Source organism: Pelodiscus sinensis, chromosome 7, assembly GCF_049634645.1.
Source record: "Pelodiscus sinensis isolate JC-2024 chromosome 7, ASM4963464v1, whole genome shotgun sequence".
Classification (NCBI taxonomy): domain Eukaryota; kingdom Metazoa; phylum Chordata; order Testudines; family Trionychidae; genus Pelodiscus; species Pelodiscus sinensis.
In genome coordinates, this window is record NC_134717.1 from 75842713 (window position 1) to 75957277 (window position 114565).

General features: G+C 45.6%; 2 protein-coding genes across 3 annotated transcripts; one reads left to right on the forward strand and one right to left on the reverse strand.

Annotated features, from left to right (window-relative positions):
- The first annotated feature begins 34142 nt into the window (after positions 1–34142).
- On the forward strand, positions 34143–86886 carry CREB1 (cAMP responsive element binding protein 1). Of its 2 annotated transcripts, XM_075934367.1 has the most exons (9): positions 34143–34347; positions 38948–38978; positions 58279–58400; positions 60379–60525; positions 62434–62534; positions 70654–70796; positions 75805–75987; positions 77259–77409; positions 82371–86886. In XM_075934367.1, exons 3-9 carry the CDS (start codon positions 58287–58289, stop codon positions 82513–82515), a joined length of 984 nt encoding a protein of 327 aa, XP_075790482.1. In that variant the 5' UTR covers positions 34143–34347; positions 38948–38978; positions 58279–58286; the 3' UTR covers positions 82516–86886. The 2 variants fall into 2 exon arrangements, with proteins under 2 accessions (XP_075790482.1, XP_075790480.1); XM_075934365.1 differs by lacking the exon at positions 38948–38978 and having other exon boundaries at positions 34145–34347.
- Positions 86887–97556: 10670 nt separating this feature from the next.
- Positions 97557–107911, reverse strand: METTL21A (methyltransferase 21A, HSPA lysine). Its single transcript, XM_075934368.1, has 4 exons — positions 107791–107911; positions 105760–105936; positions 103903–104014; positions 97557–100770 (listed from the first exon to the last, which is right to left on the reverse strand). Exons 2-4 carry the CDS (start codon positions 105916–105918, stop codon positions 100373–100375), a joined length of 669 nt encoding a protein of 222 aa, XP_075790483.1. The 5' UTR covers positions 105919–105936; positions 107791–107911; the 3' UTR covers positions 97557–100372.
- Between the last annotated feature and the right edge of the window lie 6654 nt (positions 107912–114565).

Below are 114565 nucleotides of genomic sequence, written 5' to 3' on the forward strand. Positions count from 1 at the left end.
GCTGGGACTTATTCCTTCTTGGGTTAGACATTTCTCCTGCCTGTGTGTTCAGTTTCATCTCTGTCTTGTTTAGATAGTAGGTTCTTAGGGGAAGAGCTGTCTACTCTGCATGCCTCGCACAGCAGCTCTCACACTGTGGGTCATGACCCAGTTGAATGGGGTCACCAGGGCTGGTGTTCGACTTGCTGGGGCTCAGAGCTGATGCCTGAGCCCCAGGGGCTTCAGGCCTGGATGGCAGGGCTCACATTATAGGTGCTCTGCCTGGGCTGAAACCCTTGGGCTTTGGCTTTGGCCAGTGACATTTGAGAACCCTTGGCCTAGCACAACGGCATCCTGATCTCAATCGGGCCACCCCTGGCCGGATTGCACAATCGCTCCGGCATGGGGTGGCCTGGGGGCTGGGAGCTTGATACCCCCCTGATCGAGGCACTGCTAGAACAACATTCAGAAACACATCTCAGCATATGTTCTGTGCTTCCTTCAATGGCCTGGCACTAAATCTAAGCATCAGAGAGGATCAGAGAGGATCTCATTTCTTTTTCAAGCTCTTTCTGATTTTCATAACTGTGTGCAACCTGTATTTTCTCCTGGTCTTCTGCTGTCAATATTTGACTCCTGACATCTGTTCATCATTCCATTTCCTGGTGGTGAATGAGTGAATAGCAATCAACAATCCTGTTAAAAGTTTAGCTAATTACAATGATGGGAAGTGTACTACAGTCATTATATCAGTCATGCTGTGTTTGTTGTGATACCGCTAATCACACTGAATTTTCTGGTATTCATGTAAATTATACATACTAGCCAACAGACATTTGATATTAATATGTCATTATGTTAATAGACACTTCAAATGTCACACAAAGAAAAAACAGTCAAATGATCTATGGAAAAGTATCCAAAGAATTCCCTCGACATTTCAGCTTTCATTTAAGAAATTATGGTTTCTAGCCCTTTTTGCTGCAGACAGAGCCTTCCAAATCTGAGCTGAATGCTGGGAGTGACTTGGACAGATTAGAGGATTGGGCCAAAGAAATCTGATGAGGTTCAAAAAGGACAAGTGCAGAGTCCTGCCCTTGGGATGGAAGAATCCCAGGCATAGTTACAGGCTGGGGACCAGTGTTCCCTCTGAGCTGCACAGCTTCCCAGGTGATTAGTCAGCCCCGCCTAGACAGTCAGCTCCCTGCCCTGGGAAGATGTGCTGCCGCACTGTTTAGAGGGAGCACTGCTGGGGACCGACTGGTTAAACAGCAGTTCTGCAGAAAAGGACCTTGAGATTACAGTGGATGAGACGCTGTATTTGACTCAAGAGAGTGGCCTTGTTGCCAAGAAGGCTGCATCAGGAGGAGTATTGACAGCAGATTGCAGGAAGTGATTATTTCCTGTATTTGGCACTGGTGAGGCCAGTCTGGAGTATTGTGGGCACTTTTGGGCGCCCACTACAGAAGGATGTGGACAAATTTGAGAGTTCAGTGGAGGGCAACAAAAAATGATTAGGAGGTTGGGGAACATAGGGGGAGTTGCCCTGGGGCCCCATGATTCAAAGGGCCCTAGAGCTCCCATCTACCTCTGGCCTAAGCACAGGGGGGACACACTGCACTCCAGGAGATGTGGAGGACTGGATCCCCTGCCCCACCATTTCCTGCCCCTTCCAGGAGCATGGAGGCTATTGGTGCCCCTGGGGGCACGTGACTTAAGAGGAGAGACTGCAGAAGAGAAGAGTGGGGGGGATTTGATAGCAGCCTTACGCTACCTGAAGGAGGGTTCCAGAGAGCATGGAGCCAGGCTATTCCCAGTGGTGGCAGATGACAGAACAAGAAGCAGTGGAGAGGGAAAGTTGCAGTGTGGCAAAGCCCTGGCTGGAGTGATTTAGTGGGGTTTGCTCCTAATGTCTCTTCCAAACCCAGGATTCTATGATTTCCATCCTGTAGCCTGCACTGCACTCACAGGATGTGATTTCAGCTTGTGTGACCTGTTTTCAAGTACTTAAAAGGTTGTTATAAGGAGAGAGAAAAATGTCTTAACCTAGGCAATTGCCCTGGGGCCTATCAATTCAAAGGGCCCAGGACTCCTCACCTCTGCCGCCACTACTTCTGCAGCAATGGTGGCCAGAGCCCTGGGCCCTTTAAATCACCCCTGGAACACCACGCTGTGTGCTCCAGGTGGTGCTAATTGCTGTGGGTGGGGCCGTGCTGCTGCTCCTCCCCCCACCTGGCTGGTGTCCCTGGTCTGATGATAGAACAAGACACCGTGGGCTCAAATTGCAGCAAAGAAGTTAGGAAGGACATTTCGAAAAACTTCCAAACTGTCATGATGGGTAAGCACTGGAGTAAATTGCCTAGGGAGGTTGTGGAATGTCCATCACTGGAGATATTGAAGAATACCTGTCAAGAATGGCCTAGATGGTGCTTGTTCTTGGCATGTGTACAGAGGACTGAGGTTCATTCCAGTTCTATGAGTCTATCTAGATGTAGGCATGTTTTCCTCTCAAGTAGTCTTAGAATCATAGAATCCTAGGGCTGGAAGAGACCTCAGGGGGTCATGGAGTCCAGCCCCCTGCTCTTCCTAATGCAACCCAATCCCAACTAAATCAACCTAGCCTTAAAAACCTCTAGTGATGGAGATTCTACCATCTCCCTAGGGAAGCCATTCCAGTGCTTCACTGCCCTCCTCGGGAAATAGTTTTTCCTAATATCCAACCTAGACCTCCCCCACTGCAACTAGAGACCATTGCTCCTTGTTCTGCCGTCTGCCCCCACTGAGAACAGCCTCTCTCCATCCCCTTTGGAACCTCCCTGCAGGAAGCTGAAGGCTGCTATCAAATCCCCCTCCCCCAGCCCCACTATTCTCTTCTGCAGACTAAATAAGCCCAAATCCCCCAGTCTCTCCTCATAGGTCATGTGCTTCAGCCCCCTAATCATTTTGGTTGCCTCTCCAATGCATCTACATCTTTTCTATAGTGGGGGGCCCAGAACTGGATGTAATACTCCAGACATGGCCCTACCAGAGCCAAATAAAGGGGAATAGTCACCTCTCTAGATCTGCTGGCAATGCTCCTCCTAATGCACCCTAATATGCCATTAGCCTTCTTGGCTACAAGGGCACACTGTAGACTCATATCCAGCTTCTCATTCACTGTAACCCCCAGGTCATTTTCTGCTGAATTGCTACTTAGCCATTCAGTCCCCAGCCTGTAACAATGTTTGGGATTCTTCCGTCCCAAGTGCAGGACTCTACACTTGTCCTTGTTGAACCTCATCAGATTTCTTTTGGCCCAATCCTCTAATCTGTCTAGGTCACCCTGGACCCTATCTCTGCCCTCCAGCGTATCTACCTCTCCCCCTAGCTTAGTGTCATCCGCAAACTTGCTGAGAGTGTAATCCATCCCTAAATCCAGGTCATTAATAAAGATGTTGAACAAAACCGGTCCTAGAACAGCTCTTTGGGGCACTCCACTAGAAACCGACTGCCAATCTGAAATCGAGCCGTTAATCACTACCCGTTGGGCCCGACAGTCTAGCCAGCTTTCTATCCATCTTACAGTCCATTAATCCAATCCATACTTCCCTAACTTGCTGGCAAGAATATTGTGGGAGACTGTATCAAAAGCTTTGCTAAAGTCAAGGTATATCACATCCGCCAACTTTCCCATGTCCATAGAGCCAGTTATCTCATCATAGAAGCTAATCAGATTGGTCAGGCATGAATTACTCTGAGTAAGTCCATGTTGACTATTTCTGATCATTTTCCCCTCTTCCAAGTGCTTCAAAATGGATTCCTTGAGGATCCCCTCCATGATTTTTCTGGGGACGGAGGTAAGGCTGACTGGTCTATAGTTCGCTGGGTTGTCCTTCTTCCCTTTTGTAAAGATGGGCACTACATTTGCCTTTTTCCAATTATCCGAGATCTCTCCCTATCTCCACGAGTTTTCAAAGATAATGGCCAAAGGCTCTGCAATGACATTTACCAACACCCTCAGTACCCTCGGATGCATTAAATCCAGACCCATGGATTTGTGTATGTCTAGCTTTTCTAAATACTGTAGTTCCTAATCTGTTCTTTCTCCACTTAGGGCTGCCCACCTCCTTCCCATACTGCTCTGCCTAGTGCAGTAGTCTGGGAGCTGATCTTGTTTGTGAAGACAGATGCAAAGAAAGCATTGAGTACTTCAGCTTTTCCCACAAATGAGTCACTGGGTTACCTCACTCATCCAGTAAGGGCCCCACACCCTCTCTGATCACCCTGTTATTGCTAGCATGCCTGCAGAAACCTTTCTTGTTATCCTTCACAAGGGTGCTACTGCAATTCCAACTGCGCTTTCGCCTTCCTGATAACTCCCCTGCACTCTCGAGCAATATATTTATACTCCTCCCTAGTCATTTGTCCAAGTTTCCACTTCTTGTAAGCTTCCTTTTCGTGTTTAAGCTCACCAAGAATTTCCCCGGTAAGCCAATCTGGTCGCCTACCATATTTGCTTTTCTTACTGAGCATCAGGATGGTTTTTTTCCTGTGCTTTTAATAAGGCTTCCCTAAAATACTGTCATCTCTCTTGGACTCCTTTCCCCTTCATGTTGTCTTATGTCTCATAATTTCTGTTGCCCCATGCAATTAATTAATACCGTAACAAAATAGTGTTGTGCTATTTTATTGCTTATTTTTCCCAGACTTACCACCTGCACAGGCCAATATCAAGGCCCAAAAAAACACTGGTGAAGGACCCTTAATTTGATGTCCTATGTCTAACTTGCCTGCCTTGGTGCCATGCTTTCAGGGATCAAGTTCCTATTGGTCAGATATGGGATGGAGTATTCCCTCCTACAATGTTTCCACGAACAATCCATTTCTGGCTACCATTTTTATTACTTTACAACACAGTTTTTCCTCAAATTTTATGGTATTTCATTAAAGCTGCCAGAAGGTGATACTGGCCCCTTTCCTGAAGTGAAATAAATTCAAGTTTTATCGCTTCTGGAAATGCGGGAGCAACTGTCAGGACATTTGATGGATTTCCTCAATTACAGGACTTGTGGAGCGTTTTATACTTACATCTGCACTGAAGTCTAATATACTGGAGCAGACATTTGATCACTTTCTCTCTTTCCATTATTTCTTTGCATCTTCCTTTATAGTGACCAGCTTGTTTTTCCTTTTAATTCATCTTTCCATGTAGCCCATTTTCCCTTTCCTGAGAATTATCTAGATTCCCCCCCCCCCCCCCCCCCCCGTAATTTTGGAATTCAGTGTTTCAGAGAAAAGGAATACACAGAATTAAAAACAAATGGGAAAAACCTTACTGTTCATATTGGGATTGAATTCCAACATGTTACATAGTTTGCAGAGTCAATTTATTAACAGAGGCCTAGATTTACAAGAGGTTAGATTCTGAGTGGTTCAGTTTTTGAGAGGCCAATTTTACCCACAGTAAAGGGGCCAGAATTTCAGAAAAAGACAGGTTTCCATGCTCTGAGTATCTAGCCCAGAGCATGCGGCTCTTCTCCCCCAAAAGTGCGGCTCATGAAGCCGCTCCTGCATCCCCTCCCCAGCTCTCCCCCGCCCCTGTGCTCATGGGGGCAGCGATTCAAAATGGTGGCCTGGGAGCCTGATATGGCCAAAAAAAGCCTCCTTTTTTTTTTTTTTTTTTGGTTCAACAATTCTGGTGCGGCTCTTCGCATGTTTTCCGCCGATGTTTCAGCTCTCTTTGGGTTGGCCACCCCTGATTTAGCCCCTTAAAGGTGTTTGCAATTAGGAACCCCTAGTTAATTCTGAAAATCTTGACCACAGTGTAGCATATGCTCAGATGGGAGAGAGTTCAAGCTGTGTTACCCTTCATACTGATAATGCTGTTTCTATGATTTGTTGTTATTTATATTACATAGCACTTGCGGACCCCAAATGAAATCAGGGCACCATTATACAAGGTGCTGCACAAACACATAGTTTGAGCTGGTTAGAAATTTGCATTTTTTATTCTGTGGAAAATGTTTTTTTTCTTTGAAAACCAAAAACATCGGCATTTTTTGCCAAAACTAGAAACTTTTCAGTTGTTGGATCCTCAGCAAAATAACCAATATTTTCAAGCAATGCAGCCATTTTCAGTGAATATTTTCATTTAGCTGACAACCCAAATTTTGCTGACCTTTTTTGACCAGCACTGCTAGTTAATGACAGTCCCCGCCCTAAAGTACTTACAGTATAAACAGACATGAGAAATGCAATAAACCCCACTTTGTACAGGGGAAAAATAAGGCACAGATTTATTAAGAGAGATGCCCAAGGTCACACAAGTATTCTGTGGCAGAGATGGGAACTAACCACCAGCCCCCTGATTTTCTTATTCTGAGGCTGCTGCATTTAGCCAGAGGAATATCCTTGCCATCCTATTAGAAGCTTTTAGTTTATAGGAGACAAGATTTACTAAAATAGCAAGATTAACAGAAAGTGTTGCATCTCTGGTGTGAACAAACATTGAGAATATTGATTGCTCCAAATGGCCTCAGCATTGTCCAGACAAGAAAAGCTTATTAAGAGTTAGCAAATATCTTGCTGACTTCATTGAATTGTAAGCATTGCCACTGAGTGCCATATAAACTAATAACCTGTGGCTGAAGGAGCTGTAATAAGTAAACAGAGCTGGCACAAATGGATTGAACCTGTCTTAAGGCTTGATTGTGTCCTGCCTTTGTGGCTGTGTGGAAGAGGTAGGAAGGGTCTGCAGCCTCTTTCATTACACAGAGTAGTCCCTGTGCTCAGGGGAGCACCTTCAACTACTGTCCCTGTCTTTCCTCCCCTCCCTCACCATACGTACCTGTTACAACACAGCATGGGGCTTCTTGTCTGTGGAGCTGGGTCCAGACTTTGTAGCCAGGCCAGAGGTGACAGCCAGAGAGGCCAGTGCAAAGTGGAGAACTGTGCTGCAGGCAACCATCCTTTGAGCAGCATTCGTTGGCAGGAATGTGCAGCGCTTGGAGAGGCTCATGTCGGGTTCTCTGTTACACCTGCCATTCTCGTCCTGACCCCAGAGGTGAAAGTAAAGTGGTGCACCCGGGTGGGACACTCCGTCAAGAAGCCAGCCAGCTGGTGCTCTCGGCAGCGGCGGGAGGGGCAGGATGCTCCCAGCCTGGCTCCTGGCTTCCTGCAGGCTGCCATGTTCAGCGGCAGGCAGCCAAGCCGGTTAGAGGGACTAGCCAGGTGTGCAGCCCCCGAGCTGCTCGCACATTCCAGGTCACTGTCACTTTTCCTGCTTCCTGTGACTAGGGAGTGAGGGGAAGTGCAGAGCTTGCTGCGTTGCTCCTCTGCTCCTCCCCTGGGCAGCCAGGAGCCAGAGGAACCCAGCAGGCTCTGCACTTTCCCTCACTCCCTAGTCAGAGGAAGCAGGAAAAGCAAAAGCGACCTGGTAAGTGCAGCTGCAGTCCCCCCGATCCCACCCCTAGACACACCCAGCACCCTGCCCTGAATCCTGCACCCCACACCTCTCTGCTGTGAGTCCCCACACTCCCAGCCTCCTGGGCTGACTCCCCACCACCAACCCCCTGTCTTGAGCCCTTCCTCATACCTCCCAACCTTGACTCCTGCACCCCCCAGCTGCCTGCCCTGAGCCCCTATTGTAACCCTGATTCCTGCATCCCCCCACATCCCTAACTCATGCACCCCCACACTGCTACCCTGAGCCCCCTGCAATCCACTCCACACTTAAATTTCTTACAGGTACTGTTGTATCACAACCCCCCCCACACACACACACACATACCCTATGTCCCCCAGGAGGGGTGGGTTGTGATAGGACAGTACCTGTAAGAAATGTAAGTTACTTTCACCTCTTGCCTGTCACATCCCCTTTTCTTCTCCCCTCAAGACATGGGGAGGCCCAGCCGCACAGTGTCATTGCATGGGGCTTCCATAAGCTAAGTGGAAGAGGAACTCACTACCCTGCATCCGAGCCCCCTTACCTACATGCACCGGGCTCATCTGCCTGGTATTTGTATGCATGGCAGCGATTTCACATCATCTGACTGCAGGCCAACCTGCTCCGGTAGCTATATTTAACTCTCCAATTAAAATCCAGTTGTTCCCTCCTCCCCATAATCTTTTCCATGGGCTTTCTGAGGAGAGTTTCTGTTGCTTTGCTACATTTAAAACCCCACCATGCTCCCTGGCTCTCGGGGATAACCTCAGTGCCAGAGCCAGAGCCAGGAGAGGGATGGTGCAGAGCCAGCATAAGAATTCCTCAGATAGAGGGCTGAATCCACTGGCAAGCTGGCTGCTTTACACCTCCAAAGCAGCACGAAGCTTCTACAGAGCCCCCAGGATCTGGCTCTAAATCTTTGATAGAATTTTCTACAAAATAGCTAGTTTCCCTGCCACTGTGGAGTCTTTCTGTGTCGATTTATGTCTCCTATTCACCCTGCAAGGAGACTCAGTACTGGTTATTGTACAAAATGGTTCTTTTGAGTTGTTTCCCAATTTCCAACTAGCAATCTAAAATTCAGCCGCTCACATTGAGGTTTTCTGATGCAGTGCTGAAGGGCATTCACGGCTTTTCCGTTACATCGGCTGCAGAGACGAATATGTTTGGACACACCAAACATGACTGCAGAGACTAACATTTTGGTGGCCCCCAAAATGCATTGTTTCTTGTGAAATAAATCCCATGGTCTCTATTTCCTGCCCCGTTCTCATTTACCTAGTTGCTATACACTCGCTTACGTGGACAGCCAGTGGCATTTCAAAGGCAGGGATTCAGCTCCATACACGCTGTCACTCCAGCATTGCAAGAGAGCAAAGAAGATAGTCCACAGTAGTTTAAAACCTTTTTTTTAAGATCCCAGATTTCAGAGAGTTCCCAAGGGAGCCGTTCTAGTCCAAATTGCTCCAGGGTCCATTTTCAAACAGGTCTATATGAAACCATTTCTCAGACTCTTCCTCGTGTTGTCACATCCCTGACAGGCTGCATCAGCTCATGTGAGGTAATGAAAATGTTTCTGTATTTAAAGAAGTATTTCTCTGTGGGACAACCTTTGGCAGGAATACCCTACAGATGCCTAGGAATTGAAGGACATATTTTAACATGTCTAAATTGTCTTGGCATCCCAATAAAAAATACTGGGACACCAAATTGCACTTTCCCTTCTTTCTCTTGGCTTTAATCTGAAAAGGAGAGGTAGTTAGTTTTATGACTCTCCATGTTATTGACTAGCTCAAGCCCTGAAAATAAGAGATCTCTGATGACACATTACTGTATTATTCCTGCAAGCTCCATCTCTGAAGGTTTTGTGCATTCAAGGAAGATCTCTTTGGAAGATTAACAGCATGTGGAAACAGGCTTTTTGAAGACATTTTCTGATGCTTTGCTATATTTAAAACAACCAGACCAATGCTCCTTCTGTCAGCTACCTCCGTATACAGAGCATAAGGAAGAGCCTAGTACTGGATTTCAGAAAAGCTGCCATTTTTAGATGGTGTCCAGTCACATTTGGAGTGGGCACAAAAGCCTGTCAGAGCTGCAGGTGTTGTGGCCAGTTGCTATCCTGACCATAGGATGGATGGCAAGTCAAACAATACTGGGGAAAAATGATCTTTCCTCTGATTTTTGTGTCCCCACCATAGTCTGTCCAGTACACAACTTGGCTGTGTCTAGACTGGCATGGTTTTCCGGAAATGCTTTTAACGGAAAAGTTTTCCATTAAAAGCATTTTCGGAACACGGTGTCTAGATTGGCACGGATGCTTTTCCGCAAAAGCACTTTTTGTGGAAAAGCGTCCGTGCCAATCTAGACGCGCTTTTCCGCAAAAAAGCCCCGATCACCATTTTCGCTTTTTTGCGGAAAACGAATCTCAGCTGTCTACACTGGCCCTTTTGTGCAAAAGTGTAGCACAAAAGGACTTCTGCCCGAACGGGAGCAGCACAGTATTTCCGCAAGAACACTGACAATCTTACATGAGATCGTCAGTGCTTTTGCGGAAATTCAAGCAGCCAGTGTAGACAGCTGGCAAGTTTTTCCAGAATAGCGGCTGATTTTCTGGAAAAACTGGCCAGTCTAGACACAGCCCTTCATTCTCCATTGGAACATGTGACAGGGTCAGCTTACTATACATGTATAACTAATGTCTATATACTTGATATTTAAGGCCCATAGAAACTGGCATGACTTATTTAATCTTTGTGTTCATGGTACAATACCTTGGATTGCTTTTCTTCATTTTAGTAACCTATCAGGACTTTGTATCGTTTAGATCTGGAGCCATCCTGCAATGCAAAGAATTCCAGTCACTTCAAGAATACTCGCCCACTGTTCCTTGGAAAGTGCCAGTGGACACTTGTTCAAAAGGTAGCAATAGCACACTGGCAATTACTGCTGTATAAGTGTGGCACCTGGCCAGAGTTTAAACCACATCATGGTTTAAACCCTATGCCATTCATCCACAGAGCAATACTGGATGCAGCAATAAAAGGAAAATAATCTTCTCCCCATCAAAGAACAGTAATAATTGCTCACATTTGTATAGGCCAGTTAATTTCCAAGTGTTTTTACAAACTGGTATAGAGATTATACAAGGGTCATTTCCTCCATCACTGACTTTTTTTCACTTCCCATTTCCCCTCCCCTTCTCCTTCATGGAGTGTGTGCTGTGAGTGGCAGGTGGAAACTCTTGGCTTCTAATTAAAGTTTGAATTCTAGAAGCCTCTGCTGATTGGCTGAGCCTTGGTAGGGGGAGGGACTTTCAGGCAGTCCAGGGCTTTATAAAGCAGTGAGTAAGCGACCAAGGAGCTTGCGAACAGGTGAGTGCTAACAGGCAGTGTTTAATCTTGCAAGCACAGCAGGCAGAAGAGCCAGAGAGGGCAGTACGGGACCAGGAAGAGAACTGGCAGCATGTAACTTCTAGACGTGGAAAAAGGCCAGCACGGGAATCCCCCAATGCTATAGAGGTAAGTAATTGCTTTCAGGCTCTCTCCACAGGCTCTGCAGTGGTGAATTCTTTGGAAGGGACCTCAAAAGGATGAAACTGCAAGGGAACACTATCTACTGGAAGGCATGGGATGCGTAGTCCTAAGAATGGATGTTCCCATCCATTCTATGACCAGCACCCCCAAAAGAAGACGACGGGTGGTGGTGGTCGGGGACTTCCCTCCTAAGAGGGACTGAGCCATCCATCTGCCATCCAGACCTGGAATCTCGAGAGGTGTGCTGCTTACCGGGAGCTCGAATTCAGAATGACTGAGAGGTTTACCAAACTGATCAAACTTTTCGATCACTACCTCTTCCTGCTTCTTCATGTGGGAACTAACGATAGGGCCAAGAATGACCTTCAGCGGGTTACTGCGGATTATGTAGCGCTGGGAAGAAGGATCCAAGAACTCGGAGCACAAGTGGTATTCTCGTCCATCCTCCCTGTTGAAGGGAAAGGACTGGGCAGGGATCGTCGAATTGAGGACGTAAATGCGTGGTTGCGCAGGTGGTGTCGCAGAGAGGGCTTTGGTTTCTTCGACCATGGGACTCTGTTCTGGGCGCAAGGATTGTTAGGAAGAGATGGGATCCACCTAACCAAGAGAGGAAGGAGCATCTTCGCGGGCAGGCTTGCGAACCTAGTGAGGAGGGCTTTAAACTAGGTTCGTTGGGGGACGGTGACCAAAACCCTGAGGGGAGTGGGAAAGTCGGATACCGGGAAGAAATGCAGAGAGAAAAGAGCAAGAAAGGAGGACCCCTGATTTGAATGGAGAAGATAGAGCGATCAATAGGTTACCTGAGGTGTTTGTACACTAATGCGAGAAGCCTGGGCAACAAACAGGAAGAACTGGAGGCCCTGGCCCAGTCCAAGAAATATGATTTAATTGGGATAACAGAGATTTGGTGGGATGACTCGCAAGACTGGAGCGCTGTCATGGAAGGGTATAGACTGTTCAGGAAGAACAGTCAGGGGAGAAAAGGAGGAGGAGTTGCACTATATGTAAGAGAGCACTACGATTGCTCTGAACTCCAGTATAAAGAGGAAGAAAAACCTGTTGAGAGTTTATGGGTTAAGTTTAGAGGTGCAAACAACAGCAGTGATGTTGTGGTTGGTGTCTATTACAGGCCACCAAAACAGGTGAATGAGGTAGATGAGGCTTTCTTCGGACAACTGAGAGAAGCTTCCAGATTGCAGGCCCTGGTTCTCATGGGGGACTTTAATCACCCTGACATCTGTTGGGAAACCAATACGGCAGTACACAGGCAATCCAGGAAGTTTTTGGAGAATGTTGGGGATAACTTCTTGGTACAAGTGCTGAAGGATCCGACCAGGGGCCGTGCACAGCTTGACCTTCTGCTCACAAACAGGGAGGAACTAATAGGGGAAGTAGAGGTGGGTGACTACCTGGGAAGCAGTGATCATGAGATGGTAGATTTCAGGATCCTGACCAAAGGAAGAAAAGAGAGCAGTAAAATACACACCTCGGACTTCAGAAAAGCACATTTTGACTCCCTCCGAGATCTGATGGGCAGAATCCACTGGGATGCTAACATGAAGGGGAAAGGAGTCCAGGACAGCTGGCAGTATTTTAAAGAAGCCTTATTGAAGGCACAGAAAGAAACCATCCCGACGTGTAGCAAGAGAGGCAAACATGGTAGGACACTGGATTGGCTTACAGGGGAAATCCTTGGTGAACTTAAGCACAAAAAGGAAGCTTACAAAAATTGGAAACTTGGACAAATGACCAGGGAGGAGTTTAAATGTATAGCTCGAGAATGCCGGGGGGTTATCAGGAAGACGAAAGCGCAAATGGAATTGCGACTGGCTAAGGATGTGAAGGATACAAGAAAGGTTTCTACAGGCATGTTAACAAGAAGAAGGTGATCAGAGGGTGTGGGGCCCCTACTGGATGAAGGCGGTAACCTAGTGACATATGATGTGGGGAAAGCTGAAATACTCAAGGCTTTCTTTGTCTCTGTATTCACAGACAAGGTTGGCTCCCAGACTAATGCACTAAGTGACACAAGGTGGGATGAAGATCAACAGCCTTTGGTGGGTACAGAACAGGTTAGGAACTATTTAGAAAAGCTAAACGTACACAAATCCATGGGTCCGGACTTAGTGCATCTGAGAGTACTGAGGGAGTTGGCAAATGTCATTGAGGAGCCTTTGGCCATTATCTTTGAAAAGTCGTGGAGGTTGGGAGAGATCCCAGATGATTGGAAAAAGGCAAATGTAGTGCCCATCTTCAAAAAAGGGAAGAAGGATGATCCAGGGAACTATAGGCTGGTCAGTCTTACCTCACTTCCTGGAAAAATCATGGAAGGGATCCTTAAGGAATCCATTTTGAGGCACTTGGAAGAGAGGAAAGTGATTAAGAATAGTCAGTATGGATTCACAAAGGGCAAGTCGTGCCTGACCAATCTAAATTAGCTTGTATGATGAAGTAACTGGCTCTGTGGACATGGGAAAGTCAGTGGATGTGATAGACCTTGACAATATTCTTGCCAGCAAGTTAAGGGAATGTGGATTGGATAAATGGACGGTAAGATGGATAGAAAGATGGCTAGTAGGCCAGGCCCAGCGGGTAGTGATCAACAGCTCGATGTCAGAATGTCAGTCGGTTTCTAGCGGAGTGCCCTAAGGTTCGGTTTTAGGACCAGTTTTGTTCAATATCTTTATTAATGACCTGGATGAGGGGATGGATTGCACCCTCAGCAACTTTGCGGATGACACTAAGCTACGGGGAGAGGTAGATACGCTTGAGGGCAGAGATAGGGTCCAGAGTGACTTAGACAGATTGGAGGATTAGGCCACAAGAAATCTGATGAGGTTCAACAAGGACAAGTGTAGAGTCCTGCACTTGGGACGGAAGAATCCCAAGCATTGTTATAGGCTGGGGACCAACCAGCTAAGTAGTAGTTCAGCAGAAAAGGACCTGGGGGTTACAGTGGATGAGACGCGGGATATGAGTCAACAGTGTGCCCTTGTAGCCAAGAAGGCTAATGGCATATTAGGTTGCATTAAGAGGAGCATTGCCAGCAGATCCAGAGATGTCATTATTCCCCTTTATTCGGCTCTGGTGAGGCCACATCTGGAGTACTGTGTCCAGTTCTGGGACCCCCCCCTACAAAAAGGATGTGGACTCACTGGAGAGGGCCCATTGGAGGGCGACCAAAATGATTAGGGGGCTGGAGCATATGACCTATGAGCAGGGCTCGCCGAGCTGCGGAGAGCCCCGCTCACCAGCTGCGCTGTCCAGCGTTCTGCGCATGTGCAGATTGTTCTGTGAATGTGCAGATCACCCGAACCCAGCTCTTCCAGCCACGGGCGAGTAGATTACATAGACTGTCGAACCCTGCCTATGAAGAGAGGCTGAGGGACTTGGGTCTGTTTAGTCTGCAGAAGCGAAGAGTGAGGGGGGATTTGAGAGCAGCCTTCAACTTCCTGAAGGGAGGTTCCAAAGAGGATGGAGAGAGGCTGTTCTCAGTAATACAGATGGCAGAACAAGGAGCAATAGTCTCAAGTTGTGGTGGGAGAGGTCCAGGTTGGATATTAGAAAAAACTATTTCACTAGGAGAGTGGTGAAGCACTGGAATGGGTTACCTAGGGTATGTCTACACTAGCTCGTTAATTTGAGCTAGGTATGTAAATCAGGCAACTGGAGTTACAAATGAAGACTGGGATTTAAATATCTCAGGCTTTATTTGCATGTTCCCATCCTGCCACCATTTTTAAATCCCCCTTAGATTGACTGAACTGCCCGTGGCTACATGCGGCAGTTTAAAGTTAATCCGAGCTAAGTCCTTAGTTCATGCAAATGCCGCCGGGGATATTTAAATCCCCCACGGCATTTGCAATTCCGACTTGTCTCATTAGCAGCCCTTTTCCGGAAAAGGATGCCAGTGTAGACACAGCCCAGATGTACCCATAATATGTGTCCCGCTGAGGAAAAAAATCACTTTGGACATAAAAAAGAAGCCAAGGTGATATTTAACAAAACCAATCTTCTCTATTGCTTTAATCACCTATGAATGTTTTTCCTGTTTATTTCCTTTTATCAGTGTAAGACCAACTTCATTTCCAGATCTGAGCCAAAAGTGACTTGGGTTTCTTGCCAGCCACCCGTGGGCTTTTAACAATGGTGATTGCTCTGGAATATAAATGTTTGCTTAAGACAGTTCTGTAGCTAATATATATATTCATGAGTCAGGCTTCAGATACTATGAACATAAAACTTGATGGTAAGATTTTTTTTAAATGTACAGCTGGTTAGCTACTTAGGCCTTGTATCTGATTCTGTTCTCTCATATGCCCTGTAAATCAGAAAGAAACTCCTTTGAAGCCAATGGGGTTATGCTTGTGCAACTGAGGACAGAGTCAAGCCCAGATCTCATGGTGCAATGAATGACTAGAGTAGGTAGTAAGAAAAATAGTTATCTCCTGCTCCTCCTTACGTATAAGAAGAACAGAAACCAGCCTGCAAAAGAAGAGTCAGAATCCAAGGAACTGAGTGTATGGGGCAGTGGAGTGAGAGTGGCAATATTTCCAACAGCATGGCCTGACACAGAATTTGTAATGGTCTGGCTAATGCTAGGACACCTGAGTGAGTTGCTGATTTAAAACTTTTTACTAATGTGGAAAACAAAGTTTCATTAAAGCTTTTCCCCTCCCATAAAAGTTGGATAACGTAATTGACAAAGAGCTTATCTGGGAATTGTTCCACATAGCCATCAACATGAACATAGGGATTAATATGAATGATCAATATTGGTAATATTAATCATAATAATTAATGGCACTCATATTTTATACAGTAGCTTTCATCCTGAAAAAACAATGCGGAGTCCTGCAGTACCTTAAGGGCTAACAAATGTATTTGGGCATCAGCTTTCATAGGCTGGGCATCCGATGCATGAAGTGAAAACTTCAGTGTGGCATACAAAGCTGGGTTTGTTACATTATTATGCAGAAGACGAGTGCTAAGGCGGTCAGGTCAGTCAGCGTGGGTTTGGCCCACTCCAACAGTTGATGAGAAGGTAAGAATACCAAAAGAGGGAACATTCCAGAGTGCATTGTTCCAAATTAGAACTCATTCAAGAGAGGAGCTCACACGTAGAACTGGATGAGGATAATGTACCATTCCCACCCCCAACGTATCTACTATATATTTGGGAAAGTTTGTCTCTTTGTTCAAGAACTCCTCCTAAACGTAAGAGCTAAAATCACCAGATTCTCCCCGGGGCTGTCCTCTCTCTCTGGAGCAGACTGTATACTGACCCCTCGTCCCCAGCCCCAGCCCAGAGCAATGGTTTAAATGAAGCATGGACATTTTCATTTTAATTTCCAAAAAACAAAAATTAACTGAGTTATGGTCCCGAGCGATGCAGGGTAAATCTTCTAGTAAATTTAACAAAGTTCATATATGTCCATGAATACATTAACCACGTAGATCTACAAAATGGGTAAATAACCCATCATTCTTACCCCCATAATACTATACAATCTCAATAAATTACTCAGTCCTTATGTGATCTGTTCTACTAACCTCCCATAGCCAGATTAAAAGAGCCTTGGATGTTTTGATAACCACAAATGCTAGAAGGCGAACTACTTTATGTCTCCTTGAATACCCTTACGGACATGACAGGAAGTTGGAAAGATGCAATAATGGCAGCTTGCATCACTTCTGCGCTGGTCTGTTGCTATGATTCGTTTTGAGTCAGTGCATCAGCTCTTCAATTTTAGGCTCCTCACCTATTACATTGAGGTGCCTTCTTTCCCATTGCTACTCAGAGATAGCGTACTTTGAAATACTGCAGGAATGTTAAGAAAATGTGTCCATGAAAATGAATTATGTTGGCATTATGCATTATATTCTTAGTTATCTTAATATTGAGTGTATTCGATTCCATGATGCAATCCATTTGAGCAAAGTTAGACCCATAATATTAAACCCCGATGCTTTCTTATGTTTTCTAAACAATACAGCATGGGCCTGTTCCAAAGCCCTCTGAAGTCAATGGGAATCTGACCACTGACTTCCGTGAGTTTGGAATCAGACTGTAAGAGAGCAAGTTAGCTATTTGTGGCGGGGGGGAAGGCTTTCAACTAATGTTGGCAGCCAGACAGCTCAGCAATATTAGCAGAGTTCATATCCTGATAGCAAATTCTGCACCATCCCATGTCAGTCCTAAATGCATACTTCATCTCTGATATGAGTACAATTTCACCATAATCTCAGAATTCATGATTGGCTTGACTGGTGCATGCTATTTTGGGCTGGCAGCAAGGGAAGGCGAACCCGTCTGTTAGTTATTAGTATACAAATCAGTTTGGGTCAGAAATGTATTCAGTTGTCTTTCTAAGAGTAACTAGTTCCAGATCCCAGAGAATCCAGAAGAGGGGCAGAAATAAGCTTGCAGGGGAAGGGGGAGAAGGGCAGAGTGTCCTCCTCCTAGCCATAGATCATAGAAATTGAGTTACTGTTAGATCATCTCAAATTGAGGGACAAAAAGCCAGTTATAGATCTATTTTGCAATGCTGACTGACATGGCTTCCATTTGTGTCTCAGTGAGTGACGTTACTTACCCTGAGTGCTTCTCTGACAATGTAAGCATTAATGTGAAGATGTGTCAAATTATAGCACCATGGATAAAACCCAGGAATGTTTTTCTAAGGAACCTCTCAATTTCTCTCTCCTAACCTTAAGAACAGGGTGACTAGTCCACTGCCAGTGCCTTTCCTAGTGAGGGTTCTTTTCTCTTCTTATGCATGTAAGCAACTCTTATTAACACAGCGTGCACTGATGAGTGACTAGAGCCCTACATTTATGAGACAAATACTCAGGCACTTAAACAGCTATACCAAGGTATCCCATGCATCTGTCTTCCAAATGCAATGCACTTACGGAAATCACATTTGCTCTGTGCAATTTGCCTGAAAGCAAACATTACAGATGACATATGAACCTGATTTTTCAAACAGATGAGGTCGGCGAGATTAAGGAAACATCTATAAATTATGGCATAGAATAAAGTTCCTTCTGCCTTCTTCGCTCTCCCTCATTGGTGTGAGTGTCAGTCACACTCACATATTTGGCAGACTATCAAGGATCCTTTTCTTGCATTGCAATCTAAAGCAGAACAGGGCTTCTGCTATCTCCAGCTCCGCACTCTAGCCAACCAGACTAAAGTTTTAAAAGAGGCATTTTACTGGTTTATAACTAAAACGTAGACAATGCCCCATGAATGCCTCAAGCTGGTCACCTCCTGCAGGGAGCAATACTAATAAGCCTAGCCAGATTTCACTGCCAACTGGAAGGGCCAGATGTGGGGAACAGATGTGTTGGGAAGGTGAGGTCTTAGCCATCAGCAGGGGATAGGATGGATGCTGCTCTCACTGGTCTTCCAAATCAGCACCCCTACTGGTCACTTGATATCTCAGCATTAATGCCAGCTGCCGGCATCAGTGCTCCTGACCACCAGGAAAAGAAGTAATCAGTAAAGAGGCTGGAGGTGCCGGGGGGGGGGGGGCAGGATGTAACCCTGGTATATTAACAAAAATATTGTTTTGAACCTGCTGTGAATGCACTGACTTTGCAGTGCAGAGTAGTCTCCCTTTGGTTATCTTATCCACTGCTATGGGGGAGCTATCTACAGGCACCCAGGGGCCAGCCAGGCCCCTGCCTCCCATGGCAGTCATTGACTATCTGGTGCCTGGCTCTCAAGTTCCCTGTGCCTTTATGTCGTTGGGATTCATGCCTTGTGACCTGCAGCAGACTCAGCACAGCTAAAGCCCTATGCATTGGACCCATGGCAGCTTTGAGCTACTGAATATTATGCAATCGATACACCTCTGTTAGCAACGTGCAGGAGAGATCCAAAGCTTATAGACATTGTAAGAAGTACCTCTCTGTCTACCATTTCCTTAATCAATAGCTTTGTTATTGTTTGCATTATCTGCCTATACATTCAGTCAATACGTCTAGCTAATGGGCAACGTGAGACAGGATAGGATTTCAGTGTCCCTGAGGTGTGCAACAGCAGAAGGGCAGTCTGTATCCATGCATATAGCACAAAACACTACATATCTGATGCAACACACTGTGTGCCTAGTATCAAGCTGTATCATGATATCTCACATAATATACATTATAGTACGGGGAAAATGCTGACTCAGATGCAGGAGGTAACAAAACACCAGCTTTATTGGAAATTCTCCACTGTACCCCATCATGCTCTCTGCACTCCCTATGTGAATAGCAGGGCCATTCAGCCATATTCCCTGTTCATTACAATTAGCCCATATTAAACAATATTCTGATCCACTTGCTGAACTTTAAAATATTTACTGGGTTTTTTTGGTTTTGGGAAGGAGGGGGATTTAGATTCAGATACAGCGACAAACTTGCACAAAGCATACACACATCAGGGAATAACTGAATTACTCACTTGTGAGTGATCACCCTGAGATCATTCCCTTTCTCCTTGAAGTCTTCATCATCCTGCCTTCAGTCATTAGGTATGCTTTCATCGATGTACATCGGTTGATATGTATAATCAATATGATACACACACAGAGCACACACACACAGAGCCCTCACAAAGACACAATTCAGGTTATTGCTAAACAAGCTAAATCTTGGCTTTAATGTGTGCAGATGCATTATAACTGTTTGTTGCTTTGTATAGTGTGTCTCACAAACACCAAATAAATTTCCACAATTAAAAACAAAGTATAAAGTCTCCATTTCACTTCATGAGTGTTGGAATGCAGCCATCTCTGGGGTGGACAGAGCTGCTGTTACCTATTTGTGTTTGTAGTGTACATTCAGTTACAGGAGGTCACTATAGCCTTTGTAGTTTTCCCAAAAGATAATCTCTTGTATTAAATTCAAATGCCACATAGAGATTTCTGGTTTTGTTAAATATTCTTGTGTGTGAAACAGAGTTAAATGTGAGAGAAGGAAGTTTGCCTTTCCTACCAATGACCTCAGGAATGATTTAATTAAGCCCATATTCCAATCCTAATTTATATTCTGAAATAGTGTCCTCATGACAGCTGCTCCTATGTGCTATGTTTTCCAACAAGCAGAAATGCAGTAAGTTAAATTAAAATGCCATTCTAGTTTCTGCTGCCACCCAGAGATTATCTCTGACAATGCATTTGTCTCTGAATCGTTATTAGTGGGGAGGGTGGAATCTTTAAAAGTGTCTAAAAACCCTTCTGAAAGCTGACGCCATCCTTCTATTTCCTCAAGATCTGATCTGACTAGCTGACTTCCACATTTCTCTTGTGTCTTGGAATTCTTCAGTGCTCCAAAAGCCTGATCCAAACCCCACTGAAGTCATTCACATCCAGGGGCTTTGACAGAGATGCCAGTTATGAAAGAAATAGAGCTATGCAGTGTGATGCCAAATATCCCAAAGGCTATCCCACTGAAGAAAGAAGCAGCCTTGGAAACGAAGGATGGAGTAAAATTAAGCCTGTGACTCAAAAATATGCAAGCCCTCAAAATAGCTGTCCCAGGAACTGGGGTGTCAGGCTGTCTGGAATGGCTCGTGAGAGTGCCAACCCCAAAGCTGACTGTCAAGAAGCAGGGCAAAAAAACCTCAGTGCCTGTAGGTTCTATAATTAGATTTCATCAGCCAAGTAGCAAGTGTGAACTCCTTGGGCCTTGATGTGGAGTCAAACACAGTCTCCCTTGGACATTCAGGCAAGCTAGCTTTGACTCAGTGATTGCTGAGAGTCCTGGGTTTCTGCATGGGAGACTGCTCCCACCTTTGGATCTGAGCCTCATGGTGAGATGCAGCAGTAAGTCAGAGGTAAAGTGGGAGATAGGCAAAAGTCCATTTGGACTAGGGCGTGGAAAACTACCTTGGGGAAGGTGACCTGGATAAAAGAGAGGTTTTTTTAAGAGAAGGGAGAAAGACAGAGTGGCTACGTCTAGACCGGCATGATTTTCCGCAAATGCTTGTAATGGAAAAGTTTTTCCGTTAAAAGCATTTGTGGAAAAGAGCATCTAGATTGGCACAGACGCTTTTGCGCAAAAGCACTTTTTGCAGAAAAGCGTCTGTGCCAATCTAGACACGGTTTTGCGCAAGAAAGCCCCGATCGCCATTTTTGCCATCGGGGCTTTTTTGCGCAAAACAGTTTTTAGCTGTCTACACTGGCCCTCTTGTGCAAATGCTTTTGCGCAAGAGGACTTTTTCCAAAGTGGAAGCAGCATAGTATTTGCGCAAGAACACTGACAATCTTACATTAGCTCATCAGTGTTCTTGCACAAATTCAAGCGGCCAGTGTAGACAGCTGGCAAGTTTTTCCGCAAAAAAAAGCGGCTGCTTTTGCGGAAAACTTGCCAGTCTAGACGCAGCCAGTTAGTTTTGTGCTCCCGCCCTAAAAAAAAAAAAAGCTTACCTGGGTCCTGTATATACCTCTAATGCAGGACATAGATCACTGCATCTGTTTGCTATACTATAAGCCACTGCGAGATGGATTGAGAATATGACGTTTCAATCAGTTTTCTCGGTGTTCAGGGATTTATTTATTATTTAGGTTCAGACCCAGGTCTTCTAACAACTTCACAGCAGCAGAGCAGCATATATAGTTACATGAATGAGTTAAACATATGTGCTAAGGAGTAGTGTAGCAAACAAAAAATTCCTCCTTGTTTTCTTTAATAAATGTAGAATAGGAACCCAGCTGTACTGTGCAGAGAAAGAAGGGCTGGCTTTTCACAAGTCTATATTGCTTCAGAACTGAGCAGTGCCTGGCACTAGAGAGCTTCCTAACTGCCTTTCTGTTGTTTGTATATGCATAGCCTGCCCTTTAGTGTTCATCAGCTAGAACTGCATGAAATCCAGGGTCTGTCTCCTCTCTTATTTACTTGAACCAGTTTTGCATTGCTTTAAGGCCGCCTGACTGCACTGGAGATATTTACTCCTGATTTCCCGTGCTGTAAGAGAGAGGATAATCCAACTCATTCTTTTCTGTCTGCCAGCCTCCGCTTACCAAAATCACAGCAGTTAGAAATGGAAACAACCCAGCCCTGTGATACTGAGTCCATAGTCTGGCATGTGCAGATTCTAGCTACTGATAAAGATAAGGAACAGATAATACGCCAATCAATTAAATCTATGTGAAATATGTATCAAAATCCCCAGTTTGTTCCTAGAATCCCAACATGAAATTGGCAAGCATAAACATTCACAGTGGCAATATAAATTGGGCCAACTTCTGCAGTCCTTACGTCTTCTTTTTAATTACATTGTACTATAATTATTTTTATCACTGGGACAACAAGAGGTCCCAACTGAGAGGCCCCATTGTCCTAGGTGTTGTACAGTCACATAGTTAGACACAATCCCTGCTCCAAAGAACTTAAAAACTAAATAGACATGACTGACAAAGGGTGGGAGTAGAAACAGAGTGACATGAGGCAATGAAAGAGCCCCCAAATTCCGGACCAGTGCTCTGGCCACTGGATCCATCTGTCTAGTTAAAACCAACCAATACGATTGGAGTAAGAATTCCAGGAGTTTATCCCTTTTGGTTACCTTTTGTATTGTTTCTCACCAAATGTCAAATTGGACAGAAAACGGAAAATATACTTCTGGGCATGTGGCTTACATCGTGAGAAGAATGGCCAATGACTTGATTGGGAAAGGAGGCTTTTTGTGTGGAAGAGTGGGATAAATGTAGAACTTCTGCACCCTTTCAAGGCAAACCTCTAAGGCTGATATGGAAAAACAACAAGTGAAGATGCTTAAAATATTTATGTTTATTCCATTGCAGAAAACAGGCAGCTGCTACTTTTAAGTGCAATCTTCCTGCGCGGATGAAACCCTTTTGAAACATTACAGTCATTTATCTGCCATTAAACAAATGTACCAACAATATCTCTCTTCTCTATTTGTTTCAGCCTGAGTTTTTTTGCTTAGGTTACACAGAAGTTTTTTGGTTTGGTGTGCAGGAAATAAAGTTAGAGGAACCTGCCTTGGGAACCAAGAAAGTGACAGTTCCTGTAAATTATTTGTGATTATGAAAACGTCTGGCTGACAGCGATGAACCCTAGATACCTGCTGAACAAGATATAACATGCAGCATCAGTGCTAGTCACGGTACCTCTAACTAGACCTGCGTGACCACTTGTAGAAGTGGGACTGGAGCTCATTCTCCATGCCTCTTCAGGCCTTAGCCCCTTTTATGAATTGAATGGCTATCTAATATGCATTGAACGGATAGTGCCATCACATTGTATGTAGAACAGCCATCATCATATGGCAAAAACTGAAAAAATTACTGGGTTGCAGAACAGCACTAGAGAGTTTCCATTTCAGTGGGAAAGTTGCAACCAAAAGGATGAAAAGGGCTGATCCAAAATGCAATGAAGTCCATGGAAAAACTTGTATTGACTTCGGTGAGTTTCAGATCAGGACTTAGGAGCTTCTGCTTAGCACTTATGAAGTTTTTGAATTTAAAACAGCAAAAAAAATTAGTGCAGAAGTAAGGATGAAAAGAACATAACAGTTCCAGGAGATGTCTAGACTACAATGATGTATTGGAAGGAGGTATGCAAATTGCGCGCCACAATTTGCGTACCTTTTTCCAATAGTTTTTTCCAGAAGAGGCTTTTCTGAAATTTGCCATCTACACTGGACCAAATTTTGGAAAAACCTCCTCTTTCGGAAGAGCCCTTCTTCCTCATGGAAGACAGGGCTTCTGAATGAGCGTGATTGCTCTTCTGTAAAAGGAAGCGAAAGATCAGATGTGTTCCCTCGATGTGGCAGAGTTAACTATCCCGCTAGTGTAGACATAGTTAGATGATTAGTGTCATTGGGGCTATCTTATTCGTTTAGGTAGCACCCATCACCATGTACAGTATACTGGGTGTGACAAAGGTCCTACTCAACCTTGGTGGGCCTGTGCTTTGTGGCAGATTGCTTGCCTCAATCTAGCCACCATTCCTAGGCATCAGCTTGCTGTTTGTTGAGCTACTCTCATCATTGGCCAGCATGAGGAACAGAGGGAAAGCAACCCCCACAGTATCGGTGAACCCTCCGAAAGCTTTAGGGCTGGATAATCCCTTTCTTTTCCCCAGCCAGATTTTTCCTGAGTGGAAATGGGGAGTGGTGGGAACCCAGGCCCAACCTCTACTCTGGGTTCCAGCCCAGGCTCCTGTAAATGCAACTGTCTGTAAATGTCTCCAGCACCTGGTGCGTGACACCTACAAACCCCTGGGCTATTTCCCCACACCTTCCTCAGCACCTTCCCTATCACAGGCTCTTCCTCTTGGTACCCACCTGTGTTTGCTCCCCCTAGAGCCTCCATATCTCCTCCTGTCTCCTCAACTCCTCACATGCTAAACTAGCTATAGAGAGGTTCTTTTTAACCCAACTCAACTGGTTCTTAATTGGTCCCAGCAGTTCCAACTAGCCTTGGCTCATTTGACTCTTGAAGTTCACTTAATTGACTCCAGGTGCTTAATTGCCCTGATTGATTTTGGCAAGTTCCTGTTGGTTCTGGACTACACCTTGTTAGTTTACCCTGGGAACAACGACTTACTCAGTCTAAGACTGATATACTTCCCTTCTATCCAGTGCCGTAAATAGCTAATTTTGCGCATGAGGCAAGAATATAAAATTGTGCCCCCTCATGTGTATATATTCATAGTAGTTATTTCATAGAAAAAGGGAAAATACATAAACAACAACAACAATAATAATAATACAATGTTTATTTATTATAGTTATGAGATCTGCATAAATAATCAATTAATACATATATACAGGGCTTGACAAATCATGTAATCTACTTGCCCGTGGTGAGTAGATTTCAAGCCAGCACAGCCGGCACCATGTGATCTGTGCATGTGCAGCTTGCAGAACTGCACGGCTGGCGAGCAGGGCTGTAACTGCAGAGAACTCACCCAGAGAGACAAAAAGGGAGAAAGGAAAAAACCCAAATTCCTTTGTCCCAGGTTGAAAGTCCCACCTACATTCCTACTGGTCACTCCACCTGGCCAGGTGTAGTTAACCCCTTAATCCCCAGGCTGCTGGCTAACCCTCATAATCATGACAGACCCCTGCCCACTTACCCAGCCAAGTAACTGGTTAACCGGTAACATCACCTCTTCTTGCAGTGGGAAGATACTGGAAAAACCATTTCTACTTTTTTACTTCATTTCAAGTTTTCTATGTATTTAGAGCTATTTAAGTAATAAAGTGCTGGGGAAATCTGGTGACTCTTACTCTCAATGGGAGACACTAATTCTGTGGGCTTTGTTCTCATCTTGATGACAGAGAATCAAGAAAACGTGGCTACAGAATACCCTTCTCTGGAGACTACTGAAGTTAATTCTCCACCTTCTCAGAATCAGAGACCAAAATGGAGCATGAACCCTTTGGGGACATTGGCTTATGGAAATACGCCTTTGACTTGTTTGTTTTCTCCCCAGAAAGTCATGATCTAGGATTAGCTGCACTACAAAACTGCCATGTTTATCATGGGGATCCCAGACATAGCAGCCCCGTTGCTTCTTCTTCATTGGTATCAGCATCGGTTGTCCCACTTGTGTGACATGGTCACCTGAATCCAACACTTACTGCAGACCCACAATGAAGGATCATTATGGCAAGACCCTTCATTCTACTAAGTGCCTATCCTTGGCATAGCAGCAATTGAGCTTAATTGCCTCTGTCCACACTAATTATAACTTGTCGGGAAGGCAGGGACTGCTGTATTTCATGCCCACTGGTTCTGTAATGTAATCACATTCTTATGGCAGGAGGCACTCTGTGCTTGAGTTCAATGGAGCTACACTGACATACATCAGCCAAGGATCTGGTCACGTTAACTGAATGCAGTATGAAAATGAATCATGCAGTCATGATTTTCTTGTAATATCTTTTGATGCTAGGTTCAATTTTATGTTGCTTCTGAATTTTCAATAGGCTGCATTTTTTTGTATTGATAACATAGGCTGTATTGTAGAAGGTGGCAGTAAGGGCCTGGTATAGGCTTTTTGGTAACCTGAACAGTGCAGAAGGTAATTCGGCAATGTGGGATAAACAGAGAAGTTGAATGTTTCTGCTCAAATGATCACCAGTGATGTAGTTAACAATGTTGAAATCTGAGTTATTAGAATCCAATAAGATGAGTTCAGAGCTATTGCTACAAATCTTCCACAGGCTCTGCCCTGATTTACAGTCAGCTCATCTTTGGAACAGTTTATGTGGAGCCATCGGAGATAAAATCTTAAGGTCTAGGAGAGTTTAGATTCTGGAGCACACTTGTGCAGCAAAGACTGGATTCTGTAGCCACAGAATCACAGCATCTACTGGGATCCTGACAGCTGGGTTCCAAGGGCCAAGATGTGTTCATTACTTATGCCTGGCGCAGGGGTTCTGGGGGTTTGGCCTGCAGGTGTTGAGTCATTGTAAGAGATTCAGTTTTAGATGCAGACTCTACCTGAGAGAAAGGTCCAGTACCCTACTTGTGCACCAGAAGGAACCCTTCCTTCTTTCCAGGTTCCCTAGTGGCAGTGCCAAGAATGGCCCACACAATTGCAGCACTCTTTCTCTGCTTGGGAGAATAATGAATAATTAGTGCAGCAGGAAATCCACAGGAGTAACGGTAGATCGAATTAGAGCGCCTAATTCGAACTACCTACTCCGTGCCGTGTGTAGCCGCGGGCACGGACTCCGCACTAATGGGGATTTTAAAAATGGCGGCGCCCAGCAAGATGCAAATGAAGCCTGGGATATTTAAATCCCAGGCTTCATTTGCAACTTCGATTGCCTACATTAGCCACCCTAGTTCGAACGAGGGTGGCAGTGTAGACATACCCCCTGATATGACTGTGTCTGACTGAATTTTAGTTGTACAGAGTACCTTTATTTTTCTTTTTCAGGAGCCCTGATTTCATTTCAGGTATATACCTGCATGTGTATATGCTAAATTTAGCCATGTTATGTTGTTGTGCACTACCTGTGTTAGGTGTGAGTAAAGAACAAGCCATCCAGAATATAATTTATGAACAGAGGATCTGCCACATATTGCAAGTACCTATGATCTTGCCTTGATCAATTGTCTGCCACTAGCCTGGAGGTACCTTAGGCAGCAAACGATAGACAATTAGTGCTATACACAAGGAGCCAGCTCCCCAGGGGAAACTGACTTGAATTCTACCAAGCTAATTAATTTGCCTTTAAAGCTTGGTTGGGAAGAAAACTAATTAATCTTGCTGGGTTTCACTCAGCACCAAGTAAAGCAACCCTCTGTAAGGGTGAAGATGACTGATGAGCATTGTAATCCATTTCCCGCACCATCCCTGCCTTGCACAATATTTGACACTGAATATTCATTATGACACATTTTTACATGGGGCACTGCTCCATACCCCTGAGAGTGCAGTAAAAATGACCAGGTAGACATTTGGGAAACATCTCTTTGGTTCTGGGTAAGAGTGACTGCACCCTACTGTCCCAGCTTTGCCTAACTTCAATGCTTCACTCAGATTTGACTGGGGTGGGTGAGGGTGCTGTGGAAGGCCTGGGTGGGTAGGGCCCAAAGTGAGATGGCAAAATAGCTGGCATGGCTACTACACAAACACATGTACACAACTCTGACACAGCTCTATTCCTCTTCCTGCAGAGGCAACTTCACACTGAGCTTCAGTGCAGAGATGGCCTGTGCCACTATATGTAGGGTAGGAAAGTCAAAGACCCTGGGATACAACTCACAACCCTGCTCAACCAAGAAGTTGTGAATCACTTTGGAGTGGGGAAGTCTACCTGTACTGCTGTGAATGTGCAGGGCAATTAATTGTATCCCGCTACAACGGACCATGACTCTGGGAAATGCGCATGGCACAGTGACGTATCTTCTTTGCTGTGTCTTGGCCTCTTCCTTAGCTGCTAGAGCTGGTCTGGAGGGATGTGCAGTGCGCACCTCAAGGACTTGGCTGCTGTGGACAATGCAGAGAAGAAAGAGAGTTCAATTCAGCATTGAATCATTTCACTTACAAGCCTTTGCAACATAAGAATCACTTTCTCACTGACCCTTGCCATGTCTGCAAGCATCCAAAGCATGATGCATGTTGGGGTTGAGAGTGTGCATATGGACAAAAGAAAATACAGTATTTGCAGGACTTGCAGTGCAGCTTTGCAGCAAACTCGTTTTAAAATTATCCCACACTTCTCCATAGGCAAATATAATTCTAGCAGACATCACACTACTGAGGGTAAGCAAGGAAACTAAAGTACAACTTACAACTACTGCATGCTTGTGGCTTTTGCCCTGTTCCATATACAGCTCACCTCTGTGCTGCTTTACACCTGCACCAGGGAAGCAACTCCAAAACAGGTATATGTTAGTGCCCCTCATTCTCAAAGTGCTTCCTCAAATCTTCTCTGATGTTAATAGCGTCATTCTGGGCTCCTTTGACAGCCCTACTATCTGGCTGTTTAAACTCTGCAGTCAAGTGCTCTGCCTCAGTGCTCCACTCCTATGCAAACATTTCACCTTCGAATTCACACAGATTATGCAAAATGCAGTCTAGGGTATGCCTGCCCCAGTTCCTTTATCTTTGCTCTGCACTGCAGAGTCCTGATCCTGGCACTTTTCACACAAGCCTCAAGAAATTTGCCCATGTGCGTCCTTAGACCCTATAGGTCACTCTCAGCTAGGACTGAACATGCTCCTCTCCCCATATACTGATCAGATCCAACACCTCTATGATGGCCCAAGTGGGAGAGCGTTTGGTGTGATAGCCAAAAGTGGTTGCAGAATGGAGTGGGACGGTGGGCTACAGAGGGGGAAGGAACACAGCTGCACTGCCAGGGAACCTGCAGCAGAGGATTAACAAGTACCTGCAGGAAACTTTCCAGAATCTCTCTCTGTGGCTATGACATGCCCTGAAGGATTCCACTGAGATCTTAGTGTCCATCCACCCCCTATTTGGCCATACTGATTAGCTACTCAGAGCAATATCCAGCTTACAGCAACACAACCAGCTTTCCAAGTTTCAACGCCCTACACCTACCTCTGCACTTCACAAGATACAGCGACTTATTCTGCATCTCATCTCCTGATTCCTGCTCCCAAGGGAGCAGCTTCTGAGACTAGCTATGCACCTCAGGAGTGGAGAATAGTTCCTGGCTGCCTGGACCACCTGGAGACCCCACTGTGGATAGGGTTGCCAAGTGTCTGGTATTCACCCGGACAGTCCAGTATTTTCGCCTCCTGTCTAGTAAAAAAATGCAGAGAATACCGGACACCTAAAATGTCTAATACTTTCTGATTTTTTCCCCAGTCAGGAGGCGAAAATGCTGGGCACCTGGCAACCTACAAACACTCAGGGCCCAGCCTCCCCCCCTCCCTGAGCCCCCCCTGGCTCCCAACTTGTTCTTGTTGCTCAACAACTTTGGTCTCCCCCCACCTTCTTTTTTTCCTTCAACAGAATTTTTTCCAGGTGTTTGGTTTTTTTTGGGGAGGGAGGGGGGTTTCGATATTTTTGTTTCAACCATCTGGCAACCCTAACTGTGGGTTAAGTCCTCTTTCCACCACCTCCAGTTTCTCCAAAGTATTCACAATAGGGTTGCCAGGTGTCCAGTTTTGAACCGGTCAGTGCAGTATTTGAGCTTTCTGTTTGGGAAATAAATTGAGAAAATATCAATGAGAAAATAGAAATGTCCGGTATTTTCTAAATAAGATGTAATGTAGATTGTGATGTAATGTCAAGCGTGTCCGGTACTTTTGTTGACACCATCTGGCAACCCTAATCCACAGAAGAAATTGTGCTGATGTGTATTTTTAGTTGAATGTGATTCCATTCTCTTGCAGGATTTTCTTAACTGGAGTTTACCAAGAAGCCTAAGAAAGTAAGCTGAGTTGCAGTCTAGACTTTACATAGACATTATAGCAATCCAACCTGAATGCAAAATGAATTACTGTGACAGCTGGCCAAACATTTTCCATTTAATCTCTTTTAAAGGGGGGTGGAAAGTTGTGTTTCCAATTCTATGGCTGTTTTCATGAAAAAGGCTTGGGCAGTGGGTAGAGGAGGCTGGGGGAAGCTATGCCTCTCCAATCAGCCAGGCATAGGCCCGTCCACACTGAACCCTTAGGCTCCCACTTTGGCTGAGCTTCTGGGCTCTAGGTCTGGTGTCATGCTACCCACCCACCTAGGGCTGCATGGGACAGGGGCTGCAGCAGCACTGTGCATACTCCCAGCCTGGAGCAGAAGCTGGAAAATGTGGGGCGGGCAGGACTTGAGTTCCAAGGTCACAGAAGGGACAGGGTCTTATGTGGAAGGGCTAGAGCTGGGGGCTAGCCTCCCGTAGCCAGCAGTTCAGTTGTCACTCATGGAAAAGTGTCTGCTTTCCACAGGAAATGTCAAGCTTTTCATGAAAAATCAAAACCCAAAAATGTTTTCCCGGGGGCAATAAGGTACTGCTTCCTCTCACTAACATGGGCATTTTACAGTGCAACATGGGAAATGTAGCCCAACCAGAAAGCCTGACCTATTGAGGAGAATGGGACAATAAGTATGGTGACCATATTTTCTGAACCAAAATTAGGGACACATTAGCCACACGCCCTGACCCCTGTTAACCACACCTCTGACCCCCATTAGCCAGGCCTCTGGAGGTAACACTCGGGGTCAAGATGGACACGTGACCAGAAGTAAAGGGTGCCGTGTGACCCCTCTAAGAACTCCTCCCACCATCCTCGTACCAATAGGAACAAGTTCGGCCCCCACAGGACCCCCACATGCAACTATCCTGCAATGGCACTAACCCAGTTTGCATTGGATTCACTCGGGGGAGAAGCTAAGAGAAGTGTTCCCTCTAAGAGTTTCCTCCCATGAGCAGAGTGAATTTTGTCTTGTGCACCAGCACTGAGTTCATGTGGCTTGTTCAGATGTGCCACGGTGGCACCCAAGTTATTAATAAATATCTTATAAACCTCTCCCTTTTCCCTCTGCTGCCATGCCTCCTACCCTCCCCCCACATCTGCTCCCCTGGTGCTGCTGCCCCCCACCCCTCACTCTCCTCTGCTGTCCTGGCTCCTGCCCTTCTCACCCCCCTCAGCCTTCCTGCGACCTGCCCCTCTCCCCTGCACCAGCCCTTCTCTTCCCCTTGTGCCCACTCCTCCTCTAGCCCCACTCTGATCATCTCTAACTACCCCTCCTCATCCCCTCTCCTAACACTTCCTCTACCCACCTGCCCTGCCTCTCTCTTCTCTCCTCTGGTGCCCGACCCTCCCCTCCAGTATCTGCCCTTCTGCTTCATCCCCAGAATCCCCTGGCACCTGCACCTTCCCTTACCCCTGCACCCTCCCGGGTGACCTTCCCTCACTGACCCTGCCCTCCTTGGCCTCTTTCTCCCTGGGGACCATGCCCCCACCACCCTTTGCCCCAGTTCTCCTCACACCCCGTGTCCTCACACGACTTGCTTCATCCCCTGACTGCCTCATGCCCACGCCTTTCAACTCCTTCTCCTAGCACCCACTCCTGCCCTCTCCATACTCCTTCTTGCCCCCATTGTCCTACCCCTCTCCCAGAATCACTCTGTCCCATCCCTTCTTCCACCCTCACTGACACCTTCCCTCCCACCCTTTTCCTCATTGTCTCCTCTTGGCCCCCTGGCATTTGTCTCTCCTCCACCCTGCCTCTTGGTGCCTGCCCCTTTCTTCTCCGTCCCTGACCCCTTCCTCTCCTCACTCCCACCTTCCCCTTAGTCTCCCCCAGCCCCTCTCCTCACCTGCCTTCCATGTGGAAAGCAGTTTGCGGGGCTGGAGTGCTATTTTTATTACCGCGGGCCCTCCCCCAGCCGGAGTCAAGCGACAGCTGAATAAGGCCCGTTCTGGTGAGGCTGCCCCAGCTGGAACATGCCTCATGCGGCTGCCACTTGATTGCAGATGGAGCCCGGGCTGCCTGCAGGGACCCAGACCGCAGTACTAAAAATAGCATGGTAGGCAGCCTCCGCTCCAGTCCTGAAACCTGCCGGGCCTGAGTGCGCCCTGCCCCAAAGAGCCCCAGCAGGGCTCCGCACAGGGCTCCAAGGCAGTCCAGAAGAGAAGGCGGTGGGGCCACCAGACCAGGGCTCCAAGGCAGTCCAGAAGAGAAGGCGGTGGGGCCACCAGACCAGGACTCCAAGGCAGTCCAGAAGAGAAGGCGGTGGGGCCACCAGACCAGGGCTCCAAGGCAGTCCAGAAGAGAAGGCGGTGGGGCCACCAGACCAGGGCTCCAAGGCAGTCCAGAAGAGAAGGCGGTGGGGCCACCAGACCAGGGCTCCAAGGCAGTCCAGAAGAGAAGGCGGTGGGGCCACCAGACCAGGGCTCCAAGGCAGTCCAGAAGAGAAGGCGGTGGGGCCACCAGACCAGGGCTCCAAGGCAGTCCAGAAGAGAAGGCGGTGGGGCCACCAGACCAGGACTCCAAGGCAGTCCAGAAGAGAAGGCGGTGGGGCCACCAGACCAGGGCTCCAAGGCAGTCCAGAAGAGAAGGCGGTGGGGCCACCAGACCAGGGCTCCAAGGCAGTCCAGAAGAGAAGGCGGTGGGGCCACCAGACCAGGGCTCCAAGGCAGTCCAGAAGAGAAGGCGGTGGGGCCACCAGACCAGGGCTCCAAGGCAGTCCAGAAGAGAAGGCGGTGGGGCCACCAGACCAGGACTCCAAGGCAGTCCAGAAGAGAAGGCGGTGGGGCCACCAGACCAGGGCTCCAAGGCAGTCCAGAAGAGAAGGCGGTGGGGCCACCAGACCAGGGCTCCAAGGCAGTCCAGAAGAGAAGGCGGTGGGGCCACCAGACCAGGACTCCAAGGCAGTCCAGAAGAGAAGGCGGTGGGGCCACCAGACCAGGGCTCCAAGGCAGTCCAGAAGAGAAGGCGGTGGGGCCACCAGACCAGGGCTCCAAGGCAGTCCAGAAGAGAAGGCGGTGGGGCCACCAGACCAGGGCTCCAAGGCAGTCCAGAAGAGAAGGCGGTGGGGCCACCAGACCAGGACTCCAAGGCAGTCCAGAAGAGAAGGCGGTGGGGCCACCAGACCAGGGCTCCAAGGCAGTCCAGAAGAGAAGGCGGTGGGGCCACCAGACCAGGGCTCCAAGGCAGTCCAGAAGAGAAGGCGGTGGGGCCACCAGACCAGGACTCCAAGGCAGTCCAGAAGAGAAGGCGGTGGGGCCACCAGACCAGGGCTCCAAGGCAGTCCAGAAGAGAAGGCGGTGGGGCCACCAGACCAGGGCTCCAAGGCAGTCCAGAAGAGAAGGCGGTGGGGCCACCAGACCAGGGCTCCAAGGCAGTCCAGAAGAGAAGGCGGTGGGGCCACCAGGCGGTTCTGCGTGGGGAGGGAGGGCAGCGAGGGAGGGGCCTCCCATTCCTGGAAGCTGGCCCAGCTGCCCTACGGCCCTGTTGGGGGAAGGGGAAGGAGGCTGCGGTGCGCGTGAGGAGCAATGGGAGGGGGCAGAGCTTCTTCCCGCACGCTGGTGTCCCACCGAGCAGTGAAATGTCTGGCAGGGCTTTCCAGGGCATTTCACTACTTCATGGGGAGCCGGGGCAGAGCATTTAAATTTGGGACTGTCGTGGAAAAATCGGGACAATGGTCCGCACGTCTATAGCTCAGGAGTGTGGGTTAGCAACTCTAAGTGCTACAGCTCCATCCATCTCCATTGCCGGCATTTATCACCAGTCCGAGGAGAAGCTGCCAAGGGCACTCCTCCGAGAGGGGGGCTTGCACCGGCAAACCCATCACACACCCGAATCTGCCATTCGCCCTCTTGGCTACAGGGCACTGACTCATCTCCAGCCTCTCATCCGCTGGAACCGCCCGGTCGGCGGTTCGGCCTTTTCCGCTCCCGCTCGGCTGTTTCCGTGCCTGGTCGGGCACCCCCGCAGCCGGTCGGCGGTTCGGCCTTTTCCGCTGCCGCTCGGCTGTTTCCGTGCCTGGTCGGGCACCCCCGCAGCCGGTCGGCGGTTCGGCCTTTTCCGCTCCCGCTCGGCCCTTTCCGTGACCGCCGCGTGTTCGGCCTTTTCCGCTCCCGCTCGGGTGTTTCCGTGCCTGGTCGAGCACCCCCGCAGCCGGTCGGCGGTTCGGTCTTTTCCGCTGCCGCTCGGCTGTTTCCGTGCCCGCCGCGTGTTCGGCCTTGTCCGCTGCCGCTCGGCTGTTTCCGTGCCCGCCGCGTGTTCGGCCCTGTCCGCTCGCGCTCGGCAGTTTCCGCGAGGGGCCGCGGCGCGCTCGCGCTCGCTCCCCGGCTGGCGCTCAGTCGGCCGCTGCCTGTCGCCGGGCTGGGGGAGCCGTGTGAGTGACGCGGCCGAGGTGTAGTTTGACGCGGTGTGTTACGTGGGGGAGAGAATAAAACTGCGGCGAGAGCCTAGGCGCAGCGAGAGCAGTGACGGAGCAGCCCGTAACCGGTAAGAGGAGGACGGCGCCCAGCCGGGGGGGGATGGAGCCGGCGGGGCGCAGGGAGCAACAGGCGGCCCGGCCTGCACCGCCAGCGGGAGGGGCGCCCGCTTTAAAGATGGAGCCGCGCCGAGCCCTGCAACATCCCCGCCGCCGCCGCTCCGAGCGCGGCGAACAAAGAGCAATGGCGGCGGGACCGCTCTGGCTGCCAGCTCGGCGCCGGGCCCCGCCTGGGCCGCAGGGACCCTCCGGAGAGCCCGGCAGCCGCTGTCCGGGCAGCGTGTCTGGTGCCCCTGGCCCGGGCTGCCCCCACTCAGGCTGGTCCTTCCCCGCCGCGGAGCCCGCTCCGGCCCCTCGCCGCCTCCGAAACCCGGGCCGGGCTCCGCGCCCCCGCCAATCCCGGCCCCGCCGCACAGCCCGCTCCGGCCCCTCGCCGCCTCCGAAACCCGGGCCGGGCTCCGCGCCCCCGCTAATCCCGGCCCCGCCGCACAGCCCGCTCCGGCCCCTCGCCGCCTCTGAAACCCGGGCCGGGCTCCCGCCAATCCCGGCCCCGCCGCACAGCCCGCTCCGGCCCCTCGCCGCCTCCGAAACCCGGGCCGGGCTCCGCGCCCCCGCTAATCCCGGCCCCGCCGCACAGCCCGCTCCGGCCCCTCGCCGCCTCCGAAACCCGGGCCGGGCTCCCGCCAATCCCGGCCCCGCCGCACAGCCCGCTCCGGCCCCTCGCCGCCTCCGAAACCCGGGCCGGGCTCCCGCCAATCCCGGCCCCGCCGCACAGCCCGCTCCGGCCCCTCGCCGCCTCCGAAACCCGGGCCGGGCTCCCGCCAATCCCGGCCCCGCCGCACAGCCCGCTCCGGCCCCTCGCCGCCTCTGAAACCCGGGCCGGGCTCCCGCCAATCCCGGCCCCGCCGCACAGCCCGCTCCGGCCCCTCGCCGCCTCCGAAACCCGGGCCGGGCTCCGCGCCCCCGCTAATCCCGGCCCCGCCGCACAGCCCGCTCCGGCCCCTCGCCGCCTCCGAAACCCGGGCCGGGCTCCGCGCCCCCGCTAATCCCGGCCCCGCCGCACAGCCCGCTCCGGCCCCTCGCCGCCTCTGAAACCCGGGCCGGGCTCCGCGCCCCCGCTAATCCCGGCCCCGCCGCACAGCCCGCTCCGGCCCCTCGCCGCCTCCGAAACCCGGGCCGGGCCCCCGCCAATCCCGGCCCCGCCGCACAGCCCGCTCCGGCCCCTCGCCGCCTCTGAAACCCGGGCCGGGCTCCCGCGCCCCCGCTAATCCCGGCCCCGCCGCGGCTCGGTGCCCTCCCAGCCCGCCGCGCCGCGAATCGCGCTTCCTCCTGATTCCCGCCCCGATGGCCAGCTGGCCCGCAGCGGTTCTCTCCCCCTGCCCTCCAGAGTGGGCCGCCCCCGCAGTCACAGCTCCCGGAGCGGGGCGATGTTTTAATTCGTGTCAGACAGACCTCTCGAAAGGTGTATCTTTATTCCCTGAAGCATACCAAGTGCTGCGGCAGACAGCCCTGTCTTAAGGGTCAGCTCTGTTAACACACACTGTCATGTATTGCACAAGTATCTTGGATTAAAACTGAATTTGAAAAGCTCCTTCTCTTTATGCTTATTCCATTCTATTTGGATAATACACAGCCTACCTAGTTTCACTCATTTATCGTCGATTTCATTTTCTGACTGATATGGTACTGGTCCGGTAATATCTGGTTAAAGGAATTGTAACTAAACTATGTAGAAACGTATGTAGTATTTTAGTTTGTTACAGGACTAGTGGCGGGGGGAGGGGGGGGGGTTTCCAATAAAAGCTTTTCAAGAGTTTATTCTGGGGCAGACTTGATTTGATGGGCTCTTTTTAAAATGGGGTATGCACATGTTCAGAAGAAACTGTCCAGGTCTCCCAAAGCATTGCTTTTCATGGCAGTTCAATTGAAATAGTGCAGAGAAGCTAATAATCAAGATACAGATCTCTGCACCCTACTCCTGGTATGTAGCAGTAGGAAGATGTAATCTTGTTAATACTTCAATACTAAAAATGAATTTCCCCATAAGTGTAACTGTAGGAAATTTTGATACAGTGGTCAGTCTTGCAACTAACCTGCAGGTTTCTTAAATGAGAATGCTGCAGACACAATGATAGTTGGGTTGCACCTGTACTAAAACTGTATTATTCCATTATCCTGTTTTATATTTGATATATATACCACATTACACAATTCTGAAAAATATTTTAGGTATCTTACCCCCATCATTGCCATTCTAGTTTTTTATTCCCTGCAGCTTCAGTATCCATACTAGAAATTCTTAATTTTTGTTTTGTTTTTCCACTTGCTGTTGTACACTTCCTTCCTTCAACTTCTAGGATTCTGCATCTTGCACAGTCTTTTCATCTAATTTAAAGGCACAATGTTTTCAATTTTTTGGGATTAATGATACATACAGTGGTGCTGGAGCCAGGAGTGGGAGTGAGGGGAGGCAGTTGGTGGGAACATGGCCCTCCCGATTTATCAGCTTCCATCCTGGAGCTGCTTTTCCAATGCCCCAGAACTAGTTTGGAGGCCCATGCCCATGTTAAAAAGTAGAGTAGGATTCCAGCACCTTTGTGAATCCTATAGTAGGTTTAAAACTTTAAAAATTATGTGGTTTTTATGAAGTTTGTGTGGCTTATCTCTTCCCTCCAAAACTTTTTTTTTTTAAATATATAAACTCATGCTAGCAACCCAGTGTGTCTGGGTCGATGGCTAGATTCGCCCAGTATAAGAAATTAAAACTTCAGTGGGGGGAGGAGGAAATCAGTTAACTTAACCAGTGGTTCTTGTGTCTATAAAGCTGGAAATAACCTAGATTATTGAGTGTCTTCCGTTCCTGTAGAGAGAGAACTGAAAAAGGGTTAGAGTACCATGTGTTGATGGTGGGTTTGTTTTGTTTTGTTTTTTGTTTTTTTAATCTGAAATAGGCAAATGAGAACCTTTTCATTCCCCTTCTGGTTAGCTGATTTGTGGGGGGGGAGGTTTGGAGACACTTTAGGCCCCAGGCCTCTATTCAGGTCTACCTGCTCCAATCAAAATGCAAGATTGGGGCTGTTAAATTACATCTGTAAAACTGTAATATCCCAAAATTAATTACTTTTTAAAATTAATTTTTAAAGACCGTTTTGCAGTCACACAAATGTTGGGCTCTAAGTACCGTATTTTCGGGCATATAAGACGACTTTTTATACTAAAAAACATCCCCCAAAAATCGGGGGTCGTCTTATATGCCGGGTATAAACATACTGTAGCTTTGGCTACATACAGAACGTCCCTATTATTACCTTTTAGCCCGCTGGATGTGCCCTAATACAGTACTGTAGCTTCGGCTACATACAGAACGTCCCTGTGCTGATGCTGTATGTACCACACTGAGCCAATCACGGCAAGCGGTGTCATCTATTAATGCATACAAAGCCTGCTCGGATTGGCTGAGTCAGAGAGGCGGGCTATTACAACCTTTGCCAATCTGAGCAGGCTTTGTATGAACATGATGAGGATTTTGAAGGATTTTAAGTACCGGTCAGTCAAAACCGTTTTCATTAAAATTATTTAAATCAAATCTGATGTTATTAAATGGTGTTGCCTCGGAAGGGGGGGTAGTCTTATACGGCGAGTATAGGCCAAAGCCTATGTTTTAACTGGTAAATTAGGGGGTCGTCTTATACGCCCAGTCGCCTTATACGCCGGAAAATACGGTAAGCTTTCTAACCACCCCACAGTGCCTTTCTTATTTGCACTGGAAACCACATCCTCTTCTTGATTCCTTCATTGAGAAGTATAAACTTGACAATAGAGGAGTGCTTGAAAATCTTAAGAAACTGGAGGGCTGATTCACTGATTTCAATGGTGCTGTATCTTCCCATTGATTTCAGGAAGCAATGGACTTGATCCTGAGGTTGCTGAGGGCTAGTGATTAAATATAACATGCTTTTGTTTTGTGTAATTCATTTTTAGTGGATAAATGTTTCTCAACCTTTTTTATAAAGTACACCTTTTAAAAAAAAAAATGTAAGTACCCCCCTTTTTTTAAAAAAATACCCCCAATACCTACAGTTTTCAGACACACCATTCATTTTTCTTCTACAATTGCAACACATTTGTTTAAACATCTTAATCCTAGCCGGGCAGATGAAGAAATTTTTGTGTAAAAAGTTCAAAAATAATAAAAGTGCTGTAAAACTTAACACAAATTCAGTTTTCTCCAAATTTCAGTTGTTGAGGTACCCTTCCCTCCCCCACCCCCAAACTTCCCTCGAGTACCCCTAAGGGTATTGGTACTACTGGTTGAGAAACACTGATTTAGGGGATAAATCCCTTCTCTCCGCCCCCCCCCCCCCCCCCCCCCCCCCAACCTTCAGAAGCCTGGATGGATATGAGGAACCTAGCTGTCCCTTGTCAAAAGCCATGGTTGGAAGGAAGATCCCTGCAAGAGGCAAGGTGCAAGAACACTTCAGGTGGTCCTCCTTTTTCCAAGTAGCTAGGCACTTTGATAATACAGATAATATGAATGGTGAAGCCCCCATACTGGTTCCGGAGCAGCAACTTGGTGGGGATCTGAGCAGTCCTTTCCATTATATTTTTCAGAGGATGATGCTTCCTACTCTGCAGGACAGAGGTAAATTTGGCCTTAGTACGGTCTTTGTCTAATGATATGCAATTTGGCTATTGTTTCTCTCTTTTTTTTTTTTTTTTTTTTTTTTTTTAAGTTAAGAATTGTGCTAAAACTGGATTAGCATGAATGTTCTTAACTAGGATCAAGGTGCTTTGTAGAGCTGTTGACCTTTCTTTAGGTCAGTGAAAGCAAGGAAGAATGTTACCCATTGCTAATAAACAATCAATGCTTTTTTCAGAGAAGTAACTAAGAAAAACATAAAAATTAAACAGTTACAAAGTAACTAAGCTATCCCTCTGAAGCTTAAGAAAAATGTAATTACCTACCCAGTCCTCAAAGTCCGCACTGAATAGAGCAAATCTTTCCAGTTACCATTAGGGATGTCAGCATGTAGACAACTACATGATTAACTGATAGGCCTGGGCTTATCGGTTAATCTTTTTGGCTACACCCTCCCCCCCGCTCCTGCCTGCAGCCTTCTCTTCCCTCCTCTCCTGTCTGCACTGAGGCAGCAACATGGGGGGCAGGGGAGGTGCTGAAGTGCAGCCTCTGCCTATGGAAAGCTGAGACCCTCGCCCCCCCACCGCCAGGGACTGGTGCTGCTAGGGATGTGTTCAATATTGGGTAATTGAATAGTCTTGTATAACCGCATGAATTCTTATTTGTTACCCGACTATTCGATAGTCCCCAGCAGTGGGGGCAACAGCAAGTGCGCTCTGGCCCCACTCCTGGGAAGCCCCCTGCCGCGCTGTGGTTTTGCATATCAGAGGTAACAGTGTGGGGTACCAGGCAAGAGCCAGTCCATGAGGGGAGCTGGTTTTTAAAAACCAGCTCCCCACATGCACCTGCTGCCTGCCACCTTATACTGCTGCCTCTGATATAGAGGCAGCAGCCTCTGTCAGTGGCTGTCCGAGCTCCCCCCGGACAGAGGCTGAGCGGGAGGTAACTGGGGAGGCTGCCAGAAAGCAGCCTATGTCTGCGGTGGCCAGGGCTGGCCACAGAGAGAGGTTGGTCTGGAAGCAGCCCCTGTTTGCAGGGGGTCCGAGATCTCCACAGACAGGGCTGTTCCTTGGGAGGCTCAGACCCCTTGCAGACAATCTGCTTCACTGCAGTGTCTCCTACTGCTCTCTTCCCCTGCATTGCTGCCTCTGATAGAGGCAGCAGGGTGGAGGAGGGCAGGCAGCACCCCTGAGCTGGTGCTGAGGGGAACTTGCTTTTAAGCTGACTCCCGCTTCCCCTCCTCTCCTCTGCTGCCTCTGATACAGAGGCAGCAAGAGGGGGACAAAATGCGTGTAGTCAACAAGATTAACCCATAAGTCTAGACTTATGGGTTAATCTTATAATAGAATACACATTGGCATGCCTAAATGCTAGCCCACGCTGCTTCCTCTGATAGGCAGTAGTGCGGGCTGGCAGGGGGCTCCCTGGGAGTGGAGCTGGGTGTGCACTGGCGGCCGGGCCCACCCCCCTCCAGGGGCAAAATAATAGTCATGTACTACTAAAATTTGATGTAGTTACACAACTATTCAATTACATGCTATCTAACATCCTTAGTATCATCCCATCTCCAAACTCCCAGTCATAGGCAAAATCATTTCTTAAAACAGTGACAATCAAGCTTTAATTTGTGATTCCCCTCCTCTTCAATATCTACATGACCAGGGTTCAACCTGGAAGAGCCATTGCAGAACGATCTGCGCATGCGCAGAACGGCTCGAAACCACGCGGCTGGTGAGTGGGGCTCGCCACCGTTTGGCGAGCCCTGTACATGACTATATATGGTAAGACATCTAGGGCCATGATGCCAAGGGTGCACCATTAACACCTACCTGTCTGTTTTATGTCACGCAAAGGCAATGGATAGCTTCATGAGTATGTACCAATGTGTGTATGAAATAAATATCTATGAAGAGCAACTGGCTCAAGTTTTGTCCAATAAAGACAGAAGCGATGCTGATTGGAAGCAGGGAAATACACTCAAGAGCTAAGTTGGGCATTGTGCTCCTTTTCCATTGCAGTCATGTTTGATTAAAAGCTAAAATACCAACCCAGCCAAAAACAAAAAAGCCTTTTATTGTAGCTTGTTAAGAAACTCCATCTATCTCTCTTGGGTAAGGATGTGGCCACAATTATCCATGCACTTGTTGTTTTTGTATTGAATCACTAATTCTTTGTAGCAGGGGCTGAATGTAGAAGCAAAGTGGTGGAGTCTCCACAGTTTTGTGCAGGAAGAGGCTTCCCACTACCTCAGCAAGATAAGCAGCTGTAGATATCTCACCCATGTGTTCTACTCCCTCTTCTGACTCCTAGTCTGATTCCAGTGCCAGTTCAAGATCTTTAGTTTTGATTTCAAAATCATCAATACCTCAGAATCACTTGTCCATCCTGTACCTACCACGACAGCTGTGCTGCTCTGGGGCAATGCAGTTCTTAAATCCAAGATGAAGCATTAGTGTTCTAGCTCAGAGGTTTATAAACTCTGGGTTGTGGCTTATAAGGGCAAGGCTCTAGTTGGGCCCCAAGACACTTTGTTTACCTATGCCTTTGAAGATATGGATGATCGCAGGTCCCATTGGCCGTGGATTGCCATTCCCAGCCAATGGAAGCTGCAGGAAGCGGTGCAAATCGAGACACCGCCTCCTGCAGCTCCCATTGGCCAAGAATAGCAATCCATGGCCAACAGAAGCTGTGATCACCCATACTTGCAGATGCACTGGTAAAATAAAGTGTCTTGGGGCCAACTAGAAGCTTGCCTTTAACAAGCTGCAACCCAGAGTTTGAAAATCCCTGTTTTAGTTTAGGGAAATTTGAGTGTGTAGATCAGAGCAGGCTGAACTACGATCACCTATACGGCATATTGCAAGCCCCTCTTTTGAGAAGGGTCAGACAGATTACAAGTACAGTAATTACTCATTTAACATGTGTCCGCTTAACACGTGTTCACGATAACATGATTTTTTTGGGGAGGAACGTTTTTTGAATAACATGACCGTCCCCAAAATAACACTTTTTCCCCAGCCGGCCTATCAGCGGTGGCTGTGTGGAGCTTCCCCTGCCTCTCTGCAAAGCCGTGGAGGGTTCGCTGCTCACCGCACCATTCCCGGGAGACACCCCCCCCTTCGCTGGACGCCTCACTCCCTCTCCTCTGCCCTCGCTTGCAGGCCAGTGACTGGGTTTCCCCAGTGGGCCTGTTGCCAGCGGCTGCACAGGGCTTCCCCCGCCTCCTTGCAAAGCGGTGGAGGGTTCAACCGCTTGCCACACTGTTCCCTGGCGACCTGCCCCCCCTCACCGGACACAGTGTGGGTCCCAGCAGACCCGTCACAAGAGCATACTGTACTCCCGACTGAATCCCTCCACCCCTCTCCTCCCCTTCCCATCCCCAGAGCCAAACACCTCCCCTTCCTGCTGTAACCTAGTCCTCTTTCTCCCCCAACCTTATGTCCTGGTCCCGGTGCTATCATGTGCAGGCTGGAGCCGTGAGCGCACATGCGGCTCTCAGCAGCCCTACTGAGAGAGCGGCTGATCAGACCACTTCTGGGTTCCAGCTGATGCCCTATTGGGTGTTTTACTGTACTATACAGTACATCGTCTAATGTTGACGTTGATGACTCATCACCAACAGAAAATTGACTTTGACACCACCACTTGAAACGCAACCCCCCTTTTTCCATTATTTTCAATGGGAAAATTGACCCCGCGTAACACGTTTTCACTTAACACCATCATTTTCTGAAATGTATCTACCGTGTTAAATGAGGAATTACTGTACGTGGAAGAAACTTAATCACTGGGTGATTTGCTTAAGGCAGAGTAATTTTGGCTTAAATTTAGAAAGTTTAAGGTTTTGCTGTTTTTAGGGGTGCTGCCAAAAATGGCTTACAAGTTATATTGTTTTAGTACTTAGGACAACTAGTATAGAGTCAAGTCTCCTTGTTTGGCTTCAGAATAGTTTACTGGAGTAGTGACATTGAGTTAAATGGTGTAGCTCAGTTAAAGCAGGATGACATTTGACAATTTTGTTTCAAAATTAGTGGAGCCTGAAAGCCAAAGTAGTTTCAGAGAATGTAGTGATGTGTATAATTTAAGGGGTGACCCTGAGTGCACATGCAAGTCTCGTCAGTGTTCACCATGTGACAAACTTTTATATGCTTCGGATTGAATTTTTGAACTATCATTTATATTCCAGACATCAAACAGCAAGTCATTCTTTAAAGGAAATTAACATTTCAGAGTAACTTTGATTTTAATTTAACCCAAGTGTCAATGATTGAATGATCAGAGTCTGTGACTGTCTGCACTATAAAAAGAAAACCAAGTCTGTGCAGAGACTGTCCTAATTAAACATACTGATATCTTAAGCCAGCTGCAAACTATCCCCCCAAATATTAGTGCAATTCTACTTCACCTTTCTTAGGAAACCACCTCTACTGAACAATCAGTCTGTGTTCCCTAACAGGTTGTTTAAACAAATTTTCTCTGTATTACTAATCTACCCTTCACTACCCACTTCTTGGCAGTAATTAGTTATTTTCCTTATAGAAAACCATACACTTATCGTGCAGCCTAAGTGGTGGGGATATGTGCAAAGTTTTTCATTAAGGGAGAATCCACCACCACCATCAGGCCACAGAGGTTTAGGGCTATGATAGCCCTCTCAGCTGGTGGATCCAAGCCATTATATGCACTGATGCTTACCCAGCAAACTGAGATATATGAATCTGGTGTGGCACTTGGATCAAGATCCTTAAATCTATTCATCTTACTTTTTCCTGAAGTGGTTACTTTATGTGTAACTGGATTGGTCTTCAGCAATTAGAATATGCTTGGAATTTTTTTCTATTTAAATGGAAATGACATGTCAGACAGCAATTCCAAATCCAGATAAACACCACATAGTGAGAAAAAGGTGCATGTTTGCCTCTTCAAGTGGAGCTTCATCTGCTTCTGCTTCTTTCCTGGGTCTCTTGGCTTCTTTATTTCCTGGCTTTTAATTTTCATATTGTTCACACAGACGTTATCCTGCTTTCTATTCTCTTTACTTTCTCTCAGGGGGTCTGCTTTCAGAATCAGTTCTTGCCTCTCTGTTATTCTGAGCAGAGGTCTTTCAGCTAAATGACCATCAGATGCGAACATTCCTCACCTTCTAAAGGGCACGCCTCCAAATATTGCACATGCTATAAAATAGCAAAAGAGAAGAGAATCTCTGTGTTCTACCCCCTACAGTAGTGAGCTTGACATTAGGGAGTTGCAGTATTTGAGATCAGCGGTACAGGGCTCCCATTTGAGATCATAAACTAAATGCCACATATCTTAGTACTGATATGATTGTAGCTTTGTTTTTTTTAACTGCCAATTGAAATGGAAACTGTTTTACAGTTTTACGTGGAACTCAAGTGCCAATGTTACAAGCCTTGTGTTTGACTTGCTATAATCATTGACTTCAAGGTAAGTTGTCAAGAAGTGTAAACGCTCATACAGTCTTTTTGTTCTCCCATCCTCAGTTCTATAACCAGCATAATTCTGTCCAAAAATAAAGAGAATGATTGACTAGAACCATAATTTAAACATTATTAAACAGAGTATTGTTGAGCCCGACTGCTAGTTCAACAGGCCTACATCACCTGTTAAGAACTTGTAGAAGCAGTAGTTGTTTTATACAGTATGAGCACTAGGTCCTAGATACTGCCATAAAAAAAAAATCTAACACCTACACTTTACATGGAGCTGTGTTTAAGTCCTATTTGCCAAGTCTAGTACAGTGATTATGTTAGTAGGCTATCATGCTGTTATAGTAAGCCTGAGAGCAACTTGTACAGCCGCTCTCCGAGTTGCGAACAGTCGAGTTACGACCATTTGCACTTACAACCAAAGCTCCCATGGAGCGGTCGTAAAGCTGGTCCCCGAGTTACGAACGCAGCCTGCGCTTATGAACAGCACGGTCGCGTGTAACTCAATGGGGTCCGAGTTACGGCCAAGTGTTTGGTCCGTAACTCGGAGAGAGGCTATAGCTTCAATATTTTGATCTTTGATAGCACCAAATTAAAGAGGTATGCTCTTAGATTTTATTGACATTTCATTTTTGTAAGAGGAAAATAACGTGTGTACTATTAACGAGAACCTCTAAAAATAAGGAGCTTCAAGTTTTTAAACAAATAAAAGGGAAAGATACCAAGCTTCAGGGGAAGCATAATTAATTGGCATATAGAAGTGAACAGAGCACATGAGAGTTGTACTTAATTTTCTTCTTAATAAGATGGGAGGTATGTTTATTGAAGTCTCTGGAAGTTGGTCACATACTTTTTAGGGCAGTGGTCGCGAACCAGTAGATTATGATCTACTGGTAGATCTTGGAGCTTCTAAGAGGTGATCTTGACTGATTTTGCCAGGAAGCTCTCACTTCAGTTGTCCTTTCACCCACTATCATGCTACTCCTGCCCTTTGCCTGGAGCTGCAACCCTGGGAGACTCCTGCTTGATGTGCAGGGTGTGGGAGGGAGAAGAGGAGGGAAGCTGATGTCAGGGTGTTCCTTCTCCCCCCACTTCTGCACTTTGTTGCCAGATAGAGAGAAGGGGATGGAGGGAGCTTGGCAATCCAAATCTCTGTCACTCTTACACATGGTGTGTCTGTCATTCTTACAAACACACAGTTTTTCCCTCTCATCTCCCGACCCAACACATGCGTGTGGGGGGGGGGGGGTTGTTACTTCTTTTAGTGCTTGCAAAGTGTTTTATTTTTGGTTTTAGACTGGTCTGGGCATTTCACAATTTTCATTTCTTTTAAGCTTAAATTTAATTCTTTGAGTAGTTAGTTCTAAAATGCCTAACCTGTCATGTCTGGAGTAATTATCTTGATGGTAATTGCTGCTCCTGGAAGTGGCTGGCTTGTCCCTTCAGCCCCAAAAGGTTCATCTAGACTATGGGGAACGGTCGAAAGAAGATATGCAAATTCCACGGGAATTTGCATATTATCTTCTGATTCGAAAGTGAACGTAATTTTTTCGGCGAACTCCCCCTTTGTTGAAAAGCCGCATAAACCTCTTTTTGAGGAAAAGCAGCTTTTTGACGAAGCTTTCACTCTGCTTTCGAAAGTGTGATTGGAAGAAGATGTGCAAATTCCCGCAGAATCTCTTTCGACCGTTCCACGTAGTCTAGATACGCCCTGAGAGGGGCAGAACAGGGGGTCCCCACATGCTGTCCTTGCTATCAGACACCGCTCTTGCATCTACCGTTGATCACTAATGGGGAACCATGGCCAGTAGAAGCTGTGGGCTCACTGCCTGTAATGGCGCCATGCAGTCAATGCTGTAAATGCCAGCTGCTTTCAGGAGTAAACTTGCCTTAGCCCCACTGCTCCACCACCTGGAAGCCATCTCAGTTAAACAGTGCCCAGCCAGAGCCTGCTTCCTGAACCTCTGTCCCAGCCCTGAACCTCCTCCACTTAACCTCCTCCCCTAGACGTGAGTCCCCCTGCACCCCAAACTCCCCCTCTTGGACCTTAATCCTACTACCCTGGGCTAAAATCGGAGCCCCTCCCACACTTCAAAGCCTTTGGCTCAAGATCAGAGCCTGCACCCCATTTCCTATACTAGCCTAGTGAAAGTGAGTGAGGATGGGAGAAGAAGGGGGATGGAGTGAGCAGGGTGAGGCCTCGGAGAAGGGGGAGAAGGAATTGGGGCAAGGGTATTTGGGTTTGAGCTAGATCTAACATTGCACTTACATTGAAAACATGATCTTATGGTTAAAAAGGTTGGAGACCACTGTTCTAGGGCAACATTTAGTCTTTTCAGTCTTTATTGCTTGTATAGTTGCAGTGCATGGAGGTGTTGGGGAAGAGGTTGTTTTGTTTTTGTTTTTATTATTATTATTTTATTTACATACTTATCAAAGGTATTTACTAGTAATATACTGACTGCATTTTATATTCTGGAATACATTATCCACATTTCAAATAAAAGCAAACAAACTAACTATCCTTTTAGTATCATATCTGTGTGCATCCAGCTGGAATTAAAGGTAACTTGTCCTATAACTTTTTAAAAGGGAGTATGAGTTGTGCCTTTTTCTGGTTTGATTCTGTTTCTGTTTGGTAGAATGTTTTGGATGGTAAGAGGAATCTTTCTCTCTCCCCCCCCCCCCCCCATCCACCTCGGATATTAATTCTGGTCCTCTCTTTTTCTGCTGGAATCCTCCTTGATCCAGAAAACTGAAATAAGAGCTTTTTCAGCTCTTAGTTGAAAGACCGAGTATACAGTTTTAAACAGCTAGAAATAAGATATTTTGGGATGTTTCCCAAGGGTCCTCAAGGCTGTAAGGCACCTCACTGTCACCTGCCCTTGCATGAGGGAGCCTCGTGTACCTCCTCAGGCAGCACAAGCACTCCCCTCTAAGCCTTTGCAGACCTTGCTCTCTCTACAAGTTAGCAATATGCATCCCCAGAGTCCTCTCTAACATCCAGCCCATGGTGAATTGGACATTTGCAGTATTCACATACTGTTGCCTCTAAAGAAATAGTATATCTCAGCTTACTCATTTCACTTCAGACATTTCAGTCTCATTCCACTTAACACAGAACATAGTTTTCAATATTAACATATCTAAGTTTATTTAATAAAGCAAAGACAGTCGCATTAGCAAGTAAAAATATTGGAAACAAATATTTATAAAGAAAATCATAACACACATTCTAACATTTACATTTACTTATCCAGATACTTTCATATCTTACAGAACAATGTTCATCAAAAGTTCTTCCAGCATTTTTACAGCCAGTTTTGATGTGACCGTCCATTCATAAGATAACCCTTCTGGTAACTTTTGTCCTTAGTAAAGATTCCAGGGCCTAACTCTGCACCCACAAATATACCCCAACAAGCCACTGTCCTTAGTCATAAACAGGATCCTCTACTGCTGTTTATTACTTCCTATAAATTTCCTTTCTTGAGGATTTTGCAATCTCTTGATTAACATTGGCTCAGTATGGGAATGGATGTAAATCAGTGGTGGCCAAACTTACTGGCCCTCCAAGCCTCATGCAATAATTTTCAGTTTGAGAGCTGGGACACACCTACTGGGAGGGCCAGGGCTTGGGGCGTCAGCCCCATGAGAGGTATTTCTGCTAAAGCCCAAGCCGCGGCAGATGTGCCCCTCCTCTCAACAGAAGCCCCAAGACCTGCCCCCACACACACATACTGGGCATTTTCAGTAGACACAAATCTTTAAATACTATCTGTAATATACTTTGCAGTAATTACAATGACCACTGGGTTGCTCATATCCAACCCAAGGGCTGCCTGTAAAACTTCATGCACCCTCTGCCTTTTGGTGCCAAGAGGTTCCTGGGTCACAAAACTTCATGTTATTTTTAAAAAAGAAGATATTTAAATTAAAATAATTTCTTCTCTCATTTAGGGTGCAATTCAAAACCCATTGAAACCATTGGCCATACTTCAGCTAGGTCTCTAGGGGAAGTCTGTGTTGTAGCTGAGAGTGCACCTCCCAGCCTGCCTTGACAGATTTGCACTTGGGCTATGTCTACACTGGCAGCTTCTTGCACAAGAACTCTTGCACAAGAAAATGTCCACACTGCCATGTGCCAGCTGTGCTTTTGCACAAGAGCATCCATGGCAGTGTCGACGCTTTCTTGCGCAAGAAACCCCTGCCGAGCATCCACTCTGACCTCTTGTGCAAGAAGGCTTACACCTGTTAGAAAAGAGCGTAGCTCTTGCTCAAGAAGCCTTTTTTTCCACGCCATACTGTAAATCGTCTTGCGCAATAACCCACCAGTGTAGACATAGCCCAATTGTGCTCAAGCTAGTGGGCTAAAATAGCAGTATGGACTTTTGTGGAATGGTTGGTAGCTCAGGCTAACCACCTGAGCTTGGATTTATGGGACTCAATGGGCTTGCCCTCTGGCAGCTAATCCTAGTCACTGCCCATGTACCACACATCCACACTGCTATTTTTTATCTCTCTGCCTTTAGCAGAGTAGCATTTAGGAGGTATGTTCCCAGCCTCAGGTAGATAAGGCCTAAATTTCATAAAATAAACAAACACGAGCAAACAAACAAGAAGCCTACTAAATACTGTGTAACATTGCACATGTCTCTTTCTGGTCCGTCCATCAGATGGCTGAATTTTGGACTAGAATATTCTATGCTTCAACTTGGTGTATATACTTTTTAAAAGAGTTTGAGGGAAAACTCTTTCAACTATGCGTTCCACAAAGGTGTGGGGGGAATGCCTATTTATAAATATTTTAAGCATTCATTTTTTGGCAAGCTACACAAAAATATCTGTAATAAATTTCAGATTTCACAATAGTGACTTTGGTCATTCAGAAAGGGTAAAATTATCAAAGAGGAGCATGCTTGTGCATTACTAATTCAGGTCCTGATTCTGCAAATGTCTAGCAATGAAATGATTTGCGTGATAATTATGCATGTGTGTGTTTTCAGGACCAGAACATAAGTGAACACATGTTCACTGAAAGTATGCAACAGGAAATATATTCCATAATGAGATCACATTCTCTTTTACAAAGCAAACAATTTAAATTAAAAAACCCCTTGTTGTGTAACACTCTCATAAGCTATGTTTACACTACATGTTTTTGTGACAGAAAATATGCTAATGAGGGACTCATTAGCATAATTTGTGACATCATTAGCATATTTTGTGCAATTTATTTTGCGCAAAATGGGGTTTTTGCGCAAAAAGAAGCAGTGTGGATGTTTTCTTTTTGTGCAAAATCCCTGTTTTGCACAAAAAGGAAACGTCCACGCTGCTTCTTTTTGCACAAAAACCCCATTTTGTGCAAAATAAATTGCAGGAAAATATGCTAATGAGATAGCAACTTATGCTAATGAGTCCTCTAGCATATTTTCTGCTGCAAAAATGTGTAGTGTAGATGTAGCCATAGTGTTAAGAATGCTTGGGCAACGTTAACTCAGATATCTTGTGTGTATATTTCTCTTTATCATTTTTCCTGTTAAAGGAAAATTTTATTGTATTACTGTTAGTGTGTGCCAAAAATTACACAGAAATTTCCTGATTTGGGTGCTATACATCTTTGCTGTTACATTTTGTACTCATAATCAACTCAAACATAAACATCCTTTGTTGTGAGATTTAAATTGAGGATGAAAATACTTGTAACTTAATTTTTGGAATTTGTCATATAGATAGCTATGTTCCTGATGTCTCAGGGACCTAAATTCTGCCCTCAATTATTTGAATCTAAAAATGAAGGTCCAGTTAAGGTCACATTGAAAATTTGACTCATGCTCTGTGAAAACATGTTTCTGTTGGCTCTTAAAAGATTCTCTTTACAATATTCCATCATAAATATTTATTATACACAGAATTATGCAATCAAGGTGCCCCATTCTTTCATTTCTTAGCTGTGATCTCTTTTAAAATACTAAACTTGTCACATCACTTTCCCCATGTATGGTAGGCTAAACACAATTAACTGTGGCTGCAAAGTATACTCAGATGATTTTGAATGAATTATGCTAATATAGATAAAAATAAGTGTGACTAAAAGTACAATTCTGATCTGCAAAGTGACTGATAAAATGACATCTTCTTAGATCTATTCCTTTTGTGTGACAAAAAGTAGTTTGATGTTCATCTGTTTGCACTTGGAAAGAAGTTTTTTCCCAAAAAGAAGTTTGTACTGCTGTTTATTCTTGTTTGCCCTGAAGTGCTAACACATTTAAAAGGAAACGATGAGGATTCTTTTCCAGCTCAAGAATCATCAGCAGAATTGTTTACAATGTGCCAGTAATTTACACCTGTGCAAACCCACTGATGACCACTATTACTGAAGTGATTGCTATGAATAAATCAGAGTAAAGGCATAGCCCCACTACAAAAGCACTGCATGAGAGAGAAACAAAATAGTATAGCCTGCTTTTGGTAAGGCTGTTCTATTCCCAAAATGAAATAGTGAAATGATTTATGAGAGCTATATGAAATGTATTTAGATGCTGCAGTAGAGAAGTACTGTAATGCTAGATTATTTCCTACATAAACATCCTTGAACCAGTGTACTACCAAAGACAGCCAGTAATCTGTTTGCACACAAGTGACAGAAGGGGTCAAAATGGAATGCCCCTCTGTACTCTCCTTATTGCTAGTGTCTGGCTGTTCATAATTAGCAGCTAGGCAATCTGCATTGACCACCCACTGTGCCAGAAACTTTTCCCCCTTTCACAGATATTATGGGGTGCATAGCGAGCAGCCACACCAATGGGAATGTTGCTTTCACCAAGGTCTAACCTAGTCAATAAACTCCTGAAGCATGCTTTCAAATGGCTAAAAGCACATTCTACCACCATTCTGCACTTGCTCAGCCTGTAGTTGAACTGCTCCTTACTGTGGTCCAGGTTGCCTATGTATGGCCTTATGAGCCATGGGAGCAAGGTGTAGACTGGTCTCCAAAGATCACTCTTAGTATCACCACATCTCTGATAGTAATTTTCTACTTTGGGAAGAAAATTCCATCTAGCAGCTTTCTGAAGAGACAAGTTCCTAAAGATGTGCGCCTCATGCACCTTTCCCATGCTGATGTCGGTGAAATGACCCTTGTGACCCTGCAACACCTTAAGAAGTACCCCTTGTGATTTATGTACTCTGCAAAGTGGCCTGGTGCCAAGATAGGGATGTGTGGTCTGTTTATTGCCCCACAACAGTTAGAGAACATTATCACAGCAAAGCCCTCCACTGTGTCTTGCATGTATCCCAGAGTCACAACCCTTCCAGCAAAAAGGTATTGATTGCCTTGGCTACTTGGATCATAGCAGCCCCAACTGTTGATTTACCCACTCAGAATTGATTCCCACCTGTATCAGTCTGGCGTTGCAAGGTTCCACAGGACTGGGGAGCGCACATTGGAGATCAAGGTATGTGGTCCCACAGGGAGTTATCACTGCACCTAAATGTCAGGGAACTAAGGGCATTACATCTCACATGTCAGATGTTCTAGCCCATCTGTGAGGCAAGTGTGTCTCAGTCCTCATGGACAATATGGCAGCGATGTTTTATAGAAACAGAGAAGGTGGTGCTCATTCCTCTGTCAGGAAGCGCTTAGTCTGTGGCAGTTTTGAATCCAGCATTCCATACAGCTGGAAGCCACATACTTCCTTGGAATTCAGAACATGCTGGCAGATGGGATCAGTCTTTTCATACGCACAATTGGTCCCTCAGAGTGGATATAGCCCAAAGCATTTTCTTCAGCTGGGAGTATCCCTACCTAGACCTCTTCACAATGAAAGGGAACAGGAAGTGTCAGACTTTTTTCTCTTTCCTAAACCACAGCCTGGGCTCCATAGGGGATGCATTTGAGGTACCCTGGATATCTTACCTCCTGTACGCAGTCCCTCTTTTTACCCTTTCTCCTTATGGTGAGGCAATGCCAGCGTGGGCCCACCAACATTGGTTCACCGTTCTTCTGGAGTTTGCAATGGAACAGCCTATAGCCTTTCCCTTGTACCCAGACCTAATCACTCAGGACTACAGCAGATTGTGCCACCCCAACTTCAAATCTCTCCACCTAATGGCATGGAAGCTCCATGGTTGACAGGCAATGTTGCAATCAATACAGGAGGAAACCTTCCACTACATCCATTTACCTGGGCTGGCTAAGTGGAAACGTTTCTCGATTTGCTCCCTCCAGAAGGAAATAGCTCTTCTGGAGGACCCAGTCCCATTCATCCTGAACTACTTGTTAGACCTGAGGAGACAGGGATTGTCTATGTCCTCAGCCAGGGTCCACCTAGCGACTATTTCTGCTTTTCACTTGGGTAGCCAGGGTAAGTCAATCTCTGCCAACCCAGAGTATGTCACTTCCTGAAGGGCTTAGACAGGCTGTACCCACAGGTGCATCAGCCTGTTCCACCTTGGCATCTTAGCCTAGTCCTCACCAGACTTCGAGGCCTACCTTTTGAACCACTGGTGACTTACTCTCTTGCATCTATCATAGAAATGAACATTCTTGGCTGCTGTTACTTCAGCTAGACAGATATTGGACCTCTGAACATTAAATGCAGAGCCCCTTTATGCCATTTTCTTTAAAGACAAGGTCAAACTCTGACAACATCCAGCATTTTTGCCTAAGGTGGTCTCCCAATTTCATATAAATCACATCTTCTCCTGGTTTTCTTTCCTAAATTGCACACTAATAATAAAGAATGAGCTCTACAAACACTGAATGTGAGGTGCTTTGGCTTTTTATTTAGAGAGAACAAAATCATTCTGCAGTTTTCCTTAACTCATCTCCATAGCAGAAGGGTGAAGTGTCCACTGATCTCAGCCCAGTGTATATCTTCATGGATTATGGCTTGTATCAGGACCTGTTATGACCTCGCTTTCACAGCCCACTTTACTAGAGCACAGGCTTCTGCTGCCTTTGTGGCACAGGTACCCTCCTGAATATTTGCAGAATGGCTTTCTGGATTTCCATTCATACATTCACTAATCATTATGCCATCTCCCAGCAGAGTAGGGATGACGCATTCAGTAGGGCAGTTTTTCAGTCCATTTCCAATTAGTCTCCAAGCCCACTTCTGGTTACCACAACTTGTGATTCACCTAAAGGGAATGGGCATGAGCAGTCACTTGAAGAAGGAAAAAATGGTTTCCCACCTTTCATATCTGTTGTTCTTCGAGATGTGTTGGTCATGCCCATTCCAAACCCTGCCCACATCCCCTTTATCAGAGAGTTCCAGCAAGACGGAACTGAACGGGTGGAGGGCCAGCAGAGGTATGTGTGCTGCCATAGCGGTGCCACTTTAGAGTGCTTCCCTACTGACCCAATGGGTACTGCTATTGGAAGCTTTTTCTAACAGTTCCAGCGCACATTCACGTAAAGGGAATGGATATGAGCAACACATCTCAAAGAACAACAGTTATGAAAGTAGGTATCCAGGGTTTTTGGCAACCACTGGTCACATCCCATAGCCACATAACTATGTGGTCCCATTAGTCTGTGCTTGTCTCACAGGAGCAGAATCAGCATTCCACTGTGTCAACAGGAGTGACTGCTACTAGCATATTCCTATTGCTCCACTCAATGGGTTCCTGCATGTCTGTGTTCATGGCCCCCTCACATTCTTCCTCGCTCCGGGGGCTCCTGGGTAGACTCTTGACACACTGCAGCATAATACGTGAAGTGTTTGCAATACTTGCCATAGCAGCCTAGAACTGAGCAGGGCCCATGCTTGTCTTGCTATAGCATCTGCATGGATAACGAGGGGGAAAGGGGCATGAAAAATTGTTTGCCGTTCCTTTCAAGCAGTGGGGGAGGGAAGAGATGAGTGTGTTATGGGATGCTGACATGTATCCACAACCATCTGCTGCAATGTTTTGGTCCTATCAAGCAATGGGAGTCTAACTTGGAATGCAAGGGGCGGCAGGAACTGTGGGATGGCTACCTGTAGTGCATCACTGTCAGACTGAAGATAGCCACTCTGCTAGGGACATACTCTCTCAACCTCATGTGCACAGTGAGGACATGTACCTTTTACTTCACAAAATTGTGTTCTTAAAAATCAACCTTTATAAATTCAACCTAATCTCATAGGGTACCTTTAGATTTAAACACTTCCCATTTCAGTTAATCAGGTTTCACTTCCTTGTCAAGTGGTGTCAAAATCATACTGTATACATCAGGGCTGCTCAACTTTGGAAACCCTGGGTGCCACAATGATACTCCCAGCACATGCCGAGGGCCACAACTTAAGTGTGGTTGCATATATGCAAATAGCTTCTTTCACACTGACGGGCATGAATACAGAGTTTAAGGCAAGACTATACAACACACAGGCCCCATTTAAGTCAGTTCTGCCGATATTAATAAAATGCAATATTTACCCGATTTCCATGCATATGACAGCACTTTTAATGAGCAATGACAGTCCAGGAATTTAACTACTAAAACGCATATCAACAGAAGACCATTATATTGACTATTTTTTTTGTTTTGGCTCCCACCAGCGAGCTGTGTGTTGAGCTCCATGTAAACCCCAACTGCAACATGGGCTGCAAACAAATGGGCTGCCGGCCACATGTGGCCTGTGGACCACGTGTTGAGTAGCCCTGGTATACAGTATTCTGGGGGGACAAGACTTCAAGTTCTAATGCATAAAAACAAACATTTGAAATCTTTTTTGAACATCAAAAAAAGCAAAAAACCACAATTCTGTCCCTTTTCTAGATCTGCTGGCAATGTTCCTCCTAATGCAACCTAATATGCCATTAGCCTTCTTGGCTACAAGGGCACACTGTCGACTCATATCCAGCTTCTCATCCACTGTAATCCCCAGGTCCATTTCTGCAGAACTGCTTAACCAGTCGGTCCCCAGGCTGTAACAGTGCTAGGGATTCTTCCATCCCAAGTGCAGGACTCTGCACTTGCCCTTGTTGAACCTCTGGATCCTATCCCTGCCCTCCAGCATATCTACCTCTCCCCATAGCTTAGTGTCATCTGCAAACTTGCTGAGGGTGCAATCCATCCCCTTTCATAATGATGATGAGAAACCCTTGAAAAGATGAAGCTCCTGTAAATTGATAAGCAACATCTGTCTTCCTACAGCCGGAAACAACTCTCAGAATTGTAAAGTGCACCATATCCTCTCAATGAGATGTTAACTTGTATGTCTAACTGTGATCATTAAAAGTCAAACAATAATTATTTCTCTGCTACAAAAGCACGTTAGACTGTGTCGACATTGGCAATGGAGTGACAAAGCTTTTGTCATTAATATGTGCTCAAAGCCTGCTCCTCTGGAACTACAAAAGCTTTGCTGCAGCAAGTACTAGTAGAGAGTGGAATTTTTGTGTTGACAAAAGTGCGGACAAGCAGTGTTTACACTGCCTGACTTTTAGTGACAGGGCTGTGTTGACATAACCATGTAATTAAAAACTGTGTAGTACAGACATTCCCTAAGAAAGGAAGAGGATTGTAGATCTTTGTATTCCATTATGAGTGGTATTTCATTTGGGTGTCATGACTGGATGGTCTTAGGAAGAACACTGCCACTTTTTTTCCCCTTCAGTCTGTCATATGGAGCCAAATGAGGAATGAGGGGAGAAATAAAGGCCTGGGATTCCTGCAAGACTTACTAAGAGGAATCCACCAAGCCCAGCAGGGCATCTTATGTCTTTTCTGTAAAGTTTACTGAGAATGTACTGTTCATCCCTATTTTTCTGGTTTATCTTAGTTCAGTCTCTTTCAGCATTCACTCTGTGTCATGTCAATTTTGAGGACTCTGAGTACTTGATTTGGTGATCATGATGATTCTGTCTCTTTTCTATATGGTTTTGTGAGAAGCAATCCCATTCCAGGCACATCCCGTTTTCCTGGCACAACCAAGCCCTTACCTTGCTTTAAGATATAAGAAGAAGCTCTCTCTATAGATAGATAGATTTTTATATCTATTTATCACACACAAACCCAAATTCTTCTACAGATATCCTTTCTGATTCTGTTTTTCTATGAAGACTCTGTGGACAAGGGGACTTAGAGGAACAATACCAATAGAGTTTAAGAAGAAAATAGACCCGTAACCACTACTGTTTTAAAAGTCTCATGCAATTTATCACTAGTGCATTAAGGTGCAAACTTACAGTTTCATTTTGAAGTCTTGATTGCTATGGTAACTAAGGATGTAAGTGACTAGTTGAATAGTCGACTGCGTGATAAGCAAGGTCAGGGAGTTCCAAGCCTCTTTAATCCTGATAGCACCAACATGGCCTTATCAACATTGGTTCCCAACCCTGCACAGCCTCTCGATGAAGTGCTTTTTGACCTTCCCTCTGTATCCAGACCTGATCTCTCAGGATTTTGGCAGGGTGTGCCACCTCAACCTCTGGTCTCTACACCACATGGCATGGAAGCTCTGTGGCTGACTGCTTCAAAGAGGCAGAGTTCGGAGCATATCCAAAGGGTCGTACTGGGGAGTGGTAAAACCTCCACTGGTGAAATGATGTGGTTGGAAGGGAAAGGCTATTCCCCTATAGAAGTCCCTGTTTCTGCCTTTTTAGATTACCTCCTGGACCTCAGACTCCAGAGCCTTGCCCTTTCCTCGGTCAGGGTACACCTGGCCACCATCTTGACTTTCCATTCTTGGTCCCAGGGTGAGTTTGTCTTCTCAGATCCTATGGTGCACCGCTTCCTTCAGGGGTTGAATACGGTATACCCTCAAGTGTGTCAGCCCCTGCCCACCTGGACCTTAACTTGATGCCCACTAAGCTGATGGCTCCCACTTTTGACTCTTTCACTCCTGCACCTCTCCTGGTATTTTCTTCTGAATTTTTAAAGTTTAAAAGTTACTTTCATAGTTTGATGCAGAATTTAACATTCAGTAAAGTCTCCTTGTATGCTTGCTTTTAGGAATTATGCAATTTCTTTGTGTAGAATTTTGTGTGTTCTACTAAGACATGCTTACTAAATTAACATTTCAAAATAAGTGTTAGAGCTGCCTTGGGTAACTTAGCCAAGCAAAACCCACATTGTATACAAACCAGGATATAGCCTTTTCTCTTTCCTGTAACAGTAATTCCAAATATATTTCAAAATATTACAGGTTGATAATTGTAAATCATGCCAAAAAAGCTTATGCTAATGTTGGTCCATTCTAGTGCGGACTTCAAATATTATCTGTGTTTAATTTCTTTGGCAGGTCAGTTTTATCCCCAGAGCAGCAGCTGTAGGGAACATCCTGCTCAGTCCCTGGAACAGTTGCTCCCATGCACAGTGTGATCACAGATAGGATTTGAGAGGGATGGAGCATGAATAGTGCATATAGAATAGTCACAGGATTTAGCTGACAAACTTGAGTTGCTAGGCATGTGCGAACTACAGGTCTTTTCAAGTTTTGCCAGATTTGGACAGGTTTTCATGGGGGTGGCAAAGGCATATCACTGACAACAGGGAAGCCCCATAATTCTGAGTTCCTGCTTCAAAGCATGGAAGTGCTAGAGTGTCTCAAGAAAATGGCTGTAAGAATTTTTCATCATGTACCAAACTATGTATATACTCCTCCAGTCTTGCTATTAAAAACTGCTAAACTATTTTTGCTAACACTTTAGCAGAGCATTCAGTCTGATAGACACACCTGTCACAGAAAATTTCTTCCTGGATGGTTAAAAGCAAAATTATAAGCAACTGAAAACTGGGTCTTATAATATTGTGTTAACTGTATGCATAGCTAAAGCTTCACCAATAATAATGGAATCACATGGATATGTATGCTATGAAAGAGGCAAATATATACTCATGACACACATCATTGTAATTGTAGGTAACTAAATGACCATGGAATCAGGTGCAGAGACACAGCAGAGTGGAGATGCAGCTGTTACAGAGGCAGAAACCCAACAGATGACTGTACAGGCACAACCGCAGATTGCAACATTAGCCCAGGTATAATGATTTGGTTTAATGTTTTTACAGCATTGTTTCCCAACTGCATAAGGTTTAAAGGGGAAAATATTTTTTAGGAGGATTAGAGAATGCTCTATTTTGTGTGAGTCTAGAACTGGTAATATGTATTTTTCATTTAATTTTGTAATCAGAATTGTACATTATCATTTGTTGGTTTAACTTTAATATCACATTGGACTATGTTAGGCCTGATATATTTTTAAAGTATAATCAATTTATAAGGGGACTACAGACACAGACTTTTGAATTACTTCTTTTCACTTGTAGCATTCCTTCCCACCCTGGAAGATACTTCAAAACTTTACAATCTTGTTTTTTTGTACTAAGTGGTATAAACAGGGTGTTGCTTGTTAGAGTTAGGAACTTTGTTATGACAGTAGACTTGATTTTTAAGAAAACAAACTGATTTACTTTATATGGTTAAATAATACAGAGAATACATAAATCAACAAAAGGTGTTGATATAATGAACATTATAAATAACAGGAGCAAAATTCCATTCCCTCTTTGCTCATTATCAGAAATCCAAATTCTTCAGAATTGTCTCCCTTTTACTGAGGCATTGTTAGGCCCTTTATTGTCTCAAAAAGTTATTTTGTAACAACCAAAAATAATGCAAATGTAATTACCTTCTTAATTTCTAGATCCTGTTCAATACTGGGTAACATTGATGTTTGCCAGGAGTAACTCCATCGTGTAAATGAGTGTAGTCCCTTGTTTAACAATTTCATCTTGTACATTATTTGCATCCCCAAAGTATGTAAAATTATGCATCTTTCAACCTCTTTATTGTGTGAATTTCTGAAATCTTTCTTATGGCATGATTACAAAATTATTTAACACTTACAGGATAAAGTTGAATTAAGATATGCAACTTCAGCTACGTTAATTGCGTAACTGAAGTCCAAGTCTGCTGAAGTCATCATCAGTTGTTGGCTTAGCTTAACAGCAGAACAACGTTCAGTTGACCAATTTTGCTTTCATTGGCAAGAACTGTTTTAGTCCGTTGGATTCATTATTAACAAAGCCACATAACTTATGGTTTTTTTTAATAATTAAAAAGAGGATTTTTCTGCAAATTTATATCCTCCTGCCTGAGAAGCGTGACACCCACAAAGTTTTTTTACTTTCTCCAACCACCTGACATGGGAAAAGTGCCCCTCAGTTGCCAAATGATACTGTAGCTCCTAGTTTCAACTGCAGATCGCACATGTGAAATTGTGCAGGAATTCAGTACATCTGTGCAGCAGCCATTTTCACAGGCACACATTTAGGATACGTCTACACTACAGAGAAGATCAAAGCTGCCACTGTTGATCTGCCAGGGTTTGAATGAGCAGGTCTGGTTAAGACAGCTAATTTGAACTGAGAGGGGCACTGCAGTTGATTCCGGTAGTCCTGCTTCCATGGGGAGTAAGGGAAGTCGAAAGAAGAGTGTTCTCCCTTTGGCTTCCTGCAGCGTGGACAGCACCAAAAGCTGAGTTAAGCTACTTCGACTTCACTTACACAATTAACATAGCTGAAGTTGCATATCTTAATTCGACTTTATCCCGTAGTATAGACATACTTAAGAGTAATTGCGCAGCTGAAGTCGAAGTAGCTTAACTACTTTTGGCACTGTCCATTCTGTAAGGATCCCTTCAGGGCCGGATTGCCCACAGGGAGCTGACAGTGGGGCTGCCCAGGGAGTCCTGACGTGTGGCTGCTCATGGAGTCACACTGTGCACAGCTGTCTGGAGCCCCAGCGCCAGGCTGCCAAGTGGAGCCATGGCAGCAATGGTTGCCCAGCAGGGTCAGCAGGAGGTGGGGAGCCAGCTGGGACCTCCTTGGTCTGGCAAAATCCCTCAACGGGGACTAGTCAGGCCCCGAGGGTACTGGACCAGGGAGGTTCAACCTGTAGTTAAATAATGAGATGTTGCAATAATCTAATAATATATATTCCCTCTCTTTTTTGTAGGTATCTATGCCAGCAGCTCATGCAACATCTTCTGCTCCAACAGTGACCTTAGTACAATTGCCTAATGGGCAGACAGTTCAAGTTCATGGAGTTATTCAAGCAGCCCAGCCATCAGTTATTCAGTCTCCACAGGTCCAGACTGTTCAAGTATGTATTAAAGAATATCAGACTCTTTAACTCATGCATTCTATATGGCCTTATCAGTCCACCTTTCTCAAATGTATTTGTGTCTCTGTGTGTGTTCTGTGTCATGTCAGCTTTGAAATGTTTGTGGGAAAATCTGTACTATGCTTGTTATCTCATGACTTTTGTTGTCTTTATGGTTTATCTGCTTTTCGTTTCCATACATTTCCCCCCTTACTCTACTCCAGGGCTACACAACTTTGGAAGCCCCAGGGGCCACAAGGATACCCACAGCACATGCCGAGAGCACAGCTGCATATATATGCAAATAGCTTCTTTCATACTGACTGGCATGTATAAAGATTAAGTTAAAACTTACATTTTCAGGAAATTATGGAGGGTTAGACAACTATTTAATTACTAGCCAATTAGCCCATCATAAGAAGGGATTTTCAGGTCTTCTTTCCTGAGCTCGCTCGCTCTCTCTCTCTCCCTCTCTCCCTACAGCCTCCCCCCTCTCATTCAGCTCTCCTCCGCATCCTGCCTCTCTCTCCGTCACTTTCTTTCTCTTCTCTCCCTCCTGCCTCTCACTCTCCCTTTCTCTTCTCCTCCTCCTCCTGCTTCTCTCTCCCCTCCGTCTCTCCCCGTCCCCCTTCCCCTTCCCCTTCCCCTTCCCTCCCGCCGGGGCGCTTGGCTGAGTGCTGCCTGCTCAGACGGGCTGCCGCGAGGGAGGGGGGCAGGGTGGTGACGTACACGGCCAGGGGGCGTGTACATCACCGCCCTCCCTTTCACTCCCACCCCGGGGGAGCCCAATCAGCTGAGTGCCACAGCGGGAGGGGAACGGGGTGGTGACGTACATGGCCCCGCCACCTGGCCGTGTACGTCACCGCCCCTCCCCCTTCCCCTCCCTCCATGGCGGCTCTGCTGAGTGTTGGGCGCTCAGCCGGGCTGCCGCAGGAGAGGAGGGGCGGGGCGATGACGTACACAGCCAGGGGGCGGGGCCGTCTACGTCACCGCCCCCCGCCTCTGGAGCCCTTTTTGAAAATTGGCATCACATTAACTATCCTTCAGTCACTAGATACAGAATCCGATTTAAAGGACTGGTTACAAACCACAGTTAGTAGTTCTGCAATTTCACATTTGAGTTCTTTCAGAACTCTGGTGAATGCCATCTAGTCCTGGTGACTTGTAACTGTTCAATTTCTCAATTTGTTCCAAAACCTTCTCCAATGACACCTAAATCTGAGACAAATTCTCAGATGTGTTTCCTAAAAAAAATGACTCAGGTTTGAGAATCTTCCTCACATCCTCATCTATGAAGTCCGTTGCAAAAAATCATTTAGATTCTCTGCAATGACCCTGTCGTCTTTGAGTGCTCCCTAGCATCAAGTGAGAGGCGTTAAACACCAAGTATACTACCATGAAACTAGGAAAGGCTCCTGCAGGACCTCCATACCCCTATAAAGATTTATAATTAGTTCTGTCACAATTGCGCTCCTCACTCCCTTTGTTCTCAAACCCTTCTGCTTCAATCCTATGTTGCTTCTAGTTATTGTGTCTCCAGACCTGACTGCCTACCTTGCTTTGTTTCTGTGGGTTGGAAGGAAGCAGGATTGAAAGAAGGAGTTATGGAAAGAAAAAAGTGGGTGAAGCCATTATTTATAATAATTTGCCCATAATGTATTTTCATATGTTAGTGTCTTGTTAAATACATTTCTGAAGCTAGATGGCTGATTCTGATTGTATTATGTATTCACTAACAAGTGATCGTCTATTACTTTTGATTTTCTCAGTCTACGCTCTACATGCACTTTATATTGGTAATCTCTTTCGCATACTGTGAAAATGTGCTTATAATGGTAGATTTATTACAGTACAATTAGCTTGTTAAATTTGTTTTCAGCGGTAAATTTATTTCATTCTTATTTATAGATCTCCACTATTGCAGAAAGTGAAGATTCACAGGAGTCAGTGGATAGTGTCACAGACTCACAGAAACGCAGAGAGATCCTTTCCAGACGACCCTCCTACAGGTATGGATGGTAAAAGCTGAAGCGTTTTGATTGATGCATTTATTCAGCAAATGAGTAGACAAATAGTTTTGGTAGTTAATGTGAGATCTACCTTTTTTTATTAAAATATTCCTCCAGTGACACTTTTCCATAACTAATGTTGGATGGGATGCCAGAAAATAAGCAAAATAAGACATGGAGGGGAAAAAAGTCTGCCCTTGTGAGGAGATAGTAAAGAAAATCATTGAGAATAAACTAAGTGCTAAATAAATCTATATGTGTAATATTTAGATACTATTACAATAAGTGCTTTTGAAGTTGCTTAAACATCTATTTAATACTTGGTGCACCACTGAAACAAGCCAGCAAGTTGCTACTATATATTCCGTTGTCTCCGTAGAATCAACATTTCAGTTTGTTGTAATGCAGAAACATGAGCAATAGTCAGATTTAATTCTTTTTTTCACCTTAGACTTTCAGTGGAAACATAACATTGTGTGCCTCATTAAAACGGCTGTAGATAGAACTTCTTAAAATTTGTCATGCTTCTTAGGGAAAATAGCATATAACCAAATTAGCTGCAGGTGCCCAACAGAGAGGGAAGCGGCCTAGCCAAGTTAGTTTACATGTAGTATTGTCTCCAAAATGCTGAAAATCAGGAAAGTCTTGGATTTGAGTTAGAGCTAGCCCTAGGTATCTCTAGTTTGGGTGGCAAGTACTTACGTAGCAAAACCAGCTAGTGTTTTTTCCTTAAATCAGACACTTGTATCTTCCTTTCATTAAATGCCCATACAAAAAACATTCTGGCAGGATTGAATTTTCTTTTGTAATTGAGGAATGAATTAATTTTAAAAATTCAGTACCATGAAGTAATTGTAATTCCATTCAGTAATACTTCTTTGTGTACGGAAACTGACGTTTATCCTTATTTTGTCATGTGAAGGTCTAGATTGAGCCTTACACCTTCAGAAAATGTGCAGGGACAACATCAGCAGCACATGGAATCACTTTTTTGGATCAGAATTGGCCTTGGGACTCATAATCATGTGCACATTAAATCTCTGATTTGGAGGTCTAAAAATGAGATTCCTACCTTTCATTTTAAAACATAAAACTATGCTTGAAAACCGGTTTCTCATTTTTCCTAAAGTATGCAAATTATTCTGTGTCATCATATATTGCCATTCAGGGCTAGCCTTTGCAGGTGCATTAAAGCCATGACTGCAGATCTCTACGGTCCCAGGTGTGTTTGCAGCTGTAGACGGCAGCACTACTGGTGTTAAGCCTGCCTTAGACTTCTGAGTAGTCAGCGTGCCTGCAGCTGAGCTTTCTCCTGTTGTGACTCTGACCACCACAAGGAAAGATTAGTTGAATGAAATGAGGCAACAGAACAAGGGACAGTACCAAGAACAGGGGACTGATGCATTCTAATCCCAGATTTAACACTGACTCCATCTGTAACCTTGGTGAAGTCATTTAGGACCAGATTCTGTCACCTGTGTTCCATTTAGGCCTGGGGAAACTCAACTGACATAGATCTCATGTACCTGGCTTTCCTATGCCAGCCAACCTTCCAATCCCACATGGGATATCATGTTGGAACAGGAAAGATTGGGACCAGAGTACAATGGTGTCCTGCCAGTTCTCAGCTAATATAATCCAGGGTGCTATTATTTACATCTGGGCTAGGTCTGATAGATATCAGCCTACAGAGTTAGGAAGATAGAACTGGATCCTTGATGATGCCACCTTCATCTTGCTTGTTCATTTTTTCCTCAGTTATCTTTTTGCATGCCACCTCATGTGCATGAGAGAAACTCCCCATCTACATTTATAAAGCCACTACTTAATCGTCTTTGAAATTCTTCCTTAAAACTTTACTTCTGCCATAGTACCTACAAATCACACTTTTCTAGCATTAGCGGTGAGATTTACTTTCTACTTTTCTGTTAACTGCTTTTAACTGTTTTATTGTTACTTCCATCTTGTTTGTTCATTTTATCCACTTGTCATTACTGTCTCATCAGCCATCCGATGCCTATATTTTAAGCTGTCCAGGAAAATGACTGTCATCTTTGTTACTTGTCTGCAGCGCCTAGCAAAATGGAGAGCTGATCATCAGTCGGGGTTCCTAGGTGCTAACAAAATCTAATTAATAACAACAAAGCCCTGTTTCTGTTTGTCTTTTTGGTAAATGATCAGCCTCTGTGGAATAGAGCAATACATAGGTGTGACTACCAGAGCCATACAGAAATATTCAGTGTAGTCTGGACCTGGGTTCTTCAGCTGTTTTTTATGAGAACTAGAGGAGCAGTCCACAAGAGAATAGATATGTCATATGAAAACAAAAAAAATATCCACACTTTCCTTGCTGCCTAAACAGGTCTTTTGTGGTTGCATATAGTGGAGTATGTAGTCAATAAAAGAGAATTTGCCAGTCCTCCATATTCTTGGTAGAAAATGTTATCAGTCAAATTGCGGTTTTATTGAGCAGCTATCCCAATCAGGTCTAGCCATAGAATCATAGAATACTAGAACTGGAAGGGACATCGAGAGATCATCGAGTCCAGTCCCCTGCCCTTGTGGCAGAACCAGGCACCGTCTCAACTATCCCTGATAAATGTCTATCTAACCTGCTCTTAAATATCTCCAAAGATGGAGATTCCACAACCTCCCTAGGCAATTTATTCCAGTGTTTAACCACCCTGACAGTTAGGAAGTTTTTCCTTATGTCCAACCGAAACCTCCCTTGCTGCAGTTTAAGCCCATTGCTTCTTGTCCTATCGTCAGAGAATAGTTTTTCTCCCTCCTCCTTCTGACAACTTTTTAGATACTTAAAAACTACTATCGTGTCCCCTCAGTCTTCTTTCCAAACTAAACAAGCCCAATTCTTTCAGTCATCTCTCAGAGCTCATGTTCTCTAGACCTTTAATCATTCTTGTTGCTCTTCTCTGGACCTTCTCCAATTTCTCCACATCTTTCTTGAAATGTGGTGCCCAAAACTGGACACAGTACTCCAGTAGGGGCCTAATCATCACAGAGCAGACCAGAAAAATGACTACTTGTGTCTTGCTTACAACACTCCTGTTAATGCATCCCAGAATCATGTTTCCTTTATTTGCTACAGTGTCACACTGCTAACTCATATTTAGCTTGTGGTCCACTATGACCCCTAGATCCCTTTCTGTAGTACTCCTTCCTAGACAGTCATTTCCCATTCTGTATGTGTGAAATGGATTGTTCCTTCCTAAATGGAGTATTTTGTATTTTTCCTTATTAAACTTCATCCTATTTACCTCAGATCATTTCTCCAGTTTCTCCAGATCATTTTGAATTATGACCCCTAAAAGAAGAGAGGGCTTTTTGTGCAATCGGTAATCCTCATTCTATGAGGAACAAGCCTTTTTGCGAAAGAGCTCTTTCGCAAAAAGGCGTGTGTGCTCGGGGAGGAGGGAGTTTTTTCGGAAGAAGAGGGAAGAGGAAAAAGCACAGATGCCCTGATGGCCATTCTGTCCATAGCAATCACTGCTTACATGCGAGATAGCATCCAGGCAGTCTGGATGCTATCTTTCGAAAAAGCGCATCACTTTTTCAATGTGCTTTTGCGGTGTGGATGCTCTCTTTCACAAGAAGTTTTTTTGGGAGATCTCTTCCAAAAAAGACTTCTTGCACAAGAAGCCTGTAGTCTAGATGTAGTCTCAGATGCCTCTTCTATCAGCTCCTTGAGTGTTCTAGGATGCATTTCACCAGGCCCTGGTGACTTGCATACATCTAATTTTTCTAAGTAATTTTTAACTTGTTCTTTTTTTATTTTTTCTTCTAAACCTACCCCATTTCCACTAGCATTCACTATGTTAGGCATTCCTTCATCATCAGACTTCTTGGTGAAGACCGAAACAAAGAAGTCAGTCATTAAGCACCTCTGCCATTTCAAAGTTTCCTGTTATTGTTCTCCCTCTTTTCTGAGCAATGGGCCTATCCTGTCCTTGATCTTCCTCTTGTTTCTTATATATGTATAGAATGTCTTCTTGTTATCCTTTATGTCTTTAGCTAGTTTGAGCTCTTTTTGTGCCTTTACCTTTCTAATCTTTCCCCTGCATTCCTATATTATTTGCTTAAATTCATCCTTTGTAATTTGTCCTAGTTTCTACTTTTTTATATGATTCCTTTTTGATTTTTAGATAATGCAAGATCTTGTTAAGCAAAGGCAGTCTTTTGCCATAATTTCTACGCCGCGGAATAGCTTGCTTTTGGGCCCTTAATAATGTCCCTTTGAAAAGCTGCCAATTCTCTTCAGTTGTTTTTCCTCTTAGTCTTGCTTTCCATGGGACCTTACCCACCAGCTCTCTGAGTTTACTAAAATCGGCCTTCCTGAAATCCATTGTCTTTATTTTATTGTTCTCCCTTCTACCATTCCTTAGAATCACAAACTTTATGATTTCATGATCACTTTCACCCAAGCTGCCTTCTCCCTTGAAATTCTCAACCAGTTCCTCCCTGTTTGTTAAAATCAAATCTAGAACAGCTTCCCCCCGCCCCAGTAGCTTTTTCAACCTTTTGAAATAAAAAATTGTCTCCAGTGCAGTCCAAGAACTTATTGGATAGTCTGTGCCCCGCTGTGTTAGTTTCCCAACATATGTCTGGATAGTTGAAGTCCCCCATCACCACCAAATCCTGCACTTTGGTGTTTTTGTTAGTTGTTTAAAAAAAGCCTCATCCAAATCTTCTGCCTGTGTAGGTGGTCTTTAGTAGACCCCTAGCATGACATCATCCATGCTTTTTACCCCTTTTAACCTAATCCAGAGATTCTCAACAGGTCTGTCTTCTATGCCCATCTCCACCTCAGTCCAGTTCTGTTGATTTTTAATATATAAGGCAACACATCCTCCCTGTTTTCCCTGCCTATCCTTCCTTAGTAAGCTGTACCCTTCTGTACCAGTATTCCAATCGTGTGTATTATCCCACCAAGTCTTTGTGATACCAACCAACTATGTCATGTTTGTCAGTTACGTTTCTTTATTAGCACTTCAAGTTCTTCCTGTTTATTACCCATACACCTTGCATTTGTATATAGGCATCTAAGATACTGATTTAATTTTGCCTTCCACTTCTGCCTTGTCCCTCCTTTTTCTGTGCTATTATAGCCCATGCTTCCTTCCATTTCCAACCCAACTTCCAGTTCTCCATGTTCTTCACGTACCTGTGGGCTTTGTTCACCTGCCCCCATTGAACCTAGTTTAAAGCCCTCCTCAGTAGGTTAGCCAGTCTGCATCCAAATATGGTTTTCCCCTTCCTCAAAAGATGAACCTCATCCCTGCTTAGCAGTCCTTCTTCTTGGAATAGCATTCTGTGGTCGAGGAAGCCAAAGCCCTCCTAGTGACACCATCTTTGCAGCCAGGCATTCACCTCCAGGATGCACCCGTCTCTGCCTGGGCCCCTACCTTTGACAGGAAGGACTGGAGAGAATACCACTTGTACTCCAGACTCCTTCACCCGTACTCCCAGAGCCCTGTAGTCACTCTTGATCAGCTCAAGGCCACACCTTGCAGTATCATTAGTGTCCACATGGATGAGTAACATGGGGTAGTAGTTAGAGAACTGAATAATCCTCGATAATGCCTCCGTAACATCTCGGCTATGGGCCCCTGGCAAGCAGCATACCTCCCAAGATGACATGTCAGAGCGACAGATGGGTGCCTCCACCCTCTCAGAAGAGAGTCTCTGACCACCACTACCCAACGTTTCCTCCTCTCAGTGGTGGCAACAGACCTTCCAGCACTGGGGGTACAAGGCTTCTCCTCTTCTGACGTAGGGGGTGATCCTTATCTCCCATATCCAGAACAGCATAACAGTACCCCAGGACCACGGTGGAAGGTTTGGGAGCAGGGAAAGACTACTGCCTGCTACCAGAAGTGACCAGCTGCCAGTGTTCCCCCGAGCCATCTCCTCCTCCACCAGTGGTGTGTCAGAAGTTTTGTGTATTGGGACAGCTTCCTCAGTCTCAGCTGTCTCCACATAAATACTCTCCAGGAATTCCTCATAGATTCAGATTCTCCTGAGCCTAGCCACCTCCTCCTATAGCTCTCCTACTGCTGCCTGAGCAATTCCACCAGCAGGCACCTTTCACATTGGACAGTTCCCCCAGCCTGGATATCAGTCAGTGGGAATTGCAAGCCACAGTCCCTGCAAAACCACCCCAGGATCTGGGTAGAGGCATCCATGGGTAGGGGATCTGTCTGGATACAGGGGTAGGCATAGGAGACAGAAGCAGTGCTGGCAAAAGTGTTGCGGGTCTTCCTAACTATATTAGGACTCTCTCTGTCAAACTCCCTCTTAAACTTCCCTGTCTGCAGCCCCCTGTCTGCTTTGCTCCCCTGGTCACTCTGCCTCAGGCTTTAAAAGCCAGCTCACCCAGGTCAAGCCTGCCCTCCGTCCCCACCCCACCCCCTTAGCCACACAGGGGAAGGCTGATCCTGAGGCTGATCAAAGGCAATCAAAGGATCAAACACTCCCAGACACACAATCCCAACTGCCATAGTCACTGAAATCAAAATGTAAATAGTCGAGCAAACTCATTCACCCCAAAAGCTAGTACGCTCACCTAGCAGCCTGTTCAACGGCGGGATCTCTTGCTTTCCCTCTTAAACTCCCCTGCCAGTGAGGGTAGGTTTGAGCTTCCCATGGACAGAGGCTGATTGGCTGGATGTGGAGCAGCTTCCGTCTGCAAGGAGCTTGGACCCCCTGCGGACAGGGGGTGTTGCCACGAAGCAGCCTCTGCCTATGGCAGGCCAAGCCTCTGTCCGCGGGGAGCTGTCAGTGAGAGCCATGGCTTTTATGATTGTGTCCTGTTTTGTTCATTCTGGCATTGAGTAATTGAGCCAAATCAGTAATTAAACCAAAACTGCTCCTTCCCCCCTTTACTGTTGCGAGTCCCACAGCTTTCTCAAGCAGGAGAGTTATGGAACCCGTGAACTTAGTTGCGTGATTTCCATTCAGATACCCAGTGCTGTCTCCTGAAGAGATGATAGGTCATGCGCAGATGGCACTTCACAAATATTTCTGCTAAGTTTTTAAAACTTGAGTCCCTTGCTGAAGTAGGCCTTGATGGCCTCTGAGGCAAAAGGACATCCTTTGCTTGTGGGTGGTGGCAACAAGGAGGTTTAGTTTAATGCTCTTGCTTTCTTTTTCCACTTCTTTCTGTGTCTCAGAGCAGGGAACTAGGGATGTAAACAAGTAGTCGAGTATACGAATAACTGATACGCCTAAGCTTATCTGTTAATCTTGTCGACTACTCACATTCCTTTTCCCCCTTGCTGCCTTTGTGTCAGCTCCTCACAGACAGAGGCTGGGCCCGCTGCGGACAGAGGCTTCTTCATGGTAGCAGCCCCTCTGTCTGTGGGAGGTCCAAGCTCCCCACGGACGGGTGGCTCCACAACCCGTGGAACAGCCTCTGTGCAGGGAGAGTATGGATCTCCCACCCTCGCAGACAGGGGCTGCTGCCAGACCAGCCTCTGTTCAGGCCTGCCTCGGCTGCTGTGGACAGAGGCTGCTTTGCAGCAGCTTCCTTCCTCTCCCCCTCCCTCCTGCAGCAGAGTCTGTCCATGGGGAGCTCAGACCCCTGTGGACTGGGCTGCTGCCACCTCATGCTGCTGCCTCTGTATGAGAGATAGTAGCACAGGGTGACAGGCAGCCGGTCTGTGTGGGGGGCTGGTTTTTAAACTGGCTCCCACCTGGCACCCTGCGCTGCTGCCTCCAAGAAAGAAGTAGCAGTGCGGAGTGGCAGGGGACTGCTTGGGAGTGGGGCCGGAGTGCACTGGCTGCCTGCCTCACCCCTGTGGACCAGAGGATAGTCAAGTAAGTGATAAGAATTCATGCAGTTATTCTGAAGTTTTTGAAAAAAAGGCAAAATAAGAATTCTTGATCCAAGATGTAGGGTGTTCTAAGTTGATTCCACAGCACCCTCTCCGTATGACATTTTTAACATGTAAAATAGTTAAAGGTGTACTTTTTTTTTCCTATCCCATGTATTTTATTTCCTCATTTGCTCCACTTTTCAGTTTTCACTAGCACCAAGTAGCCAGTAGAATTGATTTTACTTTCACTTTTTGTTAAAATTTCTACAACACACTGTCTTTGCCAGAAAAATTTTGAATGACTTGTCCTCAGACGCCCCAGGAGTGCCAAGAATTGAAGAAGAAAAGTCTGAAGAGGAGACATCAGCACCTGCCATCACCACTGTAACAGTGCCAACTCCAATTTACCAAACCAGCAGTGGGCAGTACAGTATGTAGTTGTGTTTATTATTGGTGTTGATAATTGGAGAGGAAGAGAAAAAGCTGTTAAACTCTACTTGCATGACTGTTTGGGCTGGGGTAATACAAAAAAGATGATACAACATTAGTTGAAACTGACTCTTGTGCGATGACTGTCAAAAGCCTTATTAATCTGTTCCATGTAGGGATGTGATAGTGTAAACGGTTACATGCAGGCCCGCTCCCTCCTACGCTGCTGCCTCTATCAGAGCAGTGTGGCAGGGGCAGGCAGGAGTCAGTGCTCACCGGGCACTGAGGGGATCTGTAAGATATTCTCCCACTGCAACCTGAATCCTGGGTTGGAAAGTAGTGGATTGGGGGAGCGAAAGGAAAGAGGAAACAAAATTATTAAATAGAATGAGGGACTGGATATGTGTTTGTGGAAACAATGCCTGGAAAGAATGGAGAGATAGTGGAGAAAGGGATTAAATCAGGAGAAAAAGCTGGAGACCAAGGTGAAAGTGGAGGAGAAAAGCATGAAGAGGAGAGGAATTGGAGAAACAAGAGGGAGCAAAAAATTGAAGACAGCAGGTAGCTAGCCAACAAGAAAATAATCAACGTAGTAAATACTAGAGTTGGTTCTACACTGGGAAGGATTTAGCTCGTCCCAAGATACGTTTGCACTATGAGATTAGGTTGAATTTATTACGGTCGATTTTTAGCACCCAATTTTGTCAAGTGCATGTCCTCACTGTGTGCCTGAGGTTGATGGAGCGTGTCCCCAAGCTACCTTCACATCTGACAGCAGTGTACCATGAGTGGCCATCCCACAGTCCCTGCCGCCCCTTTGCATTCTAGGTTAAGGTGATGAGACCAAATCATTGCAATGTGTGATTCTGGGTATGTGTCGTCAGCATCCCATAATGCACTTACCTTCCTCCTCCCCTCCTGCTTGAAAGCAATGGCAATATTTTTGCATCCTTTTTTCCCTGGTTATTCATGCAGATGCTGTAGCAGGGCAAGCATGGATCCTACTCAGGTTTGAACTGCTGTGACAAGCTTTGCAAACACCTCATGCATTATTCTTCAGCAAGTCCATAGCCTAGCCAGGAGCCACCAGAGTGAGGATGAGGGGGCCATGAATACAGACATGCAGGAACCCATTGATTGGAACAATTGGCAAATGTTGGCAGCAGTCAATACTTTTGACAGAGTGGGACCAGTTCAGGTCCTGTGAGACAAGTACAGACTGATGGGATCAGATAGTTATGCAGCTATCAGACAATCAGTAGTGGCTGCAAAACTTCTGTATGAATAAGGCCATTTTCATGGAACTTTGCGAATTGCTTTCCCCTGCCCTGAAGCGCAGCAATGCCAGAATGAGACTTGCTCTGACAGTTGAGAAGTGAATGGCATTAGTCCTGTGGAATCTTGCAATGCCATACTACTACCGGTCAGTTGGGAATCAATTCAGAGTGGGTAAATCTGCTGTAAATATCCTGCTGTGGAGGTAGGGACTCTGGGAAACGTGGAGGACATAGTGGAGAGCTTTCCCGCAATGGGGTTCCCTGACCATTGTGGAGTGATAGACAGAATGCTCATCCTTGTCTTGCAATTGACCACCTTGCCAAAAAAGTACATTACTCACAAGGGGTACTTCTCAATGGTGTTGCAGGCACTGATGGATCATGAGGGCAGTTTCACCAACATCAGCGTGGGATGGTCAGAAAAGGTCCATGATATAGGAACTCCTGGCTCTGCAGAGAGCTGCGCGCTGGAACTTTCTTCCCAGACCAGAAAATTTTCATTGGAGGCATTGAAATGCCTTGGAGACCAGCTTGTCCCATGGCTCATGAAGCCATACGCAGGCAGCCTGGACCACAGTAAGGAGCAGTTCAGCTACAGGCTGAGCAAGTGCAGAATGGTGGTAGAATGGCTTTTAGCCATTTGAAAGTATGCTCTAGGCGTTTATTGGCTAGATTAGATGTTGGTGAAAGCAACATTCCCATTGGTATGGCTGCCTGTGCGCCTCTATATCATCTGTGAAAGTAAGCAGGGAAAGTTTCTGGTGGGGTGGACAGTCAATGCAGATTGCCTAGCTGCTAATTTTGAGCAGCCAGACACTAGCACAATAAGGAGAGCACATTGAGGGGCACTGCAAATCAGAGGGTATGTCTACACTACCCCACTAGTTCGAACTAGGAGGGTAATGTAGGCATACCGCACTTGCAAATGAAGCCCGGGATTTGAATTTCCTGGGCTTCATTTGCATAAGCGGGGAGCCGCCATTTTTAAAACCCCGCTGGTTCGAACCCCGTGCAGCGCGGCTACACGGGGCTCGAACTAGGTAGTTCGGACTAGGCTTCCTCAAGGTGTACCGGTAGTTCAGAATAGGAAGCCTAGTCCGAACTACCTAGTTCGAGCCCCATGTAGCCGCGCTGCACGGGGTTCGAACCAGCGGGGTTTTAAAAATGGCAGCTCCCCGCTTATGCAAATGAAGCCCGGGAAATTCAAATCCCGGGCTTCATTTGCAAGTGCGGTATGCCTACATTACCCTCCTAGTTCGAACTAGCGGGGTAGTGTAGACATACCCAGAGAGTCTTTGATAACCGGCTTTGTGAATGACCATACAGCGACATGACAGTCATTTATGTTGCTCTTAACAACATGCCTCCTTTATTAAGTGTATTAGCCTGTACTTCCCCTCCTGCCCAGTGCATATGATACTAACAATAAAGACCCTGTTTTCAGAAATCACGCATTTTTATTTAGCGAACACTGGGAGCAGAGACAGAAAAGGGGTTCAGGGCATGAGCTTGGGGGGGTGGCGTACAAGGCCAAGAAGTGTATAACAACCTCCTTGCTCAGCAATCAAAGCTGTGGGAATGACAGCCTTCTCTTCCAAGAGACATCTCTGGGAGTTGAGTGCAAGGCTGCCCTTGATTTCCGCTCTCCCCTTCCCTCCCCTCCTCTGCATTGTAGGGCACTTGGGAGAGGAGGCTGTGGAACATGGTGAGGAGGACAGGTGCCTCATCCAGGTGCCTCAGCCTCTTTGTCTGCTCCCCCATGATCCTCAACACCTCATCCTGGGTCTTGCATTCATGTTCCCTGCACGCTCTCCTCTCATGCTCCATTCATATCACCTTCAATATCATTCTCCTCCATGCATTTAAATGCGCCCTGGTGGTGCATGTGGATTACATTTGCTCATTAAACGTGATCATCTCGAGTGTGGTTTTTTTCGCCTTCTGATCTGTGATAGCCAAAGCACTGGAGGAGCCAGGGAGTGAGCACCAGATTGACTGTTGCACACGCTATAATGAAAAAGTGAAGGACAGACTTAAGAGAGGATACATTGTAGAATGCAGACTCAAACCTTTTACCACAAAAAGCCATCTGTTCTACACAATAGGCATGTGTTACATGCAAGGCCTACTAGGCAGAAACAAGACACAGATCACCATGGTGGAACTGGACTCTGGTTGCAGGCATGGTAAGCAACAAATTGGTTGCTTGCTTCTGCTTTGAAAGCATGTGTGGCTCAGTGACTGCAAACTACAGCTCTGATGGCTAGGTGTCCATCAAAGGAGGGCCACTGTCACAAGGAACTCTGCCAGGGAGAAGGAGCTGGTTGTGCTTGGCGGGACTCATGCAGTCAGCAAGTGTTCGCCACCCTTGTTTGCCAGGAGAATGCAACTTTCCCTTCTGACCGGGGCCTGCCAGGGGGAGGGACATGCCAGGCACACTTGCAGGGACTCCCGTGGTCAGCAAACTTGAGCTCATGCTTTGTTGGGGATTAGCAAATGGAGCTGTACTGCCTGAGTGCTATTAGTTACATAGGGTATGTCTAGACTACATGCCTCTGCTGACAGAGGCATGTAAAGTAGACTACACAACATAGTCAATGAAGCAGGGATTTAAATATCCCCCACTTCATTAAAATAAAAATTTCCGCCGCGCTGTGCCGGCTCAGCTGATCGTCAGCACAGCACGGCAGTCAAGATGCAGATCGGTCGACAGGGACTGGATGCTCTGCTCCCCTGTGAGCATTCTTCTCCTCCTCCTCTTCATCTACAATGTCCTCATTGTTGCCCAAGGCTGCCTGAAGAGTCTTTAGGGAGGAATCCATGGAAGCTTTGGGACACCGGTCAAGTCCCTCCCTAGAATCCCATGCAACTGCTCATAGAAGTGGCATGTCTGCAGCTGTGACCCTGACCATTTGTTTGCCTCCTTTGTCTTCTAGTATGCCCCTCTGAGCTACTTTGCATAAATATCAGCATTTCTTCTGCAGCTTCGGAGTTCTGCCTCTACAGATTCCTTGCCACACACAGCATCACCTACATGCTCCATGCTGGTGCTCATTTGCAACCCTGGGCATTCATGGTCAGGTGTGCTGCTGAAATGTGCTGCTGTGCTTGCCACATTAGCCAAACATGAGATTATATTAAAATTTTCCCAGAGCTTTTCCTGTGCACCTGGGAGAGCAGCAGAGTTGAAAGTGTTCACCAGTGCGGTCACATTGGAGCACTCTGGAACACCTCTCAGAGTCCAAGAACATCAACTTTCACAACGTTGTGTCTTGCATTGCTCCAAAGTTGACCACTCAAGGTTGAATTTAGCATTACTCCTCTCATCAAGGAGGAGTACAGAAATTGAGTTTTAACAGTCTTTAACATTGGTGGAACAAGCTTGGTGATATAGACTCATTGTTAAGAAAATTGACCTAATACAGCTAAGTTCAACCTAAACTTGTAGTGTAGACCAGGCCTTAGGGGTGTGATTGGTAGGAGAAGCAAAGTTTGGTCTTTATTTTTGTCTATCAGAAAGATGGCAACCATAATGATACTGAATTATAGTAGGACATTGGTGAAGCCTGGTTACTTCTAAAATACAGTTACACTGACATATCTGATGTTAAAGTGTGTAGTTGTGCAACGGATTTAAACTGTTCTTCTGTAGCTCAATTGTAAACTGTAAGTAGCCATTGTAGGATATTGAATAAATCTTTTGACCTTTGTATAAAATATACTTGTCTTCAGTTGCCATCACCCAAGGAGGAGCAATACAACTGGCTAACAATGGCACAGACGGAGTCCAGGGACTCCAAACATTGACCATGACGAATGCAGCTGCAACCCAGCCTGGTACCACTATTTTACAATACGCACAGACCACTGATGGACAACAAATTCTGGTACCGAGCAATCAAGTTGTTGTACAAGGTACACAATTTCATAATCATATTATATTCTGTTAATTCTAAGGCAATTTAACTTACCAATAATTCCCTCAAATATGTCAGTTTTGGCACAGATCAGTTTCTGAAACAGGTAAAATAAATTCAAACAAAACCATAAATCTCACTTTTTTGGAACCATTTACTATCACTCAGAATAGAATTAAGATATTTTTGGATATAGAAAATTCTTCTGTTTTGGTTCCTGAAAGGTAGTTCACTTCTGCTTTGTCTATACTGTATTTCCTTTAGCTCGTTTAAGAGAATATTTACTATTTGTTTCTCAAAACCAGTGACACAATTTTCTTGAGAGTTCTTGATTTCTGTCAAGTGGTTTTCTACAATGATGATAAATTAGAAGTTAAATTTTAGGAGTATTTTTCAGTTCTTAGGGCAGAGAGCTGTTCATAATGTTCTTTCCATAAGGGAACTTTCCTTTACTAGTAATTTATTGCCCTTTCCAGTTAGAAGTCACTGTTTCTTTTTAATACTGTTCCCTGCACTACAAAAGAGTCCTTTTTTTTTTTAAAGATGCTTCTGATTTTTCTCTTTGTTCAGGTCATTGAAGGAAGAGACTTAATTAATGTATACATATGAAAAATACATCTTTTTTTCTTTTCTGTCTTGTATGTGTTTTTTTTTTTTTTTTAAAGCCATTTCTTCAAATAATAGGATTTATTCTAGAGAAAATGCAATAGACTTCCAAGTAAATAAAAGCTGAAGGTTGTGGGCTCTGTTTCAAAGGTTAGTGCATAAATTCCACGTGTGTTTGTTGTGGATACAAATTTTACATTCCTGCAAATCCTCCCACAGTCACCCCTGCAGATCCATATGCATGGAATTACCAGTTCACATGTGCATTACCAGTTCACTGGCGTGCACCTAGAAAGTACTGTTTGCCTAGGAATATCCCAAAAGCTATTTCCTGCTTACCTTGCTAGATTTATGGTTGCTTAGCAGGTTCACAAAATAGAACAGTCAAAACTCCATTGGAAGAAAATTTACAGTGGCACCAGCAGCTGCAGGATAAATCTTGTTGTCAGACACAAGTTAAGCCCTCTTCAGCGAGAATTACTGCAGCCAAAACTAGAAATGAACTACCATTGATAACCCAGATAATCCCTTCTGCATTGTAGCCCAGTCGTTGCCTCATTTTTTCTGGTTATGTTTAGATTGGTGACTAGGTGTTATTCGCACAGTATTTTAACAGTGGATTCTCACAGTGCTGTGTAACCTAATATGATACTTCCCTTTCAGCTGCCTCAGGAGATGTGCAGACCTACCAGATTCGCACAGCACCTACCAGCACCATTGCACCTGGCGTGGTCATGGCCTCCTCCCCAGCACTTCCTACGCAGCCAGCAGAGGAAGCTGCACGAAAGAGAGAAGTGCGCCTAATGAAGAACAGGTGTGTGCAGTGTTAATTTTGCTTTGTTTGTGCATAGAATTAGAGTTCTCAGTGTTAAACTGGTGTGATATACACCTTGCATTTCTAACAGGTCTAGAGAAGAGTGGGTTGTGCAATGTTTATGCAATAGATTCCTGGCTAGTCTCATCCCCTTTATGAAACATTATATGAAGAAGGTCAAAATGTCTTTAAAGATGCCAACTAAGACAAGCAGCATCTGATAACTCAATATATTGTGGCTATGAAGCCATAAGGTTTGGTTGTCAGTTCATTCTGCAAGTGCTGAGTTACCCTTTCAGCTAGCATTTGTGGCCAGAAGTAAATATTTCACTGGTAACAGGCAAATTTCACAGTCTCTTTTGATTACAGAACAAGTTCTTTTAGAGTTAAACATTGCATTTTAAAGTTCAGCTTCTTAAAGTAAATGAATTCTTGCCATCACCTTTTCTGTGTTCTTTAGCTTAGTCTTCTATTAATTCCCCTTATCATTAGTCCCTGTGCCCTCCTCCCACTTTGGTAAATTCTCTCTCTCATCTCACCCATCCCCTTTTAGCCACTTGTCCCTTGGATGCTATTCTCAGAAGGCAGCAGCATCAAAGATAAGGGGCAGAGAAGCAGCTGAACCTCTGAGTTTGGTGTCAGGACTCAGCAATGGCAGCAGTTAGGGTGAGGGAGAGAGAAAAAATAATTCTACCCTGTGAGGTGGGGATGTTTGGAGAAGCAGGAACTGGCTTCGGGAAGAGAAAGAGCCACTCCCCCAAGCCTGTTAATTTGTGTGGGAACAAGGAATATGAAGTTAGAGAGAAGCTGGGAAGGAGTCTGCTCAAGCCTGGATGTTGCAAAGGTGAAAGTGGCTGCCTAGGAGTGGGAGAAGGACAAAGGGGGTTAGCTGATTATATCCCAACCAGCTTGAGCTGCACGACAGGCTCCGTGTTTGACACTCTGCATTAAACAGTATTATCTAAGAAAATGACAGCATTTTCTGTGATGGGCAAAAAAATTCTGGGGGTTATGAGGGCCCTGATTGACTGACTTGCTATTCCAAAAAGCTGAGTGTGTTATCTAGATGAGTTTAACTTGGTAAGCTGTGGATACGCAGCAAGAGGACATCACATGAACCAAGTGCTGTGTACTATGTGAGTGGTATGAATGAAGAAAGAACTAGTGCTGAACTTTCCAAAAAGTCTTTAACTAAAAGGTTTCAGATATTAGTGAATAGTTGGTGTTACTGTTTCCCCTCTAAAGCCTCTTCTGTGGTTAAAATTGTGAGGTCTCTCAGCAGGTCAGGAATCCTATCCACAGTCAAGGAAAGCTTTGCAGTTTGGAAAATATCAGAAAAACAAGGGAAATCAATTCTGTCCATCTTATACTAGTGTCTTCTGCATGAGCCACATTGCCTTTGTTTAGCCTGCCTAACTAATGGATGTTTCAGAAGTGAAATTACATTAGAGAAGGAGGGAATGCCCAATATATATGGGAAGACAATATATACTGAAGGATTACATAAAATATTTATAGACAGTATTGAATCTGCCAAGATTAATCTCTCAAAAACAATTTCTGGCTGGATAGACAAGTTCTTCAAGTGCTTGCTCATGTCCATTCCATGATGCATGTATCGTCAGAAATGTTTCCCTTAGCAGAACCCGTCAGGCCAGCAGGGGAGCCCCCTGATGTGGTGCTGTTATACTGGCCAATATATGCCCTGGCTGGCCCTCCACACTGTCAGTTCCTTCTTACCGCCTGTGAGGTCATTGGAATGTGATCTTACTCTCAACTGGCAAGCGCCCTTTAGCAGTCAACTCGTTTTCAAGTTATTTGTTCTTCGTTTGTTGTTCTAGTTTTTATCAGTTCTCTAATTAGTTGCTAAGTATTGTTTCTTAGTGCTAAGTACTGTTTGGTAGTGCTAAGAGCCCGGTGCGTACAGCAAGGCATACCTGGCCCCCAGGGCTTCAGACCCCGCCAACGGTGCCAAAGGCCTATGCCCTGCGGAGACCCACTCTGCCTGTCTTAAGCGCAGGGGAGAGGCTCAGTTATCCAAGGTCTGCCAGACATTCAAACCACGGACGAAGCAGGGGAAAGAGTTGTGCCTGAAAATCATTCTGCTGGAAGCAGCTCTGTGACCGGCCTTGGACCCAGCACTGGTGACACAGAGCGCACCGGCCTCGGTGCAGGAGGCGTTGAACCACAGAAGCACCCTCCCGGCATCATGTAGACCTTGGCACCGTTCCCAGTGCCTCAGAGGAGGAGGAGGTCTAGCAGGGGCAGGTCTCCCCCACGGCACGTGCCCTGCATGCACCCATAGCCCAGGCTCGCAGGGTCGGGCAGGAGGCCGAGCCCGCGCCGGGACGTGAGTCCAGTGGGCGACTTCCTGGAGCCCTCAACTCCAGAGGTGTTTGAAGTGGCCAGGGACCTAATCGAGCAGTACCCTCCTTTTCACCAGTACCGGCTGCCGGAAGGGATTGGGACCTCAGCCGGCACTGGCACCAGACCCCAAGAGGCACCACTCTGCAGCGTCTTCCCAGGCCGCCCAAAGCCCGTGCATGGCACTGTCTGCAGGGCTGGCACCAGCGGCGACCTCTACCCCAGCCTGTCCCTCTGCACCAGATTCGACACTGGGGCAGGTGTCTCATCTGGCACTGAGCATGGCACCGACCACCGTGACCTCTGGCGCCGCTCGGGGCCCAAGTCCGAGCCTGACCATACCTCCTCCTGTTCCCGTCGGCACCGGGGAAAACCGGAGTGGATGGCTTGGCATGTCCCAGCAGCATCAAGGTCCCCGACTGCATCTGCTTCCACTCTGCCATGGTCGGCGCTGGAGTACTCAACAGACTCAGAGGTGGAGTCCATCTGGTCGTCGGGGGGATCCAGATCCAGGTCACGGCATTGGCCTTATTCCCACCGATCACAGCACCAGAGTATCTTGGCCCACCAACAGCAATGGGCGCAACTGGTCCCGGTACTGGCAGTGCAGCAGGCCTGGCCCCCTCAGGCCCCAGGATCCTCTTAGTGGCCTTTTTGGACCCCATGGGCCTATCATTAAGCCCAGGGTGTGGCCCCTTCCAAGCCAGAGTCAGCCTTCTCCCTGTGCAGGGGACCCCCCTTAGCAACCGCCCTGACCTCTTCGCTCACATTGGGGCAGTCGCTCCCCCTGCGCCGAATGTCTCCCAGGCCCTCGGAGTCCAGGGTTCAGGCGGGTCAGCCCCTTGCAGGGCCATCAGCAGCAGCCTCCCAGGGATCCTTACAGGCTGAGTGCCCTGTCGAGATGGTGATGAAGGAGTCCTCATCTTCCTCCCCCAATGAGGCCCTGAGTGACACTCTCCTTTCCATGCCCTCCATGGTCTTGAGGGCTCACCAGGACTCCCTTAGACGCCTGGCCTAGAGTCTGGGGGTCCAGGCTGAAAGGGTGTCGGAGGACCCCAACCCAACTGTTGACATCTTGCAGTCGGATGCCCCCAACAGAGTGGCCCCTTCCGTATTGTGGCATTTTGATGTCTGTTTTTCCTTTGCACTTTGGTGCTCATAATTTGGAGCTTATTAAAGTTTTTCCTTCAGTGTTATTACTTCAAGGATGCTTAGCACTTAGTTTGGCATTGTATTTTTCATTGATGCTCTTAGCAGGCTGGCATCTGAATTAGGGTGCTTCAGCACCAGTTTTTACAAAGTAGCTCTGTGGCATACTGTGTTGAAGCTTACTTCAGTACGTTTTGATTTCTATATTATTGATACAACAGAAGCTGGTAAGATAATCATGTAATATCCATGTGGTTGCTAAGAATGAGTTGTATTCTCGTAAAAGGGGGAAGGGATGATATATTATTTGAAATACTGTACAATTAAGTGTAGTGATATTAATAGTATCAGTAAAACGAGGGCACTGCACTGGTAACAAGGTTTTGTACAGCTAGAGTAATGTTTCTCAACCAGTGGCATGAGTACCCTTAGGGGTACTCGAAAGAAGTCTGGGGAGGAGGGTACGTCAACACAACTGAAATTTGGAGAAAACTGAATTTTTAGTTTAAGTTTTACAGCGCTTTACTATTTTTGTACTTTTTACACCCAAAAATGTCATCACCTGCCCAGCCACGATTAAGATGTTAAACAAATGTATTGCAATAGTAGAAAAAAAATGTGTGTCTGACAACTGTAGGTACTGGAGGTACTTTTCATATATATATATATATATATATTTTAAAGGGGTACTTTATAAAAATAGGTTGAGAAACCCTGATCTAGAAGACAAATACTTGAGTGCCTTAATTATAGCCTCTGTTGCATTGAGTAAACAAAGCTAACAGTGTTTTATCACTGCTGCCATTGTTCATTTGTACCATAGCAAATGGATGGGTTAACTTGATGAACATTACTCGTACTCAGGTTTTTTATTATATTACAGCCGGTCCCTGAGTTGTGAACGGTCGAGTTATGACCATTCGCATTTACGACCAAAGCTCCCATGGAGTGGTCATAAAGGCAGTCTCCAAGTTACGAACACGACCCACGCTTGTGAACAGTGCGGTCGCTATGTAACTCAATGGGGTTGGAGTTATGAACAGATCGAGTTATGGCCAAGTGTTTGGTCCGTAACTCCTTCATAACTCAGAGAGAGGTTGTATTTCTTATTATAAAACTCATTGAAATGATAACAAAGTGATGTACTCAGCACAGAGGCTGCCATAGTTACAATGCTGTTCAGTCACATTCTAAAATGGGCAGAATTTTGTTAGTGTTTACATGCTGCTACTCATATACTGACGTGATCTTTGTGATTTTGATATGTATGATTTGCGACAAAAATGGTTATATGCTTAATTTCTTCCTGAATTACAAATTCCTCTAATTCTACAGCCAAGTTCTAAAAATGCTGATATTGGTTTGGCAGTTTGACCTGAATAGTCAAGCTCAAAAGCAGCTCATGCTTTCTCATACGCTGAGTTTGAATGGCCTTTTTTGCTTTACAGAGAGGCTGCACGTGAGTGTCGCAGGAAGAAGAAAGAATATGTGAAATGTCTCGAAAACCGAGTGGCTGTGCTTGAAAACCAAAACAAGACACTGATTGAGGAGCTGAAAGCACTTAAGGACCTGTACTGCCACAAATCAGATTAATTTTGGATCCCATTTTTCCTTGTCAAAGTGGGATACAGACTGGTTTTGCCCACAACCAGAAAGACAAAGTAAACTTTTTATTTTCTAAACATTTCTTTTTTTCTATGCGCGAAACTGCCTGAAAGCAACTACAGAATTTAATTCATCTGTGCTTTGCATTAAACTGTGAATGTTCAAACATTTCCTCCACTGCTCCTCCCAAGAGGTTATTTTCATCACCAACCATCCTGATCATGAAGAAGAAGAAGAAAAAGAAGAAGGAGGAAAGGCTTCTTTCTCATGCCCCCCATCATTGTCAAGAAGTAATCATGTTCATTTGTGAAGACTTGGGGAGGGAGACTGGGTTCTTTTGTATGATTTCCAGAGTGTGTGCTGACCTTTTTGATTGCCTTAGGGACAGAATCACCCTCTTGGCCTGAAGTACTTTGTGGACCACATATATATAAAAGTAGGTATGGTGCAGTGAAGATGCAATGATTGCCAAATTGATACATGGTTTCACATAGTCATTATAAACAGTACAAATACATGGCTGAGTGGCATGCCAAGCGAAGGCAGCGCCATATACAGATTCTTAGTGTGGAGATAATAGAAAAATATTAAACTATCGCAGGTGGATTTTTGGAGTGTCATCTATAATCTCTCTGCCTTCTAGATTGATAAAAGCTTCTCCATACTTCAGAGACCATTTCATTGAAGCTAGGTCCATTATGGGTCACTTGTTGCTTCTTGAAGCAGGTGTATGTGTGTCTGTGTCTGTCTGTGTTCAATATTTTGAATACACTCAAATAAATCACTGAGTGAAGCATCTTAATATTGGATAGGAAATGAACTCAAGTACACAAAGGTACAATAGCGAACAGCTTCTGTTTAGAAGACAGTTATATAGTAAACAAGAGTAATGCTTGGAGCCCTACCTGTTTTTATCCAGCACAACTATATCACCAACTCCATGTATAAATTCATTGATGAACATGGAAATTCCTCTGAATATCTCATCTCTTCTCAGACAAGTAGGTTATCTTCATTGCTTTATGCTGAACACAGGTTTGCTAAATTATTTTTTCAACCCCTGAGGTCTCCCTGTATACTTAAAATTCATCTTTGGAAGACAAGTTCAAATATGAGGAGTATAAATGTTCCCTGCTGAATCCCACTTTTAGGGGATTTTTAGGGTAAGAACTGTGTTTGGGGAAAATATTGACTATGAACCTACCCATCCTAACCATAAATGTACATAATTTATTCAATGGATGGTTTTAATGTAAAGAGCCAGATCCAGCAAACTCTTTACTTATTGAGTAAAATTACTCACATGCATCAAACGTTTGCAGGATCAGGCCCTTGCGTATGCACTGAGGGAATAGCTATTTTCCCCAGAAATACATGACAAGAAATAGTAGATGTAATCATGTTCACAATAATGAACTCTGTACTCAGCATTAGGATTTCCATTGTGTGTCAAAATAATCATGCTTGGTTTGTGTATTGGCCCTTCAAAGCCAGATTGTGATGTTTTAACTTGGTCATTTGATAAAATATGTTTGCTCTGGACCTCAGGTCCTGGTTATTATTTCAAGCTTTGTGTATATACACATACACGCAAGACTATGGTCTGTACTAGTACCTAGGCTAAGTACTAGCTAGTATTTTTTCTTGTTCACTTAATCTGTTTAAAAGTAAAATTTCTAATTTAAGATCATTTTTAATGGTGAGACAGCTGCCAAGGTGGCATTAGAATAAAAAACACTGAGAGGACTGTAAACAATTGACTAAGAAAGCTGTTAGCAGTATTAAAAGTTATGGCTTTCTTATTTGAGACGGCATTTGGTTTCCAAGAGGTTTAAGAAAGGTTTAAGATTAAACTTGTAGCATTATTGTTTAATCTAGGGTCAAGATTAACTTCAGGTCAAGTTTTGTTTGATGTCAAATTAAACAGAATTGTAACATGAGTATCAGGATAATGAAAGAATAAGTTTTCAAATCTAAGATTGTCAAGCAGTTTTTATACATAGCCTATTTTTATCTGCAGTAGAGGATTGATTTTCCTTTTTTATTTTTTTTAATTAAGATGTCACTTTATATGATGAATGATGCAAACTTGAAGAAAGCCCCTAAATTCTCAGATGTGCTTTTATTAAAATTGGCAGATTCTTAAAGATGGAGAATACATACATTGGAGTGAATTTATCCCTTCCCCCACTCAAGACAAATAGTTTACTATAAATGCATGGCATTTTCTCAGACTTCCTGCTAGAAGCAGAATTCCTGCTACTGCAGGAGTGGACTACTGATTTGCCTCATTTAAACAATTATGTGTTAATAAGAGAATTTTAAAAAGCTGTAAATACTCTACATGAAGCAGGATGTTTCTCACTATAGAGCCATCAGTTTGCAAAAACTTGGGTTTTGTGGTGAACCTGCATGAAATTAGTTGATCTCAGTTCTGTTCCTTTTAGATAATTGGCACTGATTAGCACCTTTTGTTGATAGTCTCTCAGCAGAACTAAATAGACTGTGGAGACAGATCTGTTAGACCTAGAGGTGCTCCTTCAAGGACAAAGTGGAATCATATTCATTGGGCAAGGTGGAAAACCTCACCTTGCTAATGTCCATGCTGTACAAGTCCTGTGGATAGAATCTTCAGAGTTACCAATCCAGACCCTCATCAGCATTAAAGTCACATACACAAAAATAATTAAAAAATCTTATTCTAAAGTACCCAAAGATGGACAAGAATCTATTTTTGTGCATGCAGCACTGAGGACTTGGGTTTTTAATAGAAATGAAATAAGTCAGCAATGAAGATTATCGTATTAGAACAAGTACAGGGTTGAATTTACCAGTTCATGCTTTTATTATTCACAATGGCCAAAAAGAGAAAGAAGACAATACCAGAATCCATTCAGATGTCATTAACTTACTGAGAAGCAAATAGCAAGGGGTAGGAGGAAGTCAGCTTTTATAAATTAGGGCCATTTTGCTGTAGAACAGAAATTCTGCTGAAATTAATGGGAGGCTTGTTTTATATCTCTGTTGTAAGCTTTCAAGCATTGATAGCCTGGTTTACCTGAAGAGAGGTTAGAAAGGGCTAGATCCATTATGCTCATAATAAACCAGAATTGATTTCAAATATAATTTTTGTAATGTCATTATTTTGCAAAACAACAGCACCAAGCAGGCAATTAAGTTATTGTCAAAGGTGCTCTCTTAATTTAGATATTCTTGAAAAAAATATGTATAATATGTACATATATATATATATATATATTCACACACAGTATATAATCTACAGCTCTGAGAGCTTTTAAGTCAGGAATGCTGAGTATTATAGTATATTAAGAACAGAAACAATTTTTACTTTTGTGTGTGTGGGAGTGTGTGTGCATGTGCGCGCAAGCTTACTCTTTTCAGTAGGTTTGGGCTGCATTATTCAAACACTGATTTTTGTGCTGTTGTTCAGTTATCAATTTTCAAGGATTTTATTTCATTCTTCAAGGCCATTGTGTTTTTCTTAGATGGAGATTTTGAAGTAATTTAAACGATTGTTTAAAAACGTTCTCTCCCCTCCTCAAAATTATTCACTTTTGAGCTTTGTCTCTTTGGCAGCTATATAAAATAGGCAAAAACAATTGGAAGGGTTTTTACTAAGAAACCATTGGTAACACTTCTTTTTTTAACTCATGGGGTAGGGGTTATGCTTTTTATTTGACCATTGATTTCACTAGATTTGGAGAGTTGCCAGTAGCATTGCTAGTTTCTGAAAGCACAATTCCAGCCAGCCATGCTCTTCAGGACAAAGTCATCTGTAGGCGTTTGATTGTTCTATAGTTTGTCTTTGTGTCTCAGACCTACTGGCTTGTCTGGTACTAAATGTTGACCAGAAAGGTGTTCGAATGTTTGGAACTGTATGAAGACTCAGGAAAAAAATAAAGTTGATTTAACAAGGAAAAACCACCCTATACATAATATTTCTGATCTAAATTTGTACTGCCATTTTTTAATCTGGGCTTCCAGTAGACAGCAGCTGCAGGCAGTCATCTGTTAATTAAAACTGGTCTCTGCTTATTTTTAAAAAAGCTAGCCAGTGCTTTTTTCAGGTTAAAGCTAGAACAAGTACACTTTAACATGAGTTCATCATCAGTGGTCACAAACCGTTGGCACTTATAGGAGGGTTTTTCTGTGTTTCTGAGGCCCTGTTTGTATTGCCATTTTTTGCCCTGAGAACAGTAAGTGACATAACATTCGCCAATGACCTAAAGGAAAGGTTGTATATTTATTTTTGTTACATGATATGCTTTGTAAATGTTTGATAAAATGTGCACTTTTACAAAAAGAAATAAACCTTAGAACAATTCTATATTAATTTTGCTTGAGAAGCGCCCTGATATGGTTATTTGTGACTCTCATTCCTCTCCACAAATCCACTGACTCTTTCATGATGAACTTTCAGCATGAAGCCTGTTAGCATCTGACTTTTAGCAGGTGCTACTTAAAAATGACAAGGGATCTGAACCGGCAGTACCAACTAGATCATCAGGGTATAGTGTAAGGACTCCATTTTGTCTCTTAGGAACACATATGGGATGCATGTTAAATTCTTTTTAGACACAACAACTAGTTCAAAGACCTCAAGTGAGAAAGGGGAATTAATTTAGAAGGGAAACCTAAATTTTTTCAGTCCTCTGTTTTAGATCTAGCTGCATACTACAGGTGCTGCATTTTCCCACCTGCTCCCACCCCCCAAAAAAACAAGAACAAATGCAAAAGGATTTATAGATTCTAGGTACCAGGAAATGAAGGCACATCTAATGATAACTCTCCCATTCAGCTACCAAAGAAAGAAAGAAAGTACAACTAACTCTCTCTCACAGTGGCAAGAGGTGAGTTAATGTCTTAGCTCTACACCCTGAGTTGTTGTAATGTACGCTTTTCATTATGTCCTGTAAATTCACAGTTTGTGTGGCCTGTGACTAAGGACTGATTTCCTTGATCTTCTGAATGTGCTAGTTATAAAAAATACTGATCCGAGAAGGACCTGAACATGTAAAGCTTAGCTAGTTTGGGACGATTCAAACTAATATATACAAACATGGTCCTGAAGTTCCACCTGTCATTTGTTCATGGTAGATTGAGCTCAGCTTAAATATTTCTGTATCTTTAGGGAAGAGGGACGAGATTCAGTTTGTAAAAAGAGTTTGTATTTCAGGTGTTCCACCTTGGAATGCATTTTTAAGTGGATTGGAATCATAGCCTGTGAAGAGAAGTAAACTGGCAAATTTGTCTAGCACAGATTAAAGACCTTGACTTGTCTACATGTCTGGTACTGCAAGTGCAGGTCCCAGCTGCAGTTTTTGGCTTGCTGTATAAGATGGTAACTTTAGATCTCATTCTCACCAGCAAGAAATAAGAAAAGTTAACAGTCCTCAGGAGATGTCCCTTGGGCCGGAAAGAAAGAGTGGGAAAGGAGCTAATGATCCCCGGTTAGCGTGTTTAGCATAAGCTGACCATTTGCTGTACTTCAAGTTGGAAATGATCAGAGTCAATTCATTGAGTCTCAACCTCAGGCAGCATTTCTGTGAAGTTAGGCAAAATCTGGGACCATCTGCAAATGGTCCAGATTAGAATCAGCAACAGCAGGATGCTCTACCGAAGTTGTATTTTATCCAGGAGCCACTCCATTTTGTGTGTATAATGAAATTATTTATATTTAAAAAGAAGCAAAATTATAGAACTGCAAATTTGTATGAAATTTAACATTCTACTTCTTACATGGACTTTCTGGGGTGAAGAAGGGCAGAGGCAGAGAGAGGTGCTAACTAGCAACTGTTCCCACTTGTCCTCTGCAGACTTGTCCACATATCAGTTGTTCATGTCAAAAATAAATCATTTCTAGAACAGATTTATAATTTGAAATATTTTTAGAAAAATGTTTTTCAGGGAGGTTTCTGGAACAAGAATTATTATTAACTAGTGTTATTTTTTTAATTTAAGATGGAGAGGGTAAATCTCAACTCACTCATTTCTGATACTTTACCCAAAACTATCAGCACAAAACAGGGTATTTCAACCTTAACTCCACCATTTGTGTTAAAATGCTAAACAAAGAAACCTTGATGTGGGAAATAAGTTCCTATTACAATTCCCTATATTCTAGAAATGTCCCTGTTTTAATTTTTTTACTTAATCTTTTTGTGCTTTATCTGTGTTTTAAAAAATTGTACTGAGTTATAATGCATTTTATTAACACTATGTACATATTAGCTGCTTTGTGTTTCAGAATGGTAGTAATTGCTTTGTATATTAAAGTGATCCTTGTGAATTTGTGAATTACTATCATAAAGAAGTGCTTTTTCTTACTGTAACCTTTGTGGATAAACTGTCATAACACCTTTTTACACAGACATTGATGTGCAGTCACATAAACATGCTTTTAAAAACTCAACAAAGTCTCTTGTTTGAGGAAGGGGTTCCATATAAAATGTGTTGGGGGCAGCGATAGGTAGGAACATAGTCTTACAATGGTCCATCTAATCCTGTACCCTATGTTCCACTGTAGCCTGTTTCAGAAGGAGGGGCAAGAAATCCTGTGGTAGGCTGTTACGGGATAATCTACCCACATTACTTCCTAATTTATTTTAAATTCAGCTGAGATTGGTTTATGTCCTCAAGCTTTCATATTCCTCCCGAAAGTGCTGGCCTTTTTATTTCTCAGCTTTTTTTTTTTACCTGCCATCATGATGGGCGTGATTTCTATGGGCTAATTTTGTGTTACGTTCATTGTATTGGGTTTAAATATGTTGCTTGTCAATGTATTTAACATCCCCTTGTAAAGTCTAAAATGATGTTTTAATGTAGTACTGTCCAAAGTAGTAATGGAGAGACAAGAGGAGGCGTTGAGGGGACTGGTTTCCATTGATGAGAGAGACGAGATTTTGAGCTGAAGCAGAGCTCTGCATGAGCGCCACAGCTTGTTTCCCTTATCAACAGAAGCTGATCCAGTAGAAGATATGACCTCCCCGCCCTTGTCTCTCTAATATCCTGGCCCCTGTGACTACAACAATATTGCAAACCAAGCAATGTCTAGCAGAACAACCCACAGCAGCACGGTGACCACGTGACTAGATTGGGTAAACTACAACTCAGGTCAGACTGTAGGGTTAAAATCCAGGGAACCAAATTCAGCACTACTGTAATGTAAGGAGATGCCTCTCCATTAAGGTCACTGCATGGCAGTGAAGTCCCCCCATCACCTTTCCATGGTTGGTTTTCAATTACCACAATTCCTTAAAGCAGGGGCAGGGGCTTTTTTGGGTCGGAGGCCACTGACCTACAATCAGGCCAGACATAAGTGAGGAGGAGACAGACACTCCCCATACTCCCCACCCACCCCAGAGTCAAGGTAGGCCCCCATTATGCTCCTGCCCCACAGTGGGTGGGGAGAGGAGGCTGGAGTGCTAGCCCGGCAATGCTAGATGGGCCTTCAGCCCTGGGGGCCAGATCCAGGAGCCTGAGGTTCCCCATTCCTGCCTTAATGTAACATTTTTCTTTACAAAACCCACCATCCCATCCAGGAGAGGATCACATCAGGGCTTACACCCCATGGCTGTGTCTAGACTGGCCAGTTTTTCCACAAAAGCAGCTGCTTTTCCGGAAAAACTTGCCAGCTGTCTACACTGGCCGCTTGAATTTCCGCAAGAGCACTGACGCTCTCATGTAAGATTGTCAGTGCGTTCTGCGGAAATACTATGCTGCTCCCGTTCGGGCAAAAGTCCTTTTGCGCAAAAGGGCCAGTGTAGACAGCTCAGATTTGTTTTGCGCAAAAAAGCCCTGATCACGAAAATGGCAATCGGGGCTTTTTTGTGGAAAAGCGCGTCTAGATTGGCCACGGACAGTTTTCTGCAAAACGTGCTTTTGCGGAACAACTTCCGTGCCAATCTAGACGCTCTTTTCCGCAAATGCTTTTCCATTAAAAGCATTTGCGGAAAATCATGCCAGTCTAGACGTAGCCATACAGTAATTCCTCATTTAACACGGTAGATACGTTTCAGAAAATGATGGTGTTAAGTGAAAACGTGTTACGCAGGGTCAATTTTCCCATTGAAAATAATGGAAAAGGTGGGGGTTGCGTTTCAAGCGGTGGTGTCAGTCATTTTTTTGTTGGTGCTGAGTCAATGTCAAAATTAGACTATGTACTGTACAGTAAAACTCCCAATAGGGCATCAGCTGGAACCCAGAAGTGCTCTGATCAGCCGCTCTCTCGGCAGGGCTGCTGAGAGCCACACGTGCGCTCACGGCTCCAGCCTGCACGTGTTAGCAGCCGGGACCTGGGGAAGGAGAAGGAAGGGGGTTGGGTCGGGAGTACAGTATGCCCCTGTGACGGGTCTGCTGGGACCTGAACTGAGTCCGGCAAGGGGGGAGGGGTCACCAGGGAACAGTGTGGCGAGTGGCGAACCCTCCGCGGCTTTGCAGGGAGGTGGGGGAAGCCCCACGCAGCCACTGGCGACAGGCCGGCTGGGGAAACCGTGTTATTTCAGGGACAGTCGTATTATTCAAAAACCGTTCCCCCCCCAAAAATCATGCTATCGCAAAAATGTGTTAAGTGGGCACGTGTTAAACGAGTAATTACTGTATAAAACTCCCATTGACTTTAATGGGACACTTATGGCAACATGTAAAACAAACTAGATTTCATCCTGAAATCCACATCCGTGCCCTAAATGCTTACACAAAGGTGAAACAAAAGGTGTATTCACCTGGAATTAAGTAACTCAGTGTGTTCCTGTGAGCATCCTTTCTGTTACAATGCTAGTGCACAGGCAGATACACCCAAAGGCATCCCTACTGAATTCTGCAGCAGTAGGGCAAAGAAGCAACACTGTAAATGTGTCAGTTGAATCTGATTACCTTGCTAAACGCATTGTCAATGGTACTGCTAAAATAGCTAATTGGGCTATGCTAATAATCTAGCGCAAATCTTCAGGTGACAGAATGGAACCAGATTGTTCTAGAGTCCAGGTTTTCTTAATCTCACGCAGGATGTTTAGAATCGTGAGGTCCATTCTCAAAGCCCTCATGGAGTTCAATATTTTTGTATTTAATGAAAATCAAAACCACTTTTCCTTCAGTTTCTTTGACTCTATTGACTAAAAATGTAGGAGAGTTTTTTTCCCTTTCTCTACATTTGTTTTTAATTTCTAAACATGGTACAGTAAACTTCCGATAATCCGGCACCTTTAGGACCCAGGAGGTGCCGGATTATCAGATATGCCGGACTATCGGAAGGGGGGGGGCTATGAGGGGTCTGGGGTGGGGTGGGGTGGATGCCACCCCAGACCCCTCATAGCCCCCCCTTCCGATAGTCTGGCTCTGCCCCAGGTGTCCCTGATTCAGCCTGCTGGTCAGTTTCAGCAGCGGCTGAATCAGGACGCCTGCAGCAGAGCAGCTGGATTGCTGCCGGGTTGGTCGGGTAGTGCTGACCCTTGGTGCTGCAAGACCAACCCGGCAGCACTCCAGCTGCTCTTGGGGACGCCTGGGGCACAGCAGCTGGGGTGCTGCTGGGTTGATCCCGCTACTAGACCAACCCGGCAGCCCCCCAGCTGCTCTGCCCCAGGTGTCCCCAAGTCAGCCACTGCTGAAACTGATCAGCGGCTGACTCCAGGAAGCCCAAGGCAGAGCTGTTCTGCCCCAGGCTTCCTGGAGTCAGCCGCTGGTCAGTTTCAGCAGCGGCTGAATCAGGACGCCTGGGGCAGAGTAGCTGGGGGGCTGCTGGGTTGGTCCCACAGCGCCGAGGAGTGGTGCTACTGGACCAACCCAGCAGCACCCCAGGTGTCCCCAAGTCAGCTGCTGCTGATACTGACCAGCGGCTGATTCCAGGAAGCCAGAGGCAGAGTTGCTCTACCCCGGGCTTCCTGGAGTCAGCCGCTGGTCAGTTTCAGCAGCAGCTGAATCAGGACGCCTGGGACAGAGCAGCTGGGGCACTGCAGGGACCAACCCGGCAGCACCCCAGCTGCTCTGTCCCAGGTGTACCCAAGTCAGCTGCTTTTGAAACTGATCAGGGGCTGATTCCAAGAAGCCGGGGCAGAGCAGCTCTGCCTCAGGCTTCCTGGAGTCAGCCACTGGTCAATTTCAGCAGCGGCTGAATCAGGGACAGCTGGAGTGCTGCCGGGTTGATCCCGCAGCCCCAAGTGGCAGCACTCCAGCTGCTCTGCTCCCGGCTTCCCGGATTCAGCCACTGGTCAGTTTTAGCAGTGGCTGAATCGGGGAAGCCGGGGGCAGAGCAGCTCCAATGGTCCGGCTGTCCGGAGCACTTCCAGGTTCCTGATGGTGCCGGACCATCAGGAGTGTCGGACCATCAGATGCCGGACCATCGGAGTTTTACTGTAGTTTAGAATTAACTGTTTTTGATCATCTGTTACACTTACAGCACTTAGCTGCTAAATTGATTGATTGAATTGCCTTTTTCTTTTTACTCTGCATTAATTTGCATTTTCTTTTTGTCCACCAACTTTCTCAGACTTCTGGATGGGACCAAAATGCCATTAATTCTTCCACCAGGAGACTTTTATGGAGCCTGTATTCTCTTTTGTTATTGGTTGCTCATCAGTGCAACTTAATTTATAAAAAAAAGCAGGTCCTCTTAGCAACTAATGAAACCATGGATGTCCGGTTCCAGACAAACTGTAAAACGCAGCTCTATTCTTAAGAGCCACTCTGTGCAAGTGGCATTGTTAGGGTCCTTTGTTGTCATTTCTTTATTTGATGCCCATATCAAATAAATCCAGCTTACAATGGGGGGTGGGATTCCTTTTGTTAAGTTCAAGCTGCGATCTAAAATGAAATTGCTTTTTTGCATCTCACAATCAGAAATAGCAATTGTGTAGGACAAACTGAAATCTGATGAGGTTCAAGAAGGACAAGTTAGAGTCCTGCATTTGGTATGGAAGAATTAATTATGTTTCAAGTTAATTATGAAAAATTACAGCTGACTAATAAGAAACGCAGGTATTGTGAGGACTATTTGTCATTTGGATTCACAAGCAATGGAAATGAAGATGGTCCAGGTGCCCAGTGTGTACTGTGCAACAAAACATTATCTAATAGTTGTTTAGTACCTGCTACATTGCGAAGACATTTTGAAACAAATCATCCAGAATACAAAGATAAAGACATTCGTTTTTTTAAGCAGAAGCTTCAATCGCTTGAAAAAAGTAAACTCTTCATGTCAAAAATTGCCAAAGCTGATAATGAAAATGCAACAGAGGCATCTTACAAAGTAAGCTATCATATATCGCTCGCCCGAGAAGCACACACTATTGGGGAATCACTCGTAAAACCATGTGCAAAAGATATTGTAATGTGTATGTTGGATCAGGAGTCTAGTAAAAAAGCTGAGGCTGTGCCACTATCAAACAATACTGTCACACGTCGTATTCACGATCTTGCTGCTGACATCGAGAAGGAGCTTATTTTTCGGTTGCATTTATGTGCTGCATATGCATTACAATTAGACGAGTCCATTGACGTTGCAGGTCTTGCAGTTCTGCTTGTATTTGTCCATTATGATTTTAATAGGTCTATTGAAGAAGACTTACTTTTATGTGAATTTTTGCAGACCAATACAACTGGTGAGAATATATTCAATTGTATCAATAACGTTATAAAAACACATCAAATAAGCTGGGAAAAATGTGTTGATGTGTGCAGTGATGGTGCCAAAGCAATGGTAGGAACAGTGGCTGGCGATGTAACACGAATAAAAAATGTAGCACCAAACTGCACCAGCAGTCACTGCATTCTCCACAGACACGCTCTGGTAGTTAAGAATATTTCTCCCTCTCTTAAAAATGTGTTGGACAAAGCAGTACAGATTATTAATTATATAAAAACTCGACCATTACAATCAAGAGCGTTCAAAATTATGTGTGAAGATATGGGTCGTCAGCACATAGCCCTGCTTCTATATACAGACGTCAGGTGGCTATCACGAGGCAAAGTGCTGGTTAGATTATTTGAGTTGCATCATGAGCTCTCCACATATCTGATGGATCACAAATTCCAACTGTCTGATCGTTTAACAAATTTTTTGTGGTTATCGAGAGTTGCGTATCTTGCAGACATCTTTACAAAACTAAATGAAGTAAATCTGTCGCTGCTAGGAAAGAATGTAAATATTTTTAATGCGAAAGACAAAATTTTGTCATTGTCACGGAAGGTACAGTTTTGGATCTCGTCTGTAGGACAAAATAATTTGGATTGTCTACCAACCCTGAATGATTTCCTTGAAGAAAATGAATGCAAACTTGATGAAGATATTCACAGTAACATTGCAGATCATCGCCGCAATTTATACACGAACATCATTAAGTATTTTCCAACCATCAATGACAACAATAACTGAATTTGAAATATATTAAATTTAACAGAAAAGCCAGTCAGTTTTTCTACACAAGATTATGAAAACCTAATTGAAATCGCTTCAGACGACCAATTAATACAAACATTTAGGCTGTGTCTAGACTGGCAAGTTTTTCCGCAAAATCATCTGCTTTTGCAGAAAAACTTGCCAGCTCTCTACACTGGCCGCTTGAATTTCCGCAAAAGCACTGACGATCTCATGTAAGATTGTCAGTGCTTTTGCGGAAATACTATGCTGCTCCCGTTCGGGCAAAAGTCTTTTTCCGAAAAACTTTTGCACAAAAGGGCCAGTGTAGACAGCAGAGATTTGTATATATATTTGGTTGTCTTTGTTCTTGGTTGGTGCCTTGTCAGTGTTGAATTATTTAAATAAATCTGTTTATTGTTCACCTTCCTTTATGACTGGTGCTGTGACTGTTCCGACCCCACCTACTTCGAATGGACATGAGCAACCACTCGAAGAAGAAAAGAACGGTTACTTACCTGTAACTGTTGTTCTTCGAGATGTGTTGCTCGTGTCCATTCGACTCCCACCCTACCTCCCCTTCATCGGAGTATCCGGCAAGAAGGAACTGAGGTGGGGCAGCGCCGGCAGGGGTACTTATGCCCCGCCATGGCGACGCCACTCCAGGGGGCACCCCGCCGGCGCTACGGGTACCGCTGGGGAAAATGCTCCGGAAGACATGGTGCACGCGGTGCGCACACCTACTTCGAATGGACATGAGCAACACACCTCGAAGAACAAGTTACAGATAAGTAACCGTTCTTTTCTCGAATTATGCAGCAATGAAAACGAAATACAGAAATCGACTGAATGCTGTGCCAGATATGCGAATCCAACTTTCCAGTATTAAACCAAATATAAAAAGAATTTGCCAAGAAAAGAAGAAAAACCACTTTTCGCATTGAAAACTGTGAATATAATTAATATTATTTGATAGCTTTATTTTTGGTATATATTTAATATGATTTTTGTTTTAAAATATGTTGAATTTAAATGAATGGTGATCTCATGACCATATTTAGCATCTTCTTACTACCAATTGTGGTGTACTAGTAGCTTACTCCCCAGTCTGTGTGTTTGGGTGGGTTGGTTTTTTTTTTTTTTGCTCGACAAACTTACGGCTGCCATACAGATAATGGTACGGGGAGCAGGGCAAGCAGGAGCGGAGGTGTGATTCCCTGGACGAGGCAGGAGAGGCAGAGAGATGCCTGTACTGGTGCCTGAGATGGGGAGATGCAGCAGCCAGAAACGGGGAGGGCAGTCTACGAGGAGACCGGCGTGGGGATCGGAGTGCCGGCAGAGGAGAGGACCGTGCCGGGGAGAAGAAGCGGGAGCGGGAGCAGCTGCGGCGGCGTGGAGAATGGGGAGCAGCAGGGCTCCGGGGTAGCTGAGTTGTGGCATGTGCTGATGCGCTAGCCGCTGAGTTGGTCGGCTCCTGGTGCGGCGGGGCAGGAGCGATCGGCAGTGTGCCCGCCACGGAACGGGTCAGCGCCGTGCAGTTCAGCACCGCGCGGTGACTCGGGGCCGGTGCCGTGGTCGGGTCCGAGGTCGCTCTCGGCGCCGGCTCAACACTCGGCGCCGGAGGAGGAAGAAGCGGCTGCGCTGATGCAGACTGAGGAGCCGGTGTCTTTGAAGACTCCCGTGGCTGCGCCGAGGCAGGGGGACGTGGCTTTACATTGCCTGACGTCCCAGGTGTCTCTGCCTGGCTCTCCCTGCCATTAAAGGCAGCTGGCAGGGACCTTGCTGGGGACAGGCTCATTCTCTTCTGGAGTCCCGCAGTGGGGGAGGAAGCCCGGCGCTTATGAGGCTGCTGATTGGTCAGCCTGCCGCGGTTGTTCAAAGAGGAGCATACGGAGGCGCCTCTCCCTATCCTCCCTGGCTCCAGAGGTGAGCCTTGAGCAGTGGGTACACTTTGGGGGGATGTGAGACTCCCCCAGGCAGCGAATACACTCGGCATGGCCGTCCGAGGCTGGCAGTGCCTCCTGGCAGGAGCCGCATTTTTTAAAGCTTGTCCCAACGTTTGCCGGCAGCCTGCTGCTTTTTATGTTGTGTTTTTTGAACAGTAGGTGGTTGTTAAGGCTGATAGCCTGGTAATGGCTCTGGCCAGCTATCTTTGTTCTTTTTATCTTAACAGTCTGTCTTTTTTTTTTTTTTAAGGTGAAGGGAGCTCTATACGGAGAAGCTGACAGGAGAACAGCTGAGAGGTGGGAGGTAAGTGGTCTTCGCTTTCACTCCCCATAGTTCTTTATTTGTCCTTCCCCTCTTGAAAGAAACTTTTTTTTTTTTTTACTTTATGGGGAAAAGAGGGGGGAGAGGGAGGAAAAGGACATTTTATATACAAAGGGAGAACTAGAAGCCGTCTAGCTCTGTGGAGTGAGGAGAGCGGTTACAAGCATCTGCAGCCTGCGACGGTGAAGAGGAACTGGCGGAGGGGTGGGACTGCGCGACAGAAAGAGCGCGAAAGCCGCGAGCCCGCGGCACATGCGTGGTCCAGCCAGACGCTGCTAACGACAAGTCTCCATCTGCGGCGCCGGGGCAAGCCCAGCACCCATAGTGGAGCACCCACGGGGACATCCCCAAAGAAGAAAAACCACTTTTTGAAAACTGTGAATATAATGAATATTGTTTGATAGCTTTATTTTTGGTATATATTTCATATGATTTTTGTTTTAAAATATGTTGAATCTAAATGAATGGTGATCTCATGGCCAGATTTAGCATCTTCTTACTACCAATTGTGGTGTACTAGTAGCTCACTCCCCAGTCTGTGTGTTTGGGTGGGTTGGTTTTTTTTTTTTTTTTGCTCAACAAACTTAATCCCTGGCTAGGGGGTTCCTTGAAATTTTTCTGAGTTTAAAAGGGTTCCGTGGTCAAAAAAAATTGGGAAACACCGGTCTAGCAGAAACAAACCAAATTGTGCAGAGGAGAGTAGTGTTACTCCACCTGCTCTGCTTCCCTGCACCATGTGTAGCCCTTCACGACGCAAAGGGAGAGAAGCGTGAAATGCTGCCCTTCCAATTTGGCCATGCATTGCACTTGCTCTGCATGGCTGTTAGCGACTCCGCAGCATGCAGAGAAATGATAAATGGGGCCTTGGGATTGCAACTGGGGACTGCCAATGGAAGATGCTGCTGTTCTGTAGTTCATCGGCTGTACATGATGCTCTAGACTGAACAGCAATTGGGAATGAAAACTGCCACCCATCTCACTTTCTTACCAGAGGGAAGAGCTGAAGTACCTGCCCAGGTCAGTATTCTGCTAAGCTTAGCATAGCTGCTATAGGTCAGTCTCCTGCATTTTGGGAAGTGTACAGGTGGCTTGTTTGCTCTCCTTCAGAGCATAATATGGGGGCACTTCTGCGTTTCAGTGCCTCCATATTTCAACTTTTCATTGCCAGCCTCAGCACAAATACGTGAGTCAGGCAGTTCACCCATATTTTAATGTGCTCAGATCAGAAACTTGTCTTGGAGGGAAGGAAGAGGCTCAAAACCTTTTGTCCTGCTTGGTGTCAAAGTAAGTTTTCCAACAATGAGAAGCAGTGGTAGCATTTTGCCATCCTTGTCATCTATACAAGTGATGTGTCTGCAACTTTGCCATCTGGCTGTTGGGCAGCGATTGTGCTGTACAACTCATGCTGCTCTCTCCTTATTACTTCTTGCTGTTCTCTCCTCTCCACCTGGCTGTGTGCTGTTGCCTTACTCAGGTAACATCACTGCATTTCGGAGAGCGGGAGAGAGACTGAACTGAAGTCAACCATAAATAGATTAATACATAACTCATTTGGCTCCCCTCCTTTGTTAGACGATGTCCCATGGAGGGCCTTTTCCTGGGGAGCCCTCCTGTGGCAGCCCATAGTGGGGGGTCCAAAACTGGATGCAGTATTTGAGAGGTGGCCTCACTAGTGCTGAATAAAGGGGAATAAGCACTTCTCTAGATCTGCTGGCCATGCTCCTACTAATCCAGCCCAATACGCCATTAGCCTTCTTGACTACAAGGGCTCACTGTTGATTCTTATCCAATGTCTCATCCACTGTAATCCCCAGGTCCTTTTCTGCCGAACTGCTGTTTAGCCAGTTGATCCCCAGCCTGTACCAGTGCTTGGGATTCTTCCCTAATTTTTCATAATCAACTGGACCTAGCAGCAGCAACAGCTGCTTGTCATGCTTTTCCCTGATCAACTGAAGATTCATCCTCTGCTGCTGCTCTCCTTTTACCAAGGGACCTAGCAGCACCTACTACGTCCCTTGGAAAAAGCAGAGCGGCAGCGGAGTACGCGGGAGAGGAATCCTGGGTTGACGGGCAGAAGCAGGACAAGCAGCTGTTGCTGCTGCTAAGTCCGGTGATAAAAGCAGTGCGGCAGCAGGGGAAGGGAGGTGTCTGAAAGGGCAGTGGGGAATCAGAGAAGGAGCCAGCGTCTTTGTGCGCTGGGCTCCTCTCTGTCTCTTTATGGGCTGTGGGGAGGGGAGTGTTCGGGTTCTCGCAGAACCCTTACTTTTACTTCGTAGAACCCCAGGGTTCCACGGAGCACCATTTCAGAAACACTGTGTTAGACCAGCTTCTCTGCTACGACCGACCAGAAATCCACTGGCATCGTCCGGGATGCCACTGCCTCCCATTCCTGTTATGAAGCCCAGAGCACCTGAATTCAGTCCCTTTTCTGTTCCACCATAGCGGTGAGGGAAAGTGGACCATTACAACTCTGCCTTCATTGTAGGCTCGGGAAGGAGATGGGCCGAAGTAGGAAAATCTGTGTTGCAAGTTGTCAAATCATTAGTAGAAGCGACATAAAAGCCTTGGGATTCAGTTTAAATGTCAAACGTTCCTGCAGCTGGAAAGCCCTCTTTGCACTGAGATCTAGTATGAAGGCTACTTGTTTATCAAGGGTGGGGATTGTGATCTGAGGCAGCGGATTGGGGTGCAGGGTCAGGGAGGGGTATGAGTGCAGGAGAGGAATCTGGCCCGGGGGAGGTGTGGGGCCTTGGAGGGAGTTTTTTCCATCCATGAACAAAATACTTTTTGTTATGTGCACCAAGGCAAGTGTAGATGTGCACCATCGATAGAAACCCATGCTACTAGCTGGGGCAGCTGCAGGCACTCTGCTAATCAACTGGGCGGCACCTGAATCTCTCCAGGGCGGCCATCCATGCACTCAGCTTACAGGAAACACAGGGCGAGGGAGGGCTTTACAGGCTGCCCTTGCCCCCAGCCCAATCATTGCAGCTCCTATTGGCTGGAACCCTGAGAGCCTGGCTCGGGGTTACAGCAGGGTGGGCCGCAAGCTGGATTAAAAGGCTTGGCAGGCCGCATCCAGCCCATGGCCATATGTGGCCCCCCCCCGGCCAGACGGATCATTCTGAAGTTATGCTCATTAGTACAAGTAGAAATAATGGTAGCAAACCTTTAAGTAGTGTCTGGGATTAGAGAAAAGAAGTGCAGTCAAAAGTCTTCCTTGTGACTGCTCCTCTGTGCTTGGAATATCCGTACATCCCTCCTGGGATCATAGTGGACTTCACGTACAGAAAAACGACTCTTCAGCATCTCCAGGAAGTTCTGATCCCGTGCATAGCGAATCCGACATGATAAGAGAACAACAGTATGTTCTGAGCACAAGTGCTCCAATGTCTGAAGCAGATCCACAAAGGTGTCTTCCAGGTAAATGATGTCTGCACCCAGAATAAAGTCAAACTTTCCTGGAGAGAAGTTCCCCAAGTTTCTTCCCCAAGTCAGTTCCTTTACTACAGCTCTCGGCTGAAGGTCTGGAGGCAAGTTAGCCTGAACATTTGACTTGAGAAATTCCAGTGCTGCTTCCCTGTCCGTGATGGTGACATGAGCTCCTATGTGGCACAAAGAGGGTAAGTCTCAGGACAAGTCATTGATGGCCATTAATACAGCTTTTGGAATTCAATGTTTTAAGGCAGGGGTGGGGAGCCTCTTTGCGGTCGGGGGGAACTGACCCACAGAAAACTCAGTTGGGGCCACACACACAACAGAGAGGCAGAAAAAAAACCCCAAATCCACCCAAACCCTCACTGACCTGGCCCCCAAGTGAGAAGGAAAAAAACCCCTCACTAATGTGGTCCCCAACAGAGAAGCAGGAAAAAAGACAAGTTCCATGAGGGATTGGGGGGAAGCAGTGCTGAGGCTCGGGGCTTACCCCCAGGGCTGTATTAACTCTTCTGGGAGCCCGGGGTAGTGGATTTTGTGGGGCCCCAGTAGGCTCTGGGGTGGTGCCAAGAATCAGGAGTTTAATGTGTAGCAGGGAACAGACTGAGGGGTGTGTGGGAGGGAGGGAGGCAGGGCTGGGAGGTGGGGTCTGGAAGCAGGAGGGTGCAAGAGCAGGCTGGGGTGGGAATGCAGGGCCTGGGTGGGAGAGGGCATGGGAACAGGCCGGGTACAGGGGCTGGGTGGGAGAGGGCATGGGAACAGGCCGGGTACAGGGGCTGGGTGGGAGAGGGCATGGGAACAGGCCGGGTACAGGGGCTGGGTGGGAAGGAAGGTGCAGGTCTAGGTGGGAGGGAGCAGGGCACCTACCTGTGCAGCTTTGAGGGGGACACCAGTGTCTCCGCATGGCTCTGCGTGCTGCAGGGAAGCATTCTCTGCATCACTCCTATGGGCCTGATTTCTGGCTAATGGGGGTGGTGGTGCCTGCAGGGAACATTTTGCTGCCGCAGGCAGAGCCCAGGGGCCCAATCTAGCACACAGTCTGCTTTGATCGGGTCTGGGCTTGACTCACCTGCCTTCCCCTGCCTGCAGCAGCGCAAGCCAGACAGCACTGGCGCTTCAGACACAGCACCTCCCATGCGGCAGGTCTACCACCGCTGGCTTGTGCCACTGAAGGGGGCGGGTTAAGTCCCGAGTCTCGTAGGCCGGGTCAAAGCAAGCCACAGGCCAGCCAGAAATTCCCCAACTCTCTTTTAAGGGAAGCCAACTTCTAATTCCCATTAACAATTAATGAGTTATCCAGTAACAATGGAAACGTTCCCTAAGCTGCTTGATTTTAAGTCAAGTGACACTTGGAATATTTAGTTTTATTCCTGTTAAATGGTAAACGTTAGCACTATCAGTCTAAAAGCATTTCTGGAATACACTGATTTTTAGAAAGACAGAGCCAGTTGCTTTCTAACTTTTTACTAGGGAGCTAGAGCACAAATTGTGCAACATTACAATAAAAATGTCTCGTCTGATGTGTGCTCGGAGTAGCACTTGATTATGCTGTAGCAGATCACCCCTAGGGATCCAGAGAGAGCAGACAGGCATCTGAAGAGCATTGCCCTCATCTTTTTTTAATGGGTGTGAGATTGCATTTGAATCGGTCATAGTTTTAAGCTATCACAGGGTTCAAAAAACCAAAATTGGTGATATTCTCAGAGGATAGGTCCATCGATGGCTATTGGCCATGCTCTGGGTGTCCCTGGCCTCTGCCTGCCAGAAGCTGGGGGTGGACAAGGGCAGCGAGTCACTTGATGAATGCCTATTCTGATCATTCCCTCTGAAGACAGGCTACTGGGCTAGATGGATCAATAGTTTAAGAAATATTTGATTGAATTCCCGTTTTAAGAGGAAGTCTGTCATCGGGCCTAGACGTTCTCTTTACAGGGCCACTTGAATGCAGTCATGTTTAAGTTCAATGAGATGTGATTGGCACAGCAAGTTTAGACACTATGCAGCCTGTATTGGATTACAGAACTGTGCTCAAAGATTACTTAAAACTTAAGAGTTGACACTGGAGCTGGTGTAAACTGTCCGAACTCCACTGACTTCAAAAGCATTAGAGTCACAACACTCCCAGCCCACTTCTACACTGATGTAAATTAGCAGAAGAACTCAGTGGCCTAATGAGGTAAAACTCCCACTGACTCCAAGAGGTAGATTAGGCTACACTAAGTGCTTTTGAGAATCCCAACCATGGGCTCCAATCAAGTCTCCCACCACAGATCCAATTGCAGAATCAAATCCTGTGGCTAAAACAAAGGTAAGAAATAAAAAGGTTAAGATGGGGGGAGTTGCCATAGGTGGCACGTGATGGATTCATTGCCAAATTTGGCCCATTCGCTGGATTATTAGCTTCTCCAGCTTGAACCAGGTACCGAGGGGGAATGCCACATGAACGCTGAGCTGTGCCCGATGGGGGGATGGGTAAATGTATTTTAACACACACAGTGCAGGAATGAGAAGAAGTGAGTTTCCTAGCTGTTGGCTGGGAACTGAAGAAGGAGCCTGTTTTACAATGATCAAATACCAGATGCTTTTCAAATGAAAATCAAACTCATATTAGTTAATGTTAGCAGAACTGAGCGTTTGTCCAGAGTTGTCTGAGTCCTGAAGTGGAGCGGCAAAGGCACACCCGGCTGTTTACTCTGACTCTGCACCTTACTGAACTTTGAAACAAACAATGAGCGGTTACATCAGGAAGCAAAGCCAGGGCTTGAGATACCAAACTTATCACTGGTTGGTTTGACCATCCTCTGACTGACTGTGCCCACCCACAGTAAAAGGAAGGCAGCAGAGCCCAGTGAATGGGACACCAGACTCGATCAGAAGACATGAGCTCTGTCCCTTGCTCTGCCACTGACTGACAGAACTTGGGCATGTGGCTTAATTGCTCTGTGCCTCAGTTTCCCTGCCTGCAAACTAGGATCAATAATGTTTATGCAGGTTTGGAAAGTGCTTTGATGGCTATTGATGGAACTAGCGATGCAAAATGTGAGCCTAAGAGTGCAAGCCCAGCATTTATCCTGTGGGGGTGAAAAGAGAGGAGCAGGGCTCGCTACTACGGCAGCAGTTTCAGAGGATTCCATTATGAAGAACAGAGGCACCGTCACCACCACAGCAAACTCTAACAAGAAAGGAAGATGAGCCACAGAGGAAGCATCACAGTAACTATCAGGGAGCTTGACTTACACAGCAGCCGTGCCACTTAATTTGTGAATTTTATGGCAGCACCAATTTCTTAAAGAAAAACTTACCCAATAATGTGGCCACTATTCCCAGCAAGCCAGTTCCCGCTCCTAGTTCAATCACTGAGCGCCCTTGTAGATCAATACTTCCCATCTCCAGATAAGTACACAGGACTACAGCCTGAATGAAGAGACAAGACTAGTTAAGAGTTGGGTGGAGAGCTCCTTGTAGTGATTCCAGCCCACAGTATTTCTGACTCCAACCCGTAGAGAAGGTTGCAAGAAAGGTCTGGCCAATGAAGCACCTCAAGTTTATAGGCAATAGCTATACTTTGTGTAGAGGCTGACAGCGGGCAGAGACAAATATCCAAACTCTCAATCCTGCAGAGCAGATTAAAATAATGACATGGGACAGTCTCTTTATTAAATCTAAAACACAACAGAAGGAAGTAGAATAAGAAATAGTTGCACTGAGAAAGGAAGAGCAGGATTTTGTTCATGTGAAAATCAATGCAAAATTGTCAAACTATTGAGATGCACAATTATCCTTTATCGTATTTCTCACAACTTTTCAAAATGGTTCAGTGTCATTTTGGTACCCACACTCTTCTATACTGTGTGTGAAGCTCAAGTAGTTGAGTGTAATGGACTAAGAACACTTCTATTTAAGTACAAGTTAAATCCAACATGAGCTATTGTTACAGAAGTTCCCACACCCAAATCATGAATCAGGAAGAGCATCTGCTATAGAAAATTCTGTCTTGGGATTATCAGCCTTGTCCATAGGAGCAGGTGATATCAGTGTTAGCCACTATGTTCCAATTAATGGGAGCAGTTAAATTGCTACATTTGTTATTTATGATCAGAGACAGCCACAATTTACTAGTGAGAGCACAGGATTAGGACCCAGGAACCACTAAATTCTACCACAGACTCCTCCTGTGCTTTGGGGTCTCTAGCTACAACATGACGCTACTTCACTATCGCATCAAGGTGGTGTGGGGATTAGTGGCTGTGCAGTGCTTGGAAGATTAAAAGAGCTATGCAAATGCTACATAGTTTATTAGTAAGATTTGGTAAAAAATGGGAAAACTTTGAAAAATCTTGAAATTTAAAAACTCAGTGCAGAATGGCCCCATTTCCCACAAAGTCTTTAGTGATTTTTTCCCCCAAAATGTTAAACTTTCTATTGCAAATGCTGACATTTTTCATTTACTAAAAAAAGCATTTCCTTAGTGAACACAGAATTTTCAGTACACTAGAAATATAAAAATAAATGATAAAAATATTGAACATTTAGATCAAAGTATCAATTTTAAAAAGTTGTGGAGAATTGTGCAAAATGTAAAGTTTTGATCATGCTGATAATCAGGGCTTGACAAATAATACAATCTATTCGCCCCTGGCAAGTAGATTGTAACCCAGAAGAGTCGGGTTCGGGTGATCTGCGCATGCGCAGATCGCAGGACAGCGCGGTTGGCGAGCGGGGCTTGCCGTGGTTTGGCAAGCCCTGCTGATAATGTACCGTGAAAAATTATTTTTAAGAAAAAAAACACTTTTCAATTGAGGAAAAAAAACTCTCATGCAAAAAAATTGCAGCCAGTTCTCCTAGGCTGCTGGGCATGTCATGTCACCTTCTATAAAATGGGAATAATTATACTGGTTTCCTTTGTAAACAGAGGTGAAAGGAACTTAAATTGCTTACAGGTAGTCTCCTATTGCAATCCCAGTCCCTGCCAGCTCTGTAAATAGGTCCCTGCTGGCTCTTGCTGCAGCTCAGTCAGCTCTTGCCAGAACTTCACACCAGGGCAAACCCCCTTCCTTTTACCTCTGTTAGTAAAGAATTTTGAGGTGCACTACATAAAATCTTAGTATTATTAGGGGCTGGACTTGCAAGAGGTACATTTTTATTTTAATCATACATACCGCGTCCCATACAACTGCTGCCACACCCAGCTGCTTCCAGTTTTGTTTGATTTGGATTGTGTGGTTGGCAAAATGATAGACAGATGAAGATTTATGGAACTTCTGCAATCCCCAAACTGCACTGTCATCATAGGGAACCAACGCCATTTTATTATCCATTTATCAAATTTCTCTCACCTATGGAATAAGGGAGAACAAGTCTATGTGAAACTTCAATGAGAAAAGAACATCTGTTTTGATCTCTGCTCTCAAACTCGTTTGGTTTATTCTAAACAATATGATGGAGATTCCAAATACTTGTGTGGGCCTCAAGAGTTCTCTCGTGGTTCCGCTACAGTTGAAGGGTTTGAAGAGGAAAGCCTGAGGGAAACCCACATGAGACTCTGTTGGCTAGTGGTTAAGGCAATAAATCCTACTTCAAACCCCTTCTCTCCCTCCAATTTTCTTCAAAGATCACCTCTACCAGGCAATCGGGCTTTTACTGATTGGCCCCTTATGTGTTTGAAGGGTGACTAAATGTTATCTGGATCTTTTTGGGTCATATCAACAGATTGTTTTGGGTTCAATCCTTGCTTAAAATTTAAACTATCAGGCCCTTTTTAAGCAGGTTGGGAAGTGGTCTTATTTGGCAATTATTATTCGGTATTATTTACATAATAAACACATTGCCATCATGGTACTGACATATACATTTCTCAGTTCCTTTACATATAAAATAGCCGAGTCCCCATTGACCTCCATGGGCAATGTACCTTGTAAGAACTGATGGGGATAGATGAAGTTGTTTAAACAAATATGTTGCAATGGTAGAAAAAATTGTGTGTGTCTGAAAACTGTAGGTACTGGGGCCACTTATAATTTTTTTTAAAAGGGGTAAAAAAAAAAAAGGTTGAGAAATACCACTCTAAACCATTCCTTTTGGCCTCCCTGTTTCCTTTCTCCTTTGACAAGTTGGGCAGGTAGCAGTTTTGGTAAAAATATATCAGACATGTGCACACAGGGCCCGCTCTACCTCAGCTGGTGCTGGATAATCAGAGCCTCAATTCTAAAGGAGTTGGTATTATGAGGTGATCAATCCCCCCATGTTTTGTTGTGGATTTGCTGGTGTTTTCAATAGGTCACCCACATCTTCCAGTCACAGCAGAGACTTGGGATTAACGTGGCTTTCTCAGCTAAAAGTCTTAGCCATGTTCAGCCGTTGTGATTGTGAACATCTGGCGAGGCAGTCTGCCAAAGGCAAGGCTGGCCTTGAATCTTGGTATCTATGGCTTCAGTTCAAGGGCTTGTGTGAAATGTGGAAGAGCAGCTCAGAGAGACCTCTCTCCTTTCCTTAAAGATAGACTCTCACAGACACCTGAAAGGAAAAGTCCTCCTGGCAGACAGAAAGCCTCACTTGCAGTGTATCCACAGCCTTAGGCCACTGACTGCTTCAAGTACCCTCAAGAACATGAGGGTGATTCTCATGTTGTATGTTAGTTTTATTTATACTCTTTTTCTGAGTGGTATTTTAGCAGGTAAATTAATCTCTTACAGTCACTGACTAGCAAAGGAGGCGTGGGGGGTAATTGCCCCGCTGCTCCCCCCATCATAGCTCCGCTAGCCTGCTCCTCCTCCACCCCCTGGTCTCTGTGCCCCCAGCCCCACTCTCCTCAACAGCAGGCTAGTGCCCGCCCCAAGCTGAAGGGGGTGGAGGAAGACTTGGGACACGCTTCCTCGCTTCCTCCCCGGTCGGGCTCCGCTGTGCAGCAGGTTCGAGGCCCTGTCGGGGGGGACGCGCCCACTTTGCTCCCCCCAGCACATCCCACCTCGCTGTGACTCGGAGCCGGTCCATTAGCCCCCAGGGTCTGGCCGGGGAGCCGGGTCCCCACTCGCGCCCCTAAGCGTGACCAGGGCTGGGCCGAGCCAGGCACCAGCACTGGGGAAGGGGCTGCGAGTGAACCGTGCACGCTGCCCCCCCCCCCCCAGCAGGGGCCGTGCGGCTCCGGCCGCCCCCGCGGGGATTCTCTGCAGCGCCCCGCGCCCGGGACTCACCAGCCAGCTGCTCGCTACAGGCCGCGCCGAGTCCCGGCAGCGCCCGCCCCTTCAGGCGGCGTCCTGCCCGCAGAGCGGGGGGGGGCAGGCTTGCAGCGCAGCCCCGAGCCGGGGGCAGAGCGGGGGGGGAGCCAGGCTTGCAGCGCAGCCCCGAGCCGGGGGCAGAGCGGGGGGGGAGCCAGGCTTGCAGCGCAGCCCCGAGCCGGGGGCAGAGCGGGGGGGGAGCCAGGCTTGCAGCGCAGCCCCGAGCCGGGGCCGGGCCGTGGGAACGCGGCTCTGCCCGCCCTTGGGGCGCCCTGAGGCTGCGTCTGCGTCCCGCCCGCTCCAGGCGCTGGGCAAACGCCGCAGGGAGCCCAGCCTGAGAGCAGGGCAAGGGAGCCAGCCGGGGGGGACCTGCGGGTCTGGCTGCGAGCCAGCCCCTGCTGCAGCTGCTCAGAGACACGCTGAAAGAACGGCATGGATGGGGCCGGAAGCCTCTGAACTGTTCCCTTTGGAGCAGCGGCGAACACCCAGCTCCTAAGGCTCTTGGCTCTACACTGTCTGCACCCATAGAAGGGGGGTGTTAGCGGTGACCTGTTTTTACCAGCACAGCTTAGAGTGAGCGTGGGTCTACTGGCAGAAAGGCACCGTCTGCTGCTGAAATGTGTTTATTTCTAGACAGGAAACAAATCTATAAGCCACTGGTCACCAACCAATAGATCTGGATCTACCAGTCGTGACGGGATCCTCGCTGGCTTGGCTGGGATGCTATCAAGTGCTGGCACTTCACTTGCCCCTCCACCCACAGTCATGTTGCTCTGCCTTGGAGCTGCCCCTTGGGAGACTCCTACTTGCTGTGCAGGGTGTGGGAGGGAGAAGGGAGGGTGCTCATGTGAGGGTGTCCCTCCTCCCCCAACCCTGTACCCCATCTCCACACAGAAGAGGATGGAGGGAGCTCAGCAATGCAAATCTCTGTCATTCTCAAAAACACGCAGGCTACGTCTGCACTGGCATGATTTTCCGAAAATGCTTTTAACAGAAAACTTTTTGCGGAAAAGCGTCTGTGGCCAATCTAGATGCGGTTTTCCGCAAAAAAGCCCCGATTGCCATTTTCACGATTGGGGCTTTTTTGTGGAAAACACTACTGTGCTGTTTACACTGGCCCTTTTGGGCAAAAGTCTTTCGGAAAAAGAAACTCTGTCGACAGAAGGTGTTATGCCTCGTAAAATGAGGTTTACCAGCGTCGACAAAACTGCTGAGTTCTGTCGATGCAGGTATAGTTTTGTCGACAAAAGTCCACTTTTGTCGACAAAACTCTGTAGTCTAGACACACCCTTACTGTCCATTTATCCAATCCACATTCCCTTAACTTGCTGGCAAGAATATTGTGGGAGACCGTATCAAAAGCCTTGCTAAAGTCAAAGTATATCACATCCACTGGCTTTCCCATGTCCGCCGAGCTAGTTACCTCATCATAGAAGCTAATCAGATTGGTCAGACACGACTTGCCCTTTGTGAATCCATGCTGACTATTCCTAATCACTTTCCTCTCCTCCAAGTGCCTCAAAATGGATTCCTTAAGGATCCCTTCCATGATTTTTCCAAGAACCGAGGTGAGACTGACCAGCCTATAGTTCCCTGGATCATCCTTTTTGTCTTTTTTGAAGATGGGCACTACATTTGCCTTTTTCCAATCATCCGGGATCTCTCCCAGTCTCCATGACTTTTCAAAGATAATGGCCAAGAGCTCCTGAGGCTATGTCTACACTACAGAAGTGTAGTATAGTCATAGCCTCAGGGCTACACATGGGAACATTTTGAGTTTATAGCAAAATATCAACAACTGAAATATTTTTAATCTGAAAATCCCCCACAATACCTCATGTAAATTGTGCTCCTCATCTGGACTATTGCTCCTTGATGCAAAGCTCACCCCATGATGAGGCCATTTGTCATGTCAGTTGCATAGCCATGGTGTGTCAGGGGTAAGATTCCAGATGGGGGCCCATAGAAGAGGAAGGGAATATGAGACAGTGGCAGAATTTTAGAATTAAAATTTGAGGGGGTTTGTCTAGAATATTTTGGTTTGGTTCCAAAAAAATTTTTACAATTATTTTTCAGATATTCTTTTTAAGTAAAAGAAAGAAAGAAAGAAAGAAAGAAAGAAAGAAAGAAAGAAAGAAAGAAAGAAAGAAAGGGAAATTGTCCACACAGATATTTTTATTGAAAATTTTTGTTTATTCTGAAATCCAGTTTTCTGTCCAAATCTGTTTGACAGAAAATTTTCAGCCATCCCTAATAATGATATGATGTATTTATAGTGTGGGCATATAAGATTTATGATTTCCTTAAGTATCAGTTGCCTTGCTTTTAATAGCCTGAATTTTGTAGACTATGTGATAAGTCCTGTAAGTGCAGTTGTTAATTAGGAACCTTCATCAGCTTTAAAGCTTCTTTGTCTCTGAAATCAAAGCCAAAAAAAAAAATCAAAATTCCTAAGCCAGGCATGTCCAAAGTCCGGCCCGCGGGCCAATTGCGGCCCGTGTTCCGGTTTAAGACGGCCCCCCGGGTAATTTGGCAATATCTATCTTTTATGGCCCCCAACGAATCCATATGTATTGAGATGAATACATTGTAAAATCTCAGTTAATGTCAGTTGGTCTAAATCAGTTATAAATATATTTGGACACAACATGTATACTTGGTGTTATGTTCCTGTTCATATTTTTTGAACTTAAAAGTTGACAGACAACCTTTATTACCAATAATATGTAATGTACTTTACAATGTTCCTGACATATATTTCAGCTTCCTGGATTTTTTTTTTCATCTGGCCTTCAGATATGAAAGGCAGAGTGATTTAACACCTGTTTAGATTTGTCATCCATGTGACGAAATGAAAAGTATGCCGTTTACAATAAACTTTGCATAAAATAGTTAATTTGCATTTAATTTTAATGGTTCAAAGAATGTCAGGCAAATGGTCGGCCCTCACGCATGTTCACTTCATCAAATCTGGCCCTCTTTGAAAAAAGTTTGGACACCCCTGTCCTAAGCGATGTCTGAAAGTTTATTCTGCTTCTCTGTGGTTTCAGATGTGTTTGGTTTATAGGAAGTCGTTGTATTGATAAAAGCAGGCTTCATTTTACCTTTCAGTCTGCATTTGCAATGTTGTGAACATGGCTTAAGCACCTAGATGTTTTCATTACCAGTCTCTACATGATTCCTGGGTAACTATAGTGATCATAACTGCAGCACTGAACTTTTAGCAAATCTTGCTTCAAAACATATCTCAGAATTGGCAGATTTCTATCCATCTTATCCCTCTTTAAGTTCAAACTCTAATTGGTTGGCCTAGGCAAGCAATTGGAATTGGTGTACTGTACCTCACCTCTCTCTTTCCATCTTCAATATCCAGTTATGTGGAGCCTGATTGAAGGCCATTAGTTATCATCCTTGAAAGGTCATGGAGGACGAGTCACATTCCAGAAGACTATAAAAGGGCAAAAATAGTGCCTATCTATAAAAAGGGAAATAGAGACAACTCAGGAAACTACAGCTTTGCTTCTGTGCCGCATAAACCTTCTTTTTTGAGGAAGAGCGGCTTTTCGATGAAGGGGGTGGTTCGCCGAAAAAGCCGCGCTTTAATTACATTCGCTTTCGAAAGCTCTGCTGCGTAATTTGTATATCCTCTTTCGACCATTCCGCATAGTCTAGATACTATGAAGTTTGAAATATGAAAATGGCAAATGAAGTTTAATGTGGATAAGTGTAAAGTAATGCACATTGGAAAAAATAACCCCAACTATACATATAGTATGATGGGGGCTAATTTGGCTCCGACAAATCAGGAAAGAGATCTTGGAGTTATCGTGGATAGTTCTTTGAAAACATCTACACAGCCAGCTGATATGTTATTGTGATTTTTTATCATGGTATAAACATACCTGAAGAGTTAAATCAATAAACTTGGGGAACAAACTGAAAACCCCGTTACGGGACTGAAAGGGGACATGAAAAGATCTGGATATCACGACTTCTAGGATGGGAAGTATAATGTGTGGCTGTACCTGGGGTCTGTGGATGGAAAGGGTTAAACTAGAAGCTAGAAAAAGTGTTCTTCTCCTAGAGTTACTGACGTGCACAATTTGCTGTTTTGGAGTTCCCAGGGGTTGGAATTTCTTTCTGGACTTTGATCTTTATGAATAAGGCAGTAAAGGGAAACAGACTACTGATTGATTGATTGCATCCTTCTCCCTTTGTGAAGAGCTTGTTGCAGAAGGAATAGAATTCTCATCACTTCTCCTTTGCAGCCTTTTGCATCACGCTCAAAACAGCTCAGAATTGAAACTTTAGCCTCTCTGGGAGTTCTGGAAATCACACACTTCCACTTGCTAATAAGTGTGGGGGAAAACACAATGTCAGTGGTGGTTCCCATCTACCTCTAAATAGCTGTACTGATCCCTCAGGCTTTTATGACTGGTATTCTATCATAGGGTGAGTCTTAATGTTCAGCAGGTAGTAGTCTGGTTAACCATGGTTCCTCACCTCTCCACAAAATCTATTGCACCTGCAATAGATTTTGTGCATCCCTAAACCTCAGTCTTGGCAAAGTTCCCTTTAAGACCATGATGAAATGGGGGGAGAGGAGAATCGGGGTCCAGAGTTGTCTACATGGAGAAACTATATTAGTACAAGATAAGGTATTAAAGTGCCACAGTTACATCATGTATGCAGTAGGGCTACGTCTACACTGGCCCCTTTTCCGGAAGGGGCATGTTAATTTCACCTATCGTAGTAGGGAAATCCGCGGGGGATTTAAATATCCCCCGCGGCATTTAAATAAAAATGTCCGCCGCTTTTTTCCGGCTTTTAAAAAAGCCGGAAAAGAGCGTCTACACTGGCCCCGATCCTCCGGAAAAAGCACCCTTTTCCGGAGGCTCTTATTCCTTCGAAGTAGGAATAAGAGCCTCCGGAAAAGGGTGCTTTTTCCGGAGGATCGGGGCCAGTGTAGACGCTCTTTTCCGGCTTTTTTAAAAGCCGGAAAAAAGCGGCGGACATTTTTATTTAAATGCCGCGGGGGATATTTAAATCCCCCGCGGATTTCCCTACTACGATAGGTGAAATTAACATGCCCCTTCCGGAAAAGGGGCCAGTGTAGACGTAGCCTAGTAGTGTAGCCATGTTGGTCTTAGGATATTAGAGACAAGATAGGTGAGCTAATATCTTTTATTGGACCAGCTTCTGTTGGTAAGAGAGGACAAGCTTTTGAGCTCATTTTCAGGTCAGGGAACTGTACTAATTAGGGATCTCAATGTGTTGTCCACTACACAATAAGCCCTGGCTTATCGGTTAATCTTATCGACTACACACTCTCCTCCCCCCCACTTCCTGCCTCTGTATCAGAGGTAGCAAGGAGGGGGAGAGGAGCTGGTGCCCATGGGAAGCAGATCACGAGCCCCAGATCAGCCTGCATAGACCCCTCTGGTAGAGGCAGTGGGGGATGGGGGGCAGGCAGGAGCCGATGCTGAGGGGAGCCAGCTTAAAAGCCGGTTTTCCCAGCACCAGTTCTGTGGTGCCGCCTGCCCTGCCCCCACACTGCTGCTTCCGATAGAGAAAGCAGTGTGAGGGGAGGAGGGAGTCCACAGGGAGTCTGAGTTCCCCAAGATGATGGTGATGGAGGCTGGTGATGGGGGATATGGCCTGTACAGAAGGGGTAGGGCTGGGGGCAGGGTTGGGGGCTTGCCTCCCCCAGCCCTACTTTCACCCACCACCCATACTGGTGATTTACACCTGCAGCTGTCTGCAAACTAAAGGCATGGTCATAGTAGAGCAGGGGTAGAAAATCTTTTTTGTGTCGGTGGTGGTCACTGACCCATAGAAAAAGCATCTGGGGGCCCCAGACAAGTGAGAAACAAAACAAAAAAACCCCCACAAAAAACCATTACTGATCTGGCTCCCAAATGAGAAGCTGAAAAAAGTTACTCGTCTCACTCATGCAAACTCGAGGCTCTGAGGCTCAGGAATTCTCCCTAGCACTGGATTAACTCTTCTGGGGTATGTCTACACTACCACCCTGTTGCATAAATTGCAAGGTTTCGTCCCCTTGGAGGCTAGTCTGATTTACCCCAAGAAGAGAGTCACACTTTCAGGCTGGGTCCAACTCAAGTTTATTGGTTGCAACCACGGTACGGCTAAGGAACTCAATGTTCAAATCAGAGCCGACCCCCAACATCTCATATGCAGGGGTTTTTATAGGGTTAACATCCTTCCTGGTTTAGGTGCCTTAACATGATAGGTTACTTCATTTTTGACGTTTAGCATTCCTATAGGTCAGGTTAATTTTCCAAACGAGGTTAAATACAGTGCCTACTTGCTGACTTTGCGGTTACAGCTGTATTACATTCATTCACTCTTGCTGAACAATGGGCAAGCCATACTTCCCTTTTTCCTTTCCTGCTTGAGCCGGTCACAAGTTTAAAGGATATGGAATCTATCCATATCTCTACTTAACAGAAGACTGGTTTCACCTCCCCTCGTCTCCTTATTATAAGTTATTACCTGTGACAGGCCTTGACCTTTGTCATGTCTTACTCCTATACAAATAGCAAATATATCTAAGCATTAGCAATGTATGTATATTGTACGTGCCCCTCATAGGGGAATCAATGGCTCCGGGGGATTTGACTTCCCTTTTACACATCAACCCTAGTTCGAACTAGCGGGGGTAATGTAGTCATCCACAGTTGCAAATGAAGCCCGGGATTTGAATTTCCCAGGCTTCATTTGCATGAAG

Bases quoted from the DNA above. Each gene is read 5' to 3' on its own strand.
- CREB1 (XM_075934367.1), top strand. From the start codon at position 58,287: ATGACCATGGAATCAGGTGCAGAGACACAGCAGAGTGGAGATGCAGCT. The intron at 70,797-75,804 runs GTATGTAGTTGT...ACTTGTCTTCAG, and splicing joins AACCAGCAGTGGGCAGTACA to TTGCCATCACCCAAGGAGGA. The intron at 75,988-77,258 runs GTACACAATTTC...CTTCCCTTTCAG, and splicing joins CAATCAAGTTGTTGTACAAG to CTGCCTCAGGAGATGTGCAG.
- METTL21A (XM_075934368.1), bottom strand. From the start codon at position 105,918: ATGGATAATAAAATGGCGTTGGTTCCCTATGATGACAGTGCAGTTTGG. The intron at 104,015-105,759 runs GTATGTATGATT...CTCTTCATTCAG, and splicing joins CAGCAGTTGTATGGGACGCG to GCTGTAGTCCTGTGTACTTA. The intron at 100,771-103,902 runs GTAAGTTTTTCT...TGTGCCACATAG, and splicing joins AATAGTGGCCACATTATTGG to GAGCTCATGTCACCATCACG.